The sequence below is a fragment of the Anabrus simplex genome, chromosome 2 (genome assembly GCF_040414725.1).
Source record: "Anabrus simplex isolate iqAnaSimp1 chromosome 2, ASM4041472v1, whole genome shotgun sequence".
NCBI lineage: Eukaryota > Metazoa > Arthropoda > Insecta > Orthoptera > Tettigoniidae > Anabrus > Anabrus simplex.
Genome location: NC_090266.1, coordinates 57,555,793 through 57,699,971, shown reverse-complemented (window position 1 = coordinate 57,699,971; position 144,179 = coordinate 57,555,793).

The window sequence follows — 144,179 nt, the reverse complement described above, 5'->3', positions numbered from 1 at the left end:
CATTTTTTATATTATACTGTGACTGTAATATATACAATTTATATGCCCTTGCAATAAGTGTCTTAGACTGTTTTCTTAATTGTTTGTACATGTGAGCACTGTATTCAGAATGCTTCATGTGCTTCCTGTGAATCTCCTTTAATTTCAACATTTTAACTATATCTAATGTAAACCAACAAGGGTACATTCTTTTCTTATTCACTGTTTTTATAGGAACATATTTTGTGAAAATGTTATTAAGGAGTTTATAAAAATAGCTTACTGCATTGTTAGGGTCTTTACTCAATAGTAACTGATTCCAGTCATATTTTTGTAACGATGCATACAACTCATAAAAATCGGCCTTCTTGAAATTGTAGATGCTGACAGGTAATATTTTGACTCACTCAATGTTGGCAACCAGTTCGAAATATAAAGCAGGATGATTAGAATCTTCAGGCACAAGGGGGTAATCTGTTCTGAATACATTAATATTTCCTACATAATTGGACAGAACTAAATCAAGTGTTTTACCATTGGCATTTTTTACGTTATTAAAGGAATTCAGATTGAATAAAGCAATAAAATTAGCCAGAACAAGGTATTTTGGTCCACAGTTAAGTAGATTACAGTTACTATCATTGATGAAGGGAAGGGTAAAATCACCCGTTATAATAATATTATAATGTTGTATGAATTCGATGTTTTCAAGTACAGCAAAAAAATTATTATAAGTTTCTAAATCAAGAGTTTGGTGGAAAGTAAACACTTACCACGAGATATACCTTTTCACCTAAAATAAATTTAACACAGACACATTCGATGTTCTCTACATCAATTTCTACAAGGACAGATTTAAAAGTATTGGCAACAGCTATCAAAATACCACCACCCTTCTTATGAACACGATCCTGCCGAAAAACATATTTTGTATCAAATATTTCTCCATTATGTACGCTATTCGTCAACCATGACTCTGTCACCATGATCACGTCATAATTACTAACAAGGACACTTGTGTATATGCCACTTATTTTGGTGTTCAACCCTCTAACATTCTGATAGTAAAATGATATCAATTTATCCCTTACAGCCATCTACATCATGCCAAATTCTTAAAATCAATCGTCTTCAAGAAACTGTGCGGCGAGAGCTGCGTAACAATGAATACCGTGTCTCTCTGTATAATTACATCGCACATACGGTTTATTCTTCTTTTTCTTATGTTACGAAAGCACCGAGCTGTATGATAGGTCTATCATCTGAACGTAATGTCTGCAGACATGAGGTTACTTAATTGTGTAGCGCTTTGCGCAATGCATTTATCCCATCTCCTATTACCAAACCAAGTTATGCATTATTGGTACTATCACCAGAGATCTGGTATCAGTGTGGAGATCACTGTGTAATGAGTAACATCCTCTCTGCCTTTTGTGATTCTTGAAAACAGTACATATATTCCCTTAGTAGGCCTACAATTTGTCGAACGCCTTGCCTGGCACAGATGGCAATACTTGGAAAGTACGCAGCATCAGACGAAGTTGTTGCTCGTTATTGTGATTAAATATGTGGACTACTTGCTGTAATGACGGAAGATCGCAAACAAGTGTTGCATTGTTTACGGAATGGAAGCAAAATCATAAAACCACAAACAAGAAGGAAAATAATAAAACATATTTATTCAAGTGTTTTAGTAAGCGAAACGAGATAACCTAAAGGAGGTGAATTTCAGAGTTATTGATTGGAGAGTTGTATTTCCTGTTAATAAAGGAGGAGATTATGGTGTGGCAATTGTCACCGGATACAACATTACAGCTTCACAGATCGATGTCAAACACTTCAGCCACAAATATTTTGCCGAGTACAATAGATCAACTCCAGCTGATGTGCGCAATAATACATGTGGCATTCTCCAAGAAAAGTACTCTCATCTCGAAATATTAGTTCTGGCCAATTAAAACTTCAGGGTAATATTATAATGGCGACAATGATTTATCTTATATCGTGGGATATTACGGTGGTACTCTTAGTGTAGCCAAACACTATCACATAACCTAGGAGCAATCGAATTACGTCAAACGCTGTTGGGTAGAAGCGGAATTTCATTTCTTACTCGTTTCGAATTCTCGAAAGTATATCGATCTCACGTCGTTTCGCGCAACCGAGAACGCACGCCTTTTGTGGCTGGCCAATACGTCCTCCCAATTATGATGTACTGTGAACTTTACAGGTAAACACACCGAACGCAGCTAGGGCAGAACTCTCATATTGTGTTGAGAAGGGCAAGGTCAAACTGACTACGTCATGGTAGAGTTGTTATTGTGCCCGTACCGGCAAATCATACGAACTAATCTGTGGAGCGTGTAATTAACATTCATAAACAAACAAACCCCATTTCTCTACAGCCTTTGAAGGGCCTTGGCCAACCAAGCGACGGCTGCTCAGCCAGAAGGCCTGCAGATTACGAGTTGTCGTGTGGTCAACACGACGAATCCTCTCGGCCGTTATTCTCGGCTTTCTAGACCGGGGCCGCTATCTCACCGTCAGATAGCTCCTCAATTCTAATCACGTAGGCTGAGTGGACCTCGAACAAGCCTTCAGGTCCAGGTAAAAATCCCTGACCTGGCGGGGAATCGAACCCGGGGCCTGCGGGTAAGAGGCAGGCACGCTACCCCTACACCACGGGTCCGGCTATTAACTTTCAATACTATCATCAGTTAGCGTGATTACTTGATGATGTATTCAATGTTGCTAATATCTAATCTCTTTCTTTTTTCACGTGAAGTGATCAACGAAAGATTTCCAGATTTTTCCCAAAAAGCATGAGTAACATTTGCTTGGTTCATGTAAATCCAGATTTTGCCGCTTAGATGGCCTTTCGATTGATGACCGCGAGGTTGGAGGACTGTGGTGTTTAAATTACACAACCATAATTAACTTATTTGCAAAGAATGGACTTCATTCTGCTTCCGTTCTTACTTGCAAATTCTTCAAGTTTTAAGTAATGAGTTTTAGTCATGTTATGTTTTTGGTGCATTTTACGACCATGTGAGGTCATCATTATCCATATATAATTAACAAAACCTTGGAAAACATCTAAAAATCTATGAATGAAAGGACAAATAAATGATGAGTCAATTGAGTGGGTGACACGATATTGAAAGCCCTCAGTGAAGGGCGTGTCATAAAATTTTCTTTTCCTGTCTTCATTAAATTCACAATGAATTTTTGGAGCTATCCTTGTTGTTATAAATAGACGTGTTGTTCTAGGAACTTCCGGTATTACTTGAAATTGACCTTGAACTCGTCTGGCCAGCTTCTGAATATTCAATGTAGATGCGGAAATATTCGTGTGTGAAACAGTGTTTGCAGTTTCATTCGGTTAAATGGAGAAATTGCCCGTCCTACTTGTCCCGTCCTGTTTGCTGTCCGAATCACGTTCTGTTAACGATGGGCGTGGTATTTCTCAACGAATATACACTCTTAAGTGATATATGAGCGGTATGTCAGTATTTCACCGACATCATTGCCACATTACGGTATTTCGACGATGCGACGTGTTGACAGAAACTGCGTGGAGTATGCTCGGGAAATGCTAATGCTCAAATCATGCACTGTACTTTGTATCTAGTGCCAGAGGTGATGAAGACGGGAGTATCAAGGTGAAAATATCTCTAGATGAATCATGTACTGTATATTAGATAATGCTTTTTGGTTTATATGTGTTTAAGTTCAGTGGTTTTCAAAGTGTAGTACGCGTACCACTAGTGGCACGTGGAGTCGTCTCAAGCGGTACGCAAACTTATCGCAGCTTCTCTCTTCTGTGAGCAGGTCAGAAAATTTGAACCTGCTCATTTTCAATTAAAAATCTTGTTTTGATTTACTGTTTATGTCTACCTGAATGTCTACCAGAGTGCGCTTTCCAAACTATCCATTCTAAAATATGACAGTTTGTAGGCCTACCTCCTATTAACTAGGTATAAAAATGCTTGCTTATGCTGCGTTGTTCATTTTTAATTTTTGTGTTATAATCCTCGAATATATAGCCTATCGTTACTAGGCAATGAAAACCTCGTAATTCCACTCGTGAGAAACCACGTTTCTCCATCTGTCTAGTGATAACTTACCCCGTAGCCTGAGAAGAGATCAGACGCCTCCAATGATCCAATAAATACGCTATAACTAAGCAATGGAAATGCCAAGAATAGCCATTGCTGACCGCTCAGTTTTGAACTTTTCTGCAAAATTTACTCTGGAAGTGTTACGAGGTTTCCTTTACTTAGCGACGATTGTATAGAACATACACTGACTGACAGAGCAAATGCAACACCAAGAAGGAGTGGTCAGAACTTTATGCCAATTGCAGGGTAGACTGACGTCACTGAGGTATGCTCATGATGTGAAATGCGCCGCTGTGCTGCGCACGTAGCGAACGATAAATGGGACACGGCGTTGGCGAATGGCCCACTTCGTACCGTGATTTCTCAGCCGACAGTCATTGTAGACCGTGTTGTCGTGTGCCACAGGACACGTGTATAGCTAAGAATGCCAGGTCGCCGTCAACGGAGGCATTTCCAGCAGACAGACGACTTTACGAGGGGTATGGTGATCGGGCTGAGAAGGGCAGGTTGGTCGCTTCGTCAAATCGCAGCCGATACCCATAGGGATGTGTCCACGGTGCAGCGCCTGTGGCGAAGATGGTTGGCGCAGGGACATGTGGCACGTGCGAGGGGTCCAGGCGCAGCCCGAGTGACGTCAGCACGCGAGGATCGGCGCATCCGCCGCCAAGCGGTGGCAGCCCCGCACGCCACGTCAACCGCCATTCTTCAGCATGTGCAAGACACCCTGGCTGTTCCAATATCGACCAGAACAATTTCCCGTCGATTGGTTGAAGGAGGCCTGCACTCCCGGCGTCCGCTCAGAAGACTACCATTGACTCCACAGCATAGACGTGCACGCCTGGCATGGTGCCGGGCTAGAGCGACTTGGATGAGGGAATGGCGGAACGTCGTGTTCTCCGATGAGTCACGCTTCCGTTCTGTCAGTGATAGTCACCGCAGACGAGTGTGGCGTCGGGGTGGAGAAAGGTCAAATCCGGCAGTAACTGTGGAGCGCCCTACCGCTAGACAACGCGGCATCATGGTTTGGGGCGCTATTGCGTATGATTCCACGTCACCTCTAGTGCGTATTCAAGGCACGTTAAATGCCCACCGCTACGTGCAGCATGTGCTGCGGCCGGTGGCACTCCCGTACCTTCAGGGGCTGCCCAATGCTCTGTTTCAGCAGGATAATGCCCGCCCACACACTGCTCGCATCTCCCAACAGGCTCTACGAGGTGTACAGATGCTTCCGTGGCCAGCGTACTCTCCGGATCTCTCACCAATCGAACACGTGTGGGATCTCATTGGACGCCGTTTGCAAACTCTGCCCCAGCCTCGTACGGACGACCAACTGTGGCAAATGGTTGACAGAGAATGGAGAACCATCCCTCAGGACACCATTCGCACTCTTATTGACTCTGTACCTCGACGTGTTTCTGCGTGCATCGCCGCTCGCGGTGGTCCTACATCCTACTGAGTCGATGCCGTGCGCATTGTGTAACCTGCATATCGGTTTGAAATAAACATCAATTATTCGTCCGTGCCGTCTCTGTTTTTTTCCCAACTTTCATCCCTTTCGAACCACTCCTCCTTGGTGTTGCATTTGCTCTGTCAGTCAGTGTATATAATGTAAATATGGGATATTTCTTTCAATTAATGTTTGATAATACTTGGATTTAAGTTCATTTCATGTGTTAGATTTCTTTTTGTGCCAACCCATTTATTTGATTTTCAATCACTGCGGTGATTATTTGTATGTTAGTATGAATATTTGTTACCAGACAGCCAGATTATGAAAGTGCCAGAGAGTGTAAAATTTTTGTTGCGTACGGAAGGTAATAATAATAATAATAATAATAATAATAATAATAATAATAATAATAATAATAATAATAATAATAATAATAATAATAATAATAATAATAATAATAATATTTCGTGCGCTTGCAAGTTAAAGTATAATAATAATGACAGTGCTTCGGGAGTTGGCTAGTGAAAATAATAATCAATGTGGAGATGAGATGTAGCGGTAAAGAATTTAATTCGGGCAGTAAATTTGATTTTTACGTAAATTGCTGATTTCACGTTTTTGGACTCTATAATTACCATAACAATTTGTGTAGAAATGATAGAGGCACGTGTATAGGATGGTCACGTTCTGCTAAAAGCCCAGAGTGGTTTGAGCCCAGTTTTAAGATCGGAAGCCGTGCGGGACGAAAATCCGGCATGAGGTGAGAATTGAACCGTACTGTTTTTGATGATGAAAGGGATGAATCTCGATACCTAAGACGATATAATGTCGATTCCGGTGTTATGAGTGGCAGAATCCACGCACCGAGGATTAATTAGTATATTAAAAGTTAGCAATCGCAGGCATTGGATGTATTTGCCCAGCCGCGATGTGCCATGGGATTTGAGATGTCTCTTGGGAAGACATCGTGTCACCATAAAATTTAACGGCAGTAAGAGAATGAAGGTTGCGGTTCCGAATACCGTGGTGTCCCGATCGATGTAAATCGGATCTTGGTGGGTCATATTGGGACTCAACATATGTGACTAAAATCTAGAGAGTGGAAGTAAAAAAATAAAGCTTTCCATTTTAATAATAATAATAATCCAAATGTATCTTGTCTTAATTACGAGGGAAAACGACCCTTCGTTTGAAACGTCGGCAAAGGATAGCATAAAATCATCCCGGATGATAAATGATAATAATCAAATATAGGATGATAATTGAAATGAGAATAATAAGATAATTGATGGTAATCACAAAATATGATAATGATCAGATAAAGAACGATAATGATAATTATTTAATAATCGTAGGAATATATGATAGGGACAGTCATGTGTCGAATTGGTCGGAACTAGATGTTGGTTTTCCACGTGGGAGATTGTTGGCGGTAGATGCGAAATAACCCACGGACGGCACATGTCTTCATTGTGCGAGCATAGCAATGAACCTTTTCGTACGTCGTGTCGTATTGACAAAAGTAAATATTGAGATAAGCTTTGAGTGAACGAGCTACATCTGGCATGGTTGTGAATCTGGAAATATAGGCTAGAGTTTGTCCGTACAATAAATTCCCATTTTAGATACGATAACATTTCCACGGTGGGGGTCCGGCCCACTAGAATGTACATACCGGAATTGACTCATGTCCAACGGAACTGGGAGATGACAGTAAATAGTTACTCTCATGCCTTCGTCTCCGAAAGACGATCTCCAGCGGTGAAACGTCCACTCATACGGATGTGGTTTCGATCCCCAGTAACCAATGGGGATAGTTCGCCAAATATTTCACACTACCAGAATAGTGCGGTGAATCCAAATATTATATCTTTTCTTTTTCAGGATAGAAATTTTTAAATGTAATAATTGTCATCATATGCAGTTTGCAAAATAAGTCAATAAATTGTTCCTCGTTGCAATTTCAATAGGAAACAGTTTTCATATCTTTTTATTGTAGTTAGTCCAGTATGCCCATGGAATTTAAGTTGTCACTTCCCAGTCCTATTGTGGAGTCTATAAGTAGTATATATGAGCCGTCCCCCTTTACCTTAATTTGCATGCCCCGTTCATCTTTGTGTTCATGTGGTGCGCCTTTATATAAAGTTTTTGTTATGGATTAAAACTTTTAACATCCTTTCCGAACTGATCACCCCTGAGATTAAGGCTAGTCTGGGACTCAGGAGGTGAGCGGGTGCAAATTGACCTCCTGAATCTAGGATATCTGCTATAATTTGCTGGAATCCTACAAGTTGGGCTTGTATGGAATAACCTTTCCTAAACCGAAACTGCCTTCTATCAATCCAGTTTTTAATTTTGCAAACATGTCTAATATAATAAGAAAGAATGCTTTCTCAAAGTTTACATACAATGCATATTAAACTGACTGGCCTGTAATTTTCAGATTTATGTCCATCACCCTTTCCTTTATATACAGGGGCTACTATAGCAACTCTCCATTAATCTGGTATAGCTCTTCCTACCAAACAATAATCAAATAAGTACTTCAGATACGGTACTATATCCCAACTCATTGTCTATATCCCCCTAAACCGTATCAATTCCAGCTGCTTTTCTAGTTTTCAACTTTTGTAACTTACGGTAAATGTCATTGCTGCCATAGCTACTTTTTAGAAACGGCCTCATGCCTGCTTTATCAGCCGTATGGTACTGCCTAATAGTCCTACTTTTTTGTCCTTTCTATTATATTTATTTTTAACTACGACAAAAACAGCTTCATGATCACTAATACCATCTATTACTTCAGTTTCTCTATAGAGCTCATCTGGTTTTATCAGCACCACATCCAGGATATTTTTCGCTCTGGTTGGTTCCATCACTTTCTGAATCAGCTGTCCTTCCCATTTTAACTTATTTGCCATTTATTTTATTTCATTTCCGGGTTGAACCGTGTTGTACTTGTCTGCACATCACGTACAGTTTCGAATACATTGCAATATTTTTTGTCAAGGCGTGATGTGCAGACAAGTACAACACGGTTCAACCCGGAAATGAAATCAAATAATTCTTCACACCGTGGAAGCTTCACATCATGAGCATACCTCAGTGACGTTAGTCTACCCTGCAATTGGCATAAAGTTCTGACCACTCCTTCTTGGTGTTGCATTTGCTCTGTCAGTCAGCGTACAACAAACAAATACTCAATTAATTAATCTAAACCATAATTACGTTAATATGAATTAGTTCGTCCGTCTATCTTAAAAATCATGGATTCGGGAAGTGATCCATGTCAAGTAACCATGATTAATCTACACTGAATCCCGTTTTGTCGCGATAGCATCCCCAAATATATTAAATTCGTGTACTCATTCCTATATAGAATTCTATTGTCTCGTAGCAGATGAGAAGCCACATGGCCCCATGGTGATTTACTCGTACATCATGTCGCACTTCATAAATTTTACACAACAAAACACTTCTGGGCGATTACCCATGATTAACATCTTACTAGAGAATTTACAATGATTTATACAATAATAAAAAACACTTATAGATGCCTCTAGACCCATTACACTTGAACCATATATTTTTCCTTGAGCCCGAGCCACAAGGCGTGACACATGACGACGAAGTGTCGTTTCATTCGAACCGGCGCGTATAGCGTTCTTCAACCGGCACTTCCTGACGTATACGATGCCGTCTTGTGATCGCCTCGCTCCTACAGTTCCCTGCTACAATAATTGTTACGCCGTCTATCTTGAAATATTTATTTCAGGCTCTGAACACTGCCTTCAAAAGGTACTATCGGCGTTCCGTCGATCCTTTAATTTCCAATACATGAAGTGTTGAGACATGTATTAACTTCACATACAGTGATACTGATTATTTACACTCATTATTCTGAATAATGTTCACCGTTCGTCATCACCTTCATGACTACTAACGTACTTTCAACTCTAACAGAATCTATAATGCGTTTCCTGGTACTGAGTTACAGAATCACCGTGTCAGCGTCAAATTATTTCAAACGACTGGTTGGTGTGAAGCTCGACTCCCCAGTATATATGGTCGGACTGGTTTCGCGCGTGGGTTATCTGCGTTCACTCAAGAGAAAGGGGGGTTGGAGATCCTAAATCGGCATTTGCAGGTGGATATGGATCTCTTAATTTATCCCACTTAATAGACCGGCGATACACATCCACGTGTCGTATTCTGATCTCATATCGTTCGGCGATCACGGAGATATTACTTGATTTCTGTCCTCCACTTTTCGCGCGCTTAGTCGGCATCCCTGACGGCGTGATCGTCTTGACCAATGGCGAGATAGCGTGGGCCATTTCCTAGAATTCTTTACTTTAATTCATTACAATTACAATTAATCAACATTAGGATGATATCACAAAAATCCCCTCTGTTCAATTTGGTGGTTTGAATATTTTAATTATTGTTATCGGAGAAGCTAACTGGAGTTCATATTGGTTTCACTTATGTGGGCGCATCTGCGAGTCCCTGATGATTTTTGTCATTGGCTAACACTGCAGCGGTTAGTTTAAATATCTCTTCCTGGCAATCTGACAACAAAATGCTTCGAGGCGTTGGAAACTCTATTGTGACATCATCTCCATATTTTGTGACACACCGGCTGCACCTTGTTCAGAAATAAATACTCTCTCAATTCCTTGTTGCAATTAGGACTGTTGTTGTCATTGCTCGATTTTAATCCTCTCAGCTCATGACAAGGAAATATACCATCCATTATGACAAGCTTTACTTTGGCGACAGATTGTCGAGAACACGTCTATGTTGAAACTCTTCCTTCCACACCAAACTGATTCAATATTCCCATATGTCTACATTTTTTATATTATCAACTAATGATAACTATGGCCCATCTCATCCTGGCACAAATTGGACTGTATCGCGATTGACCTGTCTAAGGCATTTGATAGGGTAGATCATGGAAGACTACTGGCAAAAATGAGTGCAATTGGACTTAACAAAACAGTGTCTGAATGGGTTGCTCTGTTTCTAGAAAATAGAACCCAGAGAATTAGAGTAGGTGAAGCTTTATCTGTCCCTGTAAAAATTAAGAGGGGAATTCCTCAAGACAGTATTATCGGACCTTTATGTTTTCTTATATATATATATATCAATGATATGTGTAAAGAAATTGAATCAGAGATAAGGCTTTTCGCAGATGATGTTATTCTGTACAGAGTAATAAATATGTTACAAGATTGTGAGCAACTGCAAAATGACCTCGATAATGTTGTGAGAATGACAGTAGGCAATGGTATGATGATAAACGGGAATAAAAGTCAGGTTGTGAGTTTCACAAATAGGAAAAGTCCTCTCAGTTTTAATTACTGCATTGATGGGGTGAAAGTTCCTTTGGGGATCATTAATATAAGGAAAGATCTTCATTGGGGTATTCACATAAATGGAATTGTAAATAAAGGGTACAGATCTCTGCACATGGTTATGAGAGTATTTAGGGGTTGTAGTAAGGATGTAAAGGAGAGTGCATATTCGTCTCTGGTGAGAAACCAACTAGAGTATGGTTCCAGTGTATGGGACTCTTACGAGGAATACTTGATTCAGGAACTGGAAAAAGTCCAAAGAAAAGCAGCTCGATTTGTTCTGGGTGATTTCCGACAAAAGAGTAGCGCTACAAAAATGTTGCAAAGTTTGGGCTGGGAAGACTTGGGAGAGAGCAGACGAACCGCTCGACTAAGTGGTATATTCCGAGCTCTCAGTGGAGGGATGGCGTGGGAGGACATCAGTAGATGAATAAGTTTGGGTGGTGTCTTTAAAAGTAGGAAAGATCAGAATATGAAGATAAAGTTGGAATTCAAGAGGACAAATTGGGGCAAATATTCTTTTATAAGAAGGGGAGTTAGGGACTGGAATAACTTACCTAGGGAGATGTCAATAAATTTCAAATTTCTTTGAAATCATTTAAGAAAAGGCTAGAAAAACAACAGGTAGGGAATCTGCCACCTGGGTGACTGCACTAAATGCAGATCTGTAATGATTGATTGATTGATTGATTGATTGATTGATTGATCGATTGATTGATTGATTGATTGATTGATTGATCGGTGGAAAACGGTAAATAAAAATGTAAACAGACTCTGGGGTGGGTTTAAAGCAATTGTTGAGGAATGTGAAAACAGGTTTGTACCTTTAAGGGTGGTAAGGAGTGGTAAAGACCCACCTTATTATAATAGAGAAATAAAGAGACTAGGAAGGAGGTGCAGACTGGAAAGAAATAAATTTAGAAATTGCTGTGGAAGGAGAAATTGAAGGTACTTACTAGAAAATTGAATCTAGCAAAGAAGGCAGCTAAGGATAACATGATGGCAAGCATAATTGGCAGTCATACACATTTTAGTGAAAAATTGAAGGGTATGTATAGGTATTTTAAGGTAGAAACAGGTTCCATGAAGGACATTCCAGGAATAATTAATAAGCAAGGGGAGTGTGTATGCAAGGATCTTCCAAAGGCAGAAGTATTCAGTCAGCAGTATGTAAAGGTTGTTGGTTTCAAGAATTATGTGCAGATAGAGGAGGAGACTAAGGCTAAAGAAGTATTAAAATTTACATATGATAACAACGACATTTACAATAATATACAAAAGTTTAAAACTAGAAAAGCAGCTGGAATTGTTAAGATTTCTGGGGATATACTAAAGACAATGGGTTGGGATATACTACCATACCTGAAGTACTTATTTGATTATTGTTTGGTCGGAAGGGCTATACCAGATGAATGGAGAGTTGCTATAGTAGCCCCTATGTATAAAGGACAGGGTGATAGACATAAATCTGAAAATTACAATCCAGTAAGTTTGACATGTGTTGTATGTAAGCTTTGGGAAGGCATTCTTTCTGATTATATTAGACTTGTTTGTGCAATTAATAACTGGTTCGATAGAAGGCAGCTCGATTTTAGGAAAGGTTACTCCACTGAAGCTCAACTGCTGTTGGTAAACTGTCAGACTGTAGTAAATAAATAATTAATTTTCAGTACATTGATGGAATCTTATGAGACTGATGTGGTGATAGGAGTGGAATCGTGGTTGAGAGAAGGGGTGGGTAATAGAGAAGTATTTTCAGAACGGTACACAGTCTATCTAAGAGACCGAGGAGATAAAAAGGGAAGGTATGGTGTTTATTATGGTGATAAAACTTATTGTTCACATGAATGGTTTACCGATGAAAGGGATGAAATATTAGGGATAAAATTAGTTTGTGTTAATATGAAGGAGGTGGGAATTATAGGGACATACAGGTCTGGAATAGAGGAAAGTGACATGGAAATATTTGAGAAAATAATAGATTATACTCATAAAAACAATAATAATGTTATGGTAATAATTGGGGGAGATCTAAACTTGCCTGAAGTTGAATGGAATGGAGCTGCAAGTGAAGCCCATGAATAGAAACTGGCAAATAAGTTAATTTGGGAAGGAGGATTTACACCAGTAGTACAAGAACCGACTCGTCTGAGAAACTTACTAGATGTATTCTTGGCTAAACCATGGGAAATGTTTGATAAAACTGAGGTAATTGAAGGAATAGGTGACCATAAGGCTGTAGAAATGAATGTAGGACTCGTACCAAAAAGGCTTAATAAAAGGGTCACACAAGACAAGAAATTGTACAGAAAAACTAAAATTGATGAATTTGGGACTTACCTTAAATCACAATTCAGTTGTTGGATAAGTGAAGGGAGTAATGTGGATACACTTTGGGCTAAATTTAAAGGAATCATTTGGGAACTAGAGAAGAGATTTGTACCTGTTAAGAAGGGTAAAATGACCTCAGACCCTGTTTATTATACAGGGGAAATAAGACAATTAAAAATAAAATGTAGAATAGTAAACAGGAAAATCAAAGAGGATAGGTTTAGTAGAGAAACTAGAAAACAGCTAATAACAGAACTGAATAGAGTGAAAAGGAAGCAAAAGAGAATTATATGAATGGCATACTTCAAGAGGGTAATGATCATAAAGGGAAATGGAAAAAGCTGTATTCATATATCAGGAATCAAAAAGGAAAAGGAATCCAAATTCCTACAATGGTGGGAGAAGGGGGTGAACACTATTTAACAGATACTGAGAAAGCAAACCTATTTAGTAGGGAATTCACAGATTCAGTAGAAGATTGTCAGGAGTTGGAAACCGAAACAGAAGATAGAGAGGGAGAGACACAGAGGGAAACAAGAAGCTTCTCATTCACAAATGAAGATATTTTCAGAGAAATTCAACTGCTTCAGTAAGGAAAAGCAGCAGGAAGTTATCAAAATACTGGGGATGTGTTAAGGACAATGGGGTGGTACATAGTGCCTTATTTAAAATTTCTCTTTGACTGTGTCATAAATAATAGTGTAATCCCAAAGGAATGGAAGGAATCTATAATTATACCAATTTATAAAGGAAAGGGTGATAAAAGGAAATCAGAGCCTGACCAGTATAGTTTGTAAAATACTGGAGGGTTTAATATCAAAGTACATCAGAGGGATAAGTGATGATAAACATTGGTTCATGAGGAGCCAGTATAGATTCAGAAATAAATTTTCTTGTAAGGCCCAACTGGTGGGAATTCAGCAGGACATATCAGATCCACTGGATTCAGGAGGCCAGTTAGATTGCATAGCCATTATCTTTCCAAAGCCTTTGATAGAGTGGAACATGGAATATTGTTAAAGGAATTGGAGGGAATAGGATTGGATGTACGGGTTACACGTTGGATAAAAACATTTCTAAATTCAAGGGTTCAGAAAGATAAAGTAGGAAATAATGTATCACAGGAAGAGGAAGTTTGGAAGGGAATTGCACAGGGTAGTATAATTGGTCCGTTACTTTTCTTAATATACACAAATGGTTTAGGGAATAATATAACATCGAAAATCAGATTGTATGCAGATGACATAATTGTTTATAGGAAAATAACATTGATGATTGTTCAGAATTACAAGGGTACCTTGAGAATATCCAGCAAAGGGTTGAAGAAAATAATATGAAGGTTAATGGAGGCAAATCAACTGTTACAACATTTACAAACAGGAGTTTTAAAACTGAATTTGAATATACTTTGGATGAGGTAGTTATCCCAAAAGATGGCAAGTCAAATACTTAGGTGTGAGATTTGAAAGTAATTGCACTGTAAGGGTCATGTGGATGACATTGTTGGGAAAGCATACAGATCGTTACATGCCACAGTGTGGCTGCCTAAAGGATGCAACAAAAATCAAAGAGAAAAGTTACTTAAGTATGGTTCGTCCATTATTGGTATATGCAAACAGTGTTTGGGATCCTCACCAAAAATACCTAATAAAAGAAATAGATAGTGTGCAGAGGAAAGCAGCAAGATTTGTAACAGGGGATTTCAGGAGAAAGGGTAGTGTATCAGAAATGTTAAAGGAACTTGGGTGGGAAACTTTAAGTGAGAGAAGGGGAGAAAATTAGACTTACAGGATTTTATAGAGCCGATACAGGAGGAGAAGCATGGGGAGATATCCGAGAGAGGCTTCATTTGGAAAATAATTATATCTGCAGGACTGACCACAAATATAAGATTAGAAGGAATTTTAGCAGAAGCGATTGGGGTAAATTTTCATTCATTGGGAAGGGCGTAAAGGAGTGGAACAGTTTACCAGGGGTAGTGTTTGATCCTTTTCCAAAGTCTGTATAGATATTCAAGGAGAGAATAAACAGCAACAGAGAAAATAAATGAAGTGTTAGAGGGCATTCGACCAGTGCAGGTTATTGTAAATAAAAAATGTATGTGAATAAATCAATTCCATCCCCTGGTCTAAGGAGTTTGGACAGCCGAAGTAGGGGACTGCCTGTAGGGGTGAAGTACTGTGGGGACTTCAAGGGCCCTGGGATCGCTACGGTAGCTGTGAAGGCCCTTCAGGCACTCTGAAAAGTGGTGGCAAAAGGGGCTCTGGTTAAGATGCAGCAGGTCGTTATGCTACTTAGGTTCCAGAATGGGTAAAAAATAAATAAGTAAATAAATGCAATGTAAATTTCAATCTTATACCAGTTGTATAGTATCATTTGAAGTGTTTTCACATACTGTATATCAGTTGACTATATTTGTAAGCAGTACATGAGATATTATAAGTAGAATTTTGTAAACAATATAAATTTATTAAGGATGAGCTTTGTGTTTAATACAAAGAATTGTTAGCGTAAATTGTCTAATATTGTATTTTGGGAAAACATTTCTCTTGTTAATTTAATATTTAGTGCTTGACGATAATGCATTTTAGTGTACCATTTGCCACCGAGGTAGACACCTCATTTGCAAATAAAGAGATTTTGATTTGATTTGATTTGATTTGATTTGATTTGATTTGATTTGATTTGAACTTGTAGGATTCCAGCAAGGTATAGCAGATATCTCGGATTCAGGAGGTCAAATGGACTGTATCGCGATTGACTTGTCTAAAGCATTTGATAGGGTGGATCATGGAAGACTACTGGCAAAAATGAGTGCAATTGGACTAGACAAAAGAGTGACTGAATGGGTTGCTATATTTCTAGAAAATAGATCTCAGAGAATTAGAGTAGGTGAAGCTTTATCTGACCCTGTAATAATTAAGAGGGGAGTTCCTCTAGGCAGTATTATCGGACCTTTATGTTTTCTTATATATGTAAATGATATGAGTAAAGGAGTGGATCAGAGGTAAGGCTTTTTGCAGATGATGTTATTCTGTATAGAGTAATAAATAAGTTACAAGATTGTGAGCAACTGGAAAATGACCTCGATAATGTTGTGAGATGAACAGCAGGCAATGGTATGTTGATAAACGGGGTAAAAGTCAGGTTGTGAGTTTCACAAATAGGAAAAGTCCTCTCAGTTTTATTTACTGCGTTGATGGGGTGAAAGTTCCTTTTGGTGATTATTGTAAGTAACTGGGTGTTAATGTAAGGAAAAATCTTCAGTGGGGTAAACACATAAATGGAATTGTGAATAAAGGGTTATGAGGGTGTTTAGGTGTTGTAGTAAGGATGTAAATGAGAGGGCATATGAGTCTCTGGTAAGACCCCTACTAGAGTATGGTTAAAGTGTATGGGTTCCTCACCAGGATTACCTGATTCGAGAACTGAAAAAATCCAAAGAAAAGCAGCTCGATTTATTCTGGGTGATTTCCGACAAAAGAGTAACGTTACAAAACTGTTGCAAAGCTTGGGCTGGGAGGAATTGGGAGAAAGTAGCAGAGCTGCTCGACTAAGTGGTATGTTCCGAGCTGTCAGCGGAGAGATGGCGTGGAGTTATATTAGTAGACGAATATGTTTGAGTGGCGTTTATAAAAGTAGGAAAGATCACAATATGAAGATAAAGTTGGAATTCAAGAGGACAAACTGGGGCAAATATTCATTCATAGGAAGGGGAATTAGAGATTGGAATAACTTACCAAGTGAGATGTTCAATAAATTTCCAATTTCTTTGAAATCATTTGGGAAAAGGCTAGGAAAACAATAGATAGGGATTCTGCTATCTGGGCGACTGCGCTAAATGCAGATCAGTTTTGATTGATTGATTGATTGATTGATTGATTGATTGATTGATTGATCTGCAACCAGCAGAGGACACGAACAAATTTGTTAACATATTTTTCCAAAGGCATGTAATAAATTATCGTTTAGATGGTTATTTTATCTAATATGTTGATTTGACTAATCGATTTCCGGCCCTGCGTTGTGGAGGAGAACATGTCTGCCTGTAACCTGGCCGCCCCGGGTTCGATTCCCGGCTGGGTCAGGGTTTTTAAATTGTAATGGTTAATATCCCTGACCTGGAGACTGGGTGTTTGTGTCGTCCTTAACGTCCCTTTCCTCACATTCAACACCCTGTGACTAATTAAAATATATTAGGAACACTGCGCTATTTTCCTTTTTTTTCAACGAAGTTGGGAGCCCTAGGCAGCCTATACCAACACAGAAAATGGTGGAAAATTTGTGTTTAACGCTGTCTAGTTTTTAATTCTTGTAGGTAAGAATACTTCTAGGGGTCGGTTACTGGGCCGAGGAGAAGCGTTGTCACCAGGAGGCTCGTAGTGAGGTTGCGCGTGAATAACGTGCGCACAGCATTCCAGCCTACAAGATCCTTGTTCCAATGCTAGCAACTCCGAATCGCTCGTACATTCTCGCGTAACAGGTTGCCGCTATTATATGCTAAAAGTATTGAGCTGTCCCTCTAAATTCAAAAAAACTTTTGCGTCTATTTTTCTTACGTACGATCGATCAACGCGGGAAAATTGTGACCGAGAACAAATAATTTTTCGACGATCGGTGCGATAAAACGATAGTTCGAGAAACGATAGATGCGGGGAAATTCAACGTTGGTTTATATGTAACATTTTTGGGACGGAATAAATTCAATGATGAACACGGGAAAACGACAGTTCCATGAAAGCTGCATCGAGATTCTACTACATTTGACTTGTATTACTATTGTTTATAATCCCCCGCCGTCCTTTTCAGTATGTCTGAAGACTGTTACGCACTCGGGTGTTGTTAAAAATTTTCCGCTTGAGGATCTTCCGGATTTCTCTTCTTGAAAGTTGGCAGGTATGCATGAAAATATCGTTTCTGTCTCGCCAAATCACGTTCGTGTAATTCATGTTTCCCTTTATACTGCTTCCCTTATTCTCAAGACGTTAATGATTGCCGAATGATATATAATGACGAACCGTAATTTTCCGAAATTCCCACCCATATGCGACCGACCCGTGCAAATATCTGATCATATCTGTGCATGCTACTAGTAGGTTAGTTATTGTTTCGAGTGCGCAACCATCTTCAAAAAGTCACACCGGATCCTTTGAAATGAAATGTTTTGACAATGTGCGTGACCAATAATGTTGCACAGATCTTCTTGTTGAGAAGAGTGATGAACACATCTCCACACTCCATATTCTGCAGTCACAATGCCAATACGCTAACCGTTTGTTAATCGTAACCGAGCACGTTTGCTGTGCGGGTGGGGCGTGCAGCTGTGAGTCTGCTTTCCGGAGAAGGTGGGCTTGAGTCCCGTCGGCAACCCTGAAGGGGTTCTTTGTGGTTTTCAGTTTTCACAGCGTGAAATAATGGGGCTTCAGACTTTCTTCGCAGAAATCTTCGGTGTGTTAATGCGATCTTAAGCAAGTAGCAGAAATATGTTTATTCTGCTTGATACCACGAAAATTGCTGTTTGTTAGCTGAAGACATCTCTCCGCAGGGCCTATTGAATATCAGTTCAGTAGTTGATCAATGCTTATTTGAAATAATTTCCTAGTATATAACAGAATGTATTGATGTGTTTCACGACCGTGCCATTTGATCAATAATTCTTATTCAATTTACAGCATCATGGAGGTAACAGCACTGCTCAACACCTCAACAGGTGACTTGACTTTAGTAAGGTTAAAGAACCCTAGAGGTACCGTTTTATCGCCAAGGTTCTTTAACTTTATAGATGTCTTTATGTAGGAGTAAGGAGTATGTATTCCAATCTCCAATAACGAGCATGGCGAGAGCGCAACAATTGAGGATGTTACAGAAAATGCGTCAACATTCACCTGACGATGAATTACAATGCTTTCCCACTTTAACACTAGTAAAATTTCCGACTCGTTGGCTAAATGATCAGCGTACTGCCCTTTGACTCATGGGGACCCGGGTTTGGTTCCCGGCATGGTCTAGGCCAGGGCTTTAACCGTCATCAGTCTCAAAAAGTAATATAGCGATTGCATTTCATACTATTGTTTGATTGCATTAAAATATGTGCTAACTTCAAAGCATATTTCACGATCTTTTGGAGCAATGTAGCATGCTTACAGTTTTTATATGTACTGCATATAAATACAATATGTAGTAACCAGAAATATCCTCTCTGTTTTTTGTGAAGCGTGATACATAGTACGTGTATTCGCTAAATACTGCGTAAGGAGCGTTATAATTGGTATACAGGCAGTACTTTGAAAGTAGGCAGCATCAGGCATGGGAGAATTTTCATGTTATTCCTTATTATTGTGATTAGATCTTTAGAGTATTTGCTATAATTACGGAATTCCCCAGGTAAGTGGGTATTGTTTGTGGAATATAATTCTTACGATGAAGATTACTGTTCGGCAATTGTGGTCGGAATGGATAAGCTAATCCAACAGGGCAAACATATTTCAGACGGCAGGAGATCATTTTCATCAAATAAGCATTATAACAAAAAAGGGAAGTGCTAATTGAATGAAACACGTGTACTTCAGACAATTATCTAGGAGGTTGTGATTACTTTATGTCCGCCATATCATGCATATTGGTAGTTTGATATTTTTAACTGATATGAGCTTCTTAGGATTTTACGCCCGTATTTTAGTACAGGTGAGCTAGGCGACATAACCTACTATGATTGCATATCAGAACCTTGACGCTAAGAAGTTGAGACCATCGTTCCGTGCGAATAGAAGTCGCACTACGTTATCGCCTCTGCTGGACAATTCCTCATATATTAAATACTGTGAACGATACATGTAAACAAAGCAGAAATAATTTGAGATTGAACTCTCATATTGTGTTGTGTAGGGAAAAATCAAACTGAATCCGTCATGGTGGTGTTGTTACTGAGGCCGTATCGTCAAATGAACGGCTAATCTGTGGAGGGTGTAAGTAACATTCAATATTATCTTCGATTAGCGTGATAACGTGCCGATATATTCAATGTTGCTAATGTCTAATCTCTTTCTCTTTCAGGTGAAGTGATCAACGAAAATTTCCCAAATTTTTCACACATCGCACATATCAAAAGGTGTCAAGGTTACAGGTAACTAAAACCGAACACAGTTTGGGAAGAACAATTCCCCTGTGAGGAGAAGGGAAGGGAATATATGACTAATTCATGGTGGCGAGCATACCATAGGAATTTTTGCTGTGGCCGTCCAGGTTAGTCATTAGGAGGTCTAATCAATATAGCGTGTAGGTGACATTCAATATCATCAAGGATTAGTGTGATTACTTGTTGACGTATTCAGAGTTTCAATATCTAAACACTTTCTTTTCCCAGGTGAAGTGTTCAACGGAAGAATTCCATACATCTTCGCACATCGTATGAGTAACACTTGTCAACTGATGTGTAGTACAGACTATCCTCCCAGCCTTGATTGACCTTTGAGAGATATTACGTGTATTTTATTAGTATATCTCTCGACGGTCAATCCTGGCTTGGAGGGTGGAACCTTACTGGATGTAACAAACATCAGTCATATGAATTATAGTGAATATTCAACGTTGTCACGACGTAATTACGTCTGATCTCATTTCTGGTTTGAATAACCAGGAAGTTGGAAAGGAAACACTCTTCACACCCTTTCAACCAAGTCATCTAATGATAGCGGGAATTGGAGTAATATTAATAAGGTATGCATGAATTTACTGTATTATCGTCATCATTACAGCACGTTATACTCTGTCAGGCCTGGCATATCCAGCATCACACTCATTCGACTTCCACACCTTAAAACTGACTCTTACAGGCGAATTTGTTTGAAAAATTAAGTTGTTAGCAAATAGAAACACAGAAACAAGTCTTACAATTCATACATTGTCGAGTTGTTAAATTGAATTAGTGATGAAACAAAAGAGCGGTTGGACCGTTGATGCCTAGCGGACACAGTAGGCTTTGATTACTTCAGTTTATAGAATGTTTTGCTTTGAAACATGTACGTGAACCGGTAATCATGGAGCCGACACAATTATAGGTCAAATATATATACTCTCATTAAGGAATACTACATTATACACTCTCAGTGAAATGTGAAACATTTTGTCATTATAATTACATAGAAATAAAGGCAAATGTTCTTTCTCATTCTCTAAAAGTAATGTTACGATTGAAGTTAATTGTTTGACAGCATGAAATTGTCGTTTCTGTCTCGCCCAATCACGTCCGTTTATTGAAAGTTGTAGTTTGCAACGTGTACGTAAACCGGTAATAATAGAGCAGACACAATTATAGGTAAAATACATGTAGTCTCATTAAGGAATCCTACATTATACATCCTCAGCGAAGTATCTAATATTTTGTCATTGTAATTACATTTAAATAAAGGCAAATGGTCTTAATCAATCTCAAAGAGTAATGTTACGATTGAAATTAATTATTTGACAGCATGAAAATATCGTTTCTGACTGGCCTAATCAGGTCCGTGTTATTAATGTTTCCCTTTGTACTGCTTCCCTTATTCTCAAGACGTTAATAATTGCCGAATGATATGTAATGCCGAACCGTAATTTTCCGTGCAAATACCTGATCATATCTGTGCATGCTGGTCGTATGTTAGTTATTGTTTCGAGTGCGCAACAATCGTCAAAACGTCACACCGGATCCTTTGATATCGAATGTTATGACAATGTGCGTGACCAATAACGTTGCACAGGTCTTCTTGTTGAGAAGAGTGATGAACAAATCTCAGCACTCCATATTCTGCAGTCACAATGCCAATACGCTAACCGTTTGCTATTCGGGTGGGGCGTGCAACTGTGAGTCTGCTTTCCGGAGAAGGTGGGCTCGAGTACCGTCGCCAATAGGGCCTTTGTGGTTTTCAGTTTTCACAGCGTGAAATTATGGGGTTTCAGACTCATTTCGCAGAAATCTTCGTTGTGTTAATGCGATCTTGAGCAAGATACCAAGAAAATTGCTGTTTGTCACCTGAAGACAACTCTGGGCAGGGCCTATAGAATATCAGTTCAGTAGTTGATCAATGCTTCTTTGAAATCATTTCCAAGCATATAACAGAATGTATTGATGTGTGCACGACCGTGTCATTGATCAATAATTCTTATCCAATTTACAGCACCATGGAGGTAACAAGACTGTTCAGCACCTCACACGCTTACTTGACTTTCGTAAGGTTAAAGTACCCTAGAAGTAAAGCGTTTTTTCGTACCGTTTTATCGCCAAGGTTCTTTAACTTTATGGATGTCTCTATGTAGGAGTAAATAGCATGTATTCCTATCTCCAATAACGAGTATGGCGGGAGCGGAACAAAAGAAGATGATACAGAAAATGGGTCAAAATTCAATGTCGGCTTACCTGAAAAAATCATTCAGGGGTTTTCCACTTTAACACCAGTAAAATATGCGACCCGTTGGCTGAATGGTCAGCGTACTGCCCTTTGACTCAGGGGAACCCGGGTTCGATTCCCGGCATTTTCTATGGTTTTAACAGTCATCTGTCTCAAAAAGTAATATAGATATTGCACTTCGTACTATTGCTTGATTGCATTAAAATTATGTGCTTACTTCAACCCATATTTCACCTTGTTTCGTAGCAATGTTGCATGCATATATTTTTTATGTACTGCATATAAATATAATATCTAGTAACCAGAAACATCCTGTCTTTTGTGATTCGTGATAGATAGTACGTGTATTCGCTAAATACTGCGTGAGGAGGGTAATAATTGTTGTACAGTCAGAACTTTGAATGTTGGCAGCATCAGGCATGAGAGAATTTTAATGTTTTTTCTTATTATTGTGACTAAATCTTTAGAGTAATTGCTATATATACGGAATTCTTCAGGCAAGTGGGTATTGTTTGTGGAAAACAATTCTTACGGCGGAGATTACCTTTTAGCAATTGTGGCCGAAATGTATAAGCTAATACAACAGTACACATTTATTTCAGACTGCAGTAGTTCATTTTCATCATATATACATTATAACAAAAAATTAAAGGGCTAATTGAATGAAAGACGTATACTTAGTTATTTATACTTCAGAAATTTATCTAGGAGGCGGTGATTAGACTAATTAATGTCCACCACTTGTGCATATTGGTCGTTTGATATTTTTAATTGATGTGAGTTTTTGAGATTTTACGCCCATATTTTTAGTACATGTGAGCTCTGCAACATAACCTACAGTGATTGCATATCAGAACGCTACCGGCCAGAAGTGATATCATCGTTCCGTGTGAATAGATGACGCATAACTTTACAGCCACTGCCGGACAATTCCTCATACATAAGATACTGTGAACTATACCGGTAATCAAAACCGAAATAAGTTAGGATTGAACACTCATATTGTGTTGTGTAGGGCAAGGTCTAACTAAATCCGTCAAGGCAGAATTGACACTCATGCCGTACCGTCAAATCATATAAACGACTAATCTGAGGAGAGTGTAAGTCACATTAAATACTATCTTCAATTAGCGTGATATCTTGTCGATGCATTCAATGTTGGTAATGTCTAATCTATTTCTCCTTCAGGTGAAGTGATCAACGAAAATTTTCTAAATATTTCATATATCGCACATATCAAGGAGTGTCAAGGTTACGGGTAAATAAAACCGAAAACAATGGGGAACATAACAATCCCATTTTGAGGAGAAGGGAAGGAAATATGTGACTAGTTCGTGGTGGCGAGCATACCATAAGAATTTTTACTGTGAGTTTCCAGGTTACATAGTAGCAAGTCTAATCAATATAGCGTGTAGGTGACAATCAATATTATCTAGGATTAGCGTGATTACTTGTTGATGTATTCAGAGTTTTATTATCTAAACTATTTCTTTTTCTAGGTGTACTTTCATGTACGAAATCCCAGATACTGTATCTTCATTGAAAACGTGAATTTTTTTTAAAACCTTTGATTACTTAAGTTTATTGAAAGTTGTACTTTGCAACCTGTACGTAAACTGGTAATAATAAAGCAGACACAATTATAGGTCAAATGTATGTACTGTCATCAAGGAATCCCACATTACATATCCTCACTAAAATGTCAAATATTTTGTCATTATAATTACATTTAAATAAAGGCAAATCGTCTTCCTAAATCTCAAAAAGTAATGTTACGATTGAAATTCATTGTTTGATAGCAGGAAGATATCGCTTCTCTCTCTCGCCAAATCACGTTCGTGTAATTCATGTTTCCATTTATACTGCTTCCCGTATTCTCAAGACGTTAACAATTGCCGAATGATACGTAATGCCGCAACGTAAGTTTCCGAAATATAAACCCATATGCGACCGACCCGTGCAAACATCTGATCATACCTGTGCATGCTACTAGTAACCAGAAATATCCTCTCTGACTTTTGTGATATGTGATAGACAGTACGTGTATTCGCAAAATACTGCTTAAGGGGCGTAATAATTTCCATACAGGCAGTTTATTGAAAGTAGGCATCATCAGACATGAGAAAATTTTTATATTATTACCCATTATTGTGACTAAATCTGTAGAGTATTTGCTATAATTACGGAATTCTCCAGGTAAGTGGGTAATGTTTTTGGAATACGGTTCTTACGGTGGAGATTACTGTTTGGCAATTGTTGTCGGAATGGATAAGCTAATACAACAGCAAAAATTTATTTCAGACTGCAGTAGTTCATTTTCATCAAATATGCATTATAACAAAAAGGGATGTACAATTAAGAGATGAAAGTATATGATTTTCCACCTGTTCAATACAAATTCAAATGTGATATACAATGAAATGTCACATTTTATTTATAAATATTAGGGACCGGTTTCGGCATTCTATGCCATCATCAGCCTAAAGTTAGATACACAAGGACACAAGTAAATTACACATGTCAACACACAAATAAACTTTCTAACATATTGGCAATTCATAATAGCGTTGATATATACAAAATTTTGAATGTTTATAACTCTCAATTATACCTCTTATAAACTTTACGATAAAGGTAAAATGATCTATTTACAATTCTGTGATATCTATTACCTAGTGATGTTTTGTGTTAGAATTGTATGTTAAATAACAAAAGATGTCTTTTAAAACACTTCTGTCTGAACAGCTTATACACCTAATAAAAATTTGGGGTATTAACATTCCTATAGTATTAAAATGTAAGACGTTCTATCACGTGAAAATACTCATGTAAATAAAATTATTAACAGTGTCCAGTATTGTTACATTGTAAAAGAGAATAACTGTTCGTTATTTAATGTTTGTTAAAATAGTTCCTCATTAGAATATAGGAAGTAAGCCAAGTTAAATTGAGCGGCTTTAAGAATCAAATAAATCTTGCTTGAAATAGCGGTAGCTTAGTTGTCAGGTTGCCAGATGGTTTTAAGTTTCTAAATCTCAGAAGTACAAAGAACATGTGAGTGGCTGAGGCCGTAGTTGACGAGTATGAGTTCACAAATCACTATGTCATCAGGTGGTGAAATGCAATTCAAGAGATCATGTTTCAAAACGGACCTAAAAAGATTGAAAACTGTATCAATATAACGTAAAAAAGAAAGCGAAAGAAATAAATAATTTACTTGTGTCCTTGTGTATCTAACTTTAGGCTGATGATGGCATAGACATGCCGAAACCGGTCCCTAATATTTATGAATAAAATGTGAAATTTCATTGTATATCACATTTGAATTTGTATTGAACAGGTGGAAAATCATATACTTTCATCTCTTAATTGTAAATCTTTTTTTCAATACGGACCAATTATTAAGTTTTTAACATTAGAAAAGGGATGCGCTAATTGAATGAAACACGTGTACTTAGCTATTTAAATTTCAGACAATTATCTAGCAGGTAGTAATTACTTTATGTCCACCACAACATGCATATTGGTAGCTTCATATCTTTAATTGATGTGAGGTTCTTAGGATTTTACGTCCCTATTCTTAGTACATGTGAGCTCGGCAACATAACCCACAAAGATTGCTTATCAGAACTCTGCCGCCCAGAATTTGAGACGAATCGTTATATGTGAATAGCTGACGCATAACTTTACAGCCACTGCTGGACAATTCCTCATATATTAAATACTGTGAACGACGCAGGTAAACAAAACAGAAATAAGTTAGTACTGAACTCTCAAATTGTGTTGTGTAGGGCAATATCAAACTGAATCCGTCATGGTGGAATTGTTACTGAGGCCGTACCGTCAAATCAAATGAAGGGCTAATCTGTGGAGAGTGTAAGTAATATTAAATATCATCTTCGAATAGCGTGAAAACTTGGCGATGTATCCAATATTGCTAATGTCTAATCTCTTTCTATTTCAGGTGAAATGATCCACGAAATTTTCAAAATTTTTCTCACATCGCACAAATCAAGAGTGTCAAGGTCACAGGTAATTAAACCCGAACACATATGTGGCAGAACAATCCCCCTGTGAGGAGACGGGAAGGGAATATATGACTATTTCATGGTGGCGAGCATACAATAGGAATTTTTACTGTGACTGTCCATATTTTTCATTAGGAAGACTCTTCAATATAGCGTGTAGGTGACACCCAATAGTATCTAGGATTAGTGTGATTACTTGTTGGCGTGTTCAATGTTTTAATAGATAAACTCTATTTTTCCAGGTGAAGTGATCATCGGAAGAATTCCATACCTCTTTACTCATCCTAAGAGTAACACATGTAAACTGATGTGTAATACAGAATATCCTCCCAGCCTTGATTGACCTTTGAGAGATATTACGTGTATTCGATTAGTATATCTCTCGAAGGTCAAACCTGGCTTGGAAGGCGAAACCTTGCTGGATGTAACAAACCTTCAGTCATAAGAATTATAGTGAATTTTCAACGTTGTCACTACATAATTACCTCTGATTTAATTTCCGTCTTGAATAACGGGAAGTCGGAAAGCAAACACTCTACACACACTTTTCAACCAAGTCATCTAATAATAACAAGAACTGGAGTAATATTAATAAGGTATGCATAAATTTACTGCATTATCGTCATCATTACAGCATGCTATAATACTCTCTCAGGTCTGGCGTTTCTATCATCCACACATTAAGGCTCTTCCAACTCACTGTTAATGGCGAATTCATTTTGAAAAATTACGTTATGTTAGGAAATAGAAACACAGAAATATGTGTCCCGCCTTAGAATTAATACAGTGTCCAGTTGTTAAATTGAATTGGTGATAACACAAAACAGCTATTGAACTGTAGATGACTAGCAGACACAGTAGCCATTGATTACCTCAGTTTATTGAATGTTTTGCTTTGAAACTTCTACGTGAACCGGTAATCATTGTGCCGAGACAATTATAGTTAAAATATGTGTACTTACACGCACGAAATCCCGGATACTGTATCTTCTTTGAAAATGTCAAATATTTTATTAGCTTTGATTACTTAAGTTTATGAAAGTTGTACTTTGCAACATGTACGTAAACCGGTAATAATAAAGCAGACACAGTTATACTTGAAATATATGTAGTCTCATTAAGGAATCCTACATTATACTTACTTTCGTGTTATTACCTATTAGAGGTGAGCTCGGCAACATAACCTACAAAGATTGCATGTAAGAACGCTACAGTCCAGAAGTTGAGACCACGTTCCTATATCCTTCCTCCTGATGGGAATCGATGCAACACCGTTCCGTGTGAATAGATGACGCATAACTTTACAGTCCCTGCTGGTCAATTCCTCATATATAAAATACTGTTATCTGTACAGGTAAACAAAACAGAAAGAAGTTAGGATTGCACACTCATATTGTGTTGTGTAGGGCAAAGCCTAACTGAATCCTTCATGGCGGAAATGATACTGAGGCCGTACCGTCAAATCATATGAACGGATAATCTGTGGAGAGTGTAAGTAACATTCAATATCATATTCGATGAGCGTGATAACTTGCCGATGTATTCAATGTTGCTAATGTCAAATCTCTTCCTCTTTCAGGTGAAATGATCAACGAAATTTTCAAATTTTTCACACATCGCACACATCAAAGGATGTCAAGGTTACAGGTAAATAAAAACGAACACAGTTTGGGAAGAAAAATCCCCCTGTGAGCAGAGGGGAAGGGAATATACGACTACTACATCGTGGCGAGCATACCGTAGGAATTTTTACTGTGACCGTCCATGTTTCTCAATAGGAAGACACTTCAATATAGCGTGTAGGTGTCATTCAATATTATCAGGGGTTAGTGTCATTAATTGTTGACGAATTCAGTGTTTTAACATCTAAACTCTTTATTTTTTTTTCAGGTGAAGTGCTCATCGGAAGAATTCCATACCTCTTCACACATCGCATGAGTAACACCTGTAAACTGATGTGTAATACAGACTCTCCTCCCAGCCTTGACTGACCTTTGAGAGATATTACGTGTATTCGATTAGTATATCTCTGGAAGGTCAAACCAGGCTTGGAAGGCGAAACCTTACTGGATGTAACGAACCTTCAGTCATAATAATTGTAGTGACTATTCAACGTTGTCACGACGTAATTACCGCTGATTTCATTTCTGTTTTGAATAACCGGGAAGTTGGAAGGAAAACACTCTTCGCCCCCTTTCAACCGAGTCATCTAATGATAACAGGAACTGGAGTAATATTAATAAGGTATGCATGAATTTTCTGTATTATCTTCATCATTACGGCATGTTATTATACTCTGTCGGGCCTGGCGTTTCCAGCATCTCACTCATTCGATTTCCACACGTTAAAACTCCTCCAACTGACCCTTACAGGCTAATTCATTTTGAAAAATTGAGTTATAAGAGCAAATAGAAACACAGAAATATGCGGCCTGCCTTAGAATTCATACAGTGTCGAGTTAAATTGAATTAGTGATGACACAAATTAGCCGTTGGACAGTAGATGCCTAGCAGGCACCATACTCTCTGATTACTTAAGTTTATTGAATGTTTTGTTTGAAACATGTACGTGGACCGGTTATCATTGAGCCGACACAGTTATAGGTAAAATATGTGTACATTCATGCACGAAATCCCAGATACTGAATCTTCATTGAAAAGGTCTGGTATTTTATTAGCTTATTAATGTTACAATTGAAATTAATTGTTTGACAGCATGAAAATATCGTTTCTGTCGCGCCAAATCATGTCCATGTAATTCATGATTCCACATATACTGCTTTCCTTATTCTCAAGACGTTAATAATTGCCGAAAAAAATGATATGTAATGCCGAGCCGTAATTTTCCGAAATTCCCACCCATATGCGACCGACACGTGCAAATATCTGATCATATCTGTCATGCTACTAGTAGGTTAGTTATTGTTTCGAGTGCGCAACCACCTTCGTAACGTCAAACCGGACCCTTTAAAATAGAAAATTTTGACAATGTGCGTGACCGATAATGTTGCACAGATCTTGTTGAGAAGAGTGAAGAACATATCTCCACACTCCATATTCTGCAATCACAATTCTAATACGCTAACCGTTCGTTAATCGTAACCGAGCACGTTTGCTGTGCGGGTGGGGCGTGCAGCTGTGAGTCTGCTTTCCTGAGAGTGTGGGCTCGAGTCCCGTCGCCAACCCCGAATAGGGTCTTTTTGGTTTTCAGTTTTCTCAGCGTGAAATTATGGGGCTTCAGACTCATTTCGCAGATATCATTGTTGTGTTAATGCGACCTTAAGCAAGATCCACGAAAGTTGCTGTTTGTCTCCTGAAGACACCTCTGCGCTAGGCCTATTGAATATCAGTTCAGTAGTTGATCAATGCTTCTTTGAAATCATTTCCTAGCATATTACAGAATGTATTGATGTGTGCACGACCGTGTCATTTGATCAATCATTCTTATCCAATTTACAGCACCATGGAGGTAACAGATCTGCTCAGCACCTCACATGCTTACTTGACTTTCGTAAGGTTAAAGTACCCTAGAAGTAATTTGTATTTTCGTACCGGTTTATCGCCAAGGTTTCTTACTTTTATGGATGTCTCTATGCAGGAGTAAAGGGCATGTATTCCAATCTCCAATAACGAGTATGGCGGGAGCGGAACAAAAGAAGATGATACAGAAAATGGGTCAAAATTCAATGTCGGCAGACCTGAAGATGACTTTCAGTGGTTTTCCACTTTAACACCAGTGAAATATCCGACTCGTTGGCTTAATGGTCAGCGTACTGCCCTTTGACTCAGGGGGCCGCGGGTTCGATTCCCGGCATGGTCTATGATTTTAACCGTTATCAGTCGGAAAACTAATATAGCGATTGCGTTTCATACCATTGTTTGATTGCACTAAAATATGTGCTAACTTCAACCCATATTTTACCATCTCTTGCAGCAATGTTGCATGCTTATATTTTTTATGTACTGCATATAAATACAATATCTAGTAACCAGAAATATCCTCTCCGTCTTTTGTGATGCGTGATTGATACCACGTGTATTCGCTAAATACTGCGTGAGGAGCGTAATAATTGGTATACAGTCAGAAAATTGAAAGTAGGCAGCATGTGGCATGTGAGAATTTTCATCTGATTCCTTATCATTGTGATTAAATCTTTAGAGTATTTGCTATATATACGGAATTCTTCAGGCAAGTGGGTATATTTTGAGGAATACAATTCTTACGGTGGAGATTACTGTTTGGCAATTGTGGTCGGAATGGATAAGCTAATACAACAGCAAAAATTTATTTCAGACTGCAGTAGTTCATTTTCATCAAATGTACATTATAACAAAAAGGGAAGTGCTAATTGAATGAAACACGTATACTTGGCTATTTAAATTTCAGACAATTATCTAGCAGGTAGTAATTACTTTATGTCCACCACATCATGCATATTGGTCGTTTGATATTTTTAATTGATGTGAGGTTCTTAAGATTTTACGCCCGTATTCTTAGTACAGGTGAGCTCGGCAACATAAGCTACAATGATTGCACATCAGAACTCTGCCGCCCAGAAGTTGAGACCAATCGTTCCATGTGAATAGCTGACGCATAACTTTACAGCCACTGCTGGACAATTCCTCATATATTAATTAACGTGAACGATGCAGGTAAACAAAACAGAAATAAGTTAATACTGAACTCTCAAATTGTGTTGTGTAGGGCAATATCAAACTGAATCCGTCATGGTGGAATTGTTACTGAGGCCGTACCGTCAAATCAAATGAAGGGCTAATCTGTGGAGAGTGTAAGTAACATTCAATTTCATCTTCGAATAGCGTGATAACTTGCCGATGTATTCGATATTGCAAATGTCTGATCTCTTTCAGGTGAAATAATCAAGGAAATTTTCCAAATTTTTTACACATCGCACATATCAAGAGTGTCAAGGTTACGGGTAATTAAACCCATACACATTTGTGGCAGAACAATCCCCCTGTGAGCAGAAGGTAAGGGAATATATGACTACTTCATGGTGGCGAGCATACTATGGGAATGTTTACTGTGACCGTGCACGTTACTCATTAGGAAGTCTAATCAATTTAGTGTGTAGGCGACATTCAATATTGTAACAGTATGGTACTTTGATGAGCATGAGAAACGACGGGCGTGTACCGTTCTGATTGAAGTGCATACAGTGGGAGAGGATTTTTCTTTGAAAGAAATTTCCAAGTTTTTTTCTGTGTTTATTTATAAGTTCAAAATCATATCACCTCTGTACAAAAGGAGCAGTGAGAAATGTTCTTTCCTCGTCCTAGGGTTGGCGATATCCCAGAATTCCGGCTGCTCCGCTCCTCTCTGCACCATTGAGACACCCTTCCTCCCTCGATGGAAGTTCTTGATGATCTCGAATTTCTCGAAGATCCATGCGATGTCTAGAAGATCCATGCGGTGTAGAAGTAAGGGCGTTGAAACAGGCCACGTAAATGATAAATGTGAACGAACACCGTTAAGCCTTGGACGTGTTAATGCGAAAAGCGACTTCTGCACAGATGAGAAAAAGATATGGCAATGGTTTTAACAAGGTTCATAACACGTAAGAACTGTATAATTGAAGAATTATCACACGGTAGAATGTCACTGAAACCTATCCCGTGTTATGTCATTAACCGTTTGAAATAAGTTCTATGTGGCAAAGTGTCACTAAGATCGAATAAGCACTTAAGTCTTAACACTCGGAAATGAAACTCATAAAGCGATTAGCCGCTTGAAAATTGTTGTCGAATGTCAATAAAATCAGCCTAATAAATAGCCACCTAAAGTTTGTGATACTTGGCATAATCTGATGTTATTCCACACGACATATTTCTTAGTCTGAACACTGTTCAATGAAATCAATCAGATTGAAATGAAATAAGAATCTTTCACTCGTGAAGTTAATCTTGTTCACGCATGTTAATGAGAAAAATAAAGTGAAATTGGTCATTCACGAACAGTCCTTAGTTCGAATGTTCGTAGAATTGGAAATGCACAGTTCTTAGTTCGAATGTTCGTAGAATTAAAAATGCACAGTTCAAATACACAGTCTACAGTCCATCATCTACAAAATATTTACACAGTTTAGAGAATTGTCTCCACACGAAATTGTATGTTAGTGACGGAGTCACTAAGTTCAAGTTAATTCTGTACTCAATTACTTGTTAATGTTTGCCACTTGAGGAATTCTAAGTTAAAGGCACAGTCGCGTCAATGAGATTTCCCGAAATATTCAATCACTTTGTAAGGAGCAAAGACTGTTCCAAATCCTATCACTGTCCACAACATTAAGTATGAATTATGATCACTTGGAAAAATAATTGCAAGTCTTAGACATTCATTCAGAATAAACAATCACTTGGTAATATTAAGAGTTTGATGAAGCACAATTTAAATCACTCTCCGTTGGAGTTGAATTCTATCAGTCACGATTTAAAGAATCTTGTATATGTCCACACTCGACGCTACAGAGTTAAAGTCCAGGACTCGACGAAATATGACAATCACTACACGTCGTATCGCAGTCTCCGCGAGCCGACCGCTCGCTGCTAGTAGCATAAACTCCACTGCGAAACACACTGGTGTGCTAAGAGAAGCAGCTCTCCATTTATACCCGATTCACGCCCAAAACATGCCTTCACATCTCGCTCTACAACTTCGTCGTCTCAAGACGGATTTTTCTAAACCTTGCAAGAATGCAGAAAAAATATCGGGCTGCACGATGATGTGGTTGATTTTGTCTAGTTATTATCGTGGGGAACGTTATTATCCGAAGAAACTCAAGGAACATTCCATACTAGTCTAGGTTCACTCTGAGTTACGGGGAGGTAGGCTGTGTCGTCACTCTGCTCTACGTCACACACAGCTGTTGCTTGCTGTTCCAGTCTGTCTTCCGCTGCTGGGCCGACGCGTAACGCGAAGTTTAAATTTAATTACGGGGATTTAGTTTCGTACCGGCTGTTCCCGGTACATAATTTTCTAGAATTAGTGTGAATATTTGTTGACCTATTCAGTGTTTTAATATCTAAACCCTTTCCTTCTTCCAGGTGAGGTGTTCATCGGAGGAATTCCATACCTCTTCTCACATCGTATGATTAACACTTGTAAACTGATGGGTATTACAGAATATCCTCCCAGCCTTGATTGACCTTTGAAAGATATTAAGTGTATTCGATTAGTATATCTCTCGAAGGTCAAACCTGGCTTGGAAGGCGAAACTTACTGGACGTAACAAACATTCAGTCATACGAATTATAGTGAATATTCAATGTTGTCACGACATAATTACCAGTGATTTAATTTCTGTTTTAAATAACTTTGAAGTTGAAAAAAACAACTCCTCACACGCTTTCAACCAAGTCATCTAATGATAACAGGAACTTTAGTAATATTAATAAGGTTGCATGAATTTCAGTAATATCGTCATCATTACAGCATGTTATAATACTCTGTCAGGCCTAGCGTTTCTAGCATCTCACTCATTCCATTTTCAAACATTAAAACTTTTCCATCTCACTGTTACAGGCGCATTCATTTCTAAAAGTTAAGTTATGTGAGCAAATAGAAACACAGAAATAAGTGGCTCGCCTTAGAATCCATACAGTGTCGAGTTGTTAAATTGAGTTAGTGATGACACAAAATAGCTGTTGGACAGTAGAGACCTAGCAGACACAGTAGGGATTGATTAATTATTTTTATTGAATGTTGTACTTTGCAACATGTACGTGAACCGGTAATCATTGAGCAGACACGATTATAGGTAAAATATACGTACTCTCATTAAGGAATCCCACATTACATATCCTCAGTGAAATGCCAAATATTTTGTCATTATAATTGAATTTAAATACAGACAAATGGTCTTCGTCATCTCAAAAACTAATATTACGATTAAAATTAATTCTTAGACAGCATGAAAATATCGTTTCTGTCTCGCCAAATAACGTCCGTGTAATTCATGTTCCCATTTATACTGCTTCCCTTATTCTCAAGACGTTAATCATTCCCGAATGATATGTAATGCCAAACCGCAATTTTCGAAGTTCCCACCCATATGCGACCGACACGTGCAAATATCTGAGCATATCTGTGCATGCTGCTAGTCGGTCAACTATTGCTCCCAGTGCGCAACCATCTTCAAAGCGTTACACCGCATCCTTTACAATCGAATGTTTTGACAATGTGCATGACTAATAATGTTGCACAGATCTTATTGTTGAGAACAGTGATGAACAAATCTCCACACTCCATATTCTGCAGTCACAATGCCAATACGCTAACCGTTTGTTAATCGTAACCGAGCACGTTTGCTGTGCGGGTGGGGCGTGCAACTGTGAGTCTGCTTTCCTGAGAAGGTGGGCCGGAGTCCCGTCGGCAAACCTGAATAGGATCTCTGCGGTTTTCAGTTTTCACAGCGTGAAATTATGGGGCTTCAGTCTCACTACGCAGAAATCTTTGGTGTATAAATGCGACTTTAGGCAAGTAACAAAAATATGTTTATTCTTCATGATGCCACGAAAATGCCAACGGCCGAAGCCGTGTTGAAACACCGGATCCCGTGAGATCTCCGCAGTTAAGCAACATTGGGCGTGGTCAGGAATTGGATGGGTTCACACGCGCTGTTGGTGGGGGGTAAGGGAATGGAGGACCGGAAAGGAACTGGCCACACTATCCGCACGTAAACTCCGGCTCAGGAGCACCTCTGCGGAGGTTCGGACCTGCCTTCGGGCAGAATAACCCTTACCTTACCTTACCTTACCACGAAAATAGCTGTTTGCACCTGAAGACAACTCTGCGCTGGGCCTATTGAATATCAGTTCAGTAGTTGATCAATGCTTCTTTGAAAACATTTCCTAGCATATAGCACAATGTATTGATGTGTGCACGACCGTGCCTTTTGATCAGTAATTCTTATCCAATTTACAGCACCATGGAGGTAACTGAACTGCTCAGCACTCCAAACACTGACTTGACTTTGGTATGGTTAAAGTATCCTAGAAGGAAGGCCTATTTTCGTACCGTTTTACCGCCAAGGTTCTTTAACTTTATGGATGTCTCTATGTAGCAGTAAAGGGCATGTATTCCCATCTCCAATAACCAGTATGGCGAGAGCGGAACAAATGACAACGATACAGAAAAAGGGTAAAAATTCACTGTCGGCAGACCTGAAGACGACTTTCAGTGGTTTCTGAATTTAACACAAGTAAAATATCCGACTCGTTGGCTGAATGGTCAGCGTACAGCCTTTTGACTCAGCGGGCCCCGTGTTCGATTCCTGGCATGGTCTATGGATGTAACCGTCATCAGTCTCAAAAAGCAATATAGCGATTGCATTTCATATTATTGTTTGATTGCACTGAAATATGTGCTAACTTCAACCCGTATTTCATCATCCTTCGCAGCAATGCTGAATGCGTATATTTTTTATATACTGCATATAAATACAATATCTACTAACAAGAAATATCCTGTCTTTTGTGATGCGTGATAGATAGTACGTGTATTCGCTAAACACTGCGTGAGGCGCGTAATAATTGGTATACAGGCTGAACTTTGAAAGTAGGCAGCATCAGGCATGAGATAATTTTCATGTTATTCCTTATTACAGTGATTAAATCTTTAAAGTATTTGCTATATATGTTGAATTCGTCAGGCAGGTGGGTGTAGTTTGCGGAATTAAATTCTTACGGTGAAGATCATGTCCATCACTTACGCACATTGGTCGTTTAAATTTTTAATTGATGTGAGTTTTGGGATTTTACGCCCATATTTTTAGTACATGTGAGCTCTGCAACATAACCTACAATGATTGCATATCAGAACGCTACCTTCAGAAGTTGAGACCATCGTTCCGTGCGAATAGAAGTCGCATAACGTTATCGCCTCTGCTGGACCATACTGCTTATATACTAAATACTGTGAACGATACATGTAAATAAAACAGAAATAATTTGAGATTGAACTCCCATATTGTGTTTTGTAGGGCAAAATCAAACTGATCCGTCATGGTGGTATTATTACCGAGGCCGTACCGTCAAATCATATGAAGCGCAGAGTTGTGGAGAGTGTAAGTAACATACAGTATTATCTTCGATTAGCGTGATATCATGCCGATGCATTCAATATAGCTAATGTCTAATATCTTTCTCTTTCAGGAGAAGGGATCAACGAAAATTTTCTAAATATTTCAGACATCGCACATATAAAAGAGTGTCAAGGTTCCGGGTAAATAAAACTGAAAACAGTCGGGAAAATAACAATCCCCTTGTGAGGAGAAGGGAAGGGAATATGTGACTACTTCATGGTTGCGTGCATACCATAGGAATTTTTACTGTGACCGTCCACGTTACTCATTAGGAAGTCTAATCATTATAATGTGTAGATGACAGTCAATACTATCTAGGATTAGTGTGATTACTTGTTGACGTATTTAATGCTTTAATATCTGAACTCTTTTTCCAGGTGAACTCTTCAACAGAAGAATTCCATACCTCTTCACACATCGTATGAGTAACACTTGTAAACTGGTGTGTAATACAGACTATCCTCGCAGCCTTGATCGACCTTTGAGAGATATTACGTGTATTCGATTAGTATATCTCTCGAAGGTCAAACCTGGCTTGGAAGGCGAAACTTTACAGGATGTAACAAACTTTCAGTCATAATAATTTATAGTGAATATTCAACGTTGTCACGACGTAATTACCGCTGATTTCATTTCTGTTTTGAATAACCGGGAAGTTGGAGAGAAAACACCCTTCACTCCCTTTCAACCAATTCATCTAATGGTAACAGGAACTGGAGTAATATTAATAAGGTATGCATGAATTTACTGTATTATCTTCACCATTAGGGCATGTTATTATACTCTGTCAAGTCTGACGTTTCCAGCATCTCACTCATTCGACTTCCACACCTTACCACTCTTAGAACTGCCTCTTGCAGCTGATTCATTTTGAAAAATTAATTTATATGAGCAAACAGGAACACAGAAATAAGTGGCCCGCCTTAGAATTCATAGAGTGTCGAGTTGTTAAATTGAATTAGTAATGACACAAAATCGCTGTTGGACAGTAGATGCCTAACAGACACAGTAGGCTCTGATTACTTCAGTTTATTGAATATTTTGCTTTGAAACATGTACGTGAACCGGCAATCATTGAGCCGACACAGTTATAGGTAAAATATGTCTACTTTCATGCACGAAATCCCAGATACTGTATCTTCATTGAAAAGGTCAAATATTTTATTATCTTATTAATGTTCCGATCGAAATTAATGTTGGCAGCATGAAAATATCGTTTCTGACACGCCGTGTAATTCATGTAATACATGTAATTCATGTTTCCATATATACTGCTTTCCTTATTCTCAAGAAGTTAATAATTGCCGAATGATATGTAATGCCGAACCGTAATTTTCCGAAATTCCCACCCATATGCGACCGACACGTGCAAATATATGATCATTTCTGTGCATGCTACTAGTAGGTTAGTTATTGTTTCGAGTGCGCAACCATCTTCAGAACGTCTCACCGGATCCTTTGAAATAGAATGTTTTGACAATGTGCGTGAGCAATAATTTTGCACAGATCTTCTTGTTGAGAAGAGTGAAGAACAAATCTCCACACTCCATATTCTGCAGTCACAATGCCAATACGCTAACCGTTTGTTAATCGTAACCGAGCACGTTTGCTGTGCGGGAGGAGCGTGCAGGTGTGTGTCTGCCCTCCGGAGAAGGTAGGCTCGAGTCCCGTCGCCAACCCTGAATAGGGTCTTTGTGGTTTACACTTTTCACAGCGTGAAATTATGGGGCTTAACACTCATTTCGCAGAAAATCTTCGGTGTGTTATTGCGACCTTAGGCAAGTAGCAAAAATTTGTTCATTCTGCTGGATACCACAAAATAGCTGTTTGTCTCCTGAATACACGTCTGCGCTGGGCCTGTTGAATATCAGTTCAGTAGTTGATCAATGCTTCTTTTAAGTCATTTGCTAGCATATAACAGAATGTATTGATGCGTTCACGACCGTGTCATTTGAACAATAATTCTTATCCAATTTACAGCACCATGGAGGTAACTGAACTGCTCAGCACCTCACACGCTTACTTGACTTTCGTAAGGTTAAAGTACCCTAGAAGTAAGGCGTATTTTCGTACCGTTTTATCGCCAAGGTTCCTTACTTTTATGGATGTCTCTAAGTAGCTGTAAAGGGCATGTATTCCAATCTCCAATAACGAGTATGGCGAGTGCGGAACAAAACAGGATGATACAGACAATGGGTCAAAATTCAATGTCGGCAGACCTGAAGGAGACCTTTTGTGGTTTTCCAGTTTAACACCAGTAAAATATCCGACCCGTTGGCTTAATGGTCAGCGTACTGCCCTCTGAATCTGGGTGACCCGTGTTCGATTCCCGGCATGGTCCATTGTTTTAACCGTAATCAGTCTCAAAACTAACATAGCGATTTCATTTCATACTATTGTTTCATTGCATTAAAATGGGTGCTGACTTCAACCCATATTTCACCATCTCTTGCAGCAATGTTTCATGCTTATATTTATTTATGTACTGCATAAAAATACAATGGCTTGTAACCAGAAATATCCTCTCTGTCTTGTGATGCGTGTTAGATACCACGTGTATTCCCTAAATACTGCGTGAGGAGCGTAATAATTGGTATACAGACAGAAAATTGAAAGTACGCAGCATGAGTCATGTGAGAATTTTCATATTATTCCTTATTATTGTGATGAAACCTTTAGTGTATTTGCTATATATATATACGGAATTCTTCAGGCAAGTGGGTATTTTTTGTGGAATACAATTCTTACGGTGGAGATTACTGTTTGGCAATTGTGGTCGGAATGGATAAGCTAATACAACTGCACAAATTTATTTCAGACTGTAGTAGTTCATTTTCATCAAATATACATTATAACAAACAAAGTCAAGTGCTAATTGAATGAAACGCGTATACTTAGCTATTTAAACTTCAGAGAAATATCTAGGAGGCGGTGATTAATTTATTTCAACCACTTATGCTTATTGGTCGTTTGATATTTTTAATTGATGTGAGCTTTGGGGATTTTACGCCCATATTTTTTGTACACTTGAGCTCTGCAACGTAACCTACAATGATTGCAAATAAGAACGCTACCGCCCAGAAGTTGAGGCCATCGTTCCGTGTGAATAAATGAAGCATTACTTTACCGCTACTACTGGACAATTCCTTATATATTAAATACTGAAAACGATACAGTTAAAAAATGAACTAGGTTAGGACTGAACTCTCATATTGTGTTTTGTAGGGCAATATGAAACTGAATCCGTCATGGTGGAATTGTTACTGAGGCCGTACCGTCAAATCAAATGAAGGGCTAATCTGTGGAGTGTGTAAGTAACATTCAATATCATCTTCGTTTAGCGTGATACTTGCCGATGTATTCAATGTTGCTAATGTCTCATCTCTTTCTCTTTCAGGTGAAGTGATCAACGAAATTTCCCAAGTTTTTCCCACATCGCACATATCAAAGGATGTCAAGGTTACAGGTAAATAAAACCGAACACAGTTTGGGAAGAACACTCCCCTTGTGAACAGAAGGGAAATGAATATATGACTACTACTTGGTGGCGAGCATACCATAGGAATTTTTACTGTGACCGTGCACGTTACTCATTAGGAAGTCTAATCAATTTTGCGTGTAGGCGACTTTTAATATTATCTAGGATTAGTTGAATATTTGTTGACCTGTTCAGTGTTTTAATATCTAAACTCTTTCCTTCTTCCAGGTGAGGTGTTCATCGGAGGAATTCCATACCACTTCACACACCGTTTAATTAACACTTGTAAACTGATGAGTATTACAGAATATCCTGCCGGCCTTGATTGACCTTTGAGAGATGTTACGTGTATTCGATTAGTGTATCTCTCGAAGGTCAAACCTGGCTTGGAAGGAGAAACCTTACTGGATGTAACAAACCTTCAGTCATAAGAATTATAGTGAATATTGAATGTTGTCATGACATAATTACCTATGCTTTCATTTCTGTCTCGAATAACCGGGAAGTCGGAAAGAAAACACTCTTCACACTCTTTCAACCAAGTCATCCATGGATAACAGGAACTGGAGTAATATTAATAAGGTATTCATGAATTTACTGTATTATCATCATCATTACAGCATGTTATAATACTCTCTCAGGCCTAGCGTTTCTATCATCTCAATCATTCGATTTCCACACCTTAAAGTTCTCCCAGCTCACTTTTACAGGCGAAATCATTTTGAAAAATTAAATTATGTGAGCAAATAGAAACACAGGAAAAAGTGTGCCGCCATAGAATTCATACCGTGTCGAGTGGTTAAGTTGAATTCATGATGACACAAAATACCTGTTGGACAGTAGATCCCTAGCAGACACAGCAGGCTTTGATTACTTCCGTTTATTGAATGTTTTGCTTTGAAACAAGTACGCGAAACCGATAATCCTTGAGGAGCCACGTGCAAATATCTGATCATTAATTTTTCCTGGAATGTCCTTCTTGGAACGTATTTCTGCCTTAAAGTACCTATACGTAGTCTTCCATTGTTCACTAAAATTAGTGTGGCCACCAATTATGCTTGCCGTCAAGTTATCCTTAGCTGACAATCCCCTTGTGAGGAGAAGGGAAAAGAATAGGTGACTACTTCTTGGTGGCGAACATACCATAAGAATGTTTACTCTGACCGTCCAAGTTACTCATTAGGAAGACAAATCAATATAGCGTGTAGATAACAGCCAATACTGTCTAGGATTAGTGTTATTACTTGTTGACGTATTCAGTGCTTTAATATCTGAACTCTTGCTTTTCCAGCTGGAGTGTTCATCGGAAGAACTACATACCTCTTTACGCATCGTATGAGTAACCCTTCAGAGCTGATGTGTAATACAGAACCTCCTCCCAGCCTTGATCGACCATTGAGAGATATTACATATATTCGATTAGTATATCTCTCGGAGGTCAAACCTGGCTTGGAAGGCGAAACCTTACTGGATGTAACAAAGCTTCAGTCATAAGAATTATAGTGAAGTTTCAACGTTGTCACGACGTAATTTCTGCTGATTTCATTTCTGTTTTGAATAACCGGGAAGTCGGAAAGAAAACACTCTTCACCCTATTTCAACCAAGCCATCTAATGATAACAGCAACTGGAGTAGGCTTTCATTACTTCAGCTTATTGAATGTTTTGCTTTGAAACATGTACGTGAACCGGTAATCATTGAACCGACACAGTTATAGGTAAAATATGTCTACTTTCATGCACGAATCCCAGATACAGTATCTTCATTGAAAAGGTCAAATATTTTATTAGCTCATTCATGTTACGATTGAAATTAATTGTATGACAGCGTGAATATATCGTTTCTGTCTCGCCAAATCTCGTACGTGATATTCATGTTTCCATATATACTGCTTTCCTTTTCTCAAGACGTTGATAATTCCAGAATGATATGTAATGCCGAACCGTAAATATCCGTTGTTCCCACCCATATGCGACCGACGCGTGCAAATATCTGATCATATCTATGCATGCTACTACTAGGTTAGTTATTGTTTCGAGTGCGCAACCATCTACAAAACGTCACACCGGATCCTTTGAAATAGAATAATTTGACAATGTGCGTGACCAATAATGTTGCACAGATCTTCTTGTTGAGAAGAGTGATGAACAAATCTCCACACTCCATATTCTGCAGTCACAATGCGCATACGCCAACCGTTTGTTAATCTTAACCGAGCACGTTTGCTGTGCGGGTGGGGCGTGCCAGTGTGAGTCTGCTTTCCGGAGAAGGTGGGCTCGAGTACCGTCGGCAAACCTGAATAGGATCTTTGTGGTTTTCAGTTTTCACAGCGTGAAATTTTGGGGCTTCACACTCATTACGCGGAAATCTTCGGTGTGTTAATGCGACCTTAGGCAAGTAACAAAACTATGTTTATTCTGCTTGATAACACGAAAATAGCTCTTTGCCACCTGAAGACACCTCTGCGCTGGGCCTATTGAATATCAGTTCAGTAGTTGATCAATGCTTCTTTGAAATCATTTCCTAGCATATAACAGAATGCATTGATGTGTTCACGACCGTGCCATTTGATCAGTAATTCTTATCCAATATACAGCACCATGGAGGTAACAGAACTGCTCAGCACCCCAAACACTGACTTGACTTTGGTAAGGTTAAAGTACCCTAGAAGTAAGGCGTATTTTCGTACCGTTTTACCGCCAAGGTTCTTTAACTTTATGGATGTCTCTATGTAGCAGTAAAGGGCATGTATTCCAATCTCCAATAACGAGTATTGCTAGAGCGGAACAAAAGAGGACGATACAAAAAAGGGTCAAAATTCACTGTCGGCAGACCTGAAGATGACTTTCAGTGGTTTCTGAATTTAACACCAGTAAAATATCCGACTCGCTGGCTGAATAGTAAGCGTACAGCCTTTTGACTCAGCGGGACCCGTGTTCGATTCCCGGCATGGTCTATGGAATTAACCGTTATCAGTCCCAAAGGCAATATAGCGGTTGCATTTCATACTATCGTTTGATTGCATTGAAATGTGCTAACTTCTACCCTTATTTCATCATCCTTTGCAGCAGTGCTGCATGCCTATATTTTTTATATACTGCATATAAGTACAATACCTACTAACCTGAAATATCTTCTCTGCCTTTTGTGATGCGTGGTAGATAGTACGTGTATTCGCTAAATACTGTGTGAGGTGCCGAATAATTGGTATACAGGCAGAACTTTGAAAGTAGGCAGCATCAGGCATGAGAGAATTTTTATATTATTCCTTATTATTGTGAAAAAATCTTTAAAGTATTTGCTATATATGTTGAATTCTTCAGGCAGGTGGGTAGAGTCTGCAGAATTAAATTCTTACGGTGAAGATTATGTCCAGCACTTATGCACATTGGTCGTTTATAATTTTTTATTGATGTGAGTTTTTTGGATTATACGCCCATATTTTTAGTACATGTCAGCTCTGCAACATGACCTACAATAATTGCATATCAGAACGCTACGGCCCAGATGTTGAGACCATCGTTCCGTGCGAATAGAAGTCGCATAACGTTATCGCCTCTGCTGGACCATACTGCTCATATACTAAATACTGTGAACGATACATGTAAACAAAACAGAAATAATTTGAGATTGAACTCACATATTGTGTTGTTTATGGCAAAATCAAACTAAATCCGTCATGGTGGCATCGTTACAGAGTCCGTACCGTCAAATCATATGAAGGGAAAAGTTGTGCGGAGTGTAAGTAACTTCCAATATTGTCTTCGATTAGCGTGATATCATGCCGATGCATTCAATATTGCTAATGTTTAATTTCTTTCTCTTTCAGGTGAAGGGATCAACGAAAATTTTCCAAATATTTCGTACATTGCACATATCAAAGTGTGTCAAGTTTACGGGTAAATTAAATCGTAAACAGTCGGGAACATAATAATCCCCTTATGGGGTGAAGGGAAGGGATTAGGTGACTACTTCATGGTGGCGAGCATACCGTAAGAATTTTTACTGTGACCGTCCAAGTTACTCATTAGGACGTCTAATCAATACAGCGTATAGATGACAGCCAATACTATCTAGGATTAGTGTGATTACTTGTTGACGTATTCAGTGCTTTAATGTCTGAACTCTTTCTTTTTCTAGGTGCAGTGTTCATCAGAAGAATTCCATACCTCTTCACACATCTTATGAGTCACACTCGAGAACTGATGTGTAATACAGACTATCCTCCCCGCCTTGATCGACCTTTGAGAGATATTACGTGTATTCGATTAGTATAACTCTCGGAGGTCGAACCTGGCTTGGAAGGCGAAACCTTACAGGATGTAACAAACCTTCAGTCATAATAATTATAGTGAATATTCAATGTCGTCACGTAATTACCGCTGATTTCATTTCTGTTTTGAATAACCGGGAAGTTGGAAAGAAAACACCCTTCGCCCTCTTTCAACCAAGTCATCCAATGGTAACTGGAACTGGAGTAATATTAATAAGGTATGCATGAATTTACTGTATTATCTTAATCATTAGGGCGTGTTATTATACTCTTGTCAGGCCTGACGTTTCCAGCATTTCACTCATTCGATTTCCACACCTTAAAGTTCTTCCGACTGACTCTTGCAGGCGAATTAATTTTGAAAAATTAGATTATTTGAGCAAATAGAAACACAGAAACAAGTGGCCCGCCTTAGAATTCATAGAGTGTCAAGTTGTTAAATTGAATTAGTGATGGCACAAAATAGCCGTTGGTCCGTAGATGCCTGGCAGACACAGCAGGCTTCGATTACTTCAGTTTATTGAATGTTTTGCTTTGAAACATGTACGTGAGCCGGTAATCACTGAGCCGACACAGTTATAGGTATGATATGGGTACATTCATGCACGAAGTCCCAGATACTGTATCTTCATTGAAAAGGACAAATATTCTATGAGCTAATGTTACGGTTGAAATTAATTGTTTTACAGCATCAAAATATCGTTTCTGTCTCGCCAAATAACGTCTGTCATATTCATGTTTCCATATATACTGCTTTCCTAATTCTCGAGACGTTAATAATTGCCGAATGATATGTAATGCCGAACCGTCATTTTCCGAAATTCGCACCCATTTGCGACCGACACGTGCAAATATCTGATCATTTCTGTGCATGCTACTAGTAGGTTAGTTATTGTTTCGAGTGCACAACCGTCTTCAGAACGTCTCACCGGATTCTTTGAAATAGAATGTTTTGACAATGTGCGTGACCAATAATGTTGCACAGAACTTCTTGTTGAGAAGAGTGAAGAACAAATCTCCACACTCCATATTCTGCAGTCACAATGCCAATACGCTAACTGTTCGTTAATTGTAAACGAGCACGTTTGCTGTGCGTGTGGAGCGTGTAGTTGTGTGTCTGCCCTCCGGAGAAGGTGGGCTCGAGTCCCGTCGCCAACCCTGAATAGGGTCTTTGTGGTTTACACTTTTTACAGCGTCAAATTATTGGACTTCACACTCATTTCGCAGAAAATCTTCGGTGTGTTAATGCGACCTTAGGCAAGTAGCAAAAATATGTTTATTCTGCTGGATACCACGAAAATAGCTGTTTGTCTTTGAATACACGTCTGCGCTGGGCCTGTTGAATATCAGTTCAGTAGTTGATCAATGCTTCTTTTAAATCATTTGCTAGCATATAACAGAATGTATTGATGTGTGCATGACCGTGTCATTTGATCAATCATTCTTATCCAATTTACAGCACCATGGAGGTAACGGAACTGCTCAGCACCTCACACGCTTACTTGACTTTCTTAAGGTTAAAGTACCCTAGAAGTAAGACGTAATTTCGTGCCGTTTTATCGCCAAGGTTCTCTACCTTTATGGATGTCTCTATGTAGGAGTAAAGGGCATGTATTCAAATCTCCATAACGGGTATGGCGAGAGGGGAACAAATGAGGATGATACAGATAATATGTCAAAATTCAATGTCGGCAGACCTGAAGGTGACTTTTTGTGGTTTTCCACTTTTTACACCAGTAAAATATCCGACCCGTTGGCTTAAAGGTCAGCGTACTGCCCTCTGAATCAGGGGGACCCGTGTTCGATTCCCGGCATGGTGTATGGTTTTAATCGTAATCAGTCTCAAAACTAATATAGCGATTTCATTTCATACTATTGTTTCATTGCATTAAAATGTGTGCTGACTTCAACCCATATTTCACTTTATCTTGCAGCAATGTTGCATGCTTATATTTATTTATGTACTGCATAAAAATTCAATATCTAGTAACCAGAAATATCCTCTCTGTCTTGTGATGCGTGATAGATACCACGTGTATTCGCTAAATACTGCGTGAGGAGCGTAATAATTGGTACACAGTAAGAAAATTAGGCAGCGTGAGTCATGTGAGAATTTTCATATTATTCCTTATTATTGTGATTAAATCTTAAGTGTATTTGCTATATATACGGAATTCTTCAGGCAAGTGGGTATTTTTTCTGGAATACAATTCTTAGGGTGGAGATTGAGTTTTGGCAATTGTGGTCGGAATGGATAAGCTAATACAACTGCACAAATTTATTTCAGTCTGCAGTAGTTCATTTTCATCAAGTATACAATATAACAAACAAAGTCAAGTGCTAATAGAATGAAACGCGTATACTTAGCTATTTAAACATCAGAGAATTATCTAGGAGGCGGTGATTAATTTATTTCAAACACGTATGCATATTGGTCGTATGATATTTTTAATTGATGCGAGTTTTGGGGATTTTACGATCATATTTTTTGTACACTTGGGCTCTGCAACGTAACCTACAATGATTGCAAATAAGAACGCTACCACCCAGAAGTTGAGGCCATCGTTCCGTGTGAATAAATGAAGCATAACTTCACCGCTACTACTGGACAATTCCTTATATATTAAATATTGTGAACGATACAGGTAAAAAATGAACTAAGTTAGGACTGAACTCTCATATTGTGTTTTGTAGGGCAATATCAAACTGAATCCGTCATGGTGGAATTGTTACTGAGGCCGTACCGCCAATTCAAATGAAGGGCTAATCTGTGGAGAGTGTAAGTAACATTCAATATCATCTTCGTTTAGCGTGATAACTTGCCGATGAATTCAATGTTGCTAATGTCCAATCTCTTCCTCTTTCTCTTTCAGGTGAAATGATAAACGAAATTTTCAAAATTTTTAACACATCGCACATATCAAAGGATGTCAAGGTTACAGGTAAATAAAACCGAACACAGTTTGGGAAGGACAATCCCCCTGTGAGCTGAAGGGAAGTGAATATATAACTACCTCATCGTGGCGAGCATACCATAGGAATTTTTACTGTGAACGTCCAGGTTAGTCATTAGGAAGTCTAATCAATATAGCGTGTAGGTGACATTCAATATTATCTAGGATTAGTGTGATTACTTGTTGACGAATTCACTGTTTTAATATTTAAACTCTTTCTTTTTCCAGGTGAAGTGTTCAACGGAAGAATTCCATACCTCTTCACACATCGTATGAGTAACACTTGTAAACTGATGGGTAATACAGACTATCCTCCCAGCCTTGATCGACCTTTGAGAGATATTACGTGTATTCGATTAGTATATTTCTCGGAGGTCGAACCTGGCTTGGAAGGCGAAACCTTACTGGATGTAACAAACCTTCCGACATAATAATAATAGTGAATATTCAACGTTGTCACGATGTAATTACCGCTGATTTAATTTCTGTTTTGAATAACCGGGAAGTTGGAAAGAAAACACCCTTCACCCTCAAAAAAGTCATCTAATGATAACAGGAACTGGAGTAATATTAATAAGGTATGCATGAATTTACTGTATTATCTCCATCATTACGGCATGTTATTATACTCTGGCGTTTCCAGCATCTCACTCATTCGATTTCCACACCTTAAAACTCTTCCAACTGACCCTTATAGGCAAATTGATTTTGGAAAATTAAGTTATGTGAGCAAATAGAAACACAGAAATAAGTGGCCCGCCTTAGAATTCATACAGTATCGAGTTGTTAAATTGAATTAGTGATGACACAAAATAGCTGTTGGACAGTGGATGCCTAGCAGGCCCAGTAGGTTCTGATTACTTAAGTTTATTGAATGTCTTGCTTTGAAACATGTACGTGAACCGCCAATCATTGAGCCGTCACAGTTATAGGTAAGATATTTGTTCTCTCATGCTCGAAATCCCTGATACTGTATCTTCATTGAAAATGTTAAATATTTTATTAGCTTTGATTACTTCAGTTTATTGAATGTTTTGCTTTGAATCCTGTACGTGAACCGGTAATAATAGAGCAGACCCAATTATACTTGAAATATATGTAGTCTCATTAAGGAATCCTACATTATGCATACTTTCATGTTATTACGTATTACAGGTGAGCCTGGCAACATAAGCTACAATGATTGCATATAAGAACGCTACAGTCCAGAAGTTGAGACCACGTTCCTATAACCTTCCTCCTGATGGGAATCGATGCAACACCGTTCTGTGTGAATAGATGGCGCATAAATTTACAGCCTCTGCTGTTTAATTCCTCATGTATAAAAACTGTGATATATACAGGTAAACAAAACAGAAATAAGGTACAATTGAACACTCATATTGTGTTGTGAAGGCCAAAGTCTAACTGAATCCGTCATGGCGGAAATGATACTGAGGCCGTATTTTCAAATCATATGAACGGCTAATCTGTGGAGAGTGTAAGTAACATTCAATATCATCTTCGATTAGTTTGATATTTTGCCGATGTATTCAATGTTTCTAATGTCTAATCTCTTTCTGTTTTAGGTGAAATGATCAACGAAATTTTCCTAATTTTTCACACATCGCACGTATCAAAGAATGTCAAGGTTACAGGTAAATAAAACAAAACACAGATTGGGAAGAAGAATCCCCCTGTGAGCAGAAGGGAAGGGAATATATGACTACTTCATCGTGGCGAGCATACCGTAGGAATTTTTACTGTGACCGTCCATGTTTCTCAATAGGAAGACACTTCAATATAGCATGTAGGTGTCATTCAATATTATCAGGGGTTAGTGTCATTAATTGTTGACTTATTCAATGCTTTTATATCTAAATTCTTTATTTTTACAGGTGAAGTGATCATCGGAACAATTCCATACCTCTGCACACATCTTGAGCAACATATGTAAACTGTCGGGTAATACAGACTCTCCTCCCAGCCTTGATCGACCTTTGAGAGATATTACGTGTATTGGATTAGTATATCTCTCGGAGGTCAAACCTGGCTTGGAAGGCGAAAGCTTACTGGATGCAACAAACCTTCAGTCATAATAACTATAGTGAATATTCAACGTAATTGCCGCTGATTTCATTTCTGTTTTCAATAACCGGGAAGTTGGAAAGAAAACACTCTTCACACTCTTTTAAGCAAGTCATCTAATGATAACAGGAACTGGAGTAATATTAATAATGTATGCATGAATTTACTGTATTATATTCATCATTGCGGCATGTTATTATACTGTGTCTGGCCTGCCGTAAGCAGCATCTCACTCATTCGATTTCCACACCTTAAAACTAATCCGACTGACTCTTAACGGTTTAAATATGTGTACTTTAGGCACGAAATCCCAGGTACTGTATCTTTATATAAAAGGTCAAATATTTTATTAGCTTATTAATGCAGCGATTGAAATTAATTAATATCATTTCTGTCTCGCCAGATCCCGTCCATGATATTCATGTTGCCATACATAGGTCATGCTTTCCTTATTCTCAAGACGTTAGGAATTGTCCAATGATATGTAATGCCGAACCGTAAATTCCCGAAATTCCCACCCATATGCGACCGACACGTGCAAATATCCGATCATATCTTTGCATGCTACTAGGAGGTCAACTATTGTTCCGAGTGCGCAACCATGTACAAAACGTCACTCCAGATTCTTTGAAATAGAATGTTTTGACAATGTGCGTGACCAATAATGTTGCACAGATCTTGTTGTTGAGAAGAGCAATGAACAAATCTCCACACTCCATATTCTGCAATCACAATGCCAATACGCTAACCGTTCGTTAATCGTAACTGAGCACGTTTGCTGTGCGGGTGGGGCCTGCAGTTGTGAGTCTGCTTTCCGGAGAAGGTGGGCTCGAGTCCCGTCGCTAGCCCTGAATACGGTCTATGTGGTTTGAGTTTACACAGCGTGAAATTATGGGGCTTCAGTCTCATTTCGCAGAAATATTCGTTGTGTTAATGCGACCTTAAGCAAGATAGCACCAAAATTGCTGTTTGTCTCCTGAAGAAAACTCTGCGCTCTGGCCTATTGAATATCAGTTCAGTAGTTGATCAATGCTTCTTTGAAATCATTTCCTGGCATATAACATAATGTATTGATGTGTGCACGACCGTGTCATTTGATCAATAATTGTCATTCAATTTACAGCACGCTTACTTGACTTTCGTAATGTTAAAGTACCCCGGAAGTAAGGCGTATTTTCGTACCGTTTTATCGCCAAGGTTTTTACCTTTATGGATGTCACTATATGGGAGTAAAGGGCATGTATTCCAATCTCCAATAACGAGCATGGCGAGACCGGAACAAAAGAGGATGATACAGAAAATGGGTCAAAAGTCAATGTCGGCAGACCTGAAAATGACTTTTTGGGGTTTTTCCACTTTAACACCAGTAAAATGTCCGACCCGTTGGCTGTATGTTCAGCGTACTGCCCTTTGGCTCAGGGGGATTCGGGTTCGATTCGCGGCATGGTCTATGGTTTTAACCGTCATCACTCTCAAAATGTAATATAGCGATTGCATTTCGTACTATTATTTGATTGCTTTAAAATGTGTGCTAACTCAACCCATATTTCACCATCTTTTGCTGTAATGCTGAACGCCCATATTTTTATAAACTTCATATAAATAGGCTACAATATCTACTAACCTAAAATATCTTCTCTATCTTTTGTGATGCGTGATTGATTGTACGTGTATTTGCTAAATACTGCGTGAGGTGCGTAATAATTGGTATACAGGCAGAACTTTGAAAGTAGGCAGTTTCAGGCATGAGAGAATTTTCATGTTATTCCTTATTATTGTGATAAAATCTTTAAAGTATTTGCTATATATGCGGAATTCTTCAGGCAGGCGGTTATAGTTTGCGGAATAAAATTATTACGGTGAAAATTATGTCCAGCATATTGGTCGTTTGTAATTTTTAATTGATTTGAGTTTTGGGGATTTTACGCCCATGTTTTTAGTACGTGTTGGCTCGGCAATATAAACTACATTGATTGCATAACAGAGCGCTACCGCCCAGAAGTTGAGACCATCGTTCCGTGCGAATAGAAGTCGCACTACGTTATCGCCTCTGCTGGACAATTCCTCATATATTAAATACTGTGAAAGATACATGTAAATAAAACACAAATAATTTGAGATTGAACTCCCATATTGTGTTGTGTAGGGCAAAATCAAACTAAATTGTTACAGATGCCGTACCGTCAAATCATATGAAGGGCAAAGTTGTGGAGAGTGTAATTAACATACAATATTATCTTCGATTAGCGTGATGTCATGCCGATGCATTCAATATTGCTAATATCTAATTTCTTTCTCTTTCAGGTGAAAAGATACACGAAATTTTCCAAATTATTCACACAGCGCACATATAAAGAGTGTCAAGGTCACAGGTAATTAAACCCGAACACATTTGTGGCAGAACAATCCCCCTGTGAGCAGAAGGGAAGTGAATATATGACTACTTCATCGTGGCGAGCATACCATAGGAAATTTTACTGTGACCGTCCAAGTTTCTCATTAGGAAGACTGTCGGCCTCCGCAGTGTAACGGTTAGTGTAATCAGCTGCCGTCCTCGGGGGCTCGGGTTCGATTCCCTCTACCGCCAGGAATTTAAAACTGGCAGGCGGGCTGGTATGTGGTTCCAATGGTACATGCAGCTCACCTCCAATGGGGGTGTGCCTGAAAAGAGCTGCACCACGTCAGGATGAGGACACGAGTTTGCTTACTAGGAAGACTCTTCAATGTAGCGTGTAGGTGACAGCCAATAGTATCTAGGATTAGTGTGATTACTAGTGGACGTGTTCAATGTTTTAATATCTGAAATCTTTATTTTTCCAGGTGAAGATATCATCGGAAGAATTCCATACCTCTTCACACATCGTATGAGTAAACTGATGGGTAATACAGAATATCCTCCCAGCCTTGATTGACCTTTGAGAGATATTACGTGTATTCGATTAGAATATCTCTCGAAGGTCAAACCTGGCTTGGAAGGCGAAACCTTGCTGATTTCATTTCTGTGTTGAATAATGGGAAGTCGGAAAGAAATCAATCTACACACACTTTCAACCAAGTCATCTAATTATAACAGGAAGTGGAGTAATATTAATAAGTTATGCATGAATTTACTGTATTATCGCCATTATTACAGCATGTTATAATACTCTCTCAGGCCTGGCGTTTCTATCATCTCAGTCATTCGATTTCCACACCTTAAAGCTCTTCCAACTCACTGTTAATGGCGAATTCATTTTGAAAAATTAGGTTATGTGAGGAAATAGAAACACAGAAATATGTGCCCCCCCCTTAGAATTAATACAGTGTCGACTTGTTAAATTGAATTAGTGATGACACAAAACAGCTGTTGAACAGTAGATGCCTCGCAGACACAGTAGGCTTTGATTACTTCATTTTATTGAATGTTTTGGTTTGAAACCTGTACGTGAACCGGTAATCATTGTGCCGACACAATTATAGGTAAAATATGTGTACTTACACGCACGAAATCACAGATACTGTATTTTCATTGAAAATGTCAAATAATTTATTAGCTTTGATTACTTAAGTTTATAGAGAGTTGTACCTTACTTCAGTTTATTGAATGTTTTGCTTTGAATCCTGTACGTGAACCGGTAATAATAGAGCAGACCCAATTATACTTGAAATATATGTAGTCTCATTAAGGAATCCTACATTATGCATACTTTCATGTTATTACGTATTACAGGTGAGCCTGGCAACATAAGCTACCATGATTGCATATAAGAACGCTACAGTCCAGAAGTTGAGACCACGTTCCTATATCCTTCCTCCTGATGGGAATCGATGCAACACCGTTCTGTGTGAATAGATGGCGCATAAATTTACAGCCTCTGCTGTTTAATTCCTCATGTATAAAAACTGTGATCTATACAGGTAAACAAAACAGAAATAAGGTAGGATTGAACACTCATATTGTGTTGTGAAGGCCAAAGTCTAACTGAATCCGTCATGGCGGAAATGATACTGAGGCCGTATTTTTCAAATCATATGAACGGCTAATCTGTGGAGAGTGTAAGTAACGTTCAATATCATCTTCGATTAGTTTGATATTTTGCCGATGTATTCAATGTTGCTAATGTCCAACCTCTTTCTCTTTCAGGTGAACTGATCAACGAAATTTTCCAAATTTTTCACACATCGCACATATAAAAGGATGTCAAGGTTACAGTTAAATAAAACCGAACACACTTTGGGAAGAACAATCCACCTGTGAGCAGAAGGGAAGTGAATATATAACTACCTCATCGTGGCGAGCATACCATAGGAATTTTTACTGTGAACGTTCAGGTTAGTCATTAGGAAGTCTAATCAATATAGCGTGTAGGTGACATTCAATATTATCAAGGGTTAGTGTCATTAATTGTTGACGAATTCTGTGTTTTAATATCTAAACTCTTTCTTTTTCCAGGTGAAGTGTTCAACGGAAGAATTCCATACCTCTTCACACATCGTATGAGTAACACTTGTAAACTGATGTGTAATACAGACTCTCCTCCCAGCCTTGATCGACCTTTGAGAGATATAACGTGTATTCGATTAGTATATTTCTCGGAGGTCGAACCTGGCTTGGAAGGCGAAACCTTCCTGGATGTAACAAACCTTCCGACATAATAATTATAGTGATTATTCAACGTTGTCAGGACGTAATTACCGCTGATATCATTTCTGTTTTGAATAACCGGGAAGTTGGAAAGAAAACCCTCCTCACCCCCTTTCAACACAGTAATCTAATGATAACAGGAACTGGAGTAATATTAATAAGGTATGCATAAATTTTCTGTATTATCTTCATCATTACGGCATGTTATTATACTCTGTCAGGACTCAGTAGCGTAGCCAGGATTTCAGTTTGGGGGGGGGGGGGGCATTCATCCAGAATTTTATTTTGATAGGTGTCCAAACTTCCATAGTTTAGGTGGTGTAGAATACCGAAAAAGGAAATGAGTGTCCTTGGATCCAAGTAAGAGTGGTGGATTCGTGCGGATTCCGGAAGCTAATAGTAATTTCCTTCTTCTTCTTCCCCACTTTTCCCACATCTGTGGGGTCGCGGGTGCGAAATGTGTCGCACATGTGGATTTGGCCCTGTTTTACGGCCGGATGTCCTTCCCCACGCCAACCCTATATAGAGGGATGTAATCAGTGCTGTGTGTTTATTTGGTGGTTGGTAATGTAGTATGTTGTCTGAATATGAATATGTTGGGACAAACACCCAGTCCCAAACCAGAAGAATTATTCAGACGCGATTAAAATCCCCGACCCAGCCGTGAATCGAACCCGGAACCGTCTGAACCGATGGCATCAACACTGATAATTCAGCCAAGGAGTCGGACTCCGGAAGCTAATATTAATGCACATTATATATAAAATGTTCAATAAAAGAACTTTCGTTAAAACTCCTGGGGTGTCTGGTCTCCTTGGACGACAACCCCGTCCCCCGGCTACCTCTGTTACTCCCATCCCAACATAACTGCAGCATTTCATATATTCCGCGTAGAAGTGAAATGAATGCAAGAATAAACACTTTGAGTAAGGATGCAATATTCTGGTTTAGAACAAATACGGTAATGTTATAATAATAATGGTTATGTGATAAGCAATAAAGAAGTGATATTTTATACAAATAATGCGGCAAAGATACACACACAAGCACACACGCGCGCGCTTGAGCGCGCGTCGAATACATGTTTCTCGTCCTTCTTGTCCATGGCTAGATGATGAAGGCAAGAGAATGATGGCCCACCGTGACTCGTTATTTCGACATTATAAACAAACCCTAGATGACACAGTCTTCGAATCTAACCGCATCTTAAGAAATCGCACAAAGCAGTTAATCAGAAATTTAAAAAATGCATATATTTTCGGATTTCAGCTAACAACTTAAATTCTAATCGCGCATGGGACCAACTTAGAGCTCTGGGAATAGGAAAACATCAACAGAGACAGACAACTCCTGACATTCCACTTGACGAACTGAACGATTACTTTAGTAGAATAAATATTCAACCTACCCAAATTAACTGCACCGACTCACCGCCCTCCCCTCCAGCCAATCCGCCATTCACATTTCACAGTGTCACAGAAAATCAGGTTAAAAGGCTTTGTACTCGGTTAAATCAAAGACTACAGGTGTATATGATATTCCTATTACTTTTATACATAACATTATGAGTAACCGTCAACAGCGTGTAACAGTAAACGACAAGGCCTCTAAATGGAAAATGAAACTTAGTGTTGCCCCACAGGGCAGTATTCTACGGCCCCTAAGTTTCTGTATTTATATCTATGACATACCATCTGTGACAGGAAATAACACACATGACTTCTGTGCTGACGATCTTTAAATAGGCTATATCGACACTGCAAGATAAGATATTAACATGGACCTCCGACGACTCAGTGTATATGCACAACGAAGCTCTCTTATACTAAACTGCAAAAAAACTCAGACAATTATAATTGGATCACGAAAATTACTGAGCTTCTCAAACAATGTCGCAATCTCGCCTATCGTAGTTAATGGTATCATTATTCCCTACAGTAAAACGGTTAAAAATCCCGGCGTAATGATGAATGTAACAGTTGATTGGTCTGATCAAAAGAAAGAAATACGTAAAAAGATTTTTGGAGTACTTCACCCTCACAGAGGAATGCATTTCCATTTGAGCTACAGGCCAAACTAATACAGACACTCATTCTCCCTATTCTTGATTATTGTGACGTTGTTTTAGTTGACATGACGAGAGAAGAAACACTTAAACTTCAACGAGCACTGAATTCCTGCCTGCGATTTATTTACAATATCGGGTACGATGTTCATATCACCCCATACTATCAGGCTGTCTCATGCCTAATGTCTGATAAACGTCGGCAGCTGCACACTTTAACGATGGTGATCAGAGTGGTAGCTGAAAGTCAGCCAATGTATATTTCTTCTAAATTCGTCTTTTTATCATCATTTCACAACATTAATACACGTTCTAGATCCATTCTTTCTATTCCACTGCACCGCACAAATAAAATTATTAGATCATTTGTGGTGACTGTCGCCAGATTATGGAATTCCCTGCCAGTTCAGGTCAGAGAAACTAGCTTTTTTAAATCTCGATTTAAGGTCACCTGCCGAGACTACCTGCTGAGGACAGCTGACTGAATGGTTGAAATATGAATGTGTGCGTTCCTGAGGAATAGCCATGTTTAAGAGTTTTTAATATTAATTAGTTCTAATATTAATTTACATACATACATACATTATCATTATAGACTGTTATGCCTTTCGGCGTTTAGTCTGCAAGCCTCTGTGAATTTACTAAACGTCGCCACAATCCTCGATTTGCAACTAGTGTTGTGGCCTCATTTAGTTCTATACCACTTATCTTTAAATCGTTAGAAACCGAGTCTAACCATCGTCGTCTCGGTCTACCTCTTCTTCTTTTACCCTCCATAGCAGAGTCCATTATTCTCCTAGGTAACCTATCCTCCTCCATTCGGCTCAAATGACCCCACCACCGAATATTTAGTAAGTAATTTATTTAAATTTATTTTAAATTCTATTAATTTATGTAGTTTTAACTATTTTAAGAATCTCAGTATTTTATTTAAGATTTTGATCAGTGTGTGGTTAAGTGTACAAGAGGGCCTGGAGCCCTAACTTCGCCACTGTACTGAAGGCACTAATAAACAGACAAATAAATAAATAAATAAATAAATAAATAAATAAATAAATAAATAAATAAATAAATAAATAAATAAATAAATAAATAAATAAATAAATAAATAAATAATGTAAAGCGTATGGGTATAGATATTTTGTTAGTTGGTAAAGAAAACTACACGTTACAACAAATGCTATGTAGGGCTCACCTTGTCCTGTCAGTTTCTAACGCGGTTAGGGCCACGCAGCTGTGAGCTTGCATCCGGGAGATAGTAGATTCGAACCCCACTGTCGGCAGCCCTGAAAATGTTTTCCCGTGGTTTCGCCATTTTCACACATAGCAAATGCTGGGGCAGTACCTTAATTAAGGCCACGACCGCTTCCTTCCCACTCCTAGGCATTTCCTATCCCGACGTCGCCATAAGACCTATCTGTGTCTGTGTGACGTAAAGTAAATTGTTAATTACTTTTCCACGCAAGTCTGGGATACAGAATATAGTAGTATAGAGTTTTGTGACGCTAATATTCGTATGTATAATTTTTATTAACGTGCCAGAAATCAACGACACTGAGCTGTTGCCATTTCAACACCGTTTTAAGGGTTACCGATCCAATCCGGGATTTGAACCTGCGAACTCAGACACCGAAGGACAGCGACTCAACCAACTGAGCCACATGAAAAGGAGGCGTTTGTGATTATTGTTATAAATAGATGCAGCTAGTATTTTTACAAAGGTTTTATGAGGAGCATTTATTAAGGCGTACGTTTTCTTACTGTCCTAAACGCACGAGGCCGGACAGAAGAACTAGCTGGAAGCTAAGGAACCTTGCAGGGGTGTCGCTTCCTTCTCTGTTCACTTTTCCAAATTAAACTCCATGACGTAACAGCCCCGAAGCGCCATCGCCTACCAAGCGACGGCTGTTCAGCCCGGAGGCCTGCAGATTACGAGGTGTTGTGTGGTCAGCACGACGAATCCTCTCCGCTGTTATTCCTGGCTTTCTAGACCGGGGCCGCCATCTCACCATTAGATAGCTCCTCAATTATAAACACGTGGGCTGAGTGTACCTCGAACCAGCCCTCAGATCCAGGTAAAAGTCCCTGACCTGGCTGGGAATAGAACCCGGGGCCTCCGGTAAGAGGCAGGCACGCTACCCGTACACTGTGGGGCCGGCTGGTACTTTTAGGTCTCCTTATTTTCGAATTTGACTTAAGACATCCTGCATTCGATTCCCGGCATTGACAGAGTTAAGAAAGGCATGTGATGGGGAGGATACAGCCTTGTTTTTGAGTGCAGTAGAGTTTTCCTTGAGTCTCTCGTAATCGAAATATATACGGCCTGGAAGGTAGTCACCTTCACGGGGTGTAGTACCAAAGTGGTTCCTTTTTTTAAAAAAAGACAAATTAAATGAATATTCTACTTCCTCACAAACGAAGAACGATATTATCAACAATGCAGTCGGTTTATGTTAAAAGTACAAAAGCTATGATTGTACATGGTAACAATCAAAACCAACAATATCTACTGAAGATCCGTCACCGTACTCGGTAGGACCGGCTTTCTTTTCATATTCACCGGGCGAGTTGGCCGTGCAGTTAGGGGCGCACAGCTGTGTTTGCATCCGGGAGATAGTGGGTTCAAACACCTCTGTCGGCAGCCCTAAATATGGTTTTCTGTGGTTTCCCATTTTCACACCAGGCAAATGCTGGGGCTGTGCCTTAATTAAGGCCACGCCCGCTTCTTCCCACTCTCAGCCCTTTTCTTTCCCATCGTCGCCTTTGAAGACCTACGGTGCGACGTAAAGCAAATTCTAAATAAAAAATAAAAAATCTTTTCACAACCCCTTCCAAGGGAAAGTTGTATCCACACTACTGGGCTGGACTGAAATTATTTTGTGGGTACGCCACTGCATCCACTCACCATTTAAGGTACAAGGTAAGTCGGAAGAATGGTTGGATACTCAAAATACACCCTCATAAATGATGCGGTTCTGACTAAAAAGTATAAGGAAAGGTAAGGGATGGGATCTAGTTTTTAAGTAGAATCCGTATCAATAGAACGTGACTTCCCATTTTAAACGTGTTTCATGTATCGACTGCGATTCAAGCCTGGGCCGTCCTGATGAGAAGATAGAAGCATTGGAACTGAGTTATCATGCCCGCCCATTATAAAGCATTTACCCGCACTTTTGATGGTGCCATTTGAGGTTCCATTCAGTCCCCGGGCATTTGACAAAGTATATAGGCCTACCTATCGAACTTACGCACGCATCCGCGATTGTCCTCGCACTGTAAGAATTTAAAAAAAAATTCATAACTTACCGAGGATGCACATAGTGTTGGCTTTTCAGTGACAAAACGGTCCCTTCTTCAAAAAATGTTACTTATATGGCACAAAATGAGGAACTAACGTGCAGATCACAATCCTGTCACAGTCTTCCCAACGCTGCAACTCAAACACAGCACATCTCTCAACCACGGTACAACCCGAGGATCCCTAGGACATTGTTGTTTCCTGGAACCGATCTGCAAAAGCTGACACGATGTTGTAAGCTTGCAGCTGTTTCTGGACGTGGCCCCCGTTATCTCGGTGGTCACGTTCCGGCCCCCTACTGAGTAATCCCTTGCTAATTGGCCCTTTCTTCATGTCCTGACATTTGTTAATACACGGTTTCATTCCCAATACTGAGGCCTCTACAGGAAAATATCCTCGCGCATCACAATCCTAAGTGTCTTCCTTTCATTCAAGTAGTACAAATATGGAGAATTATGTATGTCCCTATTGAGCCCTACTAATAGGTTCTTGTCGCTACGTTAATTTAACATTTCGGCGTACGTTTTTAAGTTGTTCGTACCGTACGTAAAACAACGGCTAATCCTCGCTCTAGTTTCAGGAAATATTTTGGGGGGGCCCGGCCCCCCTGGCCCCCCCCCTGGCTACGCCAGTGTCAGGACTGGCGTTTCCAGCATCTCACTTATTCGATTTCCACACGTTAAAACTCTTCCTACTGATTCTTACAGGCAAATTCATTTTGAAAAATTAAGTTATGTGAGCAAATAGAAACGCAGATATAAGTGGCCCGCCTTAGAATTCATAGAGTGTCGAGTTGTTAAATTGAATTGAATTGGTTTGAAACCTGTACGTGAACCGGTAATCATTGTGCCGACGCAGTTATAGGTAAGATATGTGTACTTTCATGCACGAAATTCCAGATACTGTATCTTCATTGAAAAGGTCAAATATTTTATTACCTTAGTAATGGTACGATTGAAATTAACTGTTTGACAGCATGAAAATATCGTTTCTATCTCGCCAAATCACGTCCGTGTAAATCATGTTTCCACATATACTGCTTTCCTTATTCTCAAGACGTTAATAATTGCCGAATGATATGTAATGAACTCCGCCAGAGATCTGCCCCGTGGGACATATTTTACGACGATGTTGCCTCAGTGAGCGACCCAGGCTCCGGCCCGGACACAGCCGGGAACCCAGAGGAGAATGGCCCCGACGACGCAGCCTCTGGACACGCAACCGAGGACGAGGAAGAAGACTTCTGGGCTGGTGATGCCAGCTTTATTCGCCCATTACCACGGGTAGTGGACACTGCAGATCCTTTGCACCCGACGGTGCTCGCCCCTCGACCGCGACCGGAGAGATATCATTCCATAGTGGTCGCCCTTGCCCATCCTGTCCCATACAACGACACACCTTTAGGACGATACGCCACAGAGATTCTCCAATATGGCGTCAACCTTCCGCGCCCTCGAGGCAGCCCGACGGTATTCCGAGCAACCCGTCGATCTCCGCTGATGGACGAAGTCATCGAGGACCTGGTACGTCACCGCATCCTGGAACCTGACAAGCCATCGGCGGCGTTCCCGTTATTCCTGGTACCGAAGGAGAACGGGACGGCTCGCGTGATATACGACTTGAGTGCGTGGACACCTCATATTGAACGGCCTGAGTTCAGCCTGAAGGCGCCTGCTCAAGCTCTTCACGCCATCCCTCCAACAGCAACAGCCCTCAAGATTGATCTGCGCAGCGGATTCTACCAGCTCCGGATACGCCCTGCCACACGCCACAATTGGGGCGTGCGGTACCGGGGCAAATCCTACGTATGGACCAGACTACCCATGGGACATTTCCTCGCCCCATCTGTCATGCAGCGATAGGGCGAGGCGGTCGCAGAGGTCCTTCAAACTGAGTTTGGAGTAAACACGATTGTTTACCTCGACGACTGGCTGATTTGGTCAACACAGTGGACGCCAGGACTCGTCGGGCAAGTTCTTCTGTATATGAGAGTTGTCCTCGGCATAACCATCAATGAGGCCAAGTCGGTCTTGGAACCAGTGGACATACTGACTTATCTAGGAGTCACCATCAGCATAGCCGACCAGGAAGTCTCCCTACACCACGCCACCCAGGAGCGGGTACAGGACCTGATACCCCGCATCCGTCATACAGATGAGTATGGCCGACAGCAGATTGCCGGGTACATGGCCTGGCTCAGTTAAGTCATGGGATGGCCCGCCTTCCTCTCTAAGCACATCCTGTCAGCTGGACCATACTGGGTCGAGAAGCTCCTGACCCGGGAGTACGTGCCCGGAGTATTTGTATATATACTGACAATTGTATTGCTCTTTGGACCTTGTGTACGGGACGTGGTCCCACTCTACATAGGCTTACATATATTTTTGCAATGTACATATTTTTAATAAAGAAAGCAGCGGAGAGAGGTGTAACTCTCTCGTGGCGCCCCGTCGCCTCTGCTGCGAATCCCGCTGACGCTCCATCCAGGGAAGTGCTGCGTTTCTTGCACACGCACCCGGACCTTCTATAAAGGCCGGGGCGGCCCTGGAGGAGCGTCAGTGCGGATGGAGCAGTGGAGGCCACGGGACGACCACCTTCCCTCTACCTTCCCTGGCTCATAACTGTCCCAGTGCTCACTGTCCCTCCGCCTTTTATAGCCAGAGCGGCTTCGCGTGTAGACGGAGGGTTAGCACTGGGCGCAGCCCGTGAGCCAGCGAAGGTATAAAGGCGACAGGGCTCGTGAAGCGGACCCTGCCCGTGCTGCTTTATTTAATAAATACAAGAATTTACATGGAACGCGGCCGAAAGGCATACAATAACATAACAAAGGATATTACAATGGTACACAGAAAGAAAAGAAGAAAACAAGCAAAATTTATCTGAGATATGGTTTGGATACCCTGTTTCTGTGCTGAACTCGAGGCGTCTTGCCCCGTTGCTGAATCCTGCGTGGCCTGTTCTGTCCGTCTGTCAGCTCGTCCTCTGGAGTTGGTAGACCCGTCAGAGAACGTTGGAGAGCACCGGCCGGAGACGGGGACGGGTTCCTGTTGTCCCGGTAGGCGACTCTCCCCTGCATCCGGATCATGTTGCTGTCGTATTCGCCTTCGCCCCTCGTGTGCCGCGGCCCCGTCCTCGACTGCGTCCACGGCTGACCTGAGGCTGGCGAGGCACCTGTTGAAAAGAGAAGCCGTCCGGAACCCAAGCTATGTTTCGGACGTTGCCTGGTCGAGTTGTATAGCGTGGCTCCACCCACGACTCACAGCTACATACAGAAGGTTCGCTCTGGTTGCGAAATACGAGCGTTGTGCCGCATCCAGGGTGTCCCAGGCAGAGAGGCCCCAGAGCACCGACTCTATATCGTGGCGGTCGCGCCCCGACGGAAGGAGAAGAAGCTGCTGCTCCAGGAATCGGGCCAGTTGGAGGACCCGATTGGGGTCGAGGTCCGTCCATCCTGCGGAGATTTCGGCTGGACGTAGCCGGCGCCAGACGGTGGGCTGCTGAGGAGTTAGTGTTTCGAGTGCGCAACCATCTTCAAAACGTCACACCGGATCCTTTGAAATAGAATGTTTTGACAATGTGCGTGACCGACAATACTGCACAGATCTTCTTGTTGAGAAGAGTGATGAACAAACTCCACACTCCATATTCTGCAGTCACAATGCCAATACGCTAACCGTTGGTTAATCGTAACCGAGCACGTTTGCTGTGCGGGTGGGGCGTGCAGCTGTGAGTCTGCTTTTCTGAGAAGGTGGTTAGAGTCCCGTCGCCAACCCTGAATAGGGGCTTTCTTGTGTTCGGTTTTCACAGCGTGAAATTATGAGGCTTCAGACGCATTTCGCAGAAATCTTCATTGTGTTATTGCGACTTTAAGCAAGATACCACTGAAATTGCTGTTTGTCTCCTGAAGACACCTCTGCGCTAGACCTATTGAATATCAGTTCTGTAGTTGATCAATGCTTCTTTGAAATCATTTCCTAGCATATTACAGAATTTATTGATGTGTTCACGACCGTGTCATTTGATCAATCATTCTCATCCAAATTACAGCACAGTGAAGGTAACAGAGCTGCTCAGCACCTCACACGCTTACCTGACTTCCGTAAGGTTAAAGTACCCTAGAAGTACGGCGTATTTTCGTACCGTTTTATCGCCAAGGTTCCTTACTTTTATGGATGTCTCTATGTAGTAGTAAAGGGCATGTATTCCAATCTCGAATAACGAGTATGGCGAGGGCGGAACAAAAGAGGATGTTACAGAAAATGTGTCAAAATTAAAGTCGGCAGACGTGAAGATGATTTTCAGTGGTTTTCCACATTAACATCAGTAAAATATCGGACCGGTTGGCTTAAAGTTTTCAAAGAGAATAGAAGCTTTTGAAATCAATCAATCATACTGATCTGCATTTAGGGCAGTCGCCCAGGTGGCAGATTCCCTTTCTGTTGCACCCTAGCCTTTTCCTAAATGATTTCAAAGAAATTGGAAATTTATTGAACATATCCCTTGGTAAGTTATTCCAATCCCTAACTCCCCTTCCTATAAATGAATATTTGCCCCAGTTTGTCCTCTTGAATTCCAACTTTATCTTCATATTGTGATCTTTCCTACTTTTATAGACGCCATTCAAACCTATTCGTCTACTAATGTCATTCCACGCCATCTCTCCGCTGACAGCTCGGAATATACCACTTAGTCGAGCAGCTCTTCTTCTTTCTCTCAATACTTCCCAACCGAAACATTGCAACATTTTTGTAACGCTAATCTTTTGTCGGAAAAGTCAGCGTACTGCCCTTTGACTCAGGGGGAGGCGGGTTCGATTCCGGCATTGTCTATGTTTTTAACCGTAATCAGTCTCAAAAGGTAATATAGCGATAGCATTTCATACTATCGTTTGATTGCATTAAAATGTGTCTAACTTCCACCCATATTTCACCATCTCTTGCAGCAATGTAGCATGCTTACAGTTTTTATATGTACTGCATATAAATACAATATGTAGTAACCAGAACTATCCTCTCTGTTTTTTGTGAAGCGTGATACATAGTACGTGTATTCGCTAAATACTGCGTAAGGAGCGTTATAATTGGTATACAGTCAGAAAATTGAAAGTAGGCAGCATGAGGCATGTGAGAATTTTCATGTTATTCCTTATTATTGTGTTTAAATCTTTAGAGTATTTGCTATATATACGGAATTCTTCAGGTAAGTGGGTATTTTTTGAGGAATACAATTCTTACGGTGGAGAGTACTGTTTGGCAATTGTGGTCGGAAGCTAATACAACAGCAAAAATTTATTTCAGACTGCAGTAGTTCATTTTCATCAAATATGCATTATGACAAAAAGGGAAGTGCTAATTGAATGAAACACGTGTACTTAGCTATTTAAATTTCAGACAATTATCTAGGAGATGGTGATTACTTTATGTCCACCACATCATGCATATTGGTAGTTTGATATTTTTAATTGATGTGAGGTTCTTAGGATTTTACGCCCGTATTCTTAGTACATGTGAGCTCGGCAACGTAACCTACAATCAGTGATTTCGTAGGAAAAAATATTTGCAGGAACTCACCTTATTAATTCAACAATTTCCAGATGGACTCGTATTGGGTGTCAAAATCAGCGGCCTCATTTTTCCGACAAGTCGTTTCATCAGATGAACGTCTCCCCTTTCGTAGCCATGACTTGACATATGGTTGTATGCACAGGAGTTCAAACGCTGCTTATGAAAATAAGTCCGCTTGATCTTGCAGCCAGCAGCCTATTTCTCTTTTCGGTGTGGATGTCATTCATGGTACTGAAAACTCTTTCAGCTTCTGCTGAAAAGATGGGAATAGTCTACATTCTTGATTAAAGGCATCAGCTCCACTGGAATTTCCTTAGTCTCGACATACTTTCTCAAAACATTAATGTACCTCCTCTTGTCTGACATGTGGAAAAAGTCACGAAGGTTGTCAACACTCTCATCACCATAGCAGATATCCAAAGTAGAAGTGGAGGGCCAATTATTTTTGTATAGTACCTAATAATGAACATAAAACCGTAAGGTTCAATATTAGTCCGCTAGAGTACACCCATGATGTTTCAGCGCTATGTATGGATTATAAGATTTTCTTACTGAATGTAAAAATGTTACGTCATTCTAAAGCGGGAAAATGTTTTTCGGAACGGCGTTCCAGCCCGTTCCGCTCCAACTAAACCATTGCCTACAATGATTGCACATCAGAACACTACCGCCCAAAAGTTGAGACCATCGTTCCGTGCGAAGAGAAGTCGCACTACGTTATCGCCTCTGCTGGACAATTCCTCATATATTAAATACTGTGAACGATACATGTAAACAAAACAGAAATAATTTGTAGGGAAAAATCAAACTGAATCCGTCATGTTGGTGTTGTTACAGAGGCCGTATAGTCAAATCATATGAAGGGCAAAGTTGTGGAGAGTGTAAGTAACATACAATATTATCTTCGATTAGCGTGATGTCATGCCGATGCGTTCAATATTGCTAAAGTCTAATTTCATTCCTTTTCAGGTGAAGGGATCAACGAAAATTTTCCAAATATTTCAGACAACGCACATATCAAAGAGTGTAAGGTTACGGGTAAATAAAACCGAAAACAGTCGGGAACATAACAATCCCCTTGTGAGGAGAAGGGAAGGGAATATGTGACTACTTCATGGTGGCGAGCATACCACAGGAATTTTACTGTGAACGTCCAGGTTAGTCATTAGGAAGTCTAATCATTATAGCGTGTAGATGACAGCCAATACTATCTAGGATTAGTGTGATTACTTGTTGAAGTATTCAGTGCTTTAATATCTGAACTCTTCCTTTTTCCAGGTGGGGTGTTCATCGGAAGTATTCCATACCTCATCACACTTCGTGTGAGTCACACTTGAGAACTGATGTGTAATACAGACTATCCTCCCAGCCATGATCGACCTTTGAGAGATATTACGTGTATTCGATTAGTATATCTCTCGGAGGTCGAACCTGTCTTGGAAGGCGAAAACTTACTGGATGTAACAAACCTTCAGTCATAATAATAATAGTGAATATTCAACGTTGTGACGACGTAATTACTGCTGATTTAATTTCTGTTTTGAATAACCGGGAAGTTGGAAAGAAAACACCCTTCACCCTCTTTCAAAAAAGTCATCTAATGATAACAGGAACTGGAGTAATATTAATAAGGTATGCATAAATTTACTGTATTATCTTCATCATTACGGCATGTTATTTTACTCTGGCGTTTCCAGCATCTCACTCATTCGATTTCCACACCTTAAAACTCTTATAACTGACCCTTACAGGCAAATTGATTTTGGAAAATTAAGTTATATGAGCAAATAGAAACACGGAAATAAGTGATCCGCCTTAGAATTCATACAGTGCCGAGTTGTTAAATTGAATTAGTGATGACACAAAATAGCTGTTGGACAGTGGATGCCTAGCAGGCCCAGTAGGTTCTGATTACTTAAGTTTATTGAATGTCTTGCTTTGAAACATGTACGTGAACCGGCAATCATTGAGCCGTCACAGTTATAGGTAAGATATTTGTACTCTCATGCACGAAATCCCTGATACTGTATCTTGATTGAAACCCTTAAATATTTTATTAGCTTTGATTACTTAAGTTTATTGAAAGTTGTACTTTGCAAATTGTACGTAAACCGGTAATAATAGAGCAGACAAAATTATACGTGAAATATATGTAGTCTCATTAAGGAATCCTACATTATACATCCTTTCGTGTTATTACCTATTACAGGTGAGCTCGGCAACATAACCTACAATGAGTGCATATAAGAACGCTACAGCCCAGTAGTTGAGACCACGTTCGTATATCCTTCCTCCTGATGGGAATCCATGCAATACCGTTCCGTGTGAATAGATGACGCATAACATTACATCCTCTGCTGGTCAATTACTCATACATAAAATACTGTGATCTATACACGTAAACAAATAAAAATAAGTTAGGTTTGAACACTCGTATTGTGTTGTGTAGGGCAAAGTCTAACTGAATCCGTCATGCCGGAAATGATACTGAGGCCGTACTTTCAAATCATATGAACGGCTAATCTGTCAAGAGTGTAAGTAAAATTATATATCATCTTCGATTAGCGTGATAACCTGCCGATGTATTCAATGCTTCTAAAGTCTAATCTCTTTCTGTTTCAGGTGAAATGATCAACGAAATTTTCCTAATTTTTCACACATCGCACGTATCAAAGAATGTCAAGGTTACAGGTAAATAAAACAAAACACAGATTGGGAAGAAGAATCCCCCTGTGAGCAGAAAGGAAGGGAATATATGACTACTTCATCGTGGCGAGCATACCGTAGGAATTTTTACAGTGACGTCCAGGTTTCTCAATAGGAAGACACTTCAATATAGCGTGTAGGTAACATTTTATCTTATCTAGTATTAGTGTGATTACTTGTTGACTTATTCAATGTTTTTATATCTAAATTCTTTATTTTTGCAGGTGAAGTGATCATCGGAACAATTCCATACCTTTGCACACATCGCATGAGTAACACATGTAAACTGATTGGTAATACAGAATATCCTCCCAGCCTTGATCGACCTTTGAGAGATATTACGTGTATTCGATTAGTATATCTCTCGGAGGTCAAACCTGGCTTGGAAGGCGAAAGCTTACTGGATGCAACAAACCTTCAGTCATAATAACTATAGTGAATATACAACGTAATTACCGCTGATTTCATTTCTGTTTTGAATAACCGGGAAGTTGGAAAGAAAACACTTTTCACACTATTTCAACCAAGTCATCTAATGATAACAGGAACTGGAGTAATATTAATAATGTATGCATGAATTTACTGTCTTATATTCATCATTGCGGCATGTTATTATACTGTGTCAGGCCTGCCGTTTCCAGCATCTCACTCATTCGATTTCCACACCTTAAAACTCATCAAACTGACTCTTAACAGGTTATATATGTGTACTTTCATGCACGAAATCCCAGGTACTGTGTCTTCATTGAAAAGGTCAAATATGTTATTAGCTTTGATTACTTAAGTTTTTAGAATGTTGTACCATACAACTTGTACTTAAACCGGTAATAATAGAGCAGACAAAATTATACGTGAAAAATATGTAGTCTCATTAAGGAATCCTACATTATACATAGTTTCATATTATTACCTATTACAGGTGAGCTCGGCAACATAACCTACAATGATTGAATATAAGAACGCTACAGCTCAGAAGTTGAGACCACGTTCCTATATCCTTCCTCCTGACGGGAATCGATGCAACACCGTTCTGTGTGAATAGATGACACATAACATTACAGCCTCTGCTGGTCAATTCCTCATGTATAAAATACTGTGATCTATACACGTAAACAAAGCAGAAATAAGTTAGGTTTGAACACTCGTATTGTGTTGTGTAGGGCAAAGTCTAACTGAATCCGTTATGGCGGAAATGATACTGAGGCCATACTTTCAAATCATACGAACGGCTAATCTGTGGAGAGTGTAGGTAACATTCAATATCATCTTCGATTAACTTGATATTTTGCCGATATTGCGAATGTCCAATCTCTTTCTCTTTCAGGTAAACTGATCAACGAAATTTTTCAAATTTTTCACACATTGCGCATATAAATGGACGTCAATGTTACAGGTAAATAAAACCGACCACTGTTTGGGAAGAAGAATAACCCTGTGAGCAGAAGGGAAGTGAATATATAACTACCTCATCGTGGCGAGCATACCATAGGAATTTTTACTGTGAACGTTCAGGTTAGTCATTAGGAAGTCTAATCAATATAGCGTGTAGGTGACGTTCAATATTATCAAGGGTTAGTGTCATTAATTGTTGACGAATTCAGTGTTTTAATATCTAAACTCTTTCTTTTTCCAGGTGAAGTGTTCAACGGAAGAATTCCATACCTCTTCACACATCGTATGAGTAACACTTGTAAACTGATGTGTAATACAGACTCTCCTCCCAGCCTTGATCGACCTTTAAGAGATATAACTTGTATTCGACTAGTATGTTTCTCGGAGGTCGAACATGGCTTGGAAGGCGAAACCTTCCTGGATGTAACAAACCTTCCGACATAATAATACTAGTGATTACTCAACGTTGTCACGATGTAATTACCGCTGATTTCTTTTCTGTTTTGAATAACCGGGATTTTGGAAAGGAAACACTCTTCACCCCCTCTCAACCAAGTCATCTAATGATAACAGGAACTGGAGTAATATTAATAAGGTATGCATGAATTTACTGTATTATCTTCATCTTCACGGCATGTTATTATACTCTGTCACGCCTGGCGTTTCCAGCATCTCACTCTTTCGATTTGCACACATTAAAACACTTCCTACTGACTCTTGCAGGCAAATTCATTTTGAAGAATTAAGTTATATGAGCAAGAAGAAACACCGATATAAGTGGCCCGCCTTAGAATTCATAGAGTGGCGAGTTGTTAAATTGAATTAGTGATGACACAAATTAGCTGTTGGACGGTAGATTCCTAGCAGGCCCAGTAGGCTCTGATTACTTACGTTTATTGAATGTTTTGCTTTGAAACATGTACTTGAACCGGCAACCATTGAGCCAACGCAGTTATAGGTAAGAAATGTGTACTTTCATGCACGAAATCCCAGATACTGTATCTTCATTGAAAAGGTCAAATATTTTATTACCTTATTAATGGTACGATTGAAATTAATTGTTTGACAGCATGAAAATACCGTTTCTGTCTCGCCAATTCACATCCGTGTAATTCATGTTTCCATATATACTGCTTTCCTTATTCTCAAGACGTTAATAATTGCCGAATGATATGTAATGCCGAACCGTAAATTTGCGAAATTCCCACCCATATGCGACCGAAACTTGCAAATATCTGATCATATCTGTGCATGCTACTAGTAGGTTAGTTATTGTTTCGAGTGCGCAACCATCTACAAAACGTCACACCGGATCCTTTCAAATCGAATGTTTTGACAATGTGCGTGACCAATAATGTTGCACAGATCATCTTCTTGAGAAGAGTGATGAACACATCTCCACACTCCATATTCTGCAGTCACAATGCCAATACGTTAACCGTTTGTTAATCTTAACCGAGCACGTTTGCTGTGCGGGTGGGGCGTGCCAGTGTGAGTCTGCTTTCCGGAGAAGGTGGGCTCGAGTCCCGTCGGCAATCTTGAACAGGATCTTTGTGGTTTTCAGTTCTCACAGCGTGAAATTATGGGGCTTCACACACATTACGCAGAAATATTCGGTGTGTTAATGCGACCTTAGGCCAGTAACAAAAGTATGTTTATTCTGCTTGATACCACGAAAATACCTGTTTGCCACCTGACGACACCTCTGCGCTGGGCCTATTGATTATCAGTTCAGTAGTTGGTCAATGCTTCTTTGAAATCATTTCCTAGCATATAACAGAATGTATTGATGTGTGCACGACCGTGCCATTTGATCAGTAATTCTTAACCAATTTACAGCACCATGGAGGTAACAGAAATGCTCATCACCACAAACACTGACTTGACTTTCGTAAGGATATAGTACCCTAGAAGTAAGACGTATTTTCGTACCGTTTAACCGCCAAGGTTCTTTAACTTTATGGATGTCTCTATGTAGCAGTAAAGGGCATGTATTCCAGCCTCCAAGAACGCGTATGGCGAGAGCGGAACGAAAGAGGACGATACTGAAAAAGGGTCAAAATTCACTGTCGGCAGACCTGAAGACGACTTTCAGTGGTTTCTGAATTTAACACCAGTAAAATATCCGACTCGTTGGCTGAATGGTCAGCGTACAGCCTTTTGACTCAACGGGACCCGTGATCGATTACCGCCATTGTCTATGGATTCAACCATCATCAGTCTCAAAGAGCAATATAGCGATTGCATTTCATACTATTGTTTGATTGCATTGAAACATGTGCTCACTTCAACCCTTATTTCATCATCCTTTTCGGCAATTATGAATGCCTATATTTTTTATATACTGCATATAAATACAATATCCACTAACCTGAAATATCTTCTCTGTCATTTGTGATGCGTGGTAGATAGTACGTGTATTCGCTAAATACTGCGTGAGGTGCGTAATAATTGGTATACAGGCAGAACTTTGAAAGTAGCCAGCATCAGGCATGAGAGAATTTTAATGTTATTCCTTATTATTGTGAAAAAATCTTTAAAGTACACTGACTGACAGTGACAATGCAACACCAAGGAGGAGTGGTTCGAAAGGGATGAAAGTTGGGGAAAAAACAGAGACGGCACGGATGAATAATTGATGTTTATTTCAAACCGATATGCAGGTTACACAATGCGCACGGCATCGACTCAGTAGGATGTAGGACCACCGCGAGGGGCGATGCACGCAGAAACACGTCGAGGTACAGAGTCAATAAGAGTGCGGATGGTGTCCTGAGGGATGGTTCTCCATTCTCTGTCAACCATTTGCCACAGTTGGTCGTCCGTACGAGGCTGGGGCAGAGTTTGCAAACGGCGTCCAATGAGATCCCACACGTGTTCGATTGGTGAGAGATCCGGAGAGTACGCTGGCCACGGAAGCATCTGTACACCTCGTAGAGCCTGTTGGGAGATGCGAGCAGTGTGTGGGCGGGCATTATCCTGCTGAAACAGAGCATTGGGCAGTCCCTGAAGGTACGGGAGTGCCACCGGCCGCAGCACATGCTGCACGCAGCGGTGGGCATTTAACGTGCCTTGAATACGCACTAGAGGTGACGTGGAATCATACGCAATAGCGCCCCAAACCATGATGCCGCATTGTCTAGCGGTAGGGCGCTCCACAGTAATTGCCGGATTTGACCTTTCTCCACGCCGACGCCACACTCGTCTGCGGTGACTATCACTGACAGAATAGAAGCGTGACTCATCGGAGAACACGACGTTCCGCCATTCCCTCATCCAAGTCACTCTAGCCCGGCACCATGCCAGGCGTGCACGTCTATGCTGTGGAGTCAATGGTAGTCTTCTGAGAGGACGCCGGGAGTGCAGGCCTCCTTCAACCAATCGACGGGAAATTGTTCTGGTCGATATTGGAACAGCCAGGGTGTCTTGCACATGCTGAAGAATGGCGGTTGACGTGGCGTGCGGGGCTGCCACCGCTTGGCGGCGGATGCGCCGATCCTCGCGTGCTGACGTCACTCGGGCTGCACCTGGACCCCTCGCACGTGCCACATGTCCCTGCGCCAACCATCTTCGCCACAGGCGCTGCACCGTGGACACATCCCTATGGGTATCGGCTGCGATTTGACGAAGCGACCAAACTGCCCTTCTCAGCCCGATCACCATACCCCTCGTAAAGTCGTCTGACTGCTGGAAATGCCTCCGTTGACGGCGGCCTGGCATTCTTAGCTATACACGTGTCCTGTTTCACACGACAACACGTTCTACCATGACTGTCGGCTGAGAAATCACGGTACGAAGTGGGCCATTCGCCAACGCCGTGTCCCATTTATCGTTCGCTACGTGCGCAGCACAGCGGCGCATTTCACATCATGAGCATACCTCAGTGACGTCAGTCTACCCTGCAATTGGCATAAAGTTCTGACCACTCCTTCTTGGTGTTGCATTTGCTCTGTCAGTCAGTGTATTTGCTATATGTGCGGAATTTATCACGCAGGTGGGTATAGTTTGCGGAATTAAGTTATTACAGTGATGATTATGTCGAGCCTTATGCGAAATTGGTCGTATGTAATTTTTAATTGATGTGGGTTTTGGGGATTTTACGCCCATATTCTTAGTACATTTGAGCTCTGCAACATAACTTAGAATGATTGCATATCAGAACACTACCGCCCAGAAGTTGAGACCACCGTTCCGTGCGAACAGAAGTCGCACTACGTTATCGCCTCTGCAGGACAATTCCTCATATATTAAATACTGTGAACGATACATGTAAACAAAACAGAAATAATTTGAGATTGAACTCTCATATTGTGTTGTGTAGGGAAAAATCAAACTGAATCCGTCATGGTGGTGTTGTTACAGAGGGCGTACCGTCAAATCATATGAAGGGCAAAGTTGTGGAGAGTGTAAGTAACATACAATATTATCTTCGATTAGCGTGATATGCCAGTGCATTCAATATTGCTAAAGTCTAATTTCTTTCCTTTTCAGGTGAAGGGATCAACGAAAATTTTCCAAATATTTCATACGTCGCACATATCAAAGAGTATCAAGGTTACGGGTAAATAAAACCGAAAACTGTCGGGAAAATTACAATCCCCTTGTGAGGAGATGGGAAGGGAATATGTGAATACTTCATGGTGGCGAGCATACCATAGGAATTTTTACTGTGACCGTCCAAGTTAATCATTAGGAAGTATAATCGTTAGAGCGTGTAGATGACAGCCAATACTATCTAGGATTAGTGTGATTACTTGTTGACGTATTCAGGGCTTTAATATCTGAACTCTTCCTTTTTCCAGGTAGTATTCCGGAAGTATTCCGTACCTCATCACACTTCGTATGAGTAACACTTGTAAACTGATGTGTAATACAGACTATCCTCCCAGCCTTGATCTACCTTTGAGAGATATTACGTGTATTCGATTAGTATATCTCTCGGAGGTCGAACCTGGCTTGGAAGGCGAAACCTTACTGGACGTAACAAACCTTCAGTCATAATAATTTAGTGAATATTCAACGTTGTCACGACATAATTACCCCCGATTTCTATCTTGAATAAGGGTAAGTCGGAAAGAAAACACTCCACACACACTTTCAACCACGTCACCTAATGATAAAAGGAACAGGAGTAATATTAATAATGTATGCTTGAATTTACTGTATTATCTTCATCATTACGGCATGTTATAATCTCTCTCAGGCCTGGCGTTTCTATCATCTCAGTCATTCGATTTCTACACCTTAAACCACTCCCAACTCACTGTTACAGGTGAATTCCTTTTGAAAAACTAGGTTATGTGAGGAAATAGAAGCACAGAAATAGGTGGCCCAAATAAGAACTAATACAGCGTCGAGTAGTTAAATTGAATTAGTGATGACACAAAACAGCTGTTGAACAGTAGATGCCTGCCAGACACAGTAGGCTTTGATTACTTCAGTTTATTGAATGTTTTGCTTTGAAACCTGTAGGTGAACCGGTAATCATTGTGTCAACACAATTATAGGTAAAATATGTGCACTTACATGCACGAAATCCCAGATACTGTATCTTCATTGAAAATGTCAAATATTTTATTAGCCTTAAGTACTTAAGTTTATAGAAAATTGTACCTTGCAATTTGTACGTAAACCGGTAATATTAAAGCAGACACAATTATACGTGAAAAATACGTAGTCTCATTATGGAATCCTACATTATACCTCCTTTAATGTATTACCTATTACAGGTGAGGTCGGCAACAAAACCTACAATGATTGCATATAAGAACGCTACAGCCCAGAAGTTGAGACCACGTTCGTATATCCTTCCTCCTGATGGGAATCGATGCAACACCGTTCCGTGTGAATAGATGACGTATAAATTTACAGCCTCTGCTGGCCAATTACTCATACATAAAGTACTCTGATCTATACAGGTAAACAAAACAGAAATGAGTTAGGATTGAACACTCATATTGTGTTGTGAAGGGCTAAGTCTAATTGAATCCGTCATGGCGGAAATGATACTGAGGCCGTACTTTCGAATCATATGGACGGCTAATCTGTGGAGAGTGTAAGTAACATTCAATATCATCTTCTATTAGCGTGATATTTTGCCGATGTATTCAATGTTGCTAATGTCCAATCTCTTTCTCTTTCTCTTTCAGGTGAAACAATAAACAAAATTTTCCAAATTTTTCGCACATCGCACATATCAAAGGATGTCAAGGTTACAGGTAAATAAAACCGAACACAGTTTGGGAAGAACAATCCCCCTGTGAGCTGAAGGGAAGTGAATATATAACTACTTCATCGTGGCGAGAATACCATAGGAATTTTTACTGTGAACGTCCACATTAGTCATTAGGAAGTCTAATCAATATAGCGTGTAGGTGACATTCGATATTATCTAGGATAAGTGTGATTACTTGTTGACGAATTCACTGTTTTTATATTTAAACTCTTTCTTTTTCCAGGTGAAGTGTTCAGCGGAAGAATTCCATACTCTTCACACATTGTAAGAGTAACACTTGTAAACTGATGTGTAATACAGACTATCCTCCCAGCCTTGATCGACCTTTGAGAGATATTACGTGTATTCGATTAGTATATTTCTCGGAGGTCGAACCTGGCTTGGAAGGCGAAAACTTACTGGATGTAACAAACCTTCCGACATAATAATAGTAGTGAATATTCAACGTTGTCACGATGGAATTACCGCTGATTTAATTTCTGTTTTGAATAACCGGGAATTTGAATAGAAAACACCCTTCACCCTCTTTCAAAAAAGTCATCTCATGATAACAGGAACTGGAGTAATATTAATAAGGTAGGCATGAATTTACTGTATTATCTACATCATTACGGCATGTTATTATACTCTGGCGTTCCCAGCATCTCACTCATTCGATTTGCACACCTTAAAACTCTTCCAACTGACCTTTATAGGCAAATTGATTTTGGAAAATTAAGTTATGTGAGCAAATAGAAACACAGAAATAAGTGGCCCGCCTTAGAATTCATACAATGCCGAGTTGTTAAATTGAATTAGTGATGACACAAAATAGCTGTTGGACAGTAGATGCCTAGCAGGCCCTGTAGGTTCTGATTAATTAAGTTTATTGAATGTCTTGCTTTGAAACATGTACGTGAAATGCCAATCATTGAGCCGTCACAGTTATAGGTAAGATATTTGTTCTCTCATGTTCGAAATCCCTGATACTGTATCTTCATTGAAACCCTTAAATATTTTATTAGCTTTGATTACTTAAGTTTATTGAAAGTTGTACTTTGCAACATCTACGTAAACCGGTAATAATAAAGCAGACACAATTATACGTGAAATATATGTAGTCTCATTAAGGAATACTACATTATACATCCTTTCGTGTTATTACCTATTAGAGGTGAGCTCGGCAACATAACCTACAATGATTGCATATAAGAACGCTACAGCCCAGAAGTTGAGACCACGTTCGTATATCCTTCCTCCTGATGGGAATCCATGAAACACCGTTCCGTGTGAATAGATGACGCATAACATTACATCCTCTGCTGGTCAATTACTCATACATAAAATACTGTGATCTATACACGTAAACAAAAAAGAAATAAGGTAGGATTGAACACTCATATTGTGTTGTGGAGGGCAAAGTCTAACTGAATCCCTCATGGCGGAAATGATACTGAGGCCGTACTTTCAAATCATATGAAAGGCTAATGTGTCAAGAGTGTAAGTAAGATTATATATCATCTTCGATTAGCGTGATAACCTGCCGATGTATTCAACGTTTCTAATGTGTAATCTCTTTCTGTTTTAGGTGAAATGATCTACGAAATTTTCCTAATTTTTCACACATCGCACGTATCAAAGAATGTCAAGGTTACAGGTAAATAAAACAAAACACAGATTAGGAAGAAGAATCCCCCTGTGAGCAGAAGGGAAGGGAATATATGACTACTTCATCGTGGCGAGCATACCGTAGGAATTTTTACAGTGACGTCCAGGTTTCTCAATAATAAGACACTTCAATATAGCGTGTAGGTAACATTTTATCTTATCTAGTATTAGTGTGATTACTTGTTGACTTATTCATTGTTTTTATATCTAAATTCTTTATTTTTGCAGGTGAAGTGATCATCGGAACAATTCCATACCTTTGCACACATCTTGAACAACATATGTAAACTGTTGGGTAATGCAGAATATCCTCCCAGCCTTGATCGACCTTTGAGAGATATTACGTGTATTGGATTAGTATATCTCTCGGAGGTCAAACCTGGCTTGGAAGGCGAAAGCTTACTGGATGCAACAAACCTTCAGTCATAATAACTATAGTGAATATTCAACGTAATTGCCGCTGATTTCATTTCTGTTTTCAATAACCGGGAAGTTGGAAAGAAAACACTCTTCACACTCTTTTAAGCAAGTCATCTAATGATAACAGGAACTGGAGTAATATTAATAATGTATGCATGAATTTACTGTATTATATTCATCATTGCGGCATGTTATTATACTGTGTCTGGCCTGCCGTAAGCAGCATCTCACTCATTCGATTTCCACACCTTAAAACTCATCCAACAGACTCTTAACAGGTTAAATATGTGTACTTTAGGCACGAAATCCCAGGTACTGTATCTTTATATAAAAGGTCAAATATTTTATTAGCTTATTAATGTTGCGATTGAAATTAATTAATATCATTTCTGTCTCGCCAAATCACGTCCATGATATTCATGTTGCCATACATACTGCTTTCCTTATTCTCAAGACGTTAAGAATTGCCGAATGATATGTAATGCGGAACCGTAAATTCCCAACCATATGCGACCGACACGTGCAAATATCCGATCATATCTTTGCATGCTACTAGGAGGTCAACTATTGTTCCGAGTGCGCAACCATGTTCAAAACGTCATTCCGGATCCTTTGAAATAGAATGTTTTGACAATGTGCGTGACCAATAATGTTGCACAGATCTTGTTGTTGAAAAGAGCGATGAACAAATCTCCACACTCCATATTCTGCAATCACAATGCCAATACGCTAACCGTTCGTTAATCGTAACTGAGCACGTTTGCTGTGCGGGTGGGGCCTGCAGCTGTGAGTCTGCTTTGCGGAGAAGGTGGGCTCGAGTCCCGTTGCCAGCCCTGAATAGGGTCTATGTGGTTTGAGTTTACACAGTGTGAAATTATGGGGCTTCAAACTCATTTCGCAGAAATATTCGTTGTGTTAATGCGACCTTAAGCAAGATACCACAAAAATTGCTGTTTGTCTCCTGAAGACTACTCTGCGCTCTGGCCTATTGAATATCAGTTCAGTAATTGATCAATGCTTCTTTGAAATCATTTCCCGGCAATTTTTGTGGTATCTTGCTTAAGGTCGCATTAACACAACTGAATGTACTGATGTGTGCACGACCGTGTCATTTGATCAATAATTCTGATCATTGCGGCATGTTATTATACTGTGTCTGGCCTGCCGTAAGCAGCATCTCACTCATTCGATTTCCACACCTTAAAACTCATCCAACAGACTCTTAACAGGTTAAATATGTGTACTTTCATTCTCGTCCAATGTACAGCACGCTTACTTGACTTTCGTAATTTTAAAGTACCCCAGAAGTAAGGCGCATTTTCGTACCGTTTTATCGCCAAGGTTTTTACCTTTATGGATGTGTCTATATGGGAGTAAAGGGCATATATTCCAATCTCCAATAACGAGTATGGCGAGACCGGAACAAAAGAGGATGATATAGAAAATGGGTCAAATGTCAATGTCGGGCAGAATTTAAAATTACTTTTTGGGGTTTTTCAACTTTAACACCAGTAAAATATCCGACCCGTTGGCTGAATGTTGAGCGTACTGCCCTTTGGCGCTTGGGGATTCGGGTTCGATTCGTGGCATGGTCTATGGTTTTAACCGTCATCACTCTCAAAAAGTAATATAGAGATTGCATTTCGTACTATTGTTTGATTGTATTAAAGTATGTGCTAATTTCAACCCATATTTCACCATGCGTGATAGATAGTACATGTATTTGCTAAATACTGCGTGAGGTGCGTAATAATTGGTATACAGGCAGAACTTTGAAAGTAGGCAGTTTCAGGCATGAGAGAATTTTCATGTTATTCCTTATTATTGTGATTAAATCTTTAAAGTATTTGCTATATATGCGGAATTCTTCAGGCAGGCGGTTATAGTTTGCGGAATAAAATTCATACGGTGAAAATTATGTCCAGCACATTGGTCGTTTGTAATTTTTAATGTATTTGAGTTTTGGGGATTTTTCGCCCATATTTTTCGTACGTGTTAGCTCGGCAATATAAACTACATTGATTGTATAACAGAGCACTACCGCCCAGAATTTGAGACCATCGTTCCGTGCGAATAGAAGTCGCACTACGTTATCGCCTCTGCTGGACAATTCCTCATATATTAAATACTGTGAAAGATACATGTAAACAAATCCCAAATAATTTGAGATTGAACTCTCATATTGTGTTGCGTAGGGCAAAATCAAACTAAATTGTTACAGAGGCCGTAACGTCAAATCATATGAAGGGCAAAGTTGTGGAGAGTGTAACATACAATATTATCTTCGATTAGCGCGATATCATGCCGATGCATTCAATATTGCTAATATCTAATTTCTTTCTCTTTCAGGTGAAAAAATCCACGAAATTTTCCACATTATTCACACATCGCACATATCAAGAGTGTCAAGGTCACAGGTAATTAAACCCGAACACATTTGTGGCAGAACAATCCCCCTGTGAGCAGAAGGGAAGTGAATATATGACTACTTCATCGTGGCGAGCATACCATAGGAATTTTTACTGTGACCGTTCTAGTTTCTCATTAGGAAGACTATCGGCCTCCGCAGTGTAACGGTTAGTGTAATCAGCTGCCGTCCTCGGGGGCTCGGGTTCGATTCCCGGTACCGCTAGGAATTTAAAACTGGCAGGATGGCTGGTATGTGGTTGCAATGGTACATGAAGCTCACCTCCAATTGGGGTGTGCCTGAAAAGAGCTGCACCACGTCAGGATGAGGACACGAGTTTGCTTACTAGGAAGACTCTTCAATATAGCGTGTAGGTGACAGCCAATAGTATCTAGGATTAGTGTGATTACCTGTTGACGTGTTCAATGTTTTAATATCTGAAATCTTTATTTTTCCAGGTGAAGATATCATAGGAAGAATTCCATACCTCTTCACACATCGTATGAGTAAACTGATGCGTAATACAGAATATCCTCCCAGCCTTGATGACCTTTGAGAGATATTACGTGTATTCGATTAGTATATCTCTCGAAGGTCAAACCTGGCTTGGAAGGCGAAACCTTGCTGGATGTAACAAACCTTCAGTCATAAGAATTATAGTGAATTTTCAACGTTGTCACGACGTAATAACCGCTAATTTCATTTCTGTTTTGAATAACCGGGAAGTTGGAAAGAAAACACTCCTCACCCCCTTTCAACAAAGTCATCTAATGATAACAGGAACTGGAGTAATATTAATAAGGAATGCGTGAATTTACTGTATTATCTTCATCATTCGGGCATGTTATTATACCCTGTCAGGCCTGGCGTTTCCAGCATCTCACTCATTCGACTTCCACACCTTAAGACTCTTCCAAGTGACTCTTGCAGGCGAATTCATTTTGAAAAATTAATTTGCATGAGTAAGTAGAAACACAGAAATAAGTAGCCCGCGTTAGAATTCATACAGTGTCGAGTTGTTAAATTGAATTAGTGATGGCACAAAATAGCTGTTGGACCATAGATGCCAAGCAGACACAGCAGGCTTTGATTACTTCAGTTTATTGAATGTTTTGCTTTGAAACATATACGTGAACCGGTAATCACTGAGCCGACACAGTCATATGTAAAATATGTCTACATTCATGCATGAAATCTCAGATACTGGATCTTCATTGAAAATGTCAAGTATTTTATTACCTTATTAATGAAACGATTGAAATGAATTGTTTGACAGCATAAAAAAATCGTTTCTGTCTCGCCAAATCACGTCCTTGATATTCATGATTCCACATATACTGCTTTCCTTATTCTCGAGACGTTAATATTTGCCGAATGATTTGTAATGCCGAACCGTAAATTTCCGAAATTCCCACGCATATGCGAGCGATACGTGGAAATATCTGATCATATCTGTGCATGCTACTAGTAGGTTAGTTATTGTTTCGAGTGCGCAACCATCTACAAAACGCCACACCGGATCCTTTCAAATCGAATGTTTTGACAATGTGCCTGACCAATAATGTTGCACAGATCATCTTCTTGAGAAGAGTGATGAACACATCTCCACACTCCGTATTCTGCAGTCACAATGTCAATACGTCCACCGTTTGTTAATCTTAACCGAGCACGTTTGCTGTGCGGTTGTGGCGTGCCAGTGTGAGTCTGCTTTCCGGAGAAGGTGGGCTCGAGTCCCGTCGGCAAACTTGAATAGGATATTTGTGGTTTTCAGTTTTCACAGCGTGAAATTATGGGGCTTCACACTCATTACGCAGAAATCTTCGGTGTGTTAATGCGACCTTAGGCATGTAACAAAAATATGTTTATTCTGCTTGATACCACGAAAATAGCTGTTTGCCACCTGAAGACACCTCTGCGCTGGGCCTATTGAATATCAGTTCAGTAGTTGGTCAATGCTTCTTTGAAATCATTTCCTAGCATATAACAGAATGTATTGCTTTGTGCACGACCGCGGCATTTGATCAGTAATTCTTATCCAATTTACAGCACCATGGAGGTAACAGAACTGCTCATCACCCGAAACACTGACTTGACTTTCGTAAGGTTAAAGTACCCTAGAAGTAAGGCGTATTTTCGTACCGTTTTACCGCCAAGGTTGTTTAGCTTTGTGGATGTCTCTATGTAGCAGTAAAGGGCATGTATTCCAATCTCCAATAACGAGTATGGCGAGAGCGGAAAAAAAGAGGACGATTCAGAAAAAGGGTCAAAATTCACTGTCGGCAAACCTGAAGATGACTTTCAGTGGTTTCTGATTTTAACACCAGTAAAATATCCGACTCGTTGGCTGGATGGTTAGCGTACAGCCTTTTGACTCAGCGGGACCCGTTCTCGATTCCCGTCAAGGTCTTTGGATTTAACCGTCATCTGTCTCAAAGAGCAATATAGCGATTACATTTCATACTATTGTTTGATTGCATTGAAATATGTGCTAACTTCAACCCATATTTCATCATGCTTTGCAGCAACGCTGCATGCCTATATTTTTTATATACTGCATATAAATACAATATCTACTAACCTGAAATATCGTCTCTGTCTTTTGTGATGCGTGATAGATAGTACGTGTATTCGCTAAATACTGCGTGAGGTGCGTAATAATTGGTATACAGGCACATCTTTGAACGTAGGCAGCATCAGGCATGAGAGAATTTTTATGTTATTCCTTATTATTGTGAAAAAATCTTTAAAGTATTTGCTATATGTGCGGAATTCTTCGGGCAGGTTGATATGGTTTGCAGAATTAAGTTATTACGGTGAAGATTATGTCCAGCACTTATGCGAATTGGTCGTTTGTAATTTTTAATTGATGTGGGTTTTGGGGATTTTACGCCCATAATCTTAGTACATGTGAGCTCTGCAACATAATCTAGAATGATTGCATATCAGAACACTACCGCCCAGAAGTTGAGACCATCGTTCCGTGCGAATAGAAGTCGCACTACGTTATCGCCTCTGCTGGACAATTCCTCATATATTAAATACTGTGAAAGATACATGTAAACAAAACACAAATAATTTGAGATTGAACTCTCATATTGTGTTGTCTAGGAAAAAATCAAACTGAATCCGTCATGGCGGTGTTGTTACTGAGTCCGTATAGTCAAATCATATGAAGGGCAAAGTTGTGGAGTGTGTAAGTAACATACAATATTATCTTCGATTAGCGTGATATCATGCCGATGCATTCAATATTGCTAAAGTCTAATTTCTTTCCTTTTCAGGTGAAGGGATCAACGAAAATTTTCCAAATATTTCATACGTCGCACATATCAAAGAGTGTAAGCTTACGGGTAAATAAAACCGAAAACAGTCGGGAACATATCAATCCCCTTGTGAGGAGATGGGAAGGGAATATGTGAATACTTCATGGTGGCGAGCACACCGTAGGAATTTTTTCTGTGACCGTCCTCGTTACTCATTAGGAAGTCTAATTGTTATAGCGTGTAGATGACAACCAATATTATCTATTATTAGTTTGATTACTTGTTGACGTATTCAGTGTTTTAAAATCTGAGCTCTTCCTTTTTCCAGGTGGAGTGTTCATCGGAAGTATTCCATACCTCATCACACTTCGTGTGAGTCACACTTGAGAACTGATGTGTAATACAGACTATCCTCCCAGCTTTGATCGAACTTTCAGAGATATTACGTGTATTCGATAAGTATATCTCTTGGAGGTCAAACCTGTCTTGGAAGGCGAAAACTTACTGGATGTAACAAAGCTTCAGTCATAATAATTATAGTGAATATTCAACGTTGTCACGATGGAATTACCACTGATTTAATTTCTGTTTTGAATAACCGGGAAGTTGGAAAGAAAACACCCTTCACCCTTTTTCAAAAAAGTCATCTAATGATAACAGGATCTGGAGTAATATTAATAAGGTATGCATGAATTTACTGTATTATCTTCATCATTACGGCATGTTATTATACTCTGGGGTTTCCAGCATCTCACTCATTCGATTTCCACACCTTAAAACTCTTATAACTGACCCTTACAGGCAAATTGATTTTGGAAAATTAAGTTATATGAGCAAATAGAAACACGGAAATAAGTGATCCGCCTTAGAATTCATACAGTGCCGAGTTGTTAAATTGAATTAGTGATGACACATAATAGCTGTTGGACAGTGGATGCCTAGCAGGCCCAGTAGGTTCTGATTACTTAAGTTTATTGAATGTCTTGCTTTGAAACATGTACGTGAACCGCAATCATTGAGCCGTCACAGTTATAGGTAAGATATTTGTACTCTCATGCACGAAATCCCTGATACTGTATCTTCATTGAAAACGTTAAATATTTTATTAGCTTTGATTACTTAAGTTTATTGAAAGTTGTACTTTGCAACATCTACGTAAACCGGTAATAATAGAGCAGACAAAATTATAAGCGAAATATATGTAGTCTCATTAAGGAATCCTATATTATACATCCTTTCGTGTTATTACCTATTAGAGGTGAGCTCGGCAACATAACCTACAATGATTGCATATAAGAACGCTACAGCCCAGAAGTTGAGACCACGTTCGTATATCCTTCTTCCTGATGGGAATCCATGCAATAACGTTCCGTGTGAATAGATGACGCATAACATTACATCCTCTGCTGGTCAATTACTCATACATAAAATACTGTCATCTATACACGTAAACAAAACAGAAATAAGTTAGGATTGCACACTAATATTGTGTTGTGTAGGGCAAAGTCTAACTGAATCCGTCATGGCGGAAATGATACTGAGGCCGTACCGTCAAATCATATGAACGGCTTATCTATGAAGAGTGTAAGTAAAATTATATTTCATCTTCGATTAGCGTGATAACCTGTCGATGTATTCAATGTTTCTAATGTCTAATCTCTTTCTGTTTCAGGTGAAATGATCAACGAAATTTTCCTAATTTTTCACACATCGCACGTATCAAAGAATGTCAAGGTTACAGGTAAATAAAACAAAACACAGATTGGGAAGAAGAATCTCCCTGTGAGCAGAAAGGAAGGGAATATATGACTACTTCATCGTGGCGAGCATACCGTAGGAATTTTTACAGTGACGTCCAGGTTTCTCAATAATAAGACACTTCAATATAGCGTGTAGGTAACATTTTATCTTATCTAGTATTAGTGTGATTACTTGTTGACTTATTCAATGTTTTTATATCTAAATTCTTTATTTTTGCAGGTGAAGTGATCATCGGAACAATTCCATACCTTTGCACACATCGCATGAGTAACACATGTAAACTGATTGGTAATACAGAATATCCTCCCAGCCTTGATCGAACTTTGAGAGATATTACGTGTATTCGATTAGTATATCTCTCGGAGGTCAAACCTGGCTTGGAAGGCGAAAGCTTACTGGATGCAACAAACCTTCAGTCATAACAATTGTAGTGAGTATTCAACGTAATTATCGCTGATTTCATTTCTGTTTTGAATAACCGGGAAGTTGGAAAGAAAACACTTTTCACACTATTTCAACCAAGTCATCTAATGATAACAGGAACTGGAGTAATATTAATAATGTATGCATGAATTTACTGTATTATATTCACCATTGCGGCATGTTATTATACTGTGTCTGGCTTGCCGTAAGCAGCATCTCACTCATTCGATTTCCACACCTTAAAACTCATCCAACAGACTCTTAACAGGTTAAATATGTGTACTTTCATGCACGAAATCCCAGGTACTGTATTTTCATTGAAAAGTCAAATATTTTATTAGCTTATTAATGTTACGATTGAAATTATTCATTTTACATCATGAAAATATCGTTTCTGTCTCGCCAAGTCACGTCCATGATATTCATGTTGCCGTATATAGGGCCTACTGCTTTCCTTATTCTCAAGACGTTAAGAATTGCCGAATGATATGTAATGCGAACCGTAAATTTCCGAAATTCCCACCCATATGCGACCGACACGTGCAAATATCCTATCATATCTTTGGATGCTACTAGGAGGTCAACTATTGTTCCGAGTGCGCAACTATGTACAAAACGTCACTCCGGATTCTTTGAAATAGAATGTTTTGACAATGTGCGTGACCAATAATGTTGCACAGATCTTGTTGTTAAGAAGAGCGATGAACAAATCTCCACACTCCATATTCTGCAATCACAATGCCAATACGCTAACCGTTCGTTAATCGTAACTGAGCACGTTTGCTGTGCGGGTAGGGCGTGCAGCTGTGAGTCTGCTTTCCGGAGAAGGTGGGCTCGAGTCCCGTTGCCAGCCCTGAATAGGGTCTATGTGGTTTGAGTTTTCACAGCGTGAAATTATGGGGCTTCAGACTTATTTCGCAGAAATATTCGTTGTGCTAATGCGATCTTAAGCAAGATACCACAAAAATTGCTGTTTGTCTCCTGAAGACAACTCTGCGCCTTGGCCTATTGAATATCAGTTCAATAGTTGATCAATGCTTCTTTGAAATCATTTCCTGGCATATAACAGAATGTATTGATGTGTGCACGACCGTGTCATTTGATCGATAATTCTCATCCAATTTACTGCACGCTTACTTGGCGTTCGTAATGTTAAAGTACCACAGAAGTAAGGCGTATTTTCGTACCGTTTTATCGCCAAGGTTTTTACCTTTATGGATGTCTCTATGTGGGAGTAAAGGGCATGTATTGCAATCTCCAATAACGAGTATGGCGAGATCGGAACAAAAGAGGATGATACAGGTCAATGTCAGCAGACCTGAAAATGACTTTTTGGGGTTTTTCCACTTTAACACCAGTAAAATATCCAACCCGTTGGCTGAATGGCCAGCGTACTGCCCTTTGGCTCAGGGGGACTCGGGTTCGATTCGCGGCATGGTCTATTGTTTTAACCGTCATCACTCTCAAAAAGTAATATAGCGATTGCATTTCGTACTGTTGTTTGATTGCATTAAAATATGTGCTAACTTCAACAAATATTTCACCATCTTTTGCAGCAATGTTGCATACTTTTTTTATGTTCTGCATATAAATACAATATCTAGTAACCAGAAATATATTCTCTTTCTTTGGTGATGCGTGATAAATAGCACGTGTGTTCGCTAAATACTGCGTGAGGAGAGTAATAATTGGGATACGGTCAGAAAATTGAAAGTATACAGCATGAGGCATAAGAGAATTTTCATGTTATTCCTTATTATTGTGATTAAATCTTTAGAGTATTTGCTACATGTACGGAATTCTTCAGGCAAGTGTGTATTTTTGTGGAATACAATTCTTACGGTGGAGATTACTGTTTGGCAATTGTGGTCGGAATGGATAAGCTAATACAACACCAGAAATTTATTTCAGACTGCAGTACTTTATTTTCAGCAAATGTATGTTATAACAAAAAAGGGAAGTTCTAATTTAATGAAACGCGTATACTTAGTTATTTAAACTTCAGAAATTTGTCTAGTAGGCGGTGATTAATTCATATCAACCACTTATGCATATTGGTCGTTGATATTTTTAATTGATGTGATCTTTGGTGGGGGGGGGGCGAGATTTTACGCCGATATTTTTTGTATATGTGGGCTCTGCAACTTAACCTGCAATGATTGCAAATAAGAACGCTACCGCCCAGAAGTTGAGACCATCGTTCCGTGTGAATAGATTACGCATAACTTTACAGCCACTGCTGGACAATTCCTCATATATTGTGTTTTGTAGGGCATTATCAAACTGAATCCGTCATAGTGGAATTGTTACTGAGGCTGTACCGTCAAATCAAATGAAGGGCTAATCTGTGTAGGGTGTAAGTAACATTCAATATTATCTTCGTTTAGCGTGATAACTTGCCGATGTATTCAATGTTGCTAATGACTAATCTCTTTCTCTTTCAGGTGAAATGATCAACGAAATTTTCCGAATTTCTCACACATCGCACATATCAAAGGGTGCCAAGGTTACAGGTAAATAAAACCGAACACAGTTTTGGAAGAACACCCCTCTTGTGAACAGAAGGGAAATGAATATATGACTACTTCATTTTGGCGAGCATACCATAGGAAATTTTACTGTCACCGTCCACGTTACTCATTAGGATGTCTAATCAATTTTGCGTGTAGGCGACATTCAATATTATCTAGAATGAATTGAATATATGTTGACTTATTCAGTGTTTTAATATCTAAACTCTTTCCTTCTTCCAGGTGAAGTGTTCATCGGAGGAATTCCATACCACTTCACACACCGTATAATTAACAGTTTTAAACTGATGGGTATTACAGAACATCCTCCCAGCCTTGATTGACCTTTGAGAGATATTACGTGTTTCGATTAGTATATCTCTCGAAGGTCAAACCTGGCTTGGAAGGCGAAACCTTACTGGATGTAACAAACCTTCAGTCATAAGAATAATTGTGAATATTCAACGTTGTCACGACGTAATTACCTCTGATTTCATTTCTGTTTTGAATAACTGCGAAGTTGAAAAGAAAACACTCTTCACACCCTATCAACCAAGTCATCTAATTATAACAGGAACTGGAGTAATATTAATATGGTATGCATGAGTTTAAGTATTATCGTCATCATTTCAGCATGTTTTAGTACTCTCTCAGGCCTGGCGTTTCCATCATCTCAATCATTCGACTTCCACGCCTTAAGGCTCTTCCAAGTCAGTTACAGGCGAATTCATTTTTAAAAATTAAGTTATGTGAGAAAATAGAAACACAGCAATAAATGGCCCGCCCTAGAATTCATACAGTGTCGACTTGTTATATTGAATTATTGATGATACAAAACAGCTGTTGGACTGTAGATGCCTAGCAGACACATCAGGCTCTGATTACTTCAATTTATTGAATGTTTTGCTTTGATACATGTACGTGAACCGGTAGTCATTGAGCTGACACAATTATAGGTAAAATATATGTACTTCGATACACAAAATCCTAGATACTGTATTTTCATTGAAAATGTCAAATATTTTATTAGCTTTGATTACTTAAGTTTATGGAAAGTTGTACTTTGCAACATGTACTTAAAGTGGTAGTAATAGAGCAGACACAATTATAGGTAAAGTATATATACTCTCATTAAGGATTCATACATTATACATCCTCAGTGAAATGTCCAATATTTTGTCATTGTAATTACATTTAAATTAAGGCAATTGGTCTTCCTCAATCTCAAAAAGTAATGTTACGATTGAAATTAATTATTTGACAGCGTGAAAATATCGCTTCTGTCTCGCCTTATCACGTCCGTGATATTCATGTTTCTGTATATACTGCCTCCCTTATTATCAAGACGTTAATGATTTGCCGTATGATATGTATGTATGCCGTATGTAGGTTAGCTATTGTTTCGAGTGTGCAACCATCTTCAAATAGTCACACTGGGTCTTTTGAAATCGAATATGATAACAATGTGCTTGACCAATAATATTGCAAAGACCTTTATGTAGAGATGTGTGATGAATAAATCTCCACACTCCACATTCTGCAGTCACAATGCCAATACGCTAACCGTTCGTTAATAGTAACCGAGCACGTTTGCTTTGTGGGTGGGGCGTGCAACTGTGAGTCTGCATTCAGGAGAAAGTGGGCAAGAGTACCGTCGGCATCCCCGAATTGGGTCTTTGTTGTTTCAGTTTTAACAGCGTGAAAATGAGGGGTTTTCAGATTTCCTCCGCAGAAATCGTTCGGTGTGTTAATGCGACCATAAGAAAGTAGCAGAAATATATGTTTATTCTGCTTGATGCCACGAAAATTGCTGTTTGTCTCCTGAAGACATCTTTGCGCTGGGCCTATTGAATATCAGTTCAGTAGTTGATCAATGCTTCTTTGAAAACATTTCCTAGCATATAACAGAATGTATTGATATGTGCACGACCGTGCCATTTGATCAATAATTCTTATACAATTTACAGCACCATGGAGATAACAGAACTGCTCAGCACCTCACAGGCTGACTTAGAATTAGTAAGGTTAGAGAACTCTATAGGTGAGGCGTATTTTCGAATGTTTTACCGCCAAGGTTATTAACTTTATTGATGTCTTTATGTAGGAGTAAATAGCATGTATTTCAGTCTACAATAACGAGTATGGCGAGAGCGGAACGAAATAGGATGATACAGAAAATGGGTAAAAATTCACTATCTGCTGACCTGAAGAAACTTTCAGTGGTTTCCCACTTTAACACCAGTAAAATTTCCGACTCGTTGGCTGAATAGTCAGCGCACTGCCCTTTGATTCAGGGGGGACCGTGTTCGATTCCCGGCATGGTCTTGGATTTTAACTATCATCAGTCTCCAAAAGTAATATGGCGATTGCATTTCATACTATTGTTTGATTGCACTAAAATATGTGCTAACTTCAAACCATATTTCACCATCTTTCGCAGCAATGTTGCATGCATATACTTTTATGTACTGCATATAAATACAATATGTAGTAACCAGAAATATTGTCTCTGTCTTTTGTGATGCGTGATAGATAGCACGTGTATTTGCTAAATACTGCGTGAGGAGGGTAATAATTGATGTACAGTCAGAACTTTGAATGTAGGCAGCATCAGGCATGAGAGAATTTTTAATGTTATTCCTTATTATTGTGATTAAATCTTTAGAGTATTTGCTACATATACGGAATTCTTCTGGCAAGTGGGTATTGTTTGTGGAAAACAAATCTTACGTTGGAGATTACTTTTTAGCAATTGTGGCCGGAATGTATAAGCTAATACAACAGTACACATTTATTTCAGACTGCAGTAGTTCATTTTCATCAAATATACATTATAATAAAAAAGGGAGGAGCTAATTAAATGAAAGACGTATACTTAGTTATTTATACTTCAGAGATTTATCTAGGAGGCGGTGATTAATTGATGTCCACCACTTATTCATATTGGTCGTTTGGTATTTTTAATTGATGTGAGTTTTTGGGATTTTAACGCCCATATTTTTAGTACATGTGAGCTCTGCAATATAACCTACAATGATAGCATATCAGAACGCTACCGCCCAGAAGTGAGACCATTGTCCGTGTGAATAGATGAAGCATAATCTTACCGCCTCTGCTGGACAATTCCTCATACATAAAATACTGTGAACTATACATTAAACAAAATCAAAATAAGTTAGAATTGAACACTCATATTGTGTTGTGTAGGGCAAGGTCTAACTGAATCCGTCATGGCCGAATTGATACTCATGCCGTACCGTCAAATCATATGAACGGCTAAGCTGTGGAGAGTGTAAGTAAAATTAATATATTAACTTCGATTAGCGTGATATCCTGCAGATGCATTCAATGTTGCTAATGTCTAAATCTTTCTCTTTCAGGTGAAGTGATCAACGAAAATTTTCTAAATATTTCATATATCGCACACATCAACGTGTGTCAATTTTACGGGTAAATAAAACCGAAAACAGTAGGGAACATAACAATCCCATTTTGAGGAGAACGGAGGTTAATATGTGACTAGTTCATGGTGGCGAGCATACCATAGGAATTTGTACTGTGACCTTCCAGGTTACTCATTAGGAAGTCTAATCAATATAGCGTGTAGGTGACATTCAATATTATCTAGGATTAGTGTGATTACTTGTTGATGTATTCAGTGTTTTATTATCTAAACACTTTCTTTTTCCAGGTGAAGTGTTCAACGGAAGAATTCCATACATCTTCGCACATCGTATGAGTAACACTTGTCAACTGATGTGTAGTACAGACTATCCTCCCAGCCTTGATTGACCTTTGAGAGATATTACGTGTATTTTATTAGTATATCTCTCGACGGTCAATCCTGGCTTGGAGGGTGGAACCTTACTGGATGTAACAAACTTTCAATCATAAGAATTATAGTGAATATTACCTCTGAATTCATTTCTGTTTTGAATAACCGCGAAGGTGGAAAGAAAACAGTCTTCACACCCTGTCAACCAAGTACTGGAGTAATATTAATAAAATATGCATGTATTTACTGTATTTTCGTCACCATTACAGCATGTTATTATAATCTGTCAGGCCTGGCGTATCCAGCATCCAACTCATTCCACTTCCACACCTTAAAACTCTTCCCACTGACTCTTACAGGCGAATTCATTTTGAAAAATTAAATTATGTGAGCAATTAGAAACACAGAAATAAGAGGACCGCCTTAGAATTCATACAGTGTCGAGTTGTTAAATTGAATTAGTGATCGCAAAAAACAGCTGTTGGACAGTAGATTCCTGGTAGACACAGTAGGATTTGATTATTTCAGTTTATTGAATGTTTTGCTTTGAGATCATATCTGTGCATGCTACTAGTAGGTTAGTTATTGTTTCGAGTGCGCAACCATCTTCAGAATGTCGGATCCTTTGAAATACAATGTTTTGACAATGTGCGTGACCAATAATGTTGCTCAGATCTTCTTGTTGAGAAGAGTAATGAACAAATCTCCACACTCCATATTCTGCAATCACAATGCCAATACGCTAACCGTTCGTTAATCGTAACTGAGCACGTTGGCTGTGCGGATAGGGCGCGTAGCTGTGAGTTTTCATTCCGGAGAAGGTGGGCTCGAATCCCGTCGCCAACCCTGAAGAGGGTTTTTGTGGTATTCAATTTTCAAAGCGGGAAATTTCTGGGGCTGTACCTTAATTAGGGCTACGGCCGCTGCCTTCTCAGCCCTAGCCTTTCCACAGATTTCCTTCGCAGAAATCGTTCGGTATGTTAATGCGATCTCAAACCAGTAGCAAAGATATGTTTATTCCGCTTGATACCACGAAAATAGCTATTTGTTTTTGTTAGCTGAAGACATCTCCGCGCTCGGACTATTGAATATCAGGTCAGTAGTTGATCAATGCTGCTTTGCAATCATTTACGAACATATAACAGGATGTATTAATGTGTGCACGACCGAGTTCATTTGTAGCGTTTTACTGCCAAGGTTATCTAACTTTATAGAAATAGAAATAGAAATATATTTATTTAAAGTTAATCACAAGTAGGACCAGAGGTCCCTTTGGCTGTAACTAACTGCCACATTAACTTAAATGTATCACCTAACATACAAAATCTAATGAAAGAATACATAAAAAGCATAAGATACATTTTCCTACTGAGGATATAAGAATAAGATTAAAAACTAAACATCTAGGAGGTTACAATAATACTTTAACATTTCATAAACATACACTATACTAACAAGGAACAGAAGACGAAACAGAAACCTAAGAATTTTAAAGCCGAGGATGAATTAAGAGTAAAACTGAGCATCTAAAATGTATCTAGGGGATTATGATATTTCGTACTATTTAATTAATTTGGTGAAAATTCATTTACATGGCTTAATAAGTGGAAAGGTAGCGGTATTTAAGAAATTTTTTCTGAGTTCCAACACTACTTTGCTGAATTTCATATAGTTTAAGATCGTTGTATAATTGAGAGGCAGTGACAATGAACGACTTACTGCACTTTACCGTACGATGCTGTGGAACCTGAAGGGTGTTAGCTGTAAACCTATTGTCCCGGTCGTGCACTTGACTCATCTGAACAAAGGACTTGGTCAAATATGAGGGAGCATTAGATTTTAAAATTCTCAGAAGTAAACAAGCAGCTGAGTATGATCGTCTATCCCTGAGTTTCAACCACTCTGCGGCTTTGTAGTAAGATGTTACGTGACAGTCTTTACGAATATTGAAGACGAATCGAACACAGGCATTCTGAATACGTTGGAGTTTGCTATTATATTTCTCAGAGATATCGCTGTAAATTACAGCGCCGTAATCTAAAATAGGAAATACCATAGTTTGGATGAGCATCTTTCTCACCGAGAAAGGAAGATACGGCAAGTTTCGTCGAAACTGATGCAATATGCCAGACACTTTCTTGACCAAATGCTTGGCATGAAAGGTCCAGGACAGAGTGTTATCCATTAGAATACCTAAATTCTTAACACATTCCTGATACTTGACTACAGAATCGTTTACAATTACTGGAGGAATGTCCCTGTTGAAAAGATCTGATAAGTTTCTTCGATATCCTAGAAAAATAGCTAAAGTTTTGTTTTCATTTAATAGTAAATTATGACTTAGTGTATATTGATGTAGTCTTTCTATATCTAGATTTATTTTACTAATACTTTCGACAACACGACTCACAGGAAAATGGTAATAGATCTGTAAATCATCGGCATACATATGATGTCTCGTGTAGCGTAAAACTCCAGGCAGGTCGTTTATATACAGCGAAAACAAAACGGGACCCAACACGGAACCCTGAGGGACGCCAGAATGCACACTAGACCACTTAGAAAAATTTTGTTTGTCAAATACTACACGCTGAGATCTCCCTTTCAAGAACGATTCAAACCAAGAGAGAGCTGATAGAGATATGCCCATTGTACGTAATTTAGTCAGAAGGAGGTCATGATGAACTCTATCAAATGCCTTGCTTAAATCGAATAATACCAGAAGCGTTAGTTCCTTTCTGTCCATTGCAAACTTGATATCATCGGTGACTTTGAGAAGTGCCGTCGTAGTGCTATGGCCTGTTCGAAAACCAGACTGAAATGTGTTAAGTATAGAATGAGTATTTAAATACGAAGTGAGTTGTTGGTAAACAATCCTTTCTAATCCTTTACCTAATATTGACAAAATACCGATTGGCCTGAAATCATCAAATTTTTGAGGGGAAGGAACTTTAGGAACAGGTCTTATATTGGCCATTTTCCATACAGCTGGAAATACTCCTGATTGTAAACAGAAATTATACAGGTGAGCTATAACCGGAGTGATTATATCCAAACAGTTCATTAGGAGGGTATGTGAGATACCATCTGGTCCAACAGCCTTGGTATTCATGCTCTTAAATACCTTGACTATATCCTCTGGGTAAATGTACGAAAAGTGAAAGAGATCATGTTGAGGTTCTTTTGTGTTCATGTAACTATGAATAATTTCGGATATTCTGTGAGAATTGTTCACTGGTGAGATCTTTAAGAAATAATCATTTTGCAATTCTGCAGATATGAATGAGGAAGTATGTTGCGAATTTTTCTTAGCAATACCTAGTGATTTTATAGTTCCCCAGAGAGCAGACGGAGTTGTTCTCTTACTGAACAAAGAATGCATGTGTTTGACTTTAGCAACACGGATCGCGAGTTTGGTTTTATTACGCAAGATGCGAAAGGTTTCAAAGTCTTCAGGTTTCCTAGTTTTGATGTGCTTTCTTTTTGCCTTGTCCCGCGCAGAGATTAATTTCTTTATTGTAGACGTTATCCACGGGTTAGGTGGGTGTTTGGCTCGAATTAGTTTTAATGGGGCATGCTTGTCGTACAACGCTGAAATTAAACTATTAAATTTGATGACTTTATCATCGATATTACGCTGAGAAAATACTTCATACCAGGGAGCGGAAATTACATCTTTTAGAAAATCTTCAGGATTAAAACTGCGGAAATCCCTAAATGTGATCCATTTTCTTTCATATTTGGGTGTCGATATAGAGAAGACAGCATATAGCATATCATGTCCAGAAAATCCACTCGCTGGGGTCTGCCCAAATTTAAGAAGGGTATCATTACAATTTGAAGCTTTGGTATCAAGATTAGAATGACAATATGCAGTATGGTATGTGTCATCAAATGGTATTCTAGTTAAATTGCATGAGTCAAGTGCATCATTGATTACTACAGTTTCCGAGGACCCTGATCCAAAATGCCCATCCATATCACCTGCAAGTATAACATATTTATAATGAAAAACGTAATTATACATCGCCTCTACAAACGAATCCATGAAACCAATTTTGGGAGGACGGTAGATGCATGAAAATAATACTTTACCTATAGGTAATTCAAGTTCTAGGAAAATATACTCTGGCTTACGACAATATTCTGCAGGGGAGGTGTGAACTATTTTACATTTTATATTGCTCCTCACGTATACAGCCACCCCTCCTCCTCTCTTGCCCAATCTATCGTTTCTATATAGACTAAAGCCAGGAATGTTAATCTCTGAATCCGGAATAGACCCCTTGAAAAATGTCTCACTTACAGCAATAACGTTAATATTTGAATCAACAAAGCAGTCATAAAACTCATCGAAATGTACCTTATCAACTAATGACTGAGCATTTAAGTGAATTATTTTCAAATCAGAGGGATAGGTTTCTGATATATCTTCAATGATTTTGTGAATTTCAGAACACTTGAGTTTAGAAGACATACTTGAATTTGGCTGGTTGCAAAATTCCAGAAAATTAATATTCAGTTATAGGTCCTAATAAAATTACATACAGTTTTAGATTACCTGAAGCAAAGTAGAGAAGAGAATACTGAATAGAACATATTAATTTAATTTCAGCGAGGAGAGATCTTTTTAAGTTCAACAGTATTTCTCACACGGTGCTTAACACCCCCTTGTAGTACGATAATTGTGCCATCAGAAGTCCACACCTGCTTTTCGCCAAAGATGGAAGAGAAGGACGAGGGCGGAACAAATAAGGGTAAGTTACAAAAATTGGGTCAAAATTCACTGTCGGCAGTCCTGCAGATGACCTTGAGTGGTTTCACACTTTCACACCACTAAAATGTCCGATTCATCGACTGAATGCTCAGCGTACTGGTCTTCGGTTCGGAGGGACTCGGTTTCAATTCCTTGCCGGGTCGGTGATTTTATCCTTCATCAGTCTCAAAAGGTAATGGTACGATAGCATTTCATATTATTGTTTGATAGCATGAAAGTATAATGTAATTCACCAGTTTTTGCAGCAAAGCTCCATGCTTATAATTGTGACGTCTACGTCATATACAACCTGTCACAATAAAGTTCGGTAAATAGTCCTGTTCTATCAACGTAGATGAACAGTGCACGACAGTGACCTTGCTGTCCTTCGTAATAGAACCTCCCGTAAGTATGCACTGCTGAGATCGTCGATACATGACCTATGTCCTGGAAACATTGCAAGAAAGCTTCCTTTGGGATGGTGCTCAAAAGCCTCGTCACGTTTCGTTGGTTGTGAGGAATATCGTCAGGTCTCTTTCCTTTCTAAGCAAGTTTAATGCGTGGCTTTTCGGCTCTGACCTTTTTCCGACGGGGGGTTCCTGGAGAACGCCATTGTATGCTTTACCGTTTCGTTTCGGGGTCGTATATCCTCAGTGACAATACAGTTCAATAAATTTGGTGCTGCAACCGACGTTTCGACAATGTAATATGAAGCCTCTAAACGTGCCTGCTTCTGTTCGTCAGTCAAGTGACGTGGCCCAAGGTGAAAACACGTTGTCCTCTCCCTAACGTCTGAGTAATGATATGTCCCACGGATTCAAGGTTCATCTAGTGTTCATTCGCTATCATGCGCACAGATAATCGCTGAGTTTTCGTGATTAATGTAATTAACCTTCGTCACTGACTGCGGTCGCCGGTCTTCCGCTACGGGGGTTGTCAGAAACACTTTCCCGGCCTCCTCGAAAACAGGCGAACAACTCGTACACACACTTCAAGGACAGTGCTTGATCTTCATAAACACGTACCAGCATCGCATGCGTTTCTTTCGGTGTCTTGCCAGCTTAAAACAAAACGGCACATTGGTCTTTTGGTCATTCATGATCCCGTTCGCAATTCAGAACCAACGCACTAAATACGCACTGTATCACACAGATCTTACACACGATGCTCAACTGAACAACATTGGGAGCAAGTGGTCAAAACCTGCTGCTACGCAGGTGGAGCGTGGTGTGTCGTCAGTGTTGGCATATCGACCGATCTGACTTCATTCACCGAACTTGATCGTCACAGGTTGTAAATACATGTAGTAACCAGAAATATCCTCTCTGTCATTTGTGCTGCATGATAGATAGTACGTGTATTCACTACAAACTGCGTAATGAGCAGAATAATTGGCATGCATGGCAGTACTTGGAAAGTACACAGCATCAGGTATGAGGAAATATTCATGTTGTTCCATATTATTGTGACAAACGTTTTGGAGTAGGAACACTCCATGTACGTTGGAGGTTACGGTTTGGCATTTGTCGTCGAAATGAATAGGCTACTAAAACAGCACAATTGGATTTCACACTTATCATATATTAATTGAAGGCATATTACAGTAGTTCATTTTCATAATATGTGGACAATAACAGTAAAGGGAAGTGATAATTGAACAAAACACTTATACTTAGAGACTTAAACTTCAGAGAATCATTTAAGTGGCGGTGGTTAACTTATGTCCTCACATCATGTATATTTGTCGTTTGATATTTGACATTTTGAAATTTTTAATTGATGCAATTTTTTTGGAATTCTATGGTCGTTTTCTTAGTACAGGTGACTCTGCAACATGACCTACGGGGATTTCATATAAGAACGCTACCGCCTAGAAGCTGAGACCACGTTTCTATTTCTTTCCTCCTGATGGGATTCGATGCCACATCGTTCCTGGCGAAGAGATATCGCATAAGTTTACATCCTCAGCTGAACAACTCCTCATATATTAAATACTGTGCACGATACAGGTAAACAAAACAGAGAACAGTTTGGATTGATCTCTCATATTGTGTTGAGTAGGGTAAGGTCTAACAAACTACGTCATGGTGGAATTATTACTGAGGTCGTTCCGGTAAAACAAATGAACGTGTAATCTGCGGAGAGTGTAAGTAACATTCAATATTATCTTCGAATATCGTGATTAGTTGTCAATGCATTCAGCGTTGCTAATATCTAATCCTTCTTTTTTCAGTTGAAGTGATGAACGAAAATTTTCCATTTTTTCGCATATCGCACATATCGCACATATGGATGAATGTGAGGCCGAACACAGTTGGGGCTGAAGACTCCCTTGTGAGGAGAAGGGAAGAGACTAACTGACTACTTCTTGGTGGCAAGCATACCACAGGAATTTTCACTTCGCCAATCTAGGTTAGTCATTAGAAAACTAATCAGTATAACGTGTAGGTAATAATCAGTATTATCCAGGATTAGCGCGATTACTTGTTAAGGTGTTCATTGTTTTAATATCTAAACTCTTTCTTTTTCCAGGTGAAGTGTTCATCCAAAGAACAGCATATCTGCTCAAAAATCGTATGATTAATACTTGTAATCTGATGGGTAATACAGAATATCTTCCCTGCCTTGATGAGCTTTGGGTGGTATTACGTGTATTCGATTAGTAATATCACTCGAAGCTCAAACATGGCTTGGAGGGCGGAACCTTAGTGGATCCAACAAAACCTTCAGTCATAAGAATTGTAGTGAACATTTAACGTTGTCACGAGATAAATAATTCTGCATTCATTTCTGTTTTAAGTAAATGGTTAACTGTAAATAATGGTACAAGTTCATGCCCTGCGTGCCGAGCTAATCACACATTTTCTCCTCGACTGTGAACATATTGAGAAGAGAATTTCCAAATTGACCTCGGTATTCGATATACTGTACTACGTTAATATTTTCCTCAGAGTATTTGAAGAAATTCACAACGAAGTTCTAAGATCTCTACCCCCATGCACAAATATAACGTTTTAAATATATTTATTAAATTGAAATACTTTGAATAAGAAGTATTTTACTCCTTGGTCCCATTCTTGATATGTGCAAGAGAACATACAACGTCCAGGTATGAGAATCGAAGGACGATCTCGCTGAGCTCTCAGGTGTCCTACATATTGTATTCCTCTGAAATCAGTAGGACATATCGCAGCTCAATTTCAACACTAAGACGTCTTAAAATGGCTTTTTTGGATAGGATAATCAAAGGAGTTAGCTTCTATTCTCTAATTCGGGAAACGCCAAGAAATCATTCGCGGAATAAAAACGAAATGAAATTTAGTCCCTTTTTACGAACTAAGATGTACGTCGTTGTTCTACTCTGAAATTACCATCATTGATGCTGAATAACTACTTAACTGCGACAGCGAAAAAATGTTTCATGTGCATCAACTATATTCATGCACAATTGCCGTATCCTGTACGATCGAGAACACAAGAATTCCGGGTGGAAATAGTAGCAGGTAACGTTTGGGCGATGATTTTGGAGAAGTAACCAAGGCTAGGTTACAAGTGTTCGTCTTCCAGGACGTGGCGCACTCAGAGTTCACTCCCAAGTGCACTTTTCGGGAGCTGATTAAGGTGTTTCTATGGTTAAACATTCGATAGCTGCAGTCGCTTAAGTGCGCCCAGTATCCTGTAATCGAAAGATAGTGGGTTCGAACGCCACTGTCGGCAGCCCTGAAAATGGTTTTCCGTGGTTTCCCATTTTCACAACTGGCAAATGCCGGGGCTGCACCTTAATTAAAGCCATGGCCGCTTCCTTCCTATTCCTGGCCCTTTCCTGTCCCATCGTCGACATAAGACCTATCTGTGTCGGTGCGACTTAAAGCAACTCGCAAAAAAATGAAAAACCATTCTGGTTATACTAGCTTTTTCTAATTAAGAAAAACCCTTAATAAATTGTAATTTAATTGCTATGAAGTGTGCACGATGTAATTTCACCGCAATATATGGCATTTAATTGCTTGATCAGCACTGACAATGACTTAATAGGAATGGTGTTCCCAACGCATTTGCGTCTCTGAAAATCCTAATTATTTACTTATATTTTATTTCCACTTTCGTTTTTGAAGATAACAATTATTGTTAATATGATTATTATTAGACCGTCCGTGGCTGAGACGGCAGCGCGACAGGGTATCACCGCTGGATACCGTGGTTCAAATCCCGGTCACTCAATGTGAGATTTGTGCTGGTCAAAGCTGAGGCGGGACCGGTTTTTCTCCGCGTACTCCGGTTTTCCCTGTCACCTTTCATTCCAGCAACACTGTCCATTCTCATTTCATAGCATCTGTCAGCCATTACTAAATCACTTTGGGAGCGGTGAAACCATCGTACTAATAGCCTATACATGATTCATTCGTCACATTCCTGACACGGTCAACGTTTGGAAAACAGGTTGTAGATTTCCATTCATTTTCATTATTGCTATTACAATTTGTTTTACGTCGCACCGACACGGATAGGTCTTATGGCGACGATGGGATAGGGAAGACTTAGTAGTGGGAAGGAAGCGGCCGTGGTCTTAATTAAGGTGCAGCCCCAGCATTTTCCTGGTGTGAAAATGGGCAATCACGAAAAAGCATCTTCAGGGTTGCCGACAGTGGGGCTCGAACCCACTATCTCCCGGATGCAAACTCACAGCTGCCTGCCACTAACCGCACTGCCAACTCGCCCGGTATTAGAGGTAGTAGTGTTTAACTGAGTCTATATTGACGAAAATAGGGGTCATTCTTTCTTACAGTCGTTGAGCGCGGTGAAGTTTGACAATGAAGTCATAATCGAGACCGCTAATATTTCAGGCAGATTTCGCACATAGGAATTACAAAGAAACTCGAGAATTTGACCCTCAGTGAGTTGACATACAAATTACGTCTGTTGCCTTGAAGGAGGAATGTGGTTCCTCCCTTCATTCCCCTCTCCCATCTTTATCAAGCAAGGGGTGTGTATAGCCAGGTGGAGACGCAAGGAAGTACCTTCCCCTCCGCGTATGTTTCGTTCATGCTAGGTATCCTCTTCATTTTCACCACCTCCCCACACACTTCAGATGTGTGCATGTGTTAACGCGTCTAATGGACGTGAAGAATGAGAGAGAGAGAGAGAGTGACAGCAGGTGCTGCGGGGTTCTGAGGGCTGTACTGATTTCTTGCTTGAAATGAACATTTCCGGCCACGAGATAAAAAGATTTCGAGTTTGCAACAGTCCTCACACTTAGCTTCTTGATTACGTATTGACCGTTGCTATATTAAGTGAGATGTAATTTTTTTAATCCGCATCTGACTTCTACGTCTGTGTAACCTATGAGTTGATCGTACTAAGAGCGTTCTTGAAGTTCCATATCGTTTCTCTGTCTACTAATCACGTCCATGTAGTACATGTTTCCATTTATACAGCTTCCCTTTTTCTCAAGACGTTATTAACTGCCGAATGATATGTAATGTCGAACGGTAATTTTCAGAATGTTCCGAAATTAAGACACATATGCGACCTACTAGTGCAGCAATCTGATCATCAGTGTCTCTGCATGCTACTTGTAGGCTAGTTATTGTTTCGAGTGCGCGCCCTCTTCAAAACCATGGATTGATTGATTGAATCTTCATTCATTCATTCATTCATTCATTCATTCATTCATTCATTTATAAATTCATCGAACGTCACCTCGTATCCTTTGAAATCGAATGATTTGTACAAGCGTGACCAATAATGTTGCACAGATCTTCTTGTTGAGAAGAGTAATGGACAAATCTCCACACTCCATATTCTGCAGTCACTACGCGAATATACTAACCGTTCGTTTATCGTTACCGAGCACGTTGGCTGTGCGGATAGGGCGCGCAGCTGTGAGTTTTCATTCCGGAGAAGGTGGGATCGAATCCCGTCGGCAACCCTGAAGAGGGTTTTTGTGGTATTCAGTTTTCAAAGCGGGAAATTTCTGGGGCTGTACCTTAATTAGGGCTACGGCCGCTAACTTCTCAGCCCTAGCCTTTCCACAGATTTCCTTCGCAGAAATCGTTCGGTGTGTTAATGCGACCTCAAACCAGTAGCAAAAATATGTTTATTCCGCTTGATACCACGAAAATAGCTATTTGTTTTTGTTAGCTGAAGACATCTCCGCGCTCGGACTATTGAATATCAGGTCAGTAGTTGATCAATGCTGCTTTGCAATCATTTACGAACATATAACATAATGTATTAATGTGTGCACGACCGAGTCATTGGATCAGTAATTCTTATCTAACTTACAGCACCATGGAGGTTAGAGAACTTGCCAGCAACTCACAAGCTGACCTGACATTCGTAAGGTTGGAGGACCCTAGCGGTATGCCGTTCATTCGTGCCGTTTTACTGCCAAGGTTCTCTAAATTTATGGATGTCTTTATGTAGGAATAAGCAGAATGAATTCCATTCTCCATAAACGAGAAGGACGAGGGCGGAAGAAATAAGGGTAAGACACAAAAAGTGGGTCAAAATTAACTGTCGGCAGTCCGGCAGATGACCTTGAGTGGTTTCACACTTTCACACCACTAAAATGTCCGATTCATCGACTGAATGCTCAGCGTACTGGTCTTCGGTTCGGAGCGCCCCGGTTTCAATTCCTTGCCGGGTAGGTGATTTTATCCTTCATCAGTCTCAAAGGTAATGGTAAGATTGCATTTCATACTATTGTTTGATAGCATGAAAGTATAATATAATTAAACAGTTTTTGCAGCAAAGCTCCATGCTTATAATTGTGATGTCTGCGTCATATACAACCTGACACAAAAAAGTTCGGTAAATAGTCCTGTTCTATCAACGTAGATGAACAGTGCACGACAGTGACCTTGCTGTCCTTCGTAATAGAACATCCCGTAAGTATGCACTGCTGAGATCGTCGATACATGACCTATGTCCTGGAAACATTGCAAGAAAGCTTCCTTTGGGATGGTGCTCAAAAGCCTCGTTACGTTTCGTTGGATGTCAGGAATATCGTCAGGTCTCTTTCTTTTCTAAGCAAGTTTAATGCGTGGCTTTCCGGCTCTGACCTTTTTTCCGACGAGGGGATCCCGGAGAACGCCATTGTATGCTTTACCGTTTCGTTTCAGGGTCGTATATCCTCAGTGACAATACAGTTCAATAAATTTGGTGCTGCAACCGACGTTTCGACAATGTAATATGAAGCCTCTAAACGTGCCTGCTTCTGATCGTCAGTCAAGTGACGTGGCACAAGTTGAAAACACGTTGTCCCTCCCTAACGTCTGGGGTAATGATTTGTCCCACGGATTCAAGGTTAATCTGCATTTCATTCGCTATCATGCGCACAGATAATCGCTGAGTTTTCGTGATTAATGTAATTAACCTTCATCACTGACGGCGGTCGCCGGCCTTCCGCTACGGGGGTTGTCAGAAACACTTTCCCGGCATCCTCAAAAACAGGCGAACAACTCGTACACACACTTCAAGGACAGTGCTTGATCTTCATAAACACGTACCAGCATCGCATGCGATTCTTTCGGTGTCTTGCCAGCTTAAAACAAAACGGCACATTGATCTTTTGGTCATTCATATTCCCGTTCGCATTTCAGAACCAACGCACTAAACACGCACTGTGTCACGCAGGTCTAAACACGATGCTCAACAGAACAACATTGGGAGCAAGTGGTCAAAACCTGCTGCTACGCAGGTGGAGCGTGGTGTGTCGTCAGTGTTGGCATATCGACCGATCTGACTTCATTCACCGAACTTTATTTTCACAGGTTGTAAATACATGTAGTAACCAGAAATTACCTCTCTGTCTTTTGTGCTGCATGATAGATAGTACGTGTATTCGCTAAAAACTGCGTAATGAGCGGAATAATTGGCATGCATGGCAGTTCTTGGAAAGTACACAGCATCAGGTATGAGGAAATATTCATGTTGTTCCATATTATTGTGACAAACGTTTTGGAGTAGGAACTCTCCATGTACGTTGGAGATTACGGTTTGGCATTTGTCGTCGACCGGGCGAGTTGGCCGTGCGCGTAGAGGCGCGCGGCTGTGAGCTTGCATCCGGGAGAGAGTGGGTTCGAATCCCACTGTCGGCAGCCCTGAAGATGGTCTTCCGTGTTTTCCCATTTTCACACCAGGAAAATGCTGGGGCTGTACCTTAATTAAGGCCACGGCCGCTTATTTCCAACTCCTTGGCCTTTCCTATCCCATCGTCGCCAGAAGACCTATCTGTGTCGGTGCGATGTAAAGCCTCTAGCAAAAAAAAAAATTTGTCGTCGAAATGAATAGGCTACTAAAACAGCACAATTGGATTTCACACTTATCAGATATTATCTAATTGAAGGCAGATTACAGCAGTTCATTTTCATAGTATGTGCACAATAACAGTAAAGGGAAGTGATAATTGAACGAAACACGTATACTTAGAGACTTAAACTTCAGAGAATCATTTAAGTGGCGGTGGTTAACTTATGTCCATCACATCATGCATATTTGTCGTTTGACATTTTTAGTTGTGCAATCTTTTTTGGAATTTTATGGTCGTTTTCTAGTACAGGTGAACTCTGCAACATGACCTACGGGGATTTCATATAAGAACGCTACCGCCTAGAAGCTGAGACCACGTTTCTATTTCTTTCCTCCTGATGGGATTCGATGCCACATCGTTCCTGGCGAAGAGATATCGCATAAGTTTACATCCTCAGCTGAACAACTCCTCATATATTAAATACTGTGCACGATACAGGTAAACAAAACAGAAAACAGTTTGGATTGATCTCTCATATTGTGTTGAGTAGGGCATGGTCTAACAAACTACGTCATGGTGGAATTATTACTGAGGTCGTTCCGGCAAATCAAATGAACGTGTAATTGCGGAGAGTGTAAGTAACATTCAATATTATTATCGATTATCGTGATTAGTTGTCAATGCATTCAGCGTTGCTAATATCTAATCCTTCTTTTTTCAGTTGAAGTGATGAACGAAAATTTTCCATTTTTTCGCATATCGCACATATCGCACATATGGAAGAATGTGAGGCCGAACACAGTTGGGGCTGAAGACTCCCTTGTGAGGAGAAGGGAAGAGACTAACTGACTACTTCTTGGTGGCAAGCATACCACAGGAATTTTTACTTCGCCAATCTAGGTTAGTCATTAGAAAACTAATCAGTATAACGTGTAGGTAGTAATCAGTATTATCCAGGATTAGCGCGAATACTTGTTAAGGTGTTCATTGTTTTAATATCTAAACTCTTCCTTTTTCCAGGTGAAGTGTTCATCCAAAGAAACGCATATCTGCTCACAAATCGTATGATTAATACTTGTAATCTGATAGGTAATACAGAATATCTTCCCTGCCTTGATGAGCTTTGGGTGGTATTACGTGTATTCGATTAGTAATATCACTCGAAGCTCAAACATGGCTTGGAGGGCGGAACCTTAGTGGATCCAACAAAACCTTCAGTCATAAGAATTGTAGTGAACATTTAACGTTGTCACGAGATAAATAATTCTGCATTCATTTCTGTTTTAAGTAAATGGTTAACTGTAAATAATGGTACAAGTTCATGCCCTGCGTGCCGATCTAATCACACATTTTCTCCTCGACTGTGAACATATTGAGAAGAGAATTTCCAAATTGACCTCGGTATTCGATATACTGTACTACGTTAATATTTTCCTCAGAGTATTTGAAGAAATTCACAAGGAAGTTTTAAGATCTCTACCCCCATGCACAAATATAACGTTTTAAATATATTTATTAAATTGAAATACTTTGAATAAGAAGTATTTTACTCCTTGGTCCCATTCTTGATATATGCAAGAGCACATACAACGTCCAGGTATGAGAATCGAAGGACGACCTCGCTGAGCTCTCAGGTGTCCTACATATTGTATTCCTCTGAAATCAGTAGGACATATCGCAGCTCAATTTCAACACTAAGACGTCTTAAAATGGCTTTTTTGGATAGGATAATCAAAGGAGTTAGCTTCTATTCTCTAATTCGGGAAACGCCAAGAAATCATTCGCGGAATGAAAACGAAATGAAATTTAGTCCCTTTTTACGAACTAAGATGTATGTCGTTGTTCTACTCTGAAATTCACATCATTGATGCTGAATAACTACTTAACTGCGACAGAGAAAAAAGGTTTCATGTGCATCAACTATATTCATGCACAATTGCCGTATCCTGTACGATCGCGAACACAAGAATTCCGGGTGGAAATAGTAGCAGGTAACGTTTGGGCGATGATTTTGGAGAAGTAACCAAGGCTAGGTTACAAGTGTTCGTCTTCCAGGACGTGGCGCACTCAGAGTTCACTCCCAAGTGCACTTTTCGGGAGCTGATTAAGGTGTTTCTATGGTTAAACATTCGATAGCTGCAGTCGCTTAAGTGCGCCCAGTATCCTGTAATCGAAAGATAGTGGGTACGAACGCCACTGTCGGCAGCCCTGAAAATGGTTTTCCGTTGTTTCCCATTTTCACAACTGGCAAATGCCGGGGCTGCACCTTAATTAAAGCCATGGCCGCTTCCTTCCTATTCCTGGCCCTTTCCTGTCCCATCGTCGACATAAGACCTATCTGTGTTGGTGCGACTTAAAGCAACTCGCAAAAAAATGAAAAACCATTCTGGTTATACTGGCTTTTTCTAATTAAGAAAAACTCTTAATAAACTGTAATTTAATTGCTATGAAGTGTGCACGATGTAATTTCACCGCAATATATGGCATTTATTTGCTTGATCAGTGCTGACAATGACTTAATAGGAATGGTGTTCCCAACGCATTTGCGTCTCTGAAAATCCTAATTATTAACTTACAGGTTATTTCTACTTTCGTTTTTGAAGATAACAATTATTGTTAATATAATTATTATTAGACCGTCCGTGGCTGAGACGGCAGCGCGTCAGGGTATCACCGCTGGATACCGTGGTTCAAATCCCGGTCACTCCATGTGAGATTTGTGCTGGTCAAAGCGGAGGCGGGACCGGTTTTTCTCCGTGTACTCCGGTTTTCCCTGTCACCTTTCATTCCATCAACACTGTCCATTCTCATTTCATAGCATCTGTCAGTCATTACTAAATCACTTTGGGAGCGGTGAAACCATCGTACTAATAGCCTATACATGATTCATTCGTCACATTCCTGACACGGTCAACGTTTGGAAAACAGGTTGTAGGTTTCCATTCATTTTCATTATTGCTATTACAATTTGTTTTACGTCGCACCGACACGGATAGGTCTTATGGCGACGATGGGATAGGGAAGACTTAGTAGTGGGAAGGAAGCGGCCGTGGTCTTAATTAAGGTGCAGCCCCAGCATTTTCCTGGTGTGAAAATTGGCAATCACGAAAAAGCATCTTCAGGGTTGCCGACAGTGGGGCTCGAATCCACTATCTCCCGGATGCAAACTCACAGCTGCCTGCCACTAACCGCACTGCCAACTCGCCAGGTATTAGAGGTAGTAGTGTTTAACTGAGTCTATATTGACGAAAATAGGGGTCATTCTTTCTTACAGTCGTTGAGCGCGGTGCCGTTTGATAATGAAGTCATAATCGAGACCGCTAATATTTCAGGCAGATTTCGCACATAGGAATTACAAAGAAACTCGAGAATTTGACCCTCAGTGAGTTGACATACAAATTACGTCTGTTGCCTTGAAGGAGGCATGTGGTTCCTCCCTTCATTCTCCTCTCCCATCTTTGTCAAGCAAGGGGTGTGTATAGCCAGGTGGAGACGCAAGGAAGTACCTTCCCCTTCGCGTATGTTTCGTTCATGCTAGTTATCCTCTTCATTTTCACCACCTCCCCACACACTTCAGATGTGTGCATGTGTTAACGCGTCTAATGGACGTGAAGAATGAGAGAGAGAGAGAGAGTGACATCAGGTGCGGCGGGGTTCTGAGGGCTGTACTGATTTCTTGCTTGAAATGAACATTTTCGGCCACGAGATAAAAAGATTTCGAGTTTGCAACAGTCCTCACACTTAGCTTCTTGATTACGTATTGACCGTTGCTATATTAAGTGAGATGTAATTTTTTTAATCCGCATCTGACTTCTACGTCTGTGTAACCTATGAGTTGATCGTACTAAGAGCGTTCTTGAAGTTCCATATCGTTTCTGTGTCTACTAATCACGTCCGTGTAGTACATGTTTCCATTTATACAGCTTCCCTTTTTCTCAAAACGTTATTAACTGCCGAATGATATGTAATGTCGAACGGTAATTTTCAGAATGTTCCGAAATTAAGACACATATGCGACCTACTAGTGCAGCAATCTGATCATCAGTGTCTCTGCATGCTACTTGTAGGCTAGTTATTGTTTCGAGTGCGCGCCCTCTTCAAAACCATGGATTGATTGATTGAATCTTCATTCATTCATTCATTCATTCATTCATTCATTCATTCATTTATAAATTCATCGAACGTCACCTCGTATCCTTTGAAATCGAATGATTTGTACAAGCGTGACCAATAATGTTGCACAGATCTTCTTGTTGAGAAGAGTAATGGACAAATCTCCACACTCCATATTCTGCAGTCACTACGCGAATATACTAACCGTTCGTTTATCGTTACCGAGAAGGTTGGCTGTGCGGATAGGGCGCGCAGCTGTGAGCTTTCTTTCCGGAGAAGGTGGGATCGAATCCCGTCGGCAACCCTGAAGAGGGTTTTTGTGGTATTCAGTTTTCAAAGCGGGAAATTTCTGGGGCTGTACCTTAATTAGGGCTACGGCCGCTAACTTCTCAGCCCTAGCCTTTCCACAGATTTCCTTCGCAGAAATCGTTCGGTGTGTTAATGCGACCTCAAACCAGTAGCAAAAATATGTTTATTCCGCTTGATACCACGAAAATAGCTATTTGTTTTTGTTAGCTGAAGACATCTCCGCGCTCGGACTATTGAATATCAGGTCAGTAGTTGATCAATGCTGCTTTGCAATCATTTACGAACATATAACATAATGTATTAATGTGTGCACGACCGAGTCATTGGATCAGTAATTCTTATCTAACTTACAGCACCATGGAGGTTAGAGAACTTGCCAAGCAACTCACAAGCTGACTTGACATTCGTAAGGTTGGAGGACCCTAGCGGTATGCCGTTCATTCGTGCCGTTTTACTGCCAAGGTTCTCTAAATTTATGGATGTCTTTATGTAGGAATAAGCAGAATGAATTCCATTCTCCATAAACGAGAAGGACGAGGGCGGAAGAAATAAGGGTAAGACACAAAAAGTGGGTCAAAATTAACTGTCGGCAGTCCGGCAGATGACCTTAGTGGTTTCACACTTTCACACCACTAAAATGTCCGATTCATCGACTGAATGCTCAGCGTACTGGTCTTCGGTTCGGAGGGCCCCGGTTTCAATTCCTTGCCGGGTAGGTGATTTTATCCTTCATCAGTCTCTAAGGTAATGGTAAGATTGCATTTCATACTATTGTTTGATAGCATGAAGGTATAATATAATTAAACAGTTTTTGCAGCAAAGCTCCATGCTTATAATTGTGATGTCTGCGTCATATACAACCTGACACAAAAAAGTTCGGTAAATAGTCCTGTTCTATCAACGTAGACGAACAGTGCACGACAGTGACCTTGCTGTCCTTCGTAATAGAACATCCCGTAAGTATGCACTGCTGAGATCGTCGATACATGACCTATGTCCTGGAAACATTGCAAGAAAGCTTTCTTTGGGATGGTGCTCAAAAGCCTCGTTACGTTTCGTTGGATGTCAGGAATATCGTCAGGTCTCTTTCTTTTCTAAGCAAGTTTAATGCGTGGCTTTTCGGCTCTGACCTTTTTTCCGACGAGGGGGTCCCGGAGAACGCCATTGTATGCTTTACCGTTTCCTTTCAGGGTCGTATATCCTCAGTGACAATACAGTTCAATAAATTTGGTGCTGCATCCGACGTTTCGACAATGTAATGTGAAGCCTCTAAACGTGCCTGCATCGAGCTCGATAGCTGCAGTCCCTTAAGTGCGGCCAGTATCCAGTATTCGGGAGATAGTTGGTTCGAATCCCACTGTCGGCAGCCCTGAAGTTGGGTTTCCGTGGTTTCCCATTTTCACACCAGGCAAATGTTGAGGCTGTACCTTAATTTAGGCCACGGCCGCTTCCTTCCCACTCCTAGCCCTTTCCTGTCCCATCGTCGCCATAAGACATATATATGTGTCGGTGCGACGTGAAGCCAATAGCAAAAAACAAAAAAACAAAAAAAAACGTGCCTGCTTCTGATCGTCAGTCAAGTGACGTGGCACAAGATGAAAACACGTTGTCCTCTCCCTAACGTCTGGGTAATGATTTGTCCCACGGATTCAAGGTTAATCTGCATTTCATTCGCTATCACGCGCACAGATAATCGCTGAGTTTTCGTGTTTAATGTAATTAACCTTCATAACTGACGGCGGTCGCCGGCCTTCCGCTACCGGGGTTGTCAGAAACACTTTCCCGGCCTCCTCAAAAACAGGCGAACAACTCGTACACACACTTCAAGGACAGTGCTTGATCTTCATAAACACGTACCAGCATCGCATGCGTTTCTTTCGGTGTCTTGCCAGCTTAAAACAAAACGGCACATTGATCTTTTGGTCAATCATATTCCCGTTCGCAATTCGGAACCAACGCACTAAACACGCACTGTGTCACGCAGGTCTTACACACGATGCTCAACTGAACAACATTGGGAGCAAGTGGTCAAAACCTGCTGCTACGCAGGTGGAGCGTGGTGTGTCGTCAGTGTTGGCATATCGACCGATCTGACTTCATTCACCGAACTTTATTTTCACAGGTTGTAAATACATGTAGTAACCAGAAATATCCTCTCTGTCTTTTGTGCTGCATGATAGATAGTACGTGTATTCGCTAAAAACTGCCTAATGAGCGGAATAATTGGCATGCATGGCAGTACTTGGAAAGTACACAGCATTAGGTATGAGAAAATATTCATGTTGTTCCATATTATTGTGACAAACGTTTTGGAGTAGGAACTCTCCATGTACGTTGGAGGTTACGATTTGGCATTTGTCGTCGACCGGGCGAGTTGGCCGTGCGCGTAGAGGCGCGCGGCTGTGAGCTTGCATCCGGGAGAGAGTGGGTTCGAATCCCACTGTCGGCAGCCCTGAAGATGGTCTTCCGTGTTTTAACATTTTCACACCAGGAAAATGCTGGGGCTGTACCTTAATTAAGGCCACGGCCGCTTCTTTCCAACTCCTTGGCCTTTCCTATCCCATCGTCGCCATAAGACCTATCTGTGTCGGTGCGATGTAAAGCCTCTAGCAAAAAAAAATTGTCGTCGAAATGAATAGGCTACTAAAACAGCACAATTGGATTTCACACTTATCAGATATTATCTAATTGAAGGCAGATTACAGCAGTTCATTTTCATAGTATGTGCACAATAACAGTAAAGGGAAGTGATAATTGAACGAAACACTTATACTTAGAGACTTAAACTTCAGAGAATCATTTAAGTGGCGGTGGTAACTTATGTCCATCACATCATGCATATTTGTCGTTTGACATTTTTAGTTGTGCAATTTTTTTTTTTTGGAATTTTATGGTCGTTTTCTAGTACAGGTGAACTCTGCAACATGACCTACGGGGATTTCATATAAGAACGCTACCGCCTAGAAGCTGAGACCACGTTTCTATTTCTTTCCTCCTGATGGGATTCGATGCCACATCGTTCCTGGCGAAGAGATATCGCATAAGTTTACATCCTCAGCTGAACAACTCCTCGTATATTAAATACTGTGCACGATACAGGTAAACAAAACAGAAAACAGTTTGGATTGATCTCTCATATTGTGTTGAGTAGGGCAAGGTCTAACAAACTACGTCATGGTGGAATTATTACTGAGGCCGTTCCGGCAAATCAAATGAACGTGTAATCTGCGGAGAGTGTAAGTAACATTCAATATTATCATCGATTATCGTGATTAGTTGTCAATGCATTCAGCGTTGCTAATATCTAATCCTTCTTTTTTCAGTTGAAGTGATTAACGAAAATTTTCCATTTTTTCGCATGTCGCTCATATAGCACATATCAAAGAATGTGAGGCCGAACACAGTTGGGGCTGAAGACTCCCTTGTGAGGAGAAGGGAGGAGACTAACTGACTACTTCTTCTTGGCAAGCATACCACAGGAATTTTTACTGCGCCAATCTACGTTAGTCATTAGAAAACTAATCAGTATAACGTGTAGGTAATAATCAGTATTATCCAGGATTAGCGCGATTACTTGTTATGGTGTTCATTGTTTTAATATCTAAACTCTTCCTTTTTCCAGGTGAAGTGTTCATCCAAAGAACAGCATATCTGCTCACAAATCGTATGAGTAATACTTGTAATCTGATGGGTAATACAGAATCTCTTCCCTGCCTTGATTGAGCTTTGGGCGGTATTACGTGTATTCGATTAGTAATATCACTCGAAGCTCAAACATGGCTTGGAGGGCGGAACCTTAGTGGATCCAACAAAACCTTCAGTCATAAGAATTGTAGTGAACATTTAACGTTGTCATGAGATAAATAATTCTGCATTCATTTCTGTTTTAAGTAAATGGTTAATTGTAAATAATAGTACAAGTTCATGTCCTGCGTGCCGAGCTAATCACACATTTTCTCCTCGACTGTGAACATATTGAGAAGAGAATTTCCAAATTGACCTCGGTATTCGATATACTGTACTACGTTAATAGTTTCCTCAGAGTATTTGAAGAAATTCACAAGGAATTTCTAAGATCTCTACCCCCATGCACAAATATAACGTTTTAAATATATTTATTAAATTGAAATACTTTGAATAAGAAGTATTTTACTCCTTTGTGCAAGAGCACATACAACGTCCAGGTATGAGAATCGAGGGACGATCTCGCTGAGCTCTCAGGTGTCCTACATATTGTATTCCTCTGAAATCAGTAGGACCTATTGAGCCGTATCCTACCGGCCCATAATAATAATTGGAATATTATTCGACCAAATATGTAAAATGTATTCAGAAAAGTTACAGTCTAACATGTTAAAGCATCGTACCCTAAGATAGTTGATACCGGATGTTGAGCAAGACAGTGGTTCGCTGGATGTTGCTTCATATTTCCGTATGACCGTGAGAAAAGATAGCGTACCCAAGCGTTGGCAAGGATCGACACGTGTATTAGACGCTGACCAAGCAAGATATTTCAGCCAATGGGAACTTAAGGATTTGGCAAACCTGGAGGCTACACCGCGCCAAATATTAATTCCAGGATGACCAACGTGCTCTGTGGATAAAGTTAGTTTTTGTAAGAGATCGGTTTTTCACAGTTTCTGAAGTCAGATATATTTGGAAATGTATTATAAATATTGGTGGAAGAGATTTGCTAGTGTTTGAACTGTGTTTTGTAAATATATTACAATAAGTATTATGTCATCATATATGACGAACTCTCTGATTGGTGGTTGGTTCAGACACCCGGGAACCCCAGCATTATTGGCGTCACCGAAGCCTCCTCAGTAACCCTAGCTCTGGAGAGCGTCATTCTGTAGTTGAAATTTGAGCAGTACGGATGTACCAATTCTGTGATTCCGTGGTAAAGATTTGAACCGTGCGGATGCACCAACTCCGTAATTCGGTAGTAAAAATTTGAGCAGTACGGATGTACCAACTCTGTATCTCCGTGGTAAAGATTTGAACAGTGCGGATGCATTAACTCTGTGACTGGTGTTATTCCAGTAATAGTAACTGGTTATCATTGATACTGTAAATTGTGCAGTCGCAATATTTACTGTACTTGAGTAAATGAAATAGTACAATTTTGGCAGAGTTTACTTTCAATTGATAAAGACGGTGTTCAGTGACCGCTGAGTAACAAGTGTAGTGGAAACGTGCTATTGTTTCACTATTTCGCGACGGGCGCGTATTCGCGTGGAACTTCCGTACCGAACCGTGGGCTGCTTTTTAAACTGTATTTTTACCCTTTAAGTGAAGTGTGTTATATATATGTGAATCAGTGTGTTAGCTGATCTGGTAAAAGAAAGGGTATTGCGGCTCGCAGCATTAAGCAGCGAAGAGATTATCAACAATAGTCTTCTGTGTTCCAGTGAATTATTTTCCAGCAAGATGATGGATACGCCTGTAGAGGAAGGAAGTGCATTCCCACATGTTAATGCTGTGATTAACATGGAGTAGACCCATAAAGCAGTGGGGATGTAAGCTGCTATCCTGGTTTCCCGAGAGTCATGTAAAGTAAGACGCATGTATTATTTACGGCATATATGTAAGTTATGTTAAGGTACTAGGGCAGTGTAGATAGAACTTTAATTTTCATTCAAAGTAAGCCTGACGGCATGTGTTTGTTTAATTTTGTTACTATGATAGATTCGGATACGAGAATAATGCATGTTTATTTTATTTTCATTTTGCTTTATGAGTAGATGTTTGGGAAAATGAGGGATTGATAGGATCAGTTATTGTTGTAAATATAGTACTTAGCGTAGGATATTCCGAGTTTTCCTTAAATATATGCTAGAAGGGCTAGATCGACAAATTCATTTTTATATTACGTCAAACACGTATCAATTCATTTTATTTCGGTTATTCAGAGAGACAGGTATAGCTATTTTGCATGATGCATGGTTTTACAGAAGCTGCCAGAAGGAGCTGCAGAACGTCGTTGTTAAATTAAGATCTTTGAAGTTAAGTTGGATTCTGTTTGCCTGATGGTCTCCCAAGGACTCGAACTGCGTCTCATTATGTGGAAATACCAGTGGGATTCATGAGGAATAATGAGATAATAATTGCATGCTGAATTATAATGTATTGGTGCAGGCTGATGGTATGCCTGACAAGATAAAGAGTATTGTGCAGATGTGTGTGCCTGCCTAGTGTCTTCTGAGTGTATATTGTGATCAGAATGGACAGTGTTAATTCCAGACTATTGAGTCTGATGTTGTTAAATGGCCCAAGCATGCCAAGAAGCAATGAATATACGTGAGTTTCCGTGTAGTTGATGATGGGCGTTATCTCATGGCAAGCTGATTCCTGGCCTTTGTTATCGGTATGTGTGAAAGAGACAGAATTTCCTTGTGGCGGCCTCGGGAGACAAAATCCAATCTTTAGCATAGTGGAGTTCAACATTTCTTTACAGCTCGTAATCTACCCGGAAGTACATGACGGATGACCGCGCTGTTGAGCGCTCAAACGCAGCAGAAGGAGGCAATGTTGCCCATTGCTTTCTTCATGATATCAAGGATTATTTATATGTTTTTCCCTTACAGGATGGTTTTACATTATTATTTATGATTGTATACCCTGTCTCGTTGTTTTTAAAGGGAACAGCCCGAGTGCTGAAGTATCGTTGGTTTATCTAGTTCTGTCTAGATCTTTTGTAGTGAACCGGGATTCACATTAGAAGCAGTGTAGCATTTAAGACTTTACTCGATATCCGATGTATATATATGTTTAGTTTGAATTGCTGTAAATATAGTGTAGGATTTGCCCCTAGTATTTTGCATAACTTACATAGCGTCCGATGCGTCTTAATTATTTTTCTTTCCGTCGTAATTTTTCTTATAATGTAACTTTTATTTTACGGAAATAGTTTGACGACTCTCGGGAGTAACTTAACTTTGAAACCGTATCGTTGGGATGCGATAGTGTGAAACTCCATACGGAAATACCACATGGCAGTGCTTGCGTACACTTGTTGCCATACAACATATACATTGGACTATAAAAAGAAATTAAGTCTTGATTTATATAAATGTTCTTTGTTGAACTTGTTTTTTTAATGTCAAATTTGTACAATCATTCAATTAACGTTTCTGATTTCAACTTATTTCTATACTTTGAGTTTATTTTTTTTACAAATTTTTTTATTCAATTATTTTCTTGTGATTTGATCGGGGATATATATTAATAAATCCATCTTACCCCCTATGATTGTTTCTCATTCGTGTTATACCTCCATTTCCTGTCATTGATTGCCATTTTAGTGTAGAACTTCGACTTTTTATCCTGACCCAATCGACAACCAACCCACACTCTGCCTAACCCTGAGTTAGTCGGATGTTCATACAGGAATGGAGGCATCGTCCTAGAGGGTATTTACCAGGGGCGTATTCTCCTTGAATGCAAGGCATTCATTGCATGCGATACGATAACACAAAGAACTGTCTGATGTACGATTTTAGGTTGTTTCAAGTCAAATATTAACGTTTTCATCTCTCAGAAGTTCAAAAGGTCCGCGCAACTGTATTGGTTCCGTTGCTTGACTACGTGTGGTGCTGGTGTAGTCTCACCGTCTACTCCACTCTAGGAAGGAAGAGACAGCGTATGGAGGAGTTAAGGATGAAAGGCATTCAATCTTAAAATTGCATTCAGTGGCAGACGTAGTTCTGAAACCCTCCGAACGATGTCGCTGCAATTGAAACTTGGTCAGAATTTGTCACCCCATACCCGTGCTACCGTCTGCCATCTGTTAGCAACTTGGAGAAAGTCGGCATCTTTACCCCCCGGCGAGAACCCAATGTGACGAAACTGACCAATGCCACTGGGGTGACTTACCTCCAGTGCTTGAGTTGTGGCTAACTAGTGAGTTAATTCATTGTGTTTTCGGTGTTTTGTTATATTTTGCGCACATGTGGTATTAACGATGGATGAGTCTAAAACGGATATAATTGTAAATCAGTTTGAAAAGCCATTTACTGGCCGTTCGTTTGATGAAAAGATTCAAATAGTTAAAGCCGGGAGACCTCTACCTTCCCTCGTAAATTTCTTCTTCTTCTTCTTCTTAATCTGTTTACCCTCCAGGGTTGGCTTTTCCCTCGGACTCAGCGAGGGATCCCTCCTCTACCGCCTCAAGGGCAGTGTACTGGAGCTTCAGACTCTGGGTCGGGGGATACAACTGGGGAGGATGACCAGTACCACGCCCAGGCTGCCTCACCTGCTATGCTGAACAGGGGCCTTGCGGGGGATGGGAAGATTGGAAGGGATAGACAAGGAAGAGGGAAGGAAGCGGCCGTGGCCTGAAGTTATGTACCTTCCCGGCATTTGCCTGGAGGAGAAGTGGGAAACCACGGAAAACCACTTCGAGGATGGCTGAGGAGGGAATCGAACCCACCTCTACTCAGTTGACCTACCGAGGCTGAGTGGACCCCGTTCCAGCAGAGCCGGGAATCGAACCCGGGCCTCCGGGGGTGGCAGCTAATCACACTAACCACTACACCACAGAGGCGGACCCTCGTAAATTTAAAAACAGAAAACAAGAATTGTGTACGCACGTTCAATCCAGAAACTTACAGTAAAACTGTTTGGCTCGAGTTCACCTACATATAATTAGGGTGAGTACAATTGAAATTTACTTAATACATTGTGTTAACTGCATGGTTACTAGTTGCATGCCTCAGTGGAAATTCAAGGATACGCCACTGGTATTTACCCCTGGGTACGGTACAATATCGCAGCTCAATTTCAACACTAAGACGTCTTAAAATGGCTTTTTTGGATAGGATAATCAAAGGAGTTAGTTTCTATTCTCTAATTCGGGAAACGCCAAGAAATCATTCGCGGAATAAAAACGAAATGAAATTTAGTACCTTTTTACAAACTAAGATGTACGTCGTTGTTCTACTCTGAAATTCACATCATTGATGCTGAATAACTACTTAACTGCGACAGCGAAAAAATGTTTCATGTGCATCAACTATATTCATGCACAATTGCCGTATTCTGTACAATCGCGAACACAAGGATTCCGGGTGGAAATAGTAGCAGGTAACGTTGGGCGATGATTTTGGAGAAGTAACCAAGGCTAGGTTACAAGTGTTCGTCTTCCAGGACGTTGCGCACTCCGAGTTCACTCCCAAGTGCACTTTTCGGGAGCTGATTAAGGTGTTTCTATGGTTAAACATTCGATAGCTGCAGTCGCTTAAGTGAGCCCAGTATCCTGTAATCGAAAGATAGTGGGTTCGAACGCCACTGTCGGCAGCCCTGAAGATGGTTTTCCGTTGTTTCCCATTTTCACAACTGGCAAATGCCGGGGCTGCACCTTAATTAAAGCCATGGCCGTTTCCTTCCTATTCCCGACCCTTTCCTGTCCCATCGTCAACATAAGACCTATCTGTGTCGGTGCGACTTAAAGCAACTCGCAAAAAAATGAAAAACCATTCTGGTTATACTAGCTTTTTCTAATTAAGAAAAACCCTTAATAAACTGTAATTTAATTGCTATGAAGTGTGCACGATGTAATTTCACCGCAATATATGGCATTTAATTGCTTGATCAGCGCTAAAAATGACTTAATAGGAACGGTGGTCCCAACGCCTTTGCGTCTCTGATAATCCTAATTATTTACTTACAGGTTATTTTTACTTTGGTTTTTGAAGATAACAATTATTATTATTATTATTATTATTATTATTATTATTATTATTATTATTATTATTATTATTATTATTATTATTATTACTATTAGACCCTCCGTGGCTGAGACGGCAACGCGTCAGGGTTTCACCGCTGGATACCGTGGTTCAAATCCCGGTCGTTCCACGTGAGATTTGTGCTGGATAAAGCGGAGGCGGGACCGGTTTTTCTCCGCGTACTCCGGTTTTCCCTGTCACCTTTCATTCCATCAACACTGTCCATTCTCATTTCATAGCATCTGTCAGTCATTACTAAATCACTTTGGGAGCGGTGAAACCATCGTACTAATAGCCTATATATGATTCATTCGTCAAATTCCTGACACGGTCAACGTCTGGAAAACAGGTTGTAGGTTTCGATTCATTTTCATTATTGTTATTAGTTATTACAATTTGTTTTACGTCGCTCCGGCACAGATGGGTCTTATGGCGACGATGGGTTAGGAAGGACCAAGTAGTAGGAAGGAAGCGGTTGTGGTCTTAATTAAGGTACAGCCCCAGCATTTTCCTGGTGTGAAAATGGGCAATCGCGGAAAAGCATCTTCAGGGTTGCCGACAGTGGGGCTCGAACCCACTATCTCCCGGGTGCAAACTCACAGCTGCCTGCCACTAACCGCACTGCCAACTCGCCCGGTATTAGAGGTAGTAGTGTTTAACTGAGTCTATATTGACGAAAATAGGGGTCATTCTTTCTTACAGTCGTTGAGCGCGGTGCCATTTGATAATAAAGTTATAATCGAGACCGCTAATATTTCAGGCAGATTTCGCACATAGGAATTACAAAGAAACTCGAGAATTTGACCCTCAGTTAGTTGACATACAAATTACGTCTGTTGCCTTGAAGGAGGCATGTGGTTCCTCCCTTCATTCCCCTCTCCCATCTTTGTCAAGCAAGGGGTGTGTATAGCCAGGAGGGGACGCAAGGAAGTACCTTCCCCTCCGCGTATGTTTCGTTCATGCTAGGTATCCTCTTCATTTTCACCACCTCCCCACACATCAGATGTGTGCATGTGTTAACGCGTCTAATGGACGTGAACAATGAGAGAGAGAGTGACAGCAGGTGCGGCGGGGTTCTGAGGGCTGTACTGATTTCTTGCTTGAAATGAACATTTCCCGCCACGAGATAAAAAGATTTCGAGTTTGCAACAGTCCTCACATTTAGCTTCTTGATTACGTATTGACCGTTGCTATATTAAGTGAGATGTAATTTTTTAAATCCGCATCTGACTTCTACGTCTGTGTAACCTATGCGTTGATCGTACTAAGAGCGTTCTTGAAGTTCCATATCGTTTCTGTGTCTACTAATCACGTCCGTGTAGTACATGTTTCCATTTATACAGCTTCCCTTTTTCTCAAAACGTTATTAACTGCCGAATGGTATGTAATGTCGAACGGTAATTTTCAGAATGTTCCGAAATTAAGACACATATGCGACCTACTAGTGCAGCAATCTGATCATCAGTATCTCTGCATGCTACTTGTAGGCTAGTTATTGTTTCGAGTGCGCAACCCTCTTCAAAACAGTGGATGGATTGATTGATTGAATCATTCATTCATTCATTCATTCATTCATTCATTCATTCATTCATTCATTCATTCATTCATCGAACGTCACCTTGTATCCTTTGAAATCGAATGATTTATACGTGCGTGACCAATAATGTTGCACAGATCTTCTTGTTGAGAAGAGTAATGGACAAATCTCCACACTCCATATTCTGCAGTCACTATGCGAATGTACTAACCGTTCGTTTATCGTTACCGAGCACGTTGGCTGTGCGGATAGGGCGCGCAGCTGTGAGTTTTCATTCCGGAGAAGGTGGGCTCGAATCCCGTCGGCAACCCTGAAGAGGGTTTTTGTGGTATTCATTTTTCAAAGCGGGAAAATTCTGGGGTTGTACCTTAATTAGGGCCACGGCCGCTACCTTCTCAGCCCTAGCCTTTTCACAGATTTCCTTCGCAGAAATCGTGCGGTGTGTTATTGCGTCCTCAAACCAGTAGCAAAGATATGTTTATTCTGCTTGATACCATGAAAATAGCTATTTGTTAGCTGAAGACATCTCCGCGCTGGGACTATTTAATATCATATCAGTATTCCAGTCGACAAGGGACGTCATTAACCACCAGCTTTCTCCGTACAGTAATGCTTTAAAGTTTTGCCATATAAACGCTCAATGCCTCTTTGCGGAGGCGCGAATGTGCGAAATAAAAGCCCTATTTATGCCTCCCAGTTTCCACGCAATATTAATCTCTGAATCTTGGTTAAAACCACATCACGCAATAGAAAGTCTGCAGCTGGTGGGTTATACATTTCTTATATCCGACAGATTAAATAAGCCCTCCGGGGGTACCGCGCCGTATGTTATGACCAGCTTACGCCCTAAAATAATCCGTAGGTCTCCAGGTCCGTACGAGCGAAAACCTGAGTTCATGTTCCTGGAAATAACTGTGAGTGAAGTAAAATATCTTCTGGGTGTAGTATATAAGCCACCGAAAGCGGGTTTTTTATGCGATCTAGAGACTCAAATACAAGATTTAGTCACTGATTACTCAAATATAATTATAATGGGCGACTTCAACACAAACCTTCTTGAACCTAACTCTCCTCAGACAACCCAACTTTTAAATTCATTTAAAGCTTGCAATTTAACGTTTCTCCCTCTCAACTCTACACATCACACACACACATCACACACCTTAATTGATCTCATTGCCACTAACCAACCTGAATTAGTTCTTCATCACGGTCAAATTAGTGTCCCAGGTATATCGCGATATGATGCTATATTTATGGCCTATTCTATTAAAAGTCCCAAGTTCAAATCGAAAATAATTTCATATAGAGATCTACGAAGAATTGATAATATTAAACTTTTACAAGACGCAGTTGCAGTGCCATGGCATGACATATTTAAACTTAAAGACATAAATGACAAAGTGACTCTCTTCAATCAATATATGACTGAACTGTACGATAGATACGCCCATGAAAAGAAGGCTCGAGTTACGCGAAAGCCAGCTCCCTGGCTCTCAGATGAGATTAGAGCACTAATGGCTAAACGCGATACTGCTTATAGACGAGTTAAGAAACGTTGCACTCCTGACAATCTACTGAACTATAAGAGACTGAGAAACGCTACGACTCAACAGATTAGAAATGCGAAACTACGACACGCTCACAGTTTAATTCAACCAAATGTTTCAATAGCTGTGTTGTGGAAATCTATAAAGAGCTTTGGAATTACCAAAGGACGAGACGATGACGAAATAAATATACCCTTGGAAAAACTGAACGATCATTTTTCATCTAACTGCACATTAAATGCAGCCCTGAAACAGGAAGTTCTAGACGGGAATTATGCAAAGACGCGAACAGATAGAGAAATCTTCTACTTCCGTCCAGCAACCCACTCACAAGTCAGGTTTACTATAAATCGGATAACATCAACGGCAAAAGGAAATGACAGTGTAGGAATAGAGATGATAAAAATTATTCTGGATGTGATATTACCTGCACTAATTAACATATTTAACTCTTCCCTTGTAGACAGCACATTTCCCGAAATATGGAAAGCGGGCATTATACGTCCTCTAAAAAAGTAGCTTCCCCTTCTGAACCATCTGACTACAGAGCCATCTGCATACTTTCTGCTTTATCCAAAGCGCTAGAGTTCATCGCTCATAGACAAATAACAGACTACATGACGACTTACAACTTATTTGACCCACTACAATCTGGTTTTCGTCAAGCACACAGTACTACAACGGCACTACTGAAGGTCACAGAAGACATCCGAGAAGCTATGGACAACAAAGAAGTGACAGTTTTAATACTCCTAGATTTGAGCAAAGCTTATGACTCTGTTGACATTGACATTTTGCTCTCGAAATTGTATTCCCTCAATTTCTCGGACAGAGCCCTCCTTTGGTTGCATTACTACCTGCATGGCCGTCGGCAGTGTGTTACAGATAGAATAAACAAATCAACTTGGCGGTCTGTGCAGTGTGGTGTGCCCCAAGGGTCAGTGTTGGGACCCCTTCGTTTTTCTATTTACATTAATATTGTCTCCCAAAACCTAACGCACTGCAAATACCATATTTATGCTGATGATGTACAAATGTACCTCCATACATTTCCAAATCTAATACTTTCGGCCATAGACAAAATCAATCAGGATCTAACATCGTTTTCTCCTTGGTCTTTGAGATGTGGGCTTAGGTTAAACCCAGCAAAAACGCAAGCCATCATCCTTGGATACCCAAAACTACTCACGAAGGTGAATCGACAAGAGATTCCATTTATAAGGTTGTGTAATACTAACATACCATTGATGTCATCAGTAAAAGTCCTAGGCATTACTTTCGATGATGACATGTCATGGAAAACGCATATCACGAACATCATCCAGAAAAAATTCTCTGCATTGAACATGCTGCGCGGGTATAAATACTTATTTCCTGAAAAACTAAAAAAACAATGCTGGTAGAAAGTCTGGTTTTCCCTCATTTCGACTATTGTGACGCGATTTATAGAGACGCTCGAGGCAAGTTATTGAGCAGATTACAACGTGGTCAACATGCTTGTGTGAGATACGTCTGTAACCTACGGTACTATGACCACGTAACTCCTTCATATAACGATCTATCTTGGCCCCGACTAGAAATCCGTCGCACTGTGCACTCCCTATGCCATCTCCATAAAATCCTTCATTCTTCACAACCATTTTACCTTACTTCGTATTTCAAATACTGATCCACTTATCACAGTCTTAACACCAGATCTACTAATAATTCCATCCTTGCTTTACCTACCCATAGAACTGCCATCTATGATAAATCATTCACAGTAATTGCCTGCCGTGAGTCGAACCTCCTTCCCGAAAATATCAGGGGGTTAAGCGCTATTCGCACTTTCAAGGAAGCACTTTGGAGACATTTTATGCACCAGAAAGGATCATCTGTAAACTTGATGCTGCTACTTACAACCATTCTATTGTTATGGATGTCCTGGTAGAGAGTCTAAAATTCTTATCCGATTTGCCTTTCAAAATCAAATTTTATGTACTGCTTTTTTTTTACATGTAGGATGTTAGTTTTAATAATTTATCCCTTTTTATAACTGATTTATTTCATCTTATTTTAATCTTAATTTATTTCATCTTAATGTAATCTCACCATTCTTGTATTATTATTAATTTAATTTGTATTAGATCTAGTTATTGTAAGTAATACAATGCAATATATGTATATTTCATTTCCTGGTTAGATGGAAGAGAAGGCCTGAAGGCCAGGTAAAATAAAACATTACTAAACTAAACTAAACTAAACTAGCTGATCAATGCTGCTTTGCAATCATTTCCGAACATATAGCAGAATGTATTAATGTGTGTACGACCGAGTCATTGGATCAGTAATTCTTATCTAACTTACAGCACCATGGAGGTTAGAGAACTTGCCAGCAACTCACAAGCTGACTTGACATTCGTAAGGTTCTAGAACCCTGGCAGTAAGGCGTTCATTGGTACCGTTTTACTGCCAAGGTTCTCTAACTTTATGGATGACTGTATGTAGGAGTAAGCAGAATGAATTCCATTCTCCATAAACGAGAAGGGCGAGAGCGGAACAAATAAGGGTAAGTTACAAAAATGGGGTCAAAATTCACTGTCGGCAGTGCCGAAGATGACCTTGAGTGGTTTCACACTTTCACACCAGTAAAATGTCCGACTCATCGACAGAATGCTCAGCATACTGGTCTTCGGTTCGGAGGGCCTCGGTTCAATTCTTTGCCGGGTCGGTGATTTTATCCTTCATCAGTCTCAAAAGGTAATGGTACGATAGCATTTCATACTATTGTTTGATAGCATGAAAGTATAATATAATTCACCAGTTTTTGCAGCAAAGCTCCATGCTTATACTGGTGATGTCTACAGCATATACACCCTGTCACAATAAGGTTCGGTAAATAGTCCTGTTCTATCAACGTAGATGAATAGTGCACGACAGTGACCTTGCTGTCCTTGGTAATAGCGCCTCCCGTAAGTATGCACTGCTGAGTTCGTCGATACATGTCCTCGAAACATTGCAAGAAAGCTTCCTTTGGGATGATGCTCAAAATCCTCGTCACGTTTCGTTGGATGTCATGAATATCGTCAAGTCTCTTTCCTTTCAAAGCAAGTTTGATGCGTGGCTTTTCGGCTGTGACCTTTCTTCCGACGAGGGTATCCCGGAGAACGCCATTGCATGCTTTGCCGTTTCGTTTCAGGGTCGTACATCCTCAGTGACAATACAGTTCAAGAAATTTGGTGTCGCATCCGACGTTTCGACAATGTAATGTGAAGCCTCTAAACGTGCCTGTTTCTGAACGTCAGTCAAGTGACGTGGCACAAGATGAGAATACGTTCTCCTCCCCCTAACGTCTGGGTAACGATTTGTTGCACGGATTCACGGTTATTCTGCAGTTCATTCGCTATCATGCGCACAGATAATCGCTGAGTTTTCGTGATTAATGTAATTAACCTTCGTCACTGACGGCGGTCGACGGTCTTCCGCTACGGGGGTTGTCAGAAACACTTTCCCGGCCTCTTCGAAAACAGGCGAACAACTCGTACCCACACTTCAAGGACAGTGCTTGATTTTCATAAACACGTACCAGCATCGCATGCGTTTCTTTCGGTGTCTTGCCAGCTTAAAACAAAACGGCACATTGATCTTTTGGTCATTCATGTTCCTGTTCGCAATTCAGAACTATGCACTAAACACTGTATCACACAGATCTTACACACGATGCTCAACTGAACAACATTGGGAACAAGTGGTCAAAACCTGCTGCTACGCAGGTGGAGCGTGGTGTGTCGTCAGTGTTGGCATATCGACCGATCTGACTTCATTCACCGAACTTGATTGTCACAGGTTGTAAATACATGTAGTAACCAGAAATATCCTCTCTGTCTTTTGTGCTGCATGATAGATAGTACGTGTATTCGCTAAAAACTGCGTAATGAGCGGAATAATTGGCATGCATGGCAGTACTTGGAAAGTACACAGCATTAGGTATGAGAAAATATTCATGTTGTTCCATATTATTGTGACAAACGTTTTGGAGTAGGAACTCTCCATGTACGTTGGAGGTTACGGTTTGGCATTTGTCGTCGAAATGAATAGGCTACTGAAACAGCACAATTGGATTTCACACCTATCAGATACAAATTGATGGCAGATTGCAGTAGTTCATTTTCATAATATGTGCACAATAACAGTAAATGAAAGTGCTAATTGAACGAAATACTTATACTTAGCAACTTAAACTTCAGAGAATCATTTAAGTGGCGGTGGTTAACTTATGTCCGTCACATCATGCATATTTGTCGTTTGACATTTTTAAATTGATGCAAGGTTTTTGGAATTTTACGGTCGTTTTCTTAGTACAGGTGAACACTGCAACATGACCTACGGGGATTTCATATAAGAACGCTACCGCCTAGAAGCTGAGACCACGTTTCTCTTTCTTTCGTCCTGATGGGATTCCATGCTACATCGTTCCTGGTGAAGGGATATCGCATAAGTTTACAACCTCAGCTGAACAACTCCTCATATATTAAATACTGTGAACGATACAGGTAAACAAAACAGAAAACAGTTTGGATTGATCTGTCATATTGTGTTGAGTAGGGCAAGGTCTAACAAACTACGGCAAATCAAATGAACGTGTAATCTGCGGAGAGTGTAAGTAACATTCAATATTATCTTCGATTATCGTGATTAGTTGTCAATGCATTCAGCGTTGCTAATATCTAATATTTCTTTTTTCAGTTGAAGTGATCAACGAAAGTTTTCCTTTTTTTTCGTATATCGCACGTAAATCAAGAATATGAGGGATACAGGTAAACAAAACCGAACACAGTTGGGGTTGAAGACTCCCTTGTGAGGAGAAGGGAAGGGACTAACTGACTACTTCTTCTTGGCAAGCATACCACAGGAATTTTTACTGCGCCAATCTACGTTAGTCATTAGAAAACTAATCAGTATAACGTGTAGGTAATAATCAGTATTATCCAGGATTAGCGCGATTACTTGTTATGGTGTTCATTGTTTTAATATCTAAACTCTTCCTTTTTCCAGGTGAAGTGTTCATCCAAAGAACCGCATATCTGCTCACAAATCGTATGAGTAATACTTGTAATCTGATGGGTAATACAGAATCTCTTCCCTGCCTTGATTGAGCTTTGGGCGGTATTACGTGTATTCGATTAGTAATATCACTCGAAGCTCAAACATGGCTTGGAGGGCGGAACCTTACTGGATCCAACAAACCTTCAATCATAAGAATTGTAGTGAACATTTAACGTTGTCACGAGATAAATAATTCTGCATTCATTTCTGTTTTAAGTAAACGGTAAATTGTAAATGAAGGGGTTAAAGGTATAGTGGTGTAAGTCACTTTATCATCGTTTTTAGGAAATGAGCATAATGCGAAAGGTATTGTAGTTAATTCAGTAGACAAGTTTTTGTGATGGTATTGTTTTAGAGGTACTACGTAGGTCCAAACTTAGGGATTAGGCTTGATTTGAAATTTTTTTTGCTCAAAAGTTGTACCTCACGCACTAACCAAAGTCACTTGCACCACTGTGCCTTACCAAAGCCTGTGACATACACCACTGTATGACCTAAAACCAAAGACTTACACCACTATGGACATCAACAAAATGATGTAAAGTTGACTTGCACTTCTCAAACACATTTTTATTGAACATTACACAAAGTATAAGAATAATACAAACAATTTAATTTTTTATCACGAATGGAGTCTTAATGTTTTTAACATGGCAATACGGATTCAGTCTATTTCATCAGGATATGTGGTTTCCACAATTTCCAGAGGTCCAACATCTACAAGCTCCTCACCTTCTTCAATAGTGGTTCGCAGGGAAACGAAGAATTCATGTTTCACTGGTGGAATGTATGGCAGAAGATCAAGCATATCTTTCTTTTTAGCCTCGGTAACAGGCCTTCCCCTTGGGTACAAAACATCTTGAGAAACGTTGGCCAGAGAATGTCGCCTACCGGGCTTTGCTGCCTTTAGATTTAGTTTAGAAAATGGGATATCCTCATTCACAGTTTCTTTGTAGAAGAGAGTGTAAGGTTGATCTTTCAAAATTCGTATCCATTGAATTTTCAACCAATTAACAGCAATGTTGTTCTCATTTTTCTTTCGTCGCGTGATACAACTTTCCAACTTTGCAACAGATTTGAAATCCTCTCGGCTCATTTTAGTCACCATGAATGGATTGTTCCTTCGGCACTTCATTATGATACTGTACCAGTCGTCTGCAGTATAAATGGACTTGTTCTTTGCGTACGATTCAATTGATCCAAATTCAGCGTCGTTGGGTAGAAAAGAGTGGCCACTTACCATAAATTTGTGATCGATAATTTCTGCATTGCTTTGAGGGCCCTGTATGTACTTCATGAGGTACAAGGAAAACTTAATATTACGGTTTTGGCCCGTGCATGCGTCACTGTACAACACTATGTGCCTAGCAGATGACGCTCTTGCTGCAAGATGTTTGACGATACAGGAACCAATCTCTTGAGACCCACGAGAAGCGATCGTTTCATCCCAGCAGAACATGAAGCCTAAACCTGTTCCAAGTTCATGGCAGCCAAGGTTATAACAATACATATTCCGCTTATAGTAAGCCACGGACGTCGTCAAAACAGGAAATGGCAAAGCCTTTTCGAGGTCGAATGTCAGACCATAGAAAGATTCGTCTTCCCGTGCTTTCACTTTGTCCCGATCTCTAGCCTCTCTCACCTTTTCGGCATTTCTGAGGTGTAATTCTTTTTCAGCCTTCAGCTTTGTAGATTCGTCTTCATCTTCACACACTTCAATCTTCTTGTCAAGCACATCGCATCTGGTGCACGTATCTTTAAGAGGCCGGTGGAAATGCAAGTTGAACTCATTGCTAAAGGTTCGACGGTAGATGGCTTCAGAAACAGGAATATCACCTTTTTCCGTGCACTTTTCTTTGTACAGTTCATACATTGTACGTACATTCATGTCAGGAGGAAGGTATTTCCTGTTAGGGTTCTCTGATCTACTGTAGTGCGATTGATACGATGGGAAAGATGCTATGTGGTCACGCACACCATTCATGGCAGCCTCCGGTGTTTTATTTTTGGGGGGGTGGCGTCCTCGGCCATCACTTCCTGGTTGTTGACCCTCTCGTACTTTTTGTATTGCCCTTGTCATTCGCCCATCCGAAACTTGGAGTGTTTGTAAGAAAAAACGCTTGCACACAGTAACGCTATTGCCTCTGACTTGGAATCTGAAGCTGTTTGAAACAGACTTTGCATTTCTCGTTGAATTTCGTGGGCGTCTTACATTAGGTTTCTGTTGCACAATCAAACCACATAAAAATACGTTTTGTTCAGAAAAACTGCTTAGCTTCCAAAAGGTGTCGAAAATTTCTCGCCTCGCCACTTCAGGTACGTTCTCCACACACTTTTTTTTACATTTACAATCAAAGTTCTGATACAGCTTACCGGCCACTTCTTTTCCTCTAGAGGACACGTACGGGAGCCCTGAATTTCGTGCTCGCTTTCGCTTTTGAGCTTTACTTTCGTGTTTTTGTCTTTTCCTCGTTCTCGGGTGAGCGTTTTCTCGATTCTCAGAAGTTCCAGCAGTAGGAAATTCGCTGGAATGGTTGCGCTGGCGTCCGCCGTCTACCTCTTCATCTCCTTCTGATTCTGAAACAACAAACATCTTGTTACACTTACTACCGAAATAAAAAACTGCAGGGGAAGCTTCGATTCAGCATTCAAAATTACGTGAAAAACGATACTCAACACGACCATTTTCAATAATCACAGAAAATTCACTAAAAACATCACTCTTCATGCATTTTTCTCCATTTTTCCTTTCTTTTTTTTCCGAACCGATTACAAAGGTGTATTATTCAGGGAATAGTAGACCAAAAGGACCTAAGGCATAATCTAATGTAAGTACTTGCTAAAAACGTTGCAACAAAATAGGTTAGTAGGTGAGTAACTGAGAGGTTAGAAGGTGAATAGTACTTACCATCATCTGTTTCTGATGTGTTTTCTCCTTGTTCACGCTCCCATTCATCACTGGACTCCAGCTCATCCAACGGATCACTTAAACTTATTTCAGAATCCATCGTTTCTTTGAGTATTCACGCATGCATTCAACACTCGATGAACATCGCGGAACAATTACAACCACACTGGTGTAAGTCTGACTCACACCACTTCAGTTATCAGCAAAACAGATGATCCATTACCAGTCTAACTTGTGCTGCCATCTAACGACGAAATGAGTGAAGCTCTGACTTACTCCACTTTTTCTATGAACAGTTTTTTATTTCTACATCGCCTTTCTGTGCCTAAGTCAACTTCTACCGAAAATTGACTTACACCACTTTGACTTTAACCCCTTCAAATAATAGTAAAAATTAATCTCCTGCGTGCCGAGCTAATCACACATTTTCTTCTCGACTGAGCACATATTGAGAATAGAATTTCCAAATTGACCTCGGTATTCGATATACTGCACTACGTTAATATTTTCCTCAGAGTATTTGAAGAAATTCACAAGGAAGTTCTAAGATCTCTACCCCCATGCACAAATATAACGTTTTAAATATATTTATTAAATTGAAATACTTTGAATAAGAAGTATTTTACTCCTTGGTCCCATTCTTGATATGTGCAAGAGCACATACAACGTCCAGGTATGAGAATCGAGGGACGATCTCGCTAAGCTCTCAAGTGACCTAAATATTGTATTCCTCTGAAATTAGTAGGACGTATCGCAGTCCAATTTCAACACCAAGACGTCTTAAAAATGGCTTTTTTTTGATAGGACAATCAAAGCTGTTACTTTCTATTCTCTAATTCGGGAAACGCCAAGAAATCATTCGCGGAATAAAAACGAAATGAAATTTAGGACCTTTCTACGAACTAAGATGTATGTCGTTTTTCTACTATGGAATTCACATTATTGATGCTAAATTACTACTTAACTGCGACAGCGAAAAAAGGTTTCATGTGCATCAACTATATTCATGCACACTCGCCGTGTTCTGTACAATCGCGAACACAAGAATTCCGGGTGGAAATAGTAGCAGGTATCGTTTGGGCGAAGATTTTGGTGAAGTAACCAAGGCTAGATTACAAGTGTTCGTCTTCCAGGACGTTGCGCACTCCGAGTTCACTCCCAAGTGCACTTTTCGGGAGCTGATTAAGGTGTTTCTATGGTTGAATATTCCATAGCTGCAGTCGCTTAAGTGCGCCCAGTATATTGTAATCGAAAGATAGTGGGTTCGAACCCCACTGTCGGCAGCTCTGAAAATGGTTTTCCGTGGTTTCCCATTTTCACAACTCGCAAATGCTGGAGCTGTACCTTAATTAAAGCCATGGCCCCTTCCTGCCCATTCCGGGCCCTTTCCTGTCCCATCGTCGACATAAGACCTATCTGTGTCGTGGCGACTTAAAGCAACTCGCAAAAAAATTAAAAAACCATTCTGGTTATACTAGCTTTTTCTAATTAAGAAAAACCCCTAATAAACTGTAATTTAATTGCTATGAAGTGTGCACGATGTAATTTCATAGCAATATATGGCATTTAATTGTTTGATCAGCGCTGACAATGACTTAATAGGAACGGTGTTCCCAACGCCTTTGCCTCTCTGATAATCCTAATTATTTACTTACAGGTTATTTTTACTTTGGTTTTTGAAGATAACAATTATTGTTAATATTATTATTATTAGAGCCTCCATGGCTCAGACGGCAGCGCGTCAGGGTATCACCGCTGGATACCGTGGTTCAAATCCCGGTCACTCCATGTGAGATTTGTGCTGAACAAAGCGTAGGCGGGACAGTTTTTTCTCCGCGTACTCCGGTTTTCCCTGTCACCTTTCATTCCAGAAACACTGTCCATTCTCATTTCATAGCATCTGTCAGTCATTACTAAATCACTTTTGGAGTGGCGAAACCATCGTACTATACTGAGAGTCAACTCAAGATCTTAGCGGTCCCTTTGACGTTAGTCAGACTTCTGGTCGGTGAAAAGGCTCCCGCAGCGCTAAATAGTTCCCTAGGTTTGTTACTTGTTACTGAAGTCAGGAGCTTCCTTCAGTTTGGTTAGATATTCTGGTGAACTGGCTTGACGAATAAAAAAATTTTGCCCTGTATAAATATGGAAAATATATCACATGTTGTATGTTATTCGGGTTCGTTACCAACACTTATATTTCGTACGTAGATGGCTATGAACAGTTATTGTTCTCAGTGGTCCACGTAGCAAATTAATAATTATTTAATATGATATTGATATCTTATTGCACTGTGTGCTTAGTAAGCTTTGTTCGAGTTCATTCCATTGCTGATGAGTTCGCATAATATGTGCGACGTTGAAGATGGATCCAAGAAAACTGTTGGTAATACTGATTGAAATGCAACAGCATGTTCAGTATTCATAATGGCTGACTGCTGTGAGCAACACGTGTGTGATGCTGTAGCGTTTGAGTCCCCGATGAAATACTTTGAAGCCAACAAACGTGGAGAAAAATTATGTAGGAAACCTAAACAAATTGTTTTAAATGTTTACAGTAGCCTACGAGATTAGAATCCGCTGTGGATTGTGGAATATGTGGTGTATAACCCCGCGCAGCTGACCGGCGTTTCTCTGTAGGTACAGTGTTTACGCCGCTCGCGTGGAATTTAAACTCCAAGGAAAATCCAAGTCTCCAGCTGAAGGTCGATGTGTCAGCTCAGCACTCGCCATAAATAAAACAGAAAGGACCTTAACACGGTATGGGAGTAGGATCCTTGGCGCATTCGATAATAATAATAATAATAATAATAATAATAATAATAATAATAATAATAATAATAATAATAATAATAATTGTTACCGTGTTTTTGCGGTAGTTAGAGGTGAAAGAAGGTGCGGGTGTGAACGGGTCTCATGCTACGAAATTAGAGTTCATGTAAAATTAACAAGGTTATATTTTCTTTTCAAAATAAGGAAATAACAAGCATGGCAGGTACAGAGTAGCAAGTCAACAAAATGTAGTTACACAATTTACTGGATTTGGGCTTCGCGCCCCGACTTCACAATGCTTGGGCAATCAGCCCAACCTTACTTCAAAATAAGATTTTTTTTTTTTTGCTAGGGGCTTTACGTCGCACCGACACAGATAGGTCTTATGGCGACGATGGGATAGGAAAGGCCTAGGAGTTGGAAGGAAGCGGCCGTGGCCTTAATTAAGGTACAGCCCCAGCATTTGCCTGGTGTGAAAATGGGAAACCACGGAAAACCATCTTCAGGGCTGCCGATAGTGGGATTCGAACCTACTATCTCCCGGATGCAAGCTCACAGCCGCGCGCCTCTACGCTCACGGCCAACTCGCCCGGTAAAATAAGTTTTAACAGAGGGGCAGAAAACCCCATTCAAGCTCAGGAGCACTTGCTCCAAATTACACAGAAAAGCCTCCTCGAGGCATACAACACTCAATTTTCAAGAAAGAGCTACTCGCTCTCAAACTTTAAGCCTCTGAAAGGCCACACCAAATTCCACCTTCAAGTTGTCCTCTCAGGACATAGACACAGGGGTAAAATACCCAACCTACTGAGGTCTATTAAGTGAGAAAAGATTAATTACATGACCTCTAAAATAACAATTTGAGAGGAGGCGAACTTGCGCTCCTAATACTCTTTGTTTAAAACCTACTTGGCACTAGGCCGTTAATACAAGGGCTAATCCCATACTAAAGAGGTGACTTAAGAAGGAAACAATTTACATTACGTTAAAGAAGAATAGGTTGAGAAAAATAAGTTCACCTCAAAACAATATGAGTGGGAGCTCGAGAGGGTTAAGCACTCTCTATCCCGATATGTAGTTTAAAGATAGAATAGATACCAAAGGTCTTTACATTTTAAGGAAGGTTACATTATGGAAAAACTTCGGACCCGCCCCGAGAGTTAAACTGCTGAGCTAGCAAAGAAAGAAGTTATTAATCGGCCCTTACCTTGTTGTTGACCGCTGCCGAAGAAAGAGGCGCTACCCGCCCCCTGCTATGTACTTTACACACTGAGAGATGGTACAGAAGTGGCGCAGAGACCCAAAAATCAGCAGTTTATATACTCTCGCGGAAAGTTCGAGGCATTTTAGGGAAGAAAACACCCGCCCACAATCACTTTATTGGGTAGGGTACAGCAACATATTCAAGTTGGGGGAAGATACATCAGATTGGTCAGAAATTAATTAAAGAAATTCGGGATTGGCTAAATACAAAACAAGGGGAAAGAGAGGGGTATACAGCCAACTTAAACAATAACAGAAAGAAATTTAACAAGAAACAAACTTTTGAAATAAAAATTTCTCCAAAAAATAGTTCTTTCACATCGCACTAGGGTGCACCATTGTAGTTTTTCAGTAGTGTCCTCTAGAAGAGAAAGTTCACACTTCTTACTACCGGTAAAACAAAAATACATCAAAAGTGGCACAGTTCAAAAACTCCAAAATTTCCACGTAGTGACATCTTCTGAGAAACTTAAAAATTAATACCGTCAATAAAGTTCAGACTTCCTCCAGCAGAGGAGTTTCAACTGGCGCAAATTTTAAATTAGCGACGTGGAGGTGTACCGCCCGGTACAATAATAATAATAATAATAATAATAATAATAATAATAATAATAATAATAATAATAATAATAATAATAATAATAATAATAATAATAATAATAATAATAATAATAATAATAATAATGTGTACTTTGCTTTATAATCGTAACCGCCCTCTACCTGCAGAAATGTTGTCATGAGGGGATCATGAGTTCGTTTTCACCTTCCGAATGACGAGACTACAATATTTACAACATTCCTGGGAACATTGTATTTTGCAATGCCACTCACAAGTGTTTTTTTCAGTTTTTCGAACTGTGAGAAATTGCCACTGACAGTCGTTGCACGGGAGCGGAATCATATACTTATCTTGTAAGTCCCCATGTGCCTCACACAAATTGCATTATGAAATAAAAATAAACCCTGCTTCTCTTGCCTCGGTATTCGTCAGTAATTTGTAGGTTTTACATGGTCAATAAAGGAATAAATAGGTATGGTACGTAATCAAAGTAGAGCTACGTGAAAGGCTGTGATTTCGTTTGATACTTCACTATTTCAGAATGAAGTACTTGTCAGACAGGCGCATGGCGTTAATAATAAGCTGGTTGTGACGGAGATGGAGAACGGAAACGGAAACGGAAGGGGGAACATGGGACGTGCTCACTTGCGGAAGGATACTTTTCCTAAGCTCTTGAGTTGAATTTCAGTACAATAGCCTATATATGATTCATTCGTCACATTCCTGACACGGTCAACGTTTGGAAAACAGTTTGTAGGTTTCCATTCATTTTCATTATTGTTATTACAATTTGTTTTACGTCGCACCGACACAGATAGGTCTTACGGCGACGATGGGATAGGAAAGACCAAGTAGTGGGAAGGAAGCGGCCGTGGTCTTAATTAAGGAACAGCCTGGTGTGAAAATGGGCAATCACGGAATAGCATCTTCAGGGTTGCCGACAGTGGGGCTCGAAACCACTATCTCCCGGAGGCAAACTCACAGCTGCGCACCTCTAACCGCACTGCCAACTCGAGCGGTATTAGCGGTAGTAGAGTTTAACAGAGTCTATATTGACGAAAATAGGGGTCATTCTTCCTTACAGTCGTTGAGCGCGGTGCCATTTGATAATAAAGTTATAATCGAGACCGCTAATATTTCAGGCAGATTTCGCACAAAGGAATTACAAAGAAACTCGAGAATTTGACCCTCAGTGAGTTGACATACACATTATGTCTGGTGCCTTGAAGGAGCCGAGTGGTTCCTCCCTTCATTCCCCTCTCCCATCTTTGTCAAGCAAGTGGTTTGTATAGCCAGGAGGGGTGCAAGTACCTTCCCCTCCTCGTATGTTTCGTTCATGCTAGTTATCCTCTTCATTTTCACCACCTCCCCACACATCAGATGTGTGCATGTGTTAACGCGTCTAATGTACGTGAACAATGAGAGAGAGAGTGACAGCAGGTGCTGCGGGGTTCTGAGGGCTGTACTGATTTCTTCCTTGAAATTAATATATCCGGCCACGAGATACTAAACATTTCGAGTTTGCAACAGTCCTCACATTTAGTTTCTTGATTACATTGTGACCGTTGCTATATTAAGTGAGATGTAATTTTTTACTCCTCGTCTGACATCTACGTCTGTGTAACCTATGAGTTGATCGTAACTAAGAGTGTTCTTGAAGTTCCATATCGTTCCTCTGTCTCCTAATCATGTCCGTGTAGTACATGTTTCCATTTATACAGCTTCCCTTATTCTCAAGACGTTAATAACTGCCGAAAGATATGTAATGTCGAACGGTAATTTTCAGAATGTTCCGAAATTAAGGCACACATGCGACCTACTAGTGCAGCAATCTGATCATCAGTATCTCTGCATGCTACTTGTAGGCTAGTGCGCCAGCCTCTTCAAAACCATGGATTGATTGATTGATTGATTGATTGATTGATTGATTGATTGATTGATTGATTGATTGATTGATTGATTGATTGATTGATTGATTGATTGATTGATTGATTGATTGATTGATTGATTGATTTATGCATTCATTCATTCATTGAACATCACCTCGTATCCTTTGAAATGGAATGATTTTTGTGTGCGTGAGCAATGATGTAGCAGAGATCTCCTTGTTGAGAATAGTAATGGACAAATCTCCACACTCCATATTCTGCAGTCACTAATCAATATGCTAACCATTCGTTTACCGTTACCGAGCACGTTGGCTGTGCGCATAGATCGCGCAGCTGTGAGTGTTCATTCCGGAGAAGGTGGGCTCGAATACTGTCGGCAATCCTGAAGAGGGTTTTTGTGGTATTCAGTTTTCAAAGCGGGAAAATTGTGGGGCTGTACTTTAATTAGGGTCACGGCCGCTACATTCTCAATCCTAGCCTTTCACGGACTTCCTTGGCAGAAATCGTTCGCTGTGTTAATGCGACCTTGAACAAGTAGCAAAGATATGTTTATTCTGCTTGACACCACGAAAAGGACTACTTGTTAGCTGAAGACATCTCCGCGCTGGAGCTATCGAATATCAGGTCAGTAGTTGATCAATGTTGCTTTGCAATCATTTCCGAACATATAACATAATGTATTAATGTGTGCACGACCGAGTCATTGGATCAGTAATTCTTATCTAACTTACAGCACCATGGAGGTTGGAGAACTTGCCAGCAACTCACAAGCTGACTTGACGTTCGTAAGTTTCTAGAACCCTGGCAGTAAGGCGTTCATTGGTACCGTTTTACTGCCAAGGTTCTCTAACTTTATGGATGTCTGTATGTAGGAGTAAGCAGAATGAATTCCATTCTCCATAAACGAGAAGGACGAGAGCGGAACAAATAAGGGTAAGTTACAAAAATTGGGTCAAATATCACTGTCGGCATTCCTGCAGATGACCCTGAGAGGTTTCACACTTTCACACCAGTAAAATATCCGACTCATCGACTGAATGCTCAGCATACTGGTCTTCGGTTCGGAGGGCCTCGGTTTCAATTCCTTGCCTTGTCGGTGATTTTATCCTTCATTAGTCTCAAAAGGTAATGGTACGATTGCATTTCATACTATTGTTTATAGCATGAAAGTATAATATAATTCACCAGTTTTTGCAGCAAAGCTCCATGCTTATACTGGTGATGTCTACAGCATATACACCCTGTCACAATAAGGTTCCGTAAATAGTCCTGTTCTATCAACGTAGATGAACAGTGCACGACAGTGACCTTGCTGTCCTTCGTAATAGCCCCTCCCGTAAGTATGCACTGCTGAGATCGTCGATACATGTCCTGGAAACATTGCAAGAAAGCTTCCATTGGGATGGTGCTCCAAATCCACGTGACGTTTCGTTTGATGTCAGGAATATCGTCAAGTCACTTTCTTTTCAAAGCAAGTTTGATGCGTGGCTTTTCGGCTGCGACCTTTCTTCCTACAAGGGGATCCCGGAGAACGCCATTCCATGCTTTGCAGTTTCATTTCAGGGTCGTACCTGAGACACCAGGTTTCATCCTCAGTGACAATACAGTTCAAGAAATTCGGTGTCGCATCCGCCGTTTCGACAAAATAATATGAAGCTTATAAACGTGCCTGCTTCTGATCGTCAGTCAAGTGACGTGGCACAAGACGAGATCACGTTCTCCTCCTCCCTAATTTCGGGGTAACGATTTGTCGCACAGATTCACGGTTAATCTGAATTTCATTCGCTATCATGCGCACAGTTAATCGCCGATCGATCGTGATTAATGTAATAACCTTCTCAATGTTTTCGTCACTGACGTCGGCTGCCTGACTTCCGCTACGGGGATTGTCAGAAACACTTTCCCGGCCTCCTCGAAAACAGGCGAACAACTCGTACACACACTTCAAGGACAGTGTTTGATCTTCATAAACACGTACCAGCATCGCATGCATTTCTTTCGGTGTCTTGCCAGCTTAAAATAAAACTGTACATTGATATTTTGGTCGTTCATGTTCCTGTTCGCAATTCAGGACCAACGCACTAAACACGCACTGTGTCACACAGGTCTTACATGCGATGCTCAACTGAACAATGTTGGGAGCAAGTGGTCAAAACCTGATGAACAATCAATCAATCAATCAATCAATCAATCAATCAATCAATACTGATCTGCATTTAGGGCAGTCGCCCAGGTGGCAGACTCCCTATCTGTTGCTTTCCTAGCCTATTCCTAAATGATTTCAAAGAAAATGGAAATTTATTGAACATCTCCCTTGGTTAGTTATTCCAGTCTCTAACTCCCCTTCCTATAAATGAATATTTGCCCCAGTTTGTCCTCTTGAATTCCAACTTTATCTTCATATTGTGATCTTTCCTACTTTTATAAACGCCATTCAAACTTATTCGTCTACTAATGTCATTCCATGCCATCTCTCCGCTGACAGCTCGGAACATACCACTGAGTCGAGCAGCTCTTCTTCTTTCTCTCAATTCTTCCCAACCCAAACATTGCAACATTTTTGTAACGCTACTCTTTTGTCTGAAATCACCCAGAACAAATCGAGCTGCTTTCCTTTGGATTTTTTCCAGTTCTTGAATCAGGTAATCCTGGTGAGGGTCCCATACACTGGAACCATACTCTAGTTGGGGTCTTACCAGAGACTTATATGCCCTCTCCTTTACATCCTTACTACAACCCCTAAACACCCTCATAACCATCTGTAGAGATCTGTACCCTTTACTTACAATCCCATTTATGTGATTACCCCAATAAAGATCTTTCCTTATATTAACACCTAGATACTTACAATGATCCCCAAAAGGAACTTTCACCCCATCAACGCAGTAATTAAAACTGAGAGGACTTTTCCTATTTGTGAAACTCACAACCTGACTTTTAACCCCGTTTATCAACATACCATTGCCTGCTGTCCATCTCACAACATTTTCGAGGTCACGTTGCAGTTGCTCACAATCTTGTAACTTATTTATCACTCTATAGAGAATAACATCATCCGCAAAAAGCCTTACCTCCGATTCCACTCCTTTACTCATATCATTTATATATATAAGAAAACATAAAGGTCCGATAATACTGCCTTGAGGAATTCCCCTCTTAATTATTACAGGGTCACCTACTCTAATTCTCTGAGATCTATTTTCTAGAAATATAGCAACCCATTCAGTCACTCTTTTGTCTAGTCCAATTGCACTCATTTTTGCCAGTATTCTCCCATGATCCACCCTATCAAATGCTTTAGACAGGTCAATCGCGATACAGTCCACTTGATCTCCAGAATCCAAGATATCTGCTATATCCCGCTGGAATCCTACAAGCTGAGCTTCAGTGGAATAACCTTTCCTAAAACCGAATTGCCTTCTATCGAACCAGTCATTAATTTCACAAACCTGTCTAATATAATCAGAAAGAATGCGTTCCCAAAGCTTTCATACAATGCATATCAAACTTACTGGCCTGTAATTTTCAGCTTTATGTCTATCACCCTTTCCTTTATACACAGGAGTTACGATAGCAACTCTCCATTCATCTGGTATAGCTCCTCCGACCAAACAATAATCAAATAAGTACTTCAGATATGGTACTATATCCCAACCCATTGTCTTTAGTATATCCCCAGAAATCTGATCAATTCCAGCCGCTTTTCTAGTTTTCAACTTTTGCATCTTATTGTAAATGTCATTGTTATCATATGTAAATTTTATTACTTCTTTGGCCTTAGTCTCCTCCTCTATCTGGACATTATCCTTGTAACCAACAATCTTTACATACTGCTGACTGAATACTTCTGCCTTTTGAAGATCCTCACATACACACTCCCCTTGTTCATTAATTATTCCTGGAATGTCCTTCTTGGAACCTGTTTCTGCCTTAAAATACCTATACATACCCTTCCATTTTTCACTAAAATTCGTATGACTGCCAATTATGCTTGCCATCATGTTATTCTTAGCTGCCTTCTTTGCTAGATTCAATTTTCTAGTAAGTTCCTTCAATTTCTCCTTACTTCCACAGCCATTTCTAACTCTATTTCTTTCCAGTCTGCACCTCCTTCTTAGTCTCTTTATTTCTCTATTATAATAAGGTGGGTCTTTACCATTCCTTACCACCATTAAAGGTACAAACCTGTTTTCGCATTCCTCAACAATTTCTTTAAACCCATCCCCGAGTCTGTTTACATAATTTTTTTACCGTTTTCCACCGATCATAGTTATTTTTTAGAAACTGCCTCATTCCTGCTTTATCAGCCATATGGTACTGCCTAACAGTCCTACATTTAAGACCTTTCTTTCTATCACATTTATTTTGAACTACGACGAAAACAGCTTCATGATCACTAATTCCAACCATTACTTCAGTTTCCCTATACAGCTCATCTGGTTTTATCAGCACGACATCCAGGATATTTTTCCCTCTGGTTGGTTCCATCACTTTCTGAATCAGCTGTCTTCCCATATTAACTTATTTGCCATTTGTTGGTCATGCTTCCTGTCGTTCGCATTTCCTTCCCAATTGACATCAGGCAAATTCAGATCTCCCGCTACAATCACATTTCTTTCCATGTCGTTTCCCACATAGCCGACTATCCCATCAAATAATTCCGTATCCGCGTCAGTGCTACCCTTTCCCGTTCTGTACACTCCAAATATATCAAGTTGCCTATTATCTTTAGAAATGAGCCTTACACCTAGAATTTCATGTGTCTCATCTTTAACTTTTTCGTAGCTTACAAATTCTTCTTTCACCAGAATGAACACTCCCCCTCTCACCATTCCTATCCTATCTCTACGATACACACTCCAGTTCCTTGAGAAAATTTCTGCATCCATTATATCATTTCTCAGCCATGATTCAACTCCTATTACAATATCTGGTAAATATATATATCTATTAAATTACTTAATTCTATTCCTTTCTTTACAATACTTCTACAGTTCAACACTAACAATTTCATGTCATCCCTACGTGTTTTCCAGTTCCCTGTTCCCTTATCACCGCTCCCTAGGCCACCCCGTTTCCCTGAATGTTCCTCCCTATTACCCTTCCAAACAAATTTCCTAACTTATACGTACCACTGCGGTTTAAATGAAGGCCATCCGAGCGCAGATCCCTATCTCCTATCCACTCATTAGGATCTAGAAATTTCACTCCCAGTTTCCCACATACCCACTCCATAGTCTCATTTAAATCCCCAATCACCCTCCAGTCAGTATCCCTCCAACACAGTATTCCACTAATAACAATCTCCGCTTTCTTAAACTTCACCCGTGCTGCATTTACCAGATCCCACACATCTCCAACTATGTTGGTACTTATATCAGCTTGCCTTACGTTGTTGGTACCAACGTGAAACACTACCACCTTCTCCTTCCCCTCCTCCCTCTCTTCTACTTTCCTCAATATCTGCCTCAACCTCATTCCTGGATAACATTCTACCCTGGTTCCCTTTCCTCCACACACTTTCCCCACGTATCTAACGATGGAATTCCCCATGATCAGAGCCTCAACCCTACCCACCTCATTTGATCCCCTCCCCTCCTGGTCAGCCCTATCTTTCCTGATAGCTGCAGAAGCTACTTCCTCTTCCCTTTTCTCCTTCCCATGACCCTGTTCCACCTGTCTTTTCCTATCCTCTACACTACATTTCCCTTTCCTACCTTTTTCCTTCCTCCTACTTCCACACATTTCAGCAACGGTTCCCTCTCCCTCATCTTCCGTCTGTTGTTCTACCTAGACTGACTCGTACCGATTTCGCACAGACACCTGTCCTGAATTCTGATCCTGAATAGAGCCCTTAGCCTGCAATCTCCTTCCCCTTAGAACATTAGACCACCTGTCTTCTACAATTCCTTCCTTTCCTTCCCCTCCCTCTTGTACACCTACTGTAACCTGTACATTGTTTGAGGGAGTCCTATCTTCCTTCCTGTCTTCTGTGAGAGTCCTAATTATCTCCCTCAAACTTTCCAACTCCTCCCTCATACCCCTCAATGCCTCGCCACATCCACAGTAAGTACACTCGCGCTCCTTAGCCATTCTTTACGAAAAAAATGAAATTAAAAATAAAAGAACTTATTTGCTAAAAATAAATGAACGGAGGGATATATTGTCTGGGATAGTACACAACAATAAGGTAATTAATATACGACTACATTACAATACTACTTAGTCGTGCTCTATTTTTTTAATCCTACAACCCCTGACAGGATAAAAACTGCTGTTAATTACTGAATATCGAAAGTAATAGCCTACACAAGAACTAGATACACACGAAAGATAACACACGAATATGGCAGGCAAGATACGGCACTATCTAAATGTACTGTATCTATACTACAATGTCTACGGTATTTCAATGCTTATGTTAAATCACAAATGAGAAAATAATTATATGATGCATTTCATACCTTTTCACTTCATATCATTAAACAATCTGACTGAAATAAATTAAAAATAAGTACAATGTACATTTACTTACATGATGTATAATTAATACGTCCGCCTATGTGGTGTAGTGGTTAGTGTGATTAGCTGCCACGCACGGAGGCCCGGGTCCGATTCCCGGCTGTTCCACGAAATTTGAAAAGTGGTACGAAGGCTGGAACGGGGTCCACTCAGCCTCGGGAGGTCACCTGAGCGGAGGTGGTTTCGATTCTCACTTCAGCCATCCTCGAAGTGGTTTCAGTGGTTTCCCACTTCTCTTCCAGGCAATTGCTGGATTTTTTAAAGAATTGGCTTTACGTTGCACCGACACAGATAGGTCTTAAGGCGACGATGGGATAGGAAAGGCTTATGAATGGAAAGGAAGCGGCCGTTGCCTTAAGGGACAGACCCGGCTTTTGCCTGGTGTGAAAATGGGAAACCACGGGAAACCATCTCCAGGGCTGCAAACTGGAGCTCGAACCCACTCTCTTCTGGATGCAAGCTCACAGCTGCGCGCCCTTAACCACATGGCCAACTCGCCCGGTAAATGCCGGAATGGGACCTACCTTAAGGCCACGGCCGCTTCCTTCCCTCTTCCTTGTCTATCCCTTCCAATCTTCCCAGCCCCACGCAAGGCCCTTGTTCAGCATAGGACGTGAGGACGCTTGGTGAGGTACTGGTCCTTCTACCCAGTTGTATGCCCCGACCCAAAGTCTCAAACTCCAGGACCCTCCCCTTGAGGCAGTATGCGGGGGATCCCTCACTGAGTCCGAGGGGAAAACCTACCCTGGAAGGTAAATGGATTAAGAGAGATACACAGAAGGAACGAAAGAAAGAAAGAAAGAAAGAAAGAAAGAAAGAGAGAAAGAAGTATAATATCATATAGGCCTATCTCATATGCGATAGTGATTTTTATTAAATTATTATGGATTCATTACTATTGTAGATAAATATGACGCGAGTGTTACGCCGACGACAATGAGACATCAGTGAAATTCAAAAACGACGTAAATGAGAATAGTGGAACTCGAAATGTCTAAATAATGTTTCACCATACATTTGGTAACCGGGCAAGTTGGCCGTGCGGTTAGGGTCGCGCGGCTGCGAGCTTGCATCCGGGGGATAGCAGGTTCGAACCATACTGTCGGCAGCCCTGAAGATGGTTTTCAGTGGTTTTCCATTTTCACACCAGGCAAATGCTGGGGCTGTGCGTTAATTAAGGCTACGGCTGCTTTCTTCCCACTCCCAGTCTCATCCCATCGTCGCCATAAGACCTATCTGTGTCGGTGCGACGTAAAGCAAATTGTAAAAAGAAACAAAAAAATAGTATGCTTTATCATTACTAAGAGTAATTCTTTCA